This window comes from Erinaceus europaeus, chromosome 3 (assembly GCF_950295315.1).
Source record: "Erinaceus europaeus chromosome 3, mEriEur2.1, whole genome shotgun sequence".
Lineage (NCBI taxonomy): Eukaryota > Metazoa > Chordata > Mammalia > Eulipotyphla > Erinaceidae > Erinaceus > Erinaceus europaeus.
The window spans coordinates 148,601,756-148,745,934 of record NC_080164.1 but is presented as its reverse complement, the minus strand read 5'-3'; the positions used below and the strand labels follow the sequence as shown (position 1 = coordinate 148,745,934).

At 37.5% G+C, this 144,179-nt stretch overlaps 1 protein-coding gene across 2 annotated transcripts; it reads right to left on the bottom strand.

The window, feature by feature from the left end:
• Positions 1-36,557: 36,557 nt before the first annotated feature.
• Positions 36,558-139,327, bottom strand: LOC103128769 (cytochrome c oxidase subunit 7B2, mitochondrial). 2 transcript variants are annotated; one of them, XM_060188629.1, is made up of 4 exons: positions 139,226-139,327; positions 93,938-93,993; positions 57,901-57,977; positions 36,558-36,970 (listed from the first exon to the last, which is right to left on the bottom strand). In XM_060188629.1, exon 4 carries the CDS (start codon positions 36,910-36,912, stop codon positions 36,664-36,666), a length of 249 nt encoding a protein of 82 aa, XP_060044612.1. In that variant the 5' UTR covers positions 36,913-36,970; positions 57,901-57,977; positions 93,938-93,993; positions 139,226-139,327; the 3' UTR covers positions 36,558-36,663. The 2 variants fall into 2 exon arrangements, with proteins under 2 accessions (XP_060044612.1, XP_007539739.1); XM_007539677.2 differs by lacking the exon at positions 57,901-57,977.
• Between the last annotated feature and the right edge of the window lie 4,852 nt (positions 139,328-144,179).

The window sequence follows — 144,179 nt, the reverse complement described above, 5'->3', positions numbered from 1 at the left end:
TTTTTTTTAGTATAACTACTAAAACTACATGTATAGTGCACAGGACATTCTACTGGACAGTACTGCTGTAGAAAATTTTCAGCTAAATAAATAAAACTGTATTTTGAATAATGCCCTAGATTGTTATAAATGTTATTGCTTCCAGCCCACCCCCCTGTCACCCCCCCAACCCCCCCCACCCCCCGCACACACACACACACACAAGTGAATCAACTCTCACCCATTTTCCTACTCAGAGCAAGGCAAGATTTGGTCTTAAAAGGGGATAGGAAAAGTGAAGGGGATCAGGCAGTAACACAGTGGGTTAAGGGCACATAGCACAAAGCGCAAGGACCAGCATTAGGAACCCAGTTCGAGCCCCTGGCTTCCCACCTGCAGGAGAGGGCTGCTTTACAACAGGTCTGCAGCTGTCTATCTTTCTCCTTCTCTGTCTCCGCCTCTTCTCTACATTTATCTCTGTCCTATCCAACAACAATGACAATAATAATAATGACAAAAATGATAAAACACCCAGAGCAATAAAAAGCAAAAAAAAATTAGTCTCCAGGAGCAATGAATTCGTGGTGCAGGCACCGAGCCCCAAACAATAGCTCTGGAGGCAGAAAAAAAAAAAAGGAAAGGAAAACAAAGTGTGTGTGTGTGTGTGTGTGTGTGTGTGTGTGTGTGTGTAGTTTTAGGAACATTTAGTGAAATATTTCAGAAGTTTCTCAGAACTATCAGCACCACTGTGAGATTACACAGGAATCCAAGGTAAGAAAAAATCATTTTTCCCTGTGTTGCAATGAGTTATGTGGCACGGTGGTTCTATTCTGAGTTACTCTGGGTTTCAATTTTCATAATTCATACATAAAGCAGGTGATTTAGCTTCTTCCCTTCTATGCTCCCTATACTCTGTGGAAATAATGGCTTTTTTTCTGTATCTGCAGACAGTTAAATAATTAGGATGTGACAGGGACATGTGGGTTCCATAAAAATATGTCTTATTTATTTATTTACTTACTTACTTGCTTACTTATAAAAAGGAAACACTGACAAAACCATAGGGTAAGAGGGGTACAACTCCACACAATTCCCACCACCAGAAATCCATAGCCTATCCCCTCCTTTGATAGCTTTCCTACTCTTTAACCCTCTGGGAATATGGACCTAAGGTCATTGTGGGATGCAGAAGGTGGAAGGTCTGGCTTCTGTAATTGCCTGGGTTGAGGGTGAGGGTGAATGTTCAGCTTTATGGGGGGAGGGGGACAGGGGTAATGAGACACAGTCTTTTGGTGGTGGGAATGGTGTTTATATATACTCCTATTAATCCGTACTCATATAAATCAATATTACCAAATAATGTGATTATAGCAATAACTATCTATTGTCGTCTTAAACCCTAAAAGAGCAGGAACCTCCTCTTTCCTCTATAGAGCTTATATTTCCCACAGTCCTGGAACCTCTAGGGTGGGGCTCACTTTCCTGCATGCTTCTCTCAATTCATACCAAATGATATTGCATCCACGGATCCTAACCTAATCAGTGCAACAAGTACCGCTTCAGCATGCTTCACTTCAGACTGTGTCCAGAGACGTCAGGCGTGAAATGTCAACCCCTCACCCTCATTACTCAGGTGAGACCTTTCCTTTCTTAGTATTCTCTAATTCCATTCCAGGTGGTTCACCTCCTAACAAAGTCCCCAAAATATGTCTTACATCTTCATAGGAAGCTTAACTTTCTACCACAACTACTGGTCATGAACACCAACATATTTCAAGTAGGCAGCTGACAGCCTGGCTAAATCATCAAACCACTGACTATGATCTGATTATTTTCATTTTAAAATATATATATATATTTCAGTTTCATCTGAATTTCATTCTCTGCATAGAGCACATCTTTGTCCTACCCCTGACCCTCTTGGTATCATTACAATCAAGTGATTTTCACACCTCTGATTCTACCTGTGGGTTTTTGTACCCTCTTGGGTCTCATAAAGCAGCTGGATCTTAGTGAGTTTGGATGATAAGAAACACAATGTTCTGGTGCACTACCCAGTTTATTGAAAATAACTTTTTCCTGAAGGTGGATATTTTTCTTCACAACAAAATCTGATGATGATTTTAAGTAAAAAGCCAGTACTCACTTTAGAAAAGCCAATTGAATTGGTTTCTATTGAAATTAAGAATACCTGGAAATATGTTATTAATTGATGAGTCTTCTGACACTAGGAAAAAATGCTATAATTTAGTATTTTGTGTGTAATTCATAAGCTCTGAGTAAAGGTATTTTCATCTTAACTTACTTTTGGTGCTTCCTTTTCCAGGATATATTACATTTGTAAACTGATATCTCATACTGAAAACTGCACCAAAATCAACATGACTCCGCTTCAGTTCAACAAGATGCTATCCTAAAACTTGCTTCTCAGGAACATTTCAAGAGATATTTGATTCTCCATTAAACTAAACCTTTTTTTCCTGGCAAGCATTGTTACTGAATAGTTACATTAGCTTACTTACTTATGCTTTATTTATCAGCTCTAATGTAGGTAGTACTCTGATGTTTGATTTTTAGATATTGACATACTTCCATTAAAATATAGAAATAGTTGGTTATTAATATTTATAGGAGGGATGCTGCAGAAATAATCTTTATTCTAGGGGAGAATAATAGAATTTTGGAAACCACTTTCTTAGGATGTACATTAGAAAATTTTAGTGATTATACAAAATTGTTCTCTAGATATATATATATATATATATATATGAGTCAGATTGATGACAGGGAAGATGAAGAATAACCTTGAAACAAGTTTTCTAAATCTGTCTTTTTTTTTTGTCATCACAACCCACAGTTGTATTTTTAATTTGAAAAAGTTGAGAATATACTCTTTTCTTTGTTTAAACAAAAAACAAATAGCTAGTAGCAGTTATTAGTACTAAATTTTCTAGAAAAAGTATAATCAAGGTTTCATGATCAAAACTTATAAGACAGTAATCTACACTATTTTTACTCTATTGCTTGATTGCTTGCAAATATATTTTTTCTGTCTCTAATCTTCTGCTGAAATTATCTGCAATGAGATCACCAAGTCACCAAAACTTCCTAGCATTTAATGCTAGTCAGAGGGTTTACATTTCGTGCTATTTCGGTATGACTGTTCAATGTTTACTATTTACAGTTTTTCCTGTGTGTAAAATACGTTTTTCCTACTTTTGTTAGTATTTCATATATCTTCCTTTGCAGATTTGTTTATGTGCTTCCTGTCTTTGTGCTTTCAAAAAAGAGACTATATTGAGTTGGGGAGATATCATAATGGTTATGGAAAATGCCTTTCATGCCTGAGGCACAGGTCATCCCAGGTTCAATCCTCAGCAGCACCCTAAACCAGAGCTGAGCAGTTTTCTAGTTAAAAATAAGCAAACAAGAAACTGTATTGAATGTATTATTTGCAAGAGTCTTTTTTAATATAAAATATTTTATCTATTAATGAGAAAAGAGGAGAGAGAGAAAGAACCAGACATCACTCTGGTACATGTGCTGCCGGGAATTGAACTCAGGACCTCATGCTTGTGAGTCCGGTACTTTATCCACTGTGACACCTCCCAGACCACTATATGCAATAGTCTTTTTTAAATTTCTTTATTGGTTAATTAATGTTTTACATTCAACAGTAAATACAATAGTTTGTACATGCATAAAATTTCTCAGTTTTCCATATAACAATACAACCCCCACTAGGTCTTCTGTCATCGTTTTTGGACCTGTATTCTCCCCCACAAGCACCCCAGTCTTTTACTTTGATGTAACATGCCAAATCCAATTAAGGTTCTCCTTGTATTTTCTCTTCTGATCTTGTTTATCAACTTCTGCCTGAGAGTGAGATCATCCCATATTCATCCTTCTGTTCCTGACTTATTTCACTTAACATGAGTTTTTCAAGGTCCATCCAAGATCTGCTGAAAAGAGTAAAGTCACCATTTTTTATAACTGAGTAGTATTTCATTGTGTATATATACCACAACTTGCTCAGCCACTCATCTGTTGTTGGACGCCTGGGTTGCTTCCAGGTTTTGGCCATTACAAATTGTGCTGCAAAGAACATATGTGTAGACAGATCTTTTGGGATGGGTGTGTTGGGTTACTTAGGATATATCCCCCAGGAGAGGAATTGCAAGATCATAAGGTAGGTCCATTTCTAGACTTCTGAGAGTTCCCCAGACTGCTCTCCACAGAGGTGGACCAATAGACACTCCCACCAGCAGTGCAGGATGTATGACATTCTCAAAGGAGTGAAGTAGTATCTCATGGTTATCTTTATTTGCATTTCTCTGACAATCAGAGACTTGGAGCATTTTTTCATGTGTTTCTTGAACTTTTGGATCTCTTCTGTGGTGAAATTCTGTCCATGTCCTCTCCACATTTTTGGATGGTGTTATTTGTTTTCTTGTTGTTGAGTTTGGAAAGCTCTTTATATATTTTGGTTATTAGCCTCTTGTCTGATGCAAAGACATGTAAAGATCTTCTCCCATTCTGTGAGAGTCTCTTGGATTGGGTTGTGGTTTCTCTTGCTATGCAGAAGCTTTGTAATTTGATGTAGTACCAGAGGTTTGTGCTTGCCTTAGTCTTCTTTATAATTGGATTCATTTTATTGAAGATGTCTTTAAAATTTATACGGAAAAGAGTTCTGCCAATATTTACCTCTAAGTATCTAATAATTTCTGGTCTAACATCCAAGTCCTTGCTCCACCTGGAATTTACTTTTGTATTTGGTGAAATATAGTGGTTCATTTTCATTCTTCTGCATGTTTCAACCCATTTGTTCCAACACCATTTGTTGAAGAGACTCTGCTTTCCCCATTTAATAGTCTGGGCACCTTTGATTAGATGTCCATAGGCTTGGGGGCTTATTCTGGGCTCTCAAACTCTATTCCATTGGTCAGTGTGTCTATTCGTGTTCCAGTACCAAGGAGTTTTAATGACAGTGGCTCTATAATACAATTTGAGATCTGGGAGTGTGATGCCTCCAGTTCTGTTCTTTCTTCTCAACATTGTTTTGGCAATTCTAGTGATTATCTGGTTCCAGATAAACATTTGCCGCATTTGTTCTATTCTCCTAAAAATGTGGTTGAAATATTGATGGGGATAGCATTATATTTATATATAGCTCTGAGTAGTATATTCATTTTGATCATGTTAATTCTTCCAGCCCATGAACATGGAATTTCTTTCCACTTCTGTGTCTTTTTCAATTTCCTTGAGTAGCGACATAATTTTTAGTATACAAGTCTTTCACTTCTTTGGTTAGGTTTACTCCTAGATATTTTATTGTTTTTGTTGCTATAGTAAAAGTAATTGCTTTCTGGATTTCAACTTCTTATAACTTATTGTTTGCACAGAGGAATGCTACTGACTTTTGAATTCTAATTGTGTAGCCTGACACCTTAGTGTATTTCCTGATGAGTTCCAGAAGCTTCTTACTGGATTCCTTATGTTTTTTCTATGTATACTGTCATGTCATCTGCAACTAGGGAGAGTTTGACTTATTCTCTTCTAATCTGTATCCCTTTAATCCTTGCTCCTGTCTGATTGCTATGGCAATAACTTGCAACATTATGTTGAATAGTAATGCTGGCAAACCTTATCTGAGGGGAAATGCTTCCAGTTTTTCACCATTGAGTATGATGTTGGCTGTACGTTTGCTATATACAGACTCCACTATATTCAGGAATTTTCCATCTATTCCCATTTTTGTAGTGTTTTGATCATAAATGGATGTTGTTTTTTGTCAAAGGCTTTCTCTGCATCTATTGATATGGCCATGTGGGATTTGGTCTTGCTTTTATTGATATGGTGGATCACTTTGTTGATTTATGTATATTAAACCAAAATTGCATCCATGGCATAAACCCCACTTGGTCATGAGGAACAATCTTTTGAATATACTGCTGTATCTGGTTGGCTAGAATTTTGTTCAACATTTTAGCATCTATGTTCATCAGAAATATTGGCCTGTAGTTTTCTTTTTTTGGTTTTGTCCCTGTCTGCTTTTCATATCAGAGTGAGGTTGGCTTCATAGAAGCTGAATGGGAGTATTCTGGTGTGTTGAATCTCCTGGAAGACTTTTAAAAGTAGAGGTACTAGTTCCTCTTTGAAGGTTTTGTAGAATTCATTTTCAAAACCATCTGGTCCAGGACGTTTATTCTTGGGAAGGTTTTTGATAACTGTTTCAATTTCATTAGCTGTGATGGGCCTGTTCATGGTATCTAGTTCCGCTTTACTTAATTTTGGAAGTTTGTAGGTATCTAGAAAATCACCCATTTCATCCAGGTTTTCTAGCTTGTTGGCATATTGTTGTTCATAGAAGTATCGCATGTTATGCAGAATTTCTGTGGTGTCTGTTGTGATATCTCCTCTTTCATTTATAATCCGATTTATTTGCATCTTCTCCATTTTTTGTTTTGTGAGTCTGACTAAAGGTTTGTCGATTTTGCTCACTCTTTCGAAGAACCAACATTTACCTTCATTGATCTTTTGTATGGTTTTCTTATTTTCAATGTTACTGATTTCTGCCCTAACTTTGGTGATTTCTTCCCTAACTTTAGTGGTTTCTGTTCTTCTGGTTGCTTTAGGGCTCCTTTGTTCTTCTCTTAGGTCTTTAAGGTGTGCAATCAGGCTGTTTATTTGTTCTTTTTCTTATTTCCTAATGTGTGCTTGTATGGCTAAGAACTTCCCTCTCAGTACTGCCTAAGCTGTGTCCCAAATATTTTGATAGCTTGTGTCTTCATTTTCATTGAACTCTCGAAAAATTTTGATTTCTTCCTTTATTTCCTGTTTAACCCAGTAGTTGTTAAGTATTGTACTGCTTAGTATCCACATTTGAGGACTCTTACTAATCTTTTATTGATTGTTAAGTGTTAGTTTACTTCCACTGCGGTCTGAGAAGATGCTTGGGATGATTTCAGTGCTCTTGAATGAGCTGATGCTGTCTTTGTGGCCAAACATATGGTCTAACCTTGAGAATGACCCATGTTGACTTGAGTAAAATGTGTATTCCAGTTTCTTGGGATGAATAACTTTGAAAATGTCCAATAGTTCTAGTTAATCTATCTCCTCATTTAGCTCCCTCATGTCTTCATTGATTTTCTGCCTGGATGATCTGTCAAGTTGAGAGAGTGGGGTGTTGAAGTCACCTATTCTGACTGTATTGCTGTTAATATATTGCTGTAGCTCTTTCAGTAGATGTTTGATGTATTTAGATGGCTTCTTCTTGGGTGCATAGATGTTAATAATTGTTGTCATCTTGACTTTGGTGCAGTGATGATGCCTCTCCCTCTGGCATTAACTCAAATGAATTGAAAATCTGTGTCCACAGAAATCATTTATTTAACACTAGTATGCAACATAAGATTTTAAGAATACTGTATAATTTCGCATATGCACTCACAGACACACACACATATACACATACATGCATACGTACAAATTGCTGCATCCATCACCAAAGTTTTGCCTTGAGTATTTAAATTAGCTTGACCATAACGGCAATAGTTGGAGAGCAAGAAAAAAACATCTTTCAATACATAAATATAGAAACAGACTGTAGTTACATTATTTTTGCACAAGTTAGTCCCAAGATTGAGGGGAACATATGAAAGCAATGGAAGTAGTACCCAGTTGATGTAAATTTCACCTAATATGCCATGGCTTATCACAAGAAGCAAATGGTGTATAGTTAACATCACCCAAACTGTATATATGACAACCTGTGACAGTTGCTATCAATAAGGAGAAGAGAGGAGCTAGAGCAATGAAACCCATAAAAATGGAGTTTCTATAGCTCCAGGCAGGGTCTTTCTCTCAGGTTTGTCTCTCTCTGGCTCTCTCGGAGGTGTGCTTCTCCTTGTTTTGCCTCCTAACTCCCTCATTTCTCTCCTTCATCTACCTATAAACTGCTTTAAAAGAGCCAATGGGGTTTGTACTTCGAGGTGGTTTACAGTTAATAGTATTTATATACTTTTCCCAGGATTGGGAGCTACTCTCTTCCCTGATCCAGCTTTCTAGTTCTATTTCTAACCCTGACATCATCTCCCCAGATAATACCTTTGGCCCACCTGCATGTGAACTGTCAGGCTCAGGCAAAAATTAGTAAAGTCATGAACCCCTTAGACTATACTTAAAATAGACCTACTAACTTTTTACAAAATGGAAACTCCAAATCTCATAAATATCCTTGCTGTTAGGTTCCAGATTATTAAACAATTTGTTCTTTATATCTTAATGCTTTTTCAGACACCAAATTGCAAATGCTACTCTGATGCCAGCTTGACTTCCCAGAGCAGACAACCCCACCAATGTACCCTGGAGCCCCATCTCTCTGGAGCCCACTAGGAAAAGATAGAAATAGGTTGGGAGTATGGATTGACCTGCCAACGCCTATGTTCAGTGAGGAAGGAATTACAGAAGCCAGACATGCCACTTTCTGCACCCCATGATGATCCTGGGCCTATACTTCCAGAGAGATAAAGAACAGGAAAGCTTCCAGTGGAGGGGATGGAATATGGAACTCTGGTGGTGGGCAATGTGTAGAATGTTACCCTCCCCCTTATCCTGTTTTGTTGATATTTTCTACTTTTTTACTTTATAAATAAATTAAATTAAAAAATCATTTTTTATGTCAATAAGAATTCTAGTTCCCTTACCACCACCACCTGTCTCAGGAGAGGCTGCTCTACAGTGGATTAGCTGCACTGAATGCTTGAGGTTCTGGACTCTATTCTGGTTCCACATGATGGTAGCAAAAAAGAATTTCATGGCTGGTGAAGGAATACTACGCTCATTTACTTGCTCTTTCAGCAGACTTTGTAATAAAAAGTATATATGTAAGGCTCTGAGTTTCATATCAAAAAGTTCATAAGAAATAAGTGAGTGGACTACTTAAAAATATTATCAATTAGTAAATGTATTCCATAATTTATAAAATCCCATTTAAAACAAAAATTTGGTATTTTCATTATCTTCCAAATTTATGAAAGTGAAAATATAAATTAATCAAATACATGTGTACATATATAACTTATAATGTAATATATATCAATAATATTTCAGTAACAAAAAGTTTTAAATATATTTTTTATTTATAAAATAGAAATATCGACAAGATCATAGGATAAGAAGGGTACAATTCCACACAATTCCCACCACCAGAATTCTGTATCCCATCCCCTCCCTTGAAAGCTTAGCTATTCTTTATCCCTCTGGAATTATGAACCCTGGATAATTATGGGGTGCAGAATGTGGAAGGACTGGAGTCTGTAATTGCTTCTCCACTGAACATGGGTGTTGGCAGGTCAATCCATACTCCCAGCCTGTCTCTTCTTTCCCTATTGGGACAGAATATTTTTTTAAACATTTCTAAAAAGAATACTATGATTTCTAGCAATCAGCATGAACAGATGTGTAAAAAACATGTGAAACTATGCCAGTCACCACTGTACTAGTTGGTGGTAGAGGCTCAAGAAATAATAGTTTGGAAGAGTCTCAACTACTTTATGTATTTCTCTCAACAATGGTTTGTGTTTGTTTGTTTTAATTTTTAATTTTTACTTATTTATTGTATAGATACAGCCAGAAATTGAGAGGGAAGGGGGTGGTAGGGAGGGAAAGAGACAGAAAGACACCTGCAGCCCTGCTTCACCACTCACAAAGCTTTCACCTTGCAGGTGGGGACCAGAGGCTTGAAACCGGGTCCTTGTGCACTGTAACATGATTGCTCAACCAGGTGTGCCATGACCTGGCCCCTCAGTGATGTTTTTAATAGTCATAGGACCTCAAAAATGGGAAAAACTTAATACACACATGATTATAATCCCTTTTCTGTAAACATGCATGTGACCAGGATTCAAACTCAATCCCCATCAGAATTAGGGAAATTTCCATGCTGTAATGCCTTTCCCTCTCTTCGTCTGTCTCTAGTTTTCTCTATCAAAAAGTCTGTCAGGAACAGTGAAACCCTAGTGAACACACACACACAGACTCGTCTGTCTCTAGTTTTCTCTATCAAAAAGTCTGTCAGGAACAGTGAAACCCTAGTGAACACACACACACAGACACACACACACACACCTCCCTTGAAAAGTTCTGGGGTTACTGGTTCTAATAATAAGGACTATTTTTCTGTATCACTTTATTGGTGAGTTAATGGTTTATAGAGCAGTCGCTGACACACAGGTACAATTCCTTATCATTAAGGATTATTCTTACAAGGCTGCCTAGATTATGGTCTCACTCCTGAATACCGTAATATCACATAGAGAAGGGCACTCACCCAAAGGAAGGAAAATAGAGAAGATATAAAGTTCACAGACAAACACTGTAGTTTATAACCTATCCCTCAAAAATGTTCACATAATAAAACTGCTAATTTGACTAGACCATTGGAATTATCCCAAAACATATTATACACTTGTAGCTGTATTTTAAACAGATAAAGTAACTAAAAATATTAATTCATGTGCCTAGTTTGAGCTGCGCACAGTAGTTCCCAGGTAACATATATCCACTAATAATGAAGTAAATGTTATGTGGGAGAAGGGAAGAAGGTACTTAGTAGTTGTGTGTACATGTGAGTGAGGCCTTATGCAAATGAGCCCCCAGGTTCAATCTATACAACATAAAGCTATAGTGTGGTATTCTGGTCTCTGCCCATTAAAAGAGAGAGAGAGAGAAAAGAAACAATGAAATTTAATTTCATGACAGTTATACCTTGAAATAATTTTGGTTTTAATTTAAAGTTAATTTAATGCAATGTTGTGATACTGTTATGTTATAGATATAAGAATAAAAGTGTTTTTTTTAAGAATTAAATACTTTTGAGAAGAAAAAATATTCTTTCATTCTGAAAAGAGAATAACTAAAAAATTTTGAAGTTTGTTTCTATTGCTATAGAAACATCCATGGTACTTATTTAGGGAAACACTAGCTTTTATGATTATATCTGCCTTGAATGTGAATTCACAGCCTTTCCATTATGTTTTCCGTTATGATTGATAGCCTGATAAGAAGTGCTGGTATTTGTCCAACTTCATTTTGAAGAGTTTAGACCAATTTTGACAGTACTGGGTAATAACTACAAGCATCACCTAGAACAGTTGTGGTAGCTGTAATTTTTTTTTTTTTCAGCAACACAGAAAACTGAAAGAAAAAAAAAAGGTCTGTCTATTTACTTATCAAATCTCACACACCAGAAACAAAACAAAACAAAAAGGGGGTGGCAAAAAGAAGAAAGAAAAGGATACCAAAAGGAGCAGATTTCACCACCAGCTGTGTCGCCAGTGCTCTGTTTGCTCATAATTCCCTGACTCCTTCATTCACCAAATATTTCTAGTGACAGCTTCTCAGTAAACACTGCTAATACTGAACCTCTTCGCGTTCTTTGAGATTATTATCCAGTTATTTCCCCAGTGTTAAGACTATAACTCCTGTAAGTCTTGCTACATGTTAGTTTTCTTTTTTGTTGACCTTGGTTTTTTAAATTTTTTATTTTCCCTTTTATTGCCCTTGTTTTTTCATTGTAGCTATTGTTGTTGTTATTGATGTTATTGATAGGACAGAGAGAAATGGAGAGAGGAGGGGGAGACAAAGAGGTGGAGAGAAAGATAGACACCTGAAGACCTGCTTCGTTGCCTGTGAAACATCTCCTCTGCAGGTGAGGAGCCGGGGGCTTGAATCGGGATCCTTATGCCGGTTCTTGCGCTTTGCGCCACCTGAGCTTTAACCGCTGCACTACCGCCCGACTCCCGTTATCTTTCCTTTTTAATGTTTATGTTATTTATTCTTAATACAGACAGAAAAAACCTGGGGGGTGGAGATGAAGAGGAGGAAAGAGCCACCTGCAGCAATGTTTCACCATTCATAAAGCTTTTCTGTCCAGCCTCCTACCACCTGGAGATGGGGACCAGGAAATTGAACTGGAATCCTTGCATATGTTAACATGTGAGCACTACTAAGTGTGTTACTGCCTGACCCACATGTTTCTTTTCTTTATTGTATTTGATTTTTTAAAATTTTATAACATGTTTAACAGTATGTAGGTGAAGACAATACCACTGAAAATTGAAAATTTGACTGGAAATTTCTGAGATTGTTTACTAGTTTCCTAAAAAAATTAGTGGTGTATATATAAGCATCAAAGATTGAGAAAACTTTTTGATTTGTAACAAAATTATGAAATGAAAATATTATATATCATAATTGAAAATCAGCAAAGAACAGAAGCAGAAAAATCATGAAATAATAGGTAAATACATCCTAACAGGGCATACAACTTGTTAATCATTAAAGAAAAGCTAAAACAAGATGCAATTTTTATCTATAATATTGGTGTGAAATGGTAATCCGGTTGATATATTAAGTAGAGTCAATGGTGAGAAAGGTGCCTTGCACAGATATTCTGTTACTGTTGAGTAATTTGTCATAAACTTAAGATACGAGTTTGGGAAACAAAAATAATATTTTTACAGCCTTTGCTTCAGAATATTAGCTATTGGGCAGGGGTAGATAGCATAATGGTTATGCAAAGAGACTCTCATGCCTAAGGCTCCAAAGTTCCAGGTTCTATCCCCTCCACCCCCATAAGCCAGAGCTGAACAGTGCTCTGGTAAAAAAAAAAAAAAGTGAATTAATAATATTAGCTATTATGATATCAAGGAAAAACTAAAGATTTACATCAAGGATTCTCAATGAAGCACTATTTCTAATTATTAATAATTGTCAATGATGGTCACACTTTTTTTTTTTTAGACAGACAACAGAGATGGAAGAAAGGCATAGAGGGAGTGAGGGAGATTGAGAGGAGGAGAGAGGGAGAGAAAGAGAGAGACTATAACACCTAAGCATCCTTTAGTGGTGCTAGCTTGGACCCGGGTCACTAACAGGTGCAATACCCAGGTGAGCTAATCAGGCATACTAAAATTAATTACTTTTTCATTCATTCTTCCTTTTTTTTTTTTTGTTTAATTTCCACCAGGGTTATCACTGGGACTCCATGCCAGCGCTATGAATCCGACAATGCTGGTTGCAATTTTCTTTCAGTATGCTTGTTTGTTTCTTTCTTTCTTATTTCACAGAAATTGAGAGGGGAGTTGAGATAGAGAAGAAGAACAACTGACACCTGCAGACCTGCTTCACTGCTCATGAAGCATCCCCCCACAGGTGGGGAGTGGGGGCCTGAACTCAAGTCTTTGTGCATGGTAGCATGTGTGTTTAACCAGGTGGGCCACCACCCAGCCCCCTAAAATTAATTTGTAAAGGTACATTGATCTTCTGGTTCAGGGTCAGTAGAAAAATACAGTTTGTTTCTCTTACCTTGAGATTCTTACAAAATAATGTTAATAACAAAAGCAAATGTATGATAAATAAAGTGGACTTTATAAAAAGGATTTTAGCAGAATTAAGACTCGCTGATGTGAAGAAGCAGAGAATGATACCCATCCCTGAATTTAATCAGAAGAAGGGTTATACACGTGGTAAAAACTGACCTTCTAGGTATAACTCCTCTATATTAATTCTGAAAAGGGGTCTAATAGTTCCATATGCAACTATGCCTATGCAGTACAAACTTGCAATAACAGTTGTGGACGCAGGAGGATTACTATCTCATGACACCGGCGGGTTATTTCTGGACAAACTGGTATTTGCTTCAAAAGGAAGAATTTGAAAATTCTTCCCTTTAGGAAAATTGTAGTTATCTTTAAATCCCTGCCTAAATATTCTGAAGTGAAGCTTGTTGGTTATAAGCCCAAGCTACTCCATTTTGTCAGTGATTCTCAGTAAGAAAGTATAATCAAGAATTGCTATGAATTGAAGAAAAACCTGTTTCAAGAGAAAAAACAACATAATAATAATGAAAGCAAAAGAATGCCACAGGGGAAGTCACTACAATTGGAGGATTTAAAAAAAAAAATTAATAAAAATAATTTAAGGGGGTTTCCGAAAGATGGCGGACTGAGAAGCTGCTAGTGGCTTGAGCTCTGATCACCTCTTCTGGAAACGGTAGGATTTTCTGCCTTTAGTAGGCCAGTCAATAAGGGGTCCTAACGGTGACACCAAGGAAGTGACTATAACTTAATTTGGGTTAAGAATTAGAGTAGAGGTGGCGCGGACTAGCGGGCGGGCTGCTCCAGACTTCACAGGCTGCGGCAGGCAAGGCGGATGCGCCGGGCACTGTCCTCGGCCTGGGAAGGCGGCTCATCGGCCGGTTGCAGAGCGCTGCTGGGCGGCCGGCAGAGGACCAGGAGGGAGCACTGTAGCTCGGGGGTTTTCTCTTGGGAGGCTCCAGGGACCACCGCGACCCTGAGGGCGGATCTGAGGACATCCTTGAGTACAGCTCTCCTTGGATCAAAAGGACTTGGAGCTAGTTTTCATCTTTGAGAAATCCTTTAAAAAAGCTTCAGAGGGGGGGTTTCCCGGAAGATGGCGGACTGAGAAGCTGCTAGTGGCTGAGCTCTGACCACATCTCCTGGAAACGGTAGGATTTTCTGCCTTTAGCAGGCCAGCCAATAAGGGGTCCTTGTGGTGACACCAAGGAGGTGACTATAACTTAATTTGGGTTAAGAATTAGAGTAGGGAAAAAAGGGAGAAAAAAAATTTTTTTTCTTCCTTTTAATTTTCAAGCATAACTCCTTCCCGCCCCCCCCACAACGAGTCCCTGGGGACCAGCTCATAGGAGGATCCCCTCCTAGGAGCTCCATTTCTTTACAAAATTCCTGTCCGACCAGGGAGTATCATTAATTCTAAGTCTATACATTTCTGAAACCTCTGGCCTTCTGTATTTCTAAGTAGCGAATCCACTCCCCACCTCACCCCGCATAGCTAATTAATTAAAAATAAATACATTAAAAAAAAAAACCCTTTCCTTTCACTGCCCTTTTATGACTGTTCTTTTTCTTATCTTTTTCTTTTTTCTCTCTCTTTTTTTTCTTTTTCTCATTATTGTCATCCCTTTTTCCTTAATCGTACAGCTACCAAAGTCACAGCCCCCAGCCCCCACACCAGCAAACAGTGTCCTTTTTTGAATTCACTGATACACATTTGGGAATTTCCTTTCACTGCTCTTTAATTACAGCTCTTTTTCTTATCTTTTCCCTTTTCTCTCTCTTGTCTCTCTCTCTCTATTTTTTTTTTTAAACTTGTCATACACTTCTTCCTTCTTTGCCTGTCTGAATTTGTGAATTATTTTGGGGAAGAAATCTGACTCAGAGTAGACTCTCTATGTGTGTATCTCTGCTCTAGTTCCCTTTCCCCTCTTGTTACCCCTAGAATATACAGTGGATAGTAGATTTGCATAACTGTCTATTCTTGCTATCCTTTCTTTCTTTTCTCTTTCTTCACTGGGATTTGGTTACTATTTTTTCACGGACTGGAGAAATTGTTTGGCTCACTGGTAACGATTAAACTACTTCAATACTTGCCTCAGTTGCTACTGTAATTCCTGAGGTTGGTGAGTGCACTTGTCATAAAGGTATTTAGTACAGTGTTACTTGTACTCAAGACACAACTGAGGAACAACAGAACATAAAAAAAGAGACACATAAATCATAAAAATGGGTAGATTAAAAACAAATAAAACTGCTACTCCAATGAATGAAGACAAGAGCCCAGAAGAAACTACAAATCAGCCAGAAGTAACCATAGATAAGAAAAGTATGCAAGCAATAATAAACTTATAAATCACAGAAATGAAAACAACATTAGAGGAAAGGAATGGCAGTATTAGGGAAACAACAGTTGAGACCCCCAAGGAAAATACTGATTATCTTGAGGCAATTAGAGAACTGAAAGCTGAAATAGCTGTAATGAAGAAAGAAGCTGAGGCAAGGGAAAGCAGACTAACAGAAGCAGAAAACAGAATTAGTCAGACAAAGGATGAGCTAGAGAAAACAAAGAAAGAGATAATAGAGCTTAAAAAGAGATTGAGAGACACTGAAAACAACAGCAGAGACATATGGGATGATCTCAAAAGAAGTAACATTCGTATAATTGGCCTGCCAGAGGAAGAAAGAGAGGAAGGGGAAGCAAACATTCTAGAGGAAATAATAGACGGACCTGAATAACAGAAAGGACATCAAGATTCAAGAGGCCCAGAGAGTACCAAACAGAATCAACCCAGACCAGAAGACACCAAGACACATCATAGTCACAATGAGAAGAAGTAAGGATAAAGAAAGGATCCTAAAGGCTGCAAGAGAGAAACAAAACGTCACATACAAGGGAAAACCCATAAGATTATCTGCAGACTTCTGCACTCAAACTCTAAAAGCCAGAAGAGAATGGCAAGATATCTATCAAGCATTGAATGAAAAAGGGTTTTAACCAAGGATAATATATCCTGCTAGACTTTCATTCAAGCTAGATGGAGGGATTAAAATCTTCTTAGATAAACAACAGTTAAAGGAGGCAACCATCACCAAGCCGGCCCTGAAAGAGGTTCTAAAAGTCCTCTTATAAACAAGAACATCACTATAATACTGGCAATATATCAGAGCAAACAAAATTTTATTTTTGAACAATGGCACTACAATACATTAAATCCATAATATCAATAAATGTTAATGGCTTAAACTCACCCATCAAAAGGCACAGGGTGGGGGGATGGATCAGAAAACATAACCCAACCATATGCTGCTTGCAAGAATCCCATCTGTCACAACAAGATAAACACAGACTTAAAGTGAAAGGATGGAAAACTATCATACAGGCTAATGGTCCACAAAAAAGGGCAGGAACAGCCATTCTCATCTCAGACACGATAGATTTTAAATTAAATAAAGTAATAAAAGATAGGCAAGGATATTACATAATGATTAGAGGATCAATCAGCCAAGAAGATTTAACAATAATTAACATCTATGCACCCAATGAGGGACCATCTAAATACATCAAGCACCTACTGAAAGAATTTCAAAAATACATCAATAGTAATACAATAATAGTGGGAGACTTCAATACCCACTCTCACACTTAGACAGATCAACAAAGCAGAGAACCAATAAAGATACAAGAGAATTGAATGAAGAGATCGACACACTAGACCTCTTGGACATTTTCAGACTCCTCCACCCCAAAAAACTGGATTACACCTTCTTTTCAACTCCATATAACACATACTCAATTATAGACCACATGTTGGGCCACAAAGACAGCATCAATAAATTCAAGAGCATTGAAATCATCCCAAGTATCTTCTCAGACCACAGTGGAGTAAAACTAACATTTAACAACAAGCAGAAAATTATTAAAAGTCACAGAATTTGGAAACTAAACAACATGCTCCTTAAGAACCACTGGGTCAGAGACTCACTCAAACAGGAAATTCAAATGTTCCTGGAAACTAATGAAAATGAAGACACAACCTATCAAAATATTTGGGACACAGCTAAGGCAGAACTGAGAGGGAAACTTATAGCCATACAATCACATATTAAACACCAAGAAGAAGCTCAAATGAATGACCTTACTACACACCTCAAAGACTTAGTGGAAGAGGAACAAAGGAACCCTAAAGCAACCAGAAGGACAGAAATTACTAAAGTTTGAGCAGAAATAAACAACATCGAAAATAAAAGAACCATACAAAATATCAATGAAGCCAAATGTTGGTTCTTTGAAAGATTAAACAAAGTTGACAAACCCCTAGCCAGACTCACCAAACAAAAAAGAGAGAAGACTCAAATTAATAGAATTGTAAACGATGCAGGAGATATCACAACTGACACCACAGAAATCCAGAGAATCCTGCGAAACTTCTATAAAGAACTAAAGTTAGAGAATCTGGAAGAAATGGAACAATTCCTAGAAGCATATGCAAAACTGAACCAAGAAGAACTACAAAATCTAAATGCACCAATCACAGACAAAGAAATTGAAACCGTTATTAAGAACCTCCCCAACAACAAAAGTTCTGGACCAGATGGCTTCACAAACGAATTCTACAAAACTTTCAGGAAACAGTTAATACCCATACTTGTTAAGCTATTCCATAAGATTGAAGAAACAGGAATACTCCCTTCCACCTTTTATGAAGCCAACATCACCCTGATACCAAAAGCTGATAGGGACAGAACAAAAAAGGAAAACTACAGACCAATATCTCTGATGAACATAGATGCCAAAATATTAAACGAGATCTTGGCCAACCGGATACAGCAACATATCAAAAAGATTGTTCATCACGACCAAGTGGGATTCATCCCAGGAATGCAAGGCTGGTTCAACATCCGTAAGTGAATCAATGTCATTCACCACATCAATAAAAGCAAAGCCAAAAACCACATGATTATCTCAATAGATGCAGAGAAAGCCTTTCATGCTCAAAACTCTACAAAAAATGGGAATAGATGGGAAATTCCTCAAGATAGTGGAGTCTACATATAGCAAACCTACAGCCAACATCATACTCAATGGACAGAAGCTGAAAGCATTCCCCCTCAGATCGGGGACTAGACAGGGCTGTCCACTGTCGCCATTACTCTTCAAAATAGTATTGTAAGTTCTTGCCATAGCAATCAGGCAAGAGAAAGAAATAAAAGTAATACAGATTGGAAGGGAAGAAGTCAAGCTCTCACTATTTGCAGATGATATGATAGTATACATATGAAAACCTAAAGAATCCAGCAGAACACTACTGGAAGTTATTAGGCAATATAGCAAGGTATCAGGCTACAAAATCAATGTACAGAAATCAGTGGCATTTCTTTATGCAAACACTAAATCTGAAGAAGAAGACATCCAGAAATCACTCCCATTTACTGTTTCAGCAAAATCAATCAAATACCTAGGAATATTTGTGAAAGAAGTGAAAGACTTAGATGCTGAAAACTATGAGTCGCTACTCAAGGAAATAGAAACTGATACCAAGAAATGGAAAGATATCCCATGCTCATGGATTGGAAGAATAAATATCATCAAAATGAATATTCTCCCCAGAGCCATATACAAATTTAATGCAATTCCCATCAATGTTCCACCAAGCTTCTTTAAGAGAATAGAACAAACACTGCAATCATTTATCTGGAACCTGAAAACACCTAGAATTGCCAAAACCATCTTGAGGAAAAAAAACAGAAATGGAGGCATCACACTCCCAGACCTTAAACTATATTATAAAGCCATCATCATCAAAACAGCATGGTACTGGAACAAAAATAGGCACACAGACCAGTGGAACAGAATTGAAAGCCCAGAAATAAATCCCCACACTTATGGTCATCTAATCTTTGATAAGGGGGCCCAAAGGATTAAATGGAAAAAGTAGGCTCTCTTTAATAAATGGTGCTGGGAAAACTGGGTTGTAACATGCAGAAGAATGAAATTGAACCACTTTATCTCACCAGAAACAAAAATCAACTCCAAATGGATCAAAGACCTAGATGTCAGACCAGAAACAATCAAATACTTAGAGGAAAACATTGGTAAAACACTTTCCCACCTACACCTCAAGGACATCTTTGATGAATCAAACCCAATTGGAAGGAAGACTAAAGCAGAAACAAAACAATGGGACTACATCAAATTGAAAAGCTTCTGCACATCCAAAGAAACTATTAAACAAACAGAGAGACCCCTCACAGAATGGGAGATCTTCACATGCCAGACATCAGACAAGAAACTTATCACCAAAATATATAAAGAGCTCAGCAAACTTAGCACCAAAAAAGCAAATGACCCCATCCAAAAATGGGCAGAGGATATGAACATAACATTCACTACATAGGAGATCCAAAAGGCTAACAAATATATGAAAAACTGCTCTAGGTCACTGATTGTCAGAGAAATGCAAATTAAGACAACACTAAGATACCACCTCACTCCTGTAAGAATGGCATACATCAAAAAGGACAGCAGCAACAAATGCTGGAGAGGATGTGGGGACAGAGGAACCCTTTTACATTGTTGGTGGGAATGTAAATTGGTACAGCCTCTGTGGAGAGCAGTCTGGAAAACTCTCACAAGGCTAGACATGGACCTTCCATATGATCTAGTAATTCCTCTCCTGTGGATATACCCCAAGAACTCCATAACACCCAACCAAAAAGATGTGTGTACTCCTAGTTCATAGAAGCACAATTCATAATAGCTAAAACCTGGAAGCAACCCAGGTACCCAACACCAGATGAGTGGCTGAGAAAGCTGTGGTATATATACACAATGGAATACTATGCAGCTATCAAGAACAATGAACCCACCTTCTCTGACCCATCTTGGACAGAGCTAGAAGGAATTTTGTTAAGTGAACTAAGTCAGAAAGATAAAGATGAGTATGAGATGATCCCACTCATCAACAGAAGTTGAGTAAGAAGATCTGAAAGGGAAACTAAAAGCAGGACCTGATCATATTGTAAGTAGGGCACCAAAGTAAAAACTCTGTGGTGAGAGGTAGACATGCAGCTTCCTGGGCCAGTGTGGGGTGGGAGTGGGTGGGAGGGATGGGTCACAGTCTTTTGGTGGTGGGAATGTTGTTTATGTACACTCCTAGCAAAATGTAGACATATAAATCAGTAGTTAATTAATATGAGAGGGGGAAAATCAATTGTATGTCCCAAAGTTTTTCAAAACCCAAACTGAATCTTTTTAATAGATAGGCTGTGTATTTGATATACGGACTCTCTCAAAAGCCTAGACCAAGTAGATTAGAAGCATCCAATAGCACAGCTATATACAAGATACTGGATACTGTACAGCAAACCATAACAAAAGGACTTTTCAAAGTTAACCCAATTAACAAATAATGTGATGATAACATTAACTATCCATTGTCTTTTTGAACCCTAAGACAGCAGGAACCTCACATCTTCACTATAGAGCCCCTACTTCCCCCAGTCCTGGAACCCTTGGATAGGGCCCACTTTCCCATATGCCTCTCCCAATCCATACCAAATAATATTGCATCCACCAATCACAACCTAACCAACGCAACGACTGCCACCTCAACATGCTTCACCTCAGACTTGTGTCCAGAGACTTCACGTGTGGAATGACAATCCTTCAGCTTCATTAATCGGGCAAGACCTTTCCTTTTATAGTACACTCTAATTTCATCTCAGGTGGTTCACTTTCTAACAAAGTCCCATAACCTAGATATACACCAAGTTTTTGTGAGAGAGAGCTTATGGTCACATGTATCCATAAACTACTGCAAAATATATACCTGAAAGCAGAAGTACACTAGAGTTTGCAGTGAGTACCTCCCTAACACTTCCTCTCCACTATTCCAAGCTTTGCGTCCATGATTGCTCAACAATTTGTTTGGCTTCGTATGTTAACACTCTTTTCAATCACCAGGTTCCAGATGCCACCAGGATGCTGGCCAGGCTTCCCTGGATTGAAGACCCCACCAATGTGTCCTAGAGCTCAGCTTCCCCAGAGACACACCCTACTAGGGAAAGAGAGAGGCAGACTGGGAGTATGGACCGACCAGTCAATGCCCATGTTCAGCGGGGAAGCAATTACAGAAGCCAGACCTTCTACCTTCTGTAACCCTCAATGACCCAGGGTCCATGCTCCCAGGGGGATAGAGAATGGGAAAGCTATCATGGGAGGGGGTGGGTTATGGAGATTGGGTGGTGGGAATTGTGTGGAGTTGTACCCCTCCTACCCTATGGTTTTGTTAATTAATCCTTTCTTAAATAAAAAAAAAATTTAAAAAAAGAAATGTTGATAACAATAAAAAAATAAAAAATAAAAAATAAATAATTTAACCAGAAATCATAGAGAATTTGAAGGTTTGGCAATCCACTAGGTGAGAACAGAGTGGTATAAGAAAGGAATCAATTGCTACAGGAATTGCTGAATACATCCATAGTCTATGGAAGAAATGGATTAGTTGAGAAATATCAATATAAGTTCATGATGCAGAGATAAAAAAAGTAAAAACGGAAAAACAGTAAGGAAACTAAAATGTAGAGAGAGACTTAAAAGAAGAATTTGGGATGGGAGACTTGTTTTTATTTCAAGTCTTTTCACACTGTGTGAGTCTTTTAAACCATGTACTTACATTACTTTGTTAGAAATAAAAATTGTGTTAAAAAAACAGAAAATGTTTCAAAATGTTCCTTCTCAAAATAACAAGATTTCTAAACAAAAGTTACGTGTCTAAATTCACACTTGTTTTTAATTCTTACTCTAATTCTGAGTTCTGAAAAGTGGAAAATCATCTCTGATGAACTAATATGAATGATTTATTTTGTGTTGTTACTGAAATTGTGTATCATATATGTATTCGATGTCAATAAGATTGTGGGGAAGCTGAGGCCCTAATCAGGTACTCCTTGGATTCCCACACAGACATGATGGGCCTAGACCTCTAACAGATCCCTCTCTACTGTCACTGATCATCTCCATCAGGAACCAAGTACTGTTTCCCTAGATGGGCCCCTTTAGGACCTTGCCCTCAATGTGGATCAAAAGTGGTGGTGACTGCCCCATTCTCGGAAGGGAGGCTTAAAACAAAACCCTCTACCACTCGACGAAGATGGGTCTGGCAATGGGTGCAGCGTAGAATGTTCCTAGCTATGACCACAGAATGAGAGTTCAGACCTACAGAGATGCAGAGGTTACACAGGCTTCTGCACTGAATATGGGCTCTAGATCAAATCAATGGGGTTTACAGTTGATGGTATTTATATACTTTTCCCAGGTTTTGGAGCTATTCTCTTCCCTGATCCAGCTTTCTAGTTCTTTTTCCAAACCTGACATCATCTCCCCAGGTAATACCTGCATGTGAGCTGTCAGGCTCAGGCAAAAATTAGTAAAATCATGGACCCCTTAGAATATACCTAAAATAGACCTACTAACTTTTTACAAAATGGAAACCCCAAATCTCATCTTCAATATTCTAGCCTTTAGGTTCCAGATTATTAAGCAATTTGTTCTTCTTTATATCTTAATGTTTTTTCAGGCACCAAGTTGCAGATACTACCATGATGTCAACCTGCCTCCCCCAGGAAGATGACCTCACCAGTGTACCCTGGTGCTGGGCTAGCGTCACCAGAGAGGAAGAGACCAGGAACTCGAGGCAGAGCACGAATGCAATGCAGTGCCTTTATTGATCAGAGACAACACCTTTGTATCTTTTGAAACAGAAGTAGGGAGTCGGGCTGTAGCGCAGCGGGTTAAGCGCAGGTGGCGCAAAGCACAAGGACCGACATAAGGATCCCGGTTCGAACCTCGGCTCCCCACCTGCAGGGTGGTGAAGCAGGTCTGCAGGTGTCTATCTTTCTCTCCTCCTCTCTGTCTTCCCCTCCCTCTCTCCATTTCTCTCTGTTCTATCCAACAACGACAACAACAATAAAACAATAAGGGCAACAAAAGGGAATAAATAAAAAAAAATTAAATTAAAAAAAAATTAAATTAAAAAAAAAAAGAAACAGAAGTAGCAGGTCGGAAAAGGAAATGTCTAGGAGAGGGGATGGAGAAAAGAAAAGAGCTCGAAGGTAGAAAGCTTCCATATCAGCTGTTGTGAAGGTTCTAACCAATGGGATAAACCAATACCCTGCAGGGAGGGCAGGTCTCAGGCAAAACAATGCTTATGTAAATAGACCACAGCATCAAGCAATGCAGGGGACCTGGCATAATGACCAACACCCTGGAGCCCCATCTCTCCAGAGCCCTGCCCCAATAGGGAAAGATAGAAATAGGTTGGGAGTATGGATCAATCTGCCAATGCCCATGATCAGTGGGCAAGCAATTACAGAAGTCAGACCTCCCACTTTCTGCACCCCATGATGATCCTGGGTCCATACTCCCAGAAAGATAAATAGGAAAGCTTCCAGTGGAGGGTATGGGATATGGAACTCTGGTGATGGGAAATGTGTGGAACTTAATCTCTTTAATCCTATGGTTTTATCCATATATTCTATTTTTATTTTAATAAAAAATAAAAATTATTATATGGGAGCTTTAGTATTTCTGCAGTTTATGTAAATTATATATGTAAATATACATCTAGCATTTTGATAACCATCTATATCATTGTCAAAATATTAGTGACAATAAAAGCAAAATTTTAATTTATAGAGGGCTAGGCAGTGGTGCACCTAGTTAACTGCTCATATTATACTGCATAAAGACCCAGGTTCAAGCCCCTGGTTCCCACCTGCAGGTGAGTGGTAGGGCAGGGCTGCAGGTGTCTATCTTCTTCTGTATGTCCCCTCCCCTCTCAGTTTCTCTCTGTCTCTATCCAATAATAAATAAATTTAAAAATGTTTTCAATTTAAAAATGTTGACAACTTTCATTTGACTCTCTTCTGTCTTTTCTAACCATGACCTGTTTACATCACACCCATATGTTCACATGGGAAGACACTGGTAATTCCCTGTCATAAGCTGGCTTCCTCAGCCTTTAGACTAAAAATGCTTTCAGATCAATGCCAGGAATTCCCTGCTGAGCTCCAGTTCTTTGAGAGCCAGGATTTTTCAACCCATTCAGACTACAAAACAGCTTTGGACAAGCTGTTCCAGCTTTGAACTGCCTAGAGAGCAGGCACTACAACATGCATTCCCTATCTCAAGTTGGTAAAGAGCTTTTGTAAATTCAAGGGTATGAAAAGAAATCAGCTGACAAAAACATTTTAGACAAAAACAGAGCATAGTGTCTTAAGACAAATAAACTAAGTCTAATTTACAAGTCTGTGAATGCTCCTCTGATGTGAATTCCTCCTCTCTCTCTCTGGAAAGTTATTGGTGAAGTGGCCTATCCTATCCTCTCTCTCTGTTTCTCTGTCTCTGTCTTCTATTTCTATATTAAAAACAAACAAACAAAAAAGTCAGACTGGAGCAGTAAAGCCCCTGAGATGAAAAAATACAATATATACTATATATATATATCGTATACAGATTTAAAAGACAACAAACAATAAAGAATGTGACTAAATAACTGTTACTTTGTCATGTAAAAAAAAATTCTTAGAATTTCATGAGAATCCAAAAATGAACCAAGAAGAACTACAAAATCTAAATGCACCAATCACAGACAAAGAAATTGAAACCGTTATTAAGAATCTCCCCAACAACAAAAGTCCTGGACCAGATGGCTTCACAAACGAATTCTACAAAACTGTCAGGAAATAGTTAATACCCAACTTCTTAAGCTAGTCCATAAGATTGAAGAAACAGGAATACTCCCTTCCACCTTCTATGAAGCCAACATCACCCTGATACCAAAAGCTGATAGGGACAGAACAAAAAAGGAAACAAAAAAGACAGAACAAAAAAGGAAAACTACAGACCAATATCTCTGATGAACATAGATGCCAAAATCAACCAAACATAGATATCATAGATGCCAAAATCACCAGTCAACGCCCATGTTCAGCGGGGAAGCAATTACAGAAGCCAGACCTACCTTCTGCAAACCACAATGACCCTGGGTCCATGCTCCCAGAGGGATAGAGAATGGGAAAGCTATCAGGGGAGGGGGTGGGTTATGGAGATTGGGTGGTGGGAATTGTGTGGAGTTGTACCCCTCCTACCCTATGGTTTTGTTAATTAATCCTTTCTTAAAAAAAAAAAGAATTTCATGAGACAAAAAGGTCAGTCAAAAGAAAAGATGAAGACAAATAATGGACAAAATAGCACATATACATATTCATATGGCAAGTGATCATATTTTAAAATGTCTGATACTATCATTGATCAAAGAAATGAAAATTAACAAATGAAGACAAATAATGGACAAAATAGCACATATACATATTCATATGTGAAGTGATCATATTTTATAATGTCGAATACTATCATTGATCAAAGAAATGAAAATTAACAAATGATAAGGGGTTTTCACCTTTATGTTTTTTCATTTTAAAATGACATTACAAACTAGAACTAAAGGACATTGAATTTCATATAATACTGAAATTGCTTTGTACAATGGGCAGTAGTAGGCAATATTTTCCTGAGAAAGCCTTTTTGGTCATACCTATGAGTTTTAATATGGCTATACATAGTAATTTGAAGTACTCTACTTAAAAGCAAAGCTTTAATGCTATTTAAAACAGTAATCAGTAGTAACTAAGGAATTTATATTACAGAAAGAAATTGCTGATATAGATTGTGTATATGTGCTCTTAAATCATGCAAGTCTTTCAACATGATAAAATGCATTTATATAATAAAAGTTATTTTTGATAGGGTAGTGAAGGGTGTTAAATAAATACATAAAATTCCTTGGGAATATTCTTAAGAATAAGTTAATTGTTACTATTTAATAAGCATTCATATTAATACTAAAATTTCATATTCACTGATGAACTGCTAATAAGATTGTTATCATCTTCCACTACTAATTAGATAGAATGGAAGAGATGAAGATAAAAGGAAAAAATGGGGGGCCGGGCAGTAGTGCAGTGGGTTAAGCACACATGGTGCAAAGTGCAAGGGCCACACAAGGATCCTAGTTTGAGCTCCTGGATCCCCACTTGCAGGGAGGGGGGTCACCTCACAAGCAGTGAAGCAGGTCTGCAGGTGTCTATCTTTCTCTCCCCCTCTCTGTCTTCCACTCCTCTCTCAATTTCTCTCTGTCCTATCCAACAACGACAGGAATAACAACAACAACAGTCAACAACAAGGGCAACAAAAGGGAAAACATAGCCTCCCAGAGCAGTGGATTTGTATTGCAGGCACCGAGCCTCAGCAATAACCCTGGAGGAAAATAAAAGGGGGGGGCACCCCGTAAAAACAAAAAAGAAATAGTCACATACTGACTACATATTTGTTAGACAGATACACAGTAATAATGCATTTTAAATGTTTTAAATGCATTATTTAATTTAGAATAATCATAGCAGTCAAATGAATCACACATATCACCATTATTCTGATTATCAACAAAACAGACTAAGACAATTGTACTACATTAATGCAGATTTTTTAAATAATGTATAAATACATAATACAAAGTAACAAGAAAATGAATTCTCCTGAACAATTTGAAGTTTTAATGGTTTTTCAACTCATGATCTTTCCTGTTTTATGTCCACCCCAATGAGCACACTGAGTCATTTCAAAGCGAACTATAGTGTTTTGTGATAAATATCTTAAGATTTGTCTCTAAAAGGTGAGAATTCATTTATTTTTTTATATTTATTTTATTTATTCCCTTTTTGTTGACCTTGTTGCTTTATTGTTGTAGTTATTATTATTGTTGTCGTTGTTGGATAGGACAGAGAGAAATGGAGAGAGGAGGGGAAGACAGAGAGGAGGAGAGAAAGATAGACACCTGCAGACCTGCTTCACCACCTGTGAAGCAACTCCCCTGCAGGTGGGGAGCCGGGGTTCGAACCGGGATCCTTATGTCGGTCCTTGTGCTTTGCGCCACCTGCGCTTGACCCGCTGCGCTACAGCCCGACTCCCTCATTTATTCTTAATACAAACAGTATATTGTAATCATATCTACACATTTACTTTAAATAAATACGGGTTTATTGTTCAAATTCCTCATACTCATTCTCTTATATTTTTGTTTATTTTTCAGTCAGAATCTTAGGATGGTCTATAGACTGAAATTTTTGCCTCTGAAATTTTGCTTTACGTCTTTCCAGTGCTTCTTCTTTTCCTTTGTTATTTACATGGAAAACTAAATGTTTATAAAAAATTTCCAAGTCTTGGTTGTACCTACCCCCATATTGTTTGTTGTCCAAAATATCCCCCTCCCTCTTTATTCCCTGTAACTTGATAATTAGATTTATATTCAGATTTTGTGTGACTGGCAGTAGTTATAGATAGCATTTATTCTGGTGTATGATGATGGAAAAGGATCTAAACTGAAGGTAAGAGTGCTCTGCAGACACCTGTTACAGGAAGATAAACTGCACCCATGTGTCAACAACTATACTATAAAGCTCCCCCCATAAAGTGATAAAATAAAATGAATATTCAAATCACATGGACTCAATCCTGTGAACAGGGTCAGAAATAGAATTAGTTTTACCCCTTTTTCATATCATTAACCAATTAGCTCAACAGTACTTATTTAAAAACTCAGGTTTTCCTGAATTTTATGTGTTCTTTCAGATGAATTGTATAATCAGTACATCAAGTCCTATACAAAAGTATTTAATGCATTTAGTACAATAAAAACGGTATTTAAATCAGTGGGAGACAAATTCTTGCTGGAGTGAAGAAGTGTTACTGTTGTGACATTCAAAGGGTCTGGAGACAAAACAGAAAGACTAACTGCCTTTATTCCCCATTCCTGGCTCTAGTCTTGTTTATAGTGCCTTATATAGCAGATTCACAGAAGCCAGAGGCAAACAGATATGGTTTGAAGGGGCCCAGACTAGCAATCTAGTCAATTGTACACAGGAGGGTTTTTGAGGAGGAGACAAGAGTTAAATAATTGGTGATTTACAGACTTTTGCTATTACAGAAGTGTTGCCATGAATAACATTTCTGAACACACCTTTCTTTCCAAATTTTTGCTAGTGTATTTTGAAGCAGAAATTAGATTGATGGGTCAAAGGATAAATGCAAAATGAGTGTCACTTATTCCTCTGGAGTTTTTAGCAGTGTCTGCTTTCTTTCATCATTTCCAATTTGGAGATTTTAACCAAATGATTGATGGGGACCAATATCTAGGTTTAGTATTAATTTGTACATTTCTCATTATTAGATAGTTGTGAATCTTTTCAATAGCAAGAGGTACTTGTGGGTCAGCAAACAATATAGTTCATGTGGGAGGGTCCCTGTTCTGTCATGAACTAGACTTAAGTTCAAATTCCCAACCCACTGGGAGAAGCATTCATACTGTGGTATCCTACTCACCTTCTTTCTTCGTATGTCTGTCTTTTTCTATTCTGAAAAGTTGGCCTGGAGCAGTGAAGCCCCCCTCCCCAAAAAAAGTTATTTGTGGGCAGTTATTTGTGCTTCACTGCTTGTGACTCCCCTGCAGGTGGGGAGCCAGGCCTCGAACCAGGCTCCTTGCATAGGTCCTTGCATTTCACACTGTTTGCACTTAAACCTCTGTGCTACTGCCTGGGCCCCTGAGAATTTTTATAACGAATTAATTTAGTATGCTTAAGATACTTTCATAAAGACCTATAGCTTCTTCTTTAAAATAATACCCAACATGTCATTTTTTTTTGACTCGTGAGAGAAAGAGAGCCAGAATATCACACTGGCATGTGTGATACCAGGAATTACCCCCAGAACTTCCAAGTTTTGCCCTCTGCCACTGGGCACCTTCCTGATTTTACTATTTTTTTTTAACTAACAAAACATACATGTTCCTGTTGTCTTATTTCCTTACTAAAAATATTTTTTATGATCTCCTTAGATGTTTGTGTTAAGCAGAAACAGTTTAAAAACTTTTGACTATTGTTTCCCTGGTAATAGAGACAATCATCTCATATTTTTTTAGTCAGAGTCTATATAGGCTTGGATATTGAAACTGGAATAGAGGAAAGCAAACAGAAAGAGGAATGTGGAGAAGTCAAGAGATTAGTACATAGATGCATGACAGAGGCAATAAAGCATATAGGATCAAACATTCCAACTACTGTTATGTTCAGTAAATTGGTATGCTTTCACTCTTCCCATAAGTGCGTGTTCTTTTTAAAATATTTTATTTGTTTACTCATTTATTGGATAGAGACAGAGAGCAATTGAGAGGCAGGGGAGAGAGAAAAAGAGACACCTGCAAGACTGCTTCACCACTCATGAAGCTTTCCCCCTGCAGGTGGAGGTTAAATGTTTCATCTAAAACAGGAACAAATAACTTTCTACAAAACGGAGACACCCCTCCCCCCAACTCTTCATCTGAACTATTCCAGCCTTTAGGTTCATGATTAGTCAACAATTTTGGGGGCTCTGTATGTTCACTCTTTTTCCAGCCACCAGGTTCCAGATTCAAACATAATGCCAACTGGACTTCCCTGGGCAGACGACCCCACCAATGTGTCCTGGAGCCCCACTTCCCCAGAACCCAACCCACTAGAGAAAGAGACAGGCTGGATCGACTTGTCAACACCCATGTTCAGTGGGGAAGTCATTATAGAAGCCAGACCTTCCACCTTCTGCACCCCCGTAATACCCCTGGGTCCATACTCCCAGAGAGATAAAGAATAGGAAAGCTAAAGGAGTTGGGCGGTAGCGCAGCAGATTAAGCGCACTTGGCACAAAGCGCAAGGACAAGCATAAGGATCCCGGTTCCAGCCCCAGGCTCCCCACCTGCAGGGGAGTCACTTCACAGGTGGTGAAGCAGGTCTGCAGCTGTCTGTCTTTCTCTCCTCATTTTCCCCTCCTCTCTCCATTTCTCTCTGTCCTATCTAACGACGACGACATCAATAACAACAACAATAATAACTACCCCTCCTACCTTATGTTTTTGTTCATTAATCCTTTCTTAAATAAAAAATTTAAATAAAAAAAAAGTTTGGTTCAGGTCCTTACTCATTATAACATGTGTGTGCTCCCAATTGTACCACCACTTGGCCCCAAATATGCATGTTATAATAAAAGGAAGTCGACATGGCCACACAGCCTGTGCCACTCTATTGTACAGCTGTACGTCTCATGCATAAATCTGTTACTACCTGCACACACATATCAATATATAACAGAACACTGCACTCAGTGAGTGATGGATCCTATATATAACTGAATTAATTTTGAAAATGTGGATTTTTGGGAGTGCCAGTGGTGATTGAGCGCTTACATTATGGTGTGCAAGGTGTTCAAGCCCCTGGTCCCCACCTGCAGGGGGAAAGCTTCATATGTGATTCAAATTTCAAGCAATCCTAAAAATAACTTTAAGAGATTATCTGACCATCTAGAATTTTTATCATGAAAGTACAATTCTAAGACTCCTTGATATTAAAGAATGTGGCATTTCTATTTAGATCTTATACCTCAGAAAAGTATTATTCTTACTCATTTAATAAAGGTCTGGAGACATTTTTTCTTCTCCACCTCATCATCATCAATGCTTCCATCACTCATTTTGCAGATAAAAATGTATAATTTCTTTTTAAAAAATATTTTATTTCTTTAGCAGAGTGAAATTTAGAGGGGAAGGGAAGATAGAGATGGAAAGAGACAAGAGACTCCTGCATCCCTGATTCACAGCTCATAAAGCTTTCTCCCTCCAGGTAGGGGTCAGAGGATTGAACCTGGGTCTTTGCACACTGCAATGTGTGTACTTAACCAGGTGCACTACCGCCTGGCCCCCAAAATGTATAAATTCTTAATGAGGATTTAACTTCAATTAACCTACAAATAAATTCCGTAAGCCAGGTATTATTATTCCCTCAACTTTATAATGAGAAACTGAGAGAGATGAATTAGATAGCTGGGGTGGGGGGCAGAACTAGGCTTTGAATACAGATTTTTCTGAATTCAGAGTCTAAACTATTTTAGGAGTTGCCTTTCCTGCAGAAATATAGATAGAACAGTATTTTTAAAAGTGTCACAGAACACTGTTTTCAAACTGTAGTTGGCATCATACTTTTCATTTAAATGTTCTCATTTATGAAGCAGTTACAAACCTCTCTCATATGTACTAACAAAATATCCATATGTTTCTTTGTTGTTGTATTTGTCTGACACTCGTCACTTATGGCTGTATTTCTGATTGGAAGATGTTTCATTTCTAGAAAATGTGAAAGGTTTCCATGGAGATCAGCTTGAGATAGCCCAGTGACGAACTTCTTAGCTATAATTTCACATTGGTTTCTATGGTTTCCAGATAGGGAAAGAAAATGAAGCTGCAGCTTTTTGTTTTTTGGGTTTTTTTTTTTTTGTAATTTAAAAGGTTATTGAAAAATAGGAAGTACAACTCAAATTAATGTCGCACACCACCACCCAACATCCCCTACCCACACCCCAGAAAGTAATGCCTGTTACTGCAAAACATGATATATTTGATGATGAATGTCATACATTCATCCATATTCTATTCTGTGACAAAGGAAAAACCATTATGACACTTCATTAATTTCAAAAATTACAAAAATTAGAAGGGGTCTATTGTTGAAATCTGTTTTAATTATGGCTACTAATAAATGACTTGCAATGTCCACTTTGTTTCTTATGTCAAGTTTTTTTTTAATTTTTATTTAAGAAAGGATTAATGAACAAAAACATAAGGTAGGAGGGGTACAACTCCACACAATTCCCACCACCCAATCTCCATAGCCCACCCCCTCCCATGATAGCTTTCCCATTCTCTAGCCCTCTGGGAGCATGGACCCAGGGTCATTGAGGGTTGCAGAAGGTAGAAGGTCTGGCTTCTGTAATTGCTTCCACACTGAACATGGGCGTTGACTGGTCGGTCCATACTCCCAGTCTGTCTCTCTCTTTCCCTAGTAAGGTGTGTCTCTGGGGAAGCTGAGCTCTAGGACACATTGGTGGGGTCTTCAATCCAGGGAAGCCTGGCCAGCATCCTGGTGGCATCTGGAACCTGGTGATTGAAAAGAGAGTTAACATACAAAGCCAAACAATTTGTTGAGCAATCATGGATCCCAAGCTTGGAATAGTGGAGAGGAAGTGTTAGGGAGGTACTCACTGCAAACTCTAGTGTACTACTGCTTTCAGGTATATATTTTGCAGTAGTTTATGGATACGTGTGCACATAAGCTCTCTCTCACAGAAACTGGTGTATATCTAGGTTATGGGACTTTGTTAGAAAGTGAACTACCTGAGATGAAATTAGAGTGTACTATAAAAGGAAAGGTCTCATCCGAGTAATGAAGCTGAAGGGTTGTAATTCCACACGTGAAGTCTCTGGATACAGTCTGAGGTGAAGCATGTTGAGGTGGCAATCGTTGCGTTGGTTAGGTTGTGGTCGGCGGATGCAATATTATTTGGTTTGGATTGGGAGAGGCATACGGGAAAGTGGGCCCTATCCTAGGGTTCCAGGACTGGGGGAAGTAGGGGCTCTATAGTGGAGATGTGAGGTTCCTGCTGTCTTAGGGTTCAAAAAGACAATGGATAGTTAATGTTATCATCACATTATTTGTTAATTGGGTTAACTTTGAAAAGTCCTTTTGTTATGGTTTGCTGTACAGTATCCAGTATCTTGTATATAGCTGTGCTATTGGATGCTTCTAATCTACTTGGTCTAGGCTTTTGAGAGAGTCCGTATATCAAATACACAGCCTATATATTAAAAGGATTCAGTTTGTGTTTTGAGAAACTTTGAGACATACAATTGATTTTCCTCCCTCTCATATTAATTAACTAGTGATTTATATGTCTACGGATGCCCCACATTACATCCGTTAAGTCAGTTAAGTATAAGTGTGAAAATGTAACAAAGAGCTATCACTTTATTCATCGTTTTTGTCTGAGGTAAGACTTTAAATAAAGTGTTTGGCTAAATGTGATTCATAAAACAAAAACTAGTATATATCAGGCCTTGGTTTCAAATCTGGCGGATATAAATAAATTAGACAGATACAACACAAATGATTCTTGTGATTTTTGTTTTCGGCCCAAACTCTTCTACTTTCCAATTCTCCCTAATAGTCATGACTGTAGTTACAACATTTATCTACCAACTTCCCATCACTCTTGGAATAAACTCAGGATTATATTTTCTTAGAAAGCATTGAAGTCCTTTTTGGCAGTAGACAAGAGTCAAAAAGATGAGGGTTTTATTTTTCTACCTTCATATTTATGTAACTTCCATGTCATCAAATCAACCCAGGACTACCTGATAGGATGCATGATCAGTTTACAGATTTTCCAGGATTATTGCTAATTTCAAATATGAAACATTATGCATTTAACAACTACAACACCACATACATATAGAAAATTTATTTATCCTTCCATCACTTATTACTCACATGTACAGTCTAATAGTAACATATAGCTCCAATAGCTCAGCCTATGCAGTGATGATCTCTTCTACTGCATACAGAAAAGAAATACATTCCATAACTGCCAAGGAATGTTTACCTGACAATAATATACAGAATACAGTTTTTCAGGAAGACTTCTATTATGATTGGCTATCTGAGAAATTGATTCAAATCATTTGTAAGACACAGAAAAAGCCACAAAGTGTCTTTTTAAAAAATATTTTATTTATAGGGGAGTTGGGTGTATCACAGTGGGTTAAATGCAGGTGACACAAAGCACAAGGACCAGCATAAGGGTCCGGTTTGAGCCCCTGGCTCCCCACCTGCAGGGGAGTCGCTTCACAGGTGGTGAAGCAGGTCTGCAGCTGTCTGTCTTTCTGTCCTCATTTTCCCCTCCTTTCTCCATTTCTCTCTGTCCTATCTAACAACGACGACATCAATAACAACAACAATAATAACTACAACAATAAAAGAAGGGCAACAAAAGGCAATAAGTAAATATTTTTTAATTTAATATTTTATTTATTTATTTTCCTTTTTGTTATCCTCATTGTTTTTACTGTTGTTGTGGTTACTTATGTTGTTGTTGCTGGAGAGGACAGAGAAATGGAGAAAGGAAGGGAAAACAGAGAGGGGGAGAGAAAGACAGACACCTAAAGACCTGCTTCACTGCTTGTGATGTGACCCCCCTGCAGGTGAGGAGCCAGGTGCTTGAACTAGGAGCCCTGCACTTTGCACCATGTGCACTTACCCAACTGAGCTACCGCCCGACCCCACACAAAATGTTTTTCATCCAAATTTTACATATGATCAGATTACCATTACCAAGGTGGCTATAAATATCAATATAATACTGTAAAGTATATGCACTCATTAAAATAATTATGCCCTTAAATGTTTATCTATATTCATATATATATTTGTATAGTTGTTTGCTTATAGATTATACATATGCACAGTCCCTCCCTACTACACATGCACACTGGACTAAAAAGTAGGATTTAATCTACATTTTTTGCTATTTTTTTATTTATGGCTAATAATGGGTTACCAGACTGTAAGATTACAGGATATAGTTCACACCCTGCACCCACCACCAAAGTTGTGTCCCCACCTGCCCAACAATAACCACCATAGTTCTCATAGAGTCCGTTTGCTTCTGTATTCTTCTGTTTCTGCTTTTGTTTTGTGCAAGGTCATGTGTTTTAAATTTATTTTGCTAAGTACAATCACACTAGTTTCATCCATATATCCATTTTTTCCCAAAGGACTTAATTCTTACATTAGAGATTCTCCTGGCTAGAGTGGTGGTATTGTCACATGCAATAACCCATAACTCCAATGTTGGGCTGCTGTCCTGAGGGTCTGGAGTTTGTGCATGGGATAACTGGAATATATTCAATATCTTATGGCATCAGAAGAATGTACCCGATATAATGATGTTTGGTAGTCAGTTTTAAGCCCCTTAGAAATGTATTCTGATCTTAACCTATGTGATATATAACCACCTGATATTTGTGCCTTGATATTTTACTCCTTATGTGTTTCACTTAAAAAATATTTAATCCTCCTCATTCTTTTGATGTAATGCATAGTTTTATGAATACTCAGAGGAAGATCAAGATAGCATCAGACACTAGACACTATACAAGCTCATAAGGCCCCTTGTGTCCCTCCATACTTCTTCAGAAAATTGCATTTTTTCTCAACCCTGAAGCACGTCTGTTTTCAGGGTTCTGGTAACTAGCTAAGGTTCTCTGCCTGAGTATCAGCCACAGGGGAGTATGATACCTCCATTATTTTTTTTCCATTTTCCACAGAAGTGATTTTGTTTATTTATGTTTTATTCTTGTATCTATGTGGTGTGTGTGTGTGTGTGTGTGTGTGTGTGTGTGTGTGTTTTCACACGAATTTTTGAACAAGTTGTTTAATTTCCTTGAAAAACATCATTAGAATCTTGATAGAGATTGGCTTGAAACTAGATTGTTGGAATAACGTTGGGGGTATCACACTTTTCCATTTGTTTATAATTCTCTATTTCTTTTAACAATATTCTCTATTTCTTTTCTTTATTTTTTAATTTTCCCTTTTTTGTTGCCTTTAATAATTAGTGTGTTGCTGTCAGCATCTGAACAATAGTAAAAAAAAAAATGTATAAAGTGAGTCCCACAGGACCTGGAGAGAGTACATTCTGAGTGGAGCAAGAATACAAGTCTCCATGTGGGAGTGAAAAAAATGTGGCATGGGGGGGGGTTTCATAAAAACACTAGTTTTAAATCCAGAAGGAAGCAAGAACTCACTATCACCAGAAAAATGTATTCAAATACTTACTTGGGCTGCCATGTTTAAGAAAGGGCGTATGTGGTAGAGTGTGTAGCAGGCATGGGGAAGACATTAAGTGTAAAAGTAAGAAAAACAGAGCATCTTGATAATTCCAATGAGAGTAATGTAGTTCCAATGAAAGAAAAAAGATAAAGGACATGAAAAAAATGTTCAGATTGTACATACGTTATATGGGGAGATTCAACAGGACTTGGCGACAAGTTCATTTGTAAGTTATATATGTGCAATGCCTCTGATGAATACTGAGAGGAAATCATTAAGACAGAATACTCTATTAGTTTTTTTTCAAATGTGTATTATTCATAATCCCCTGTAATCAGTACACACTGCTACAATCTTACTTCAAGGCACTAAACAACCATTTTCAATGACAACTCAAAGGTTTCAACTAGATTTTATTTCTTCAAATGTGCTGTCGTTTCAATAAAATCAGACGGCTTAAAATTGGTTTTGATATAAACTTGTTTCATAACAACTACAATGGCTACTCCTCATTCCACTCTCGTGGGGTAACTCTGCCAACAGGGGAGAGGTTCCACTGTACTCCAATCTGTGTGATGGTATAAAACCATGTAGCCACACAAAAAGTGGTTCCACTGAGTAGTATAATGTTACCATATTTGTCATGAAAATCTGGTGCATATTTTCCTTGAATATCCCTTGCCTTCATTTGCTGCATGCTTCTAATCTGAGTCTTGAGGCTACTGAGTACAATTCTGGCCAAGGGGTACATCCTGTAGGTGGCAGGTGTGCTACTGATCACAGCTGTTGATCAAATTCCTTTCAGAGACCTGAAACAAACAAACACAAATAGAGCAATGGCATACTACCTGCATTCAGCCCCTCCTTTTGCCTACACCTCCCTTTGCACGTGGCTAGGCATGTGAATTGATATTATGAAGTCTGTACAGCCAACTGTCACTAATTAACTGCATGAACTTGGGCAGACAGTTGCCTCTATTTACCTTAGTTTTCTCTAAAACAAATAACAATGCCCAGCTAGAAGAAGTTGTTATGAGTGTTAATGTGATAATCTGTAACAATAAATAATACAAGCATATAATAATTGTTAACTTTTATCTTTTGCAATTATTATAAATCAGTTCACTGACTTAATTTTTCTCTGCAGAAAGTCAAACCCAAGGTGAAGTATTCAACTCAACATATTTTCTCTCATATGAAAAAAAGATAATTGTCATTAAGATCAAACTGAGTGCTGGAAGGAAAATAATTAAATTTTCTACTTTGTTCACAGTCAATGATATGTTTCCAGATATGAGGCAAATGGAAGTTGTACAGATGGAGAATAACAGGATATAATGACATTGTTGTTAAGAATATAAGAAATTGAAAGTTGTGCAGTAGCGCAGTGGGCTAAGTGCACGTGGCTCAAACTGCAAGGACCGGAGTAAGAATCCTGGTTTAAGCCCTCAGCTCCTCACCTGTCTCTTCACAGGCAGTGAAGCAGGTCTGCAGGTGTCTATCTTTCTCTCCCCCTCTCTGTCTTCCCCTCCTCTCTCCTTTTCTCTCTGTCCTATCCAACAACAACATCAACTACAACAATGATAACTACAATAAAACAACAAGAGGGAATAAATATATATTTTTAAAAGATAGTTGTCAGGAGCAGTGGAGTCATAGTGCAGTCATAGTGCAGGCACTGAGCCCCAGCAATAACCCTGGAGGCAAAAAACAAAACAAAAAAAAGGATACAAGAAATTTCAGGAAAAAGCCTTTGATAAAACCCAACATCCCTTGATGATCCAAACACTATAAAGAATGGGAGTAGATGGAAAATTCCTTAACCTAGTGGAATCCATATACAGCAAGCTACAGCTAGCATCTTACTCAATGGTAAGAAATGAAAGCATTCCCACTTAGATCAGGCACTAGACAGGGCCACCCACTATCACTATAATTTAACATACTATCGGGAGTTCTTGCCATAGCAATCAGACAAGAAAAAAGAAATGAAGGACTACAAATTGAAAGAGAAGAAGTCAGACTGTCACTATTTGCTATTTATATGATATATACATAGAATATGACAGTATACATAGAAAAACCTAAAGAAGGGGATCAGGTGGTGGCCCACCTCATTAAGTGTGCACAATACAGTGCACAAGGCCACAGGTTCAAGCCCCTGGTCCCCACCTGCAGGAGGAAAGCTTCACAAGTGGTGAAGCAAAGCTTCAGGTGTCTCTCTGACTCTCTCCCTCTCTATCTCCCCCTTTCTCTCGGTGTCTCTCTGCCTCTATCCAATAATAAATAAATAAAGTTAAAAAAGAAGAAAAAAAAACTTTAACAAAAAGGAAAAACCTAAAAAACCCAGCAGAATGCTCCTAGTAATCATCAAGCAATATATTGTAAGGTTTCAGGCAACAAAACTAACATACAAAAGTCTGTGGCATTCCTTTATGCAAACACTAAGTCAGAAGAAGAAATACAGAAATCAGTCACATTCACTATTGCAGCAAAAACAATAAAATATCTAGGAATAAGTTAAAAAAAAAGACGTGAAAGACTTGCATGCTCAAAACTATGAGTCACTATTAAAGGAAATAGGAAAAGATACAAAAAATAGAAAGATATTTCATATAAGTGGTTTAGAAGAATTAACACCATAAAAATGAATATTCTCTACCCAGAGCCATATCCAAATATAATGCATATCTGATCAAGTTCCCACCAATTTTTTTATGATTTTCTAAAAAATGTTTTATATTTATTTATTTCCTTTTGTTGCCCTTATAATTTTATTGTTGTAGTCGTGGTTGTATAGGACAGAGAGAAATGGAGAGAAGAGGGGAAGGCAGAGAGGGAGAGAAAGATAGACACTTGCAGATCTGCTTCACCGCCTGTGAAGTGACTACCCTGCAAGTGGGGAGCCGGGGGCTCCAACCAGGATTCTTACTCTGGTCCTTGTGCTTAGCGCCACGTGGGCTACCGCCTGACTCCCTATTTTTTTTTTTTTAATGAATAAAACAAAGCAACAAATATTTATCTGGTATTGTCTTTATTCAGCTTTTGCAGTCCTTGCTTTGATAAGGTTAGCTTTGGAGTGAGTGAGAGAACTATAATAGGAAGTAGGTGAGGAGGGTATCTAAGTCTAAGTAGACAAAGACACTATTTCATTATGAACTTGATACTGACTCACTACAGACCATTGTGTAGTTTTGCTTTCAGGTTTATATTTTGCCCTAATTTATGGATACATGTGAACATATGCTCTATCTTACGGGACCTGGTCTATATGTAGGTTTTGGGACTTTGTTAGGAAGTGAATCTCCTTGAATGGAATTAGGGAATACCATGAAAGGAAAGGTCTCACCCGAGTAATGAAGCTGAAGGGTTGGCCACAGTCTGAAGTGAAGCATGATGAGGTGGTACTTGTTGCATTGATTAGGATGGTTTCGGTGTATGCAATATAATTTGGTATGAATTGAGAGAAACATGTGGGAAAGTGAGCCCCACCCCAGAGGTTCCAGGACTGGGGCAAATATAGGCTCTATAGTGGAAGCTGGAGGTTCCTACTGTCTTAGGGTTTAAGAAGACAATAGCTAGTTATTGCTATAATCACACTGTTTGGCAACTGGTTTAACTTTGAAAAATCACTTTGTTAAGATTTGCTGTATCATACACAACATCACCATATTTTAGGTCCTTTGACATTATTTGCATATAGCTATACCACAGGTTGCTTCTATTCTCCCTGGACTAAGTTTTTAAGAGAGTCAACATATCAGAGACTCAGCCTATGTATTATAAGGCTCAGTCTGTGCTTTTAAAATTTTTATGACATTCAATCAGTTTTTCCCCTCTCATATTACTTAGTGATTTATATGACTACAAATTAATAGGAGTGTACATAAACAGTATTCCCATCACCAAAAGACTGTGTCCTATCCATGCCCCCTCCCCTCCCACACCCAACCCCATCCCATCAAGCTGAACATCCACCCTCACCCTCAACCCAGGGTTTTTACTTTAGTGCCCTACTAATGATTTTTTATTTCTTAAAAAAAATATTACTTTAAAGCAGTTTTACGTTTTCAGCAAAACTGTATGAAAAGAAAAGTGTCCCCTTATATACCCTGGTTCCACACATGCAAAGTGTCTCCCTTATCTACCAGAGTAATAAATTTGTTACAGTCAACTCCAAGTAATAGTCTTCTCTCCAACTATGGTTTTCCCTGTCATTTTCTAAGGAACTATGTTTACATTCACCTCTGATACATTTCAAAATTAGGCAAACAACTTTATATGCATAACTGTTGATACAAAATCACAGAAAGAAATTATCTGAATAAAGTTAAAATGTTACAATAAACTCAAAGAACAAACAATGTGAAATTCAGATTAAAATAATCAGCTGGGGGAAAAAACCCCAGTAAATTGGATGTACACATCAAACTAGCACAGTAATTTTATTATTTAAAAAGGTAACTGAACTGGAAAGGAGATAAGGGGGAAAAACATGGAGAAATCCTTTCAATTTCTCTTCTTTCTGAAAGCTGTCACAGTGCTCTCATTTCCTATGACACTTATTAACTGTGGTTCAAATACTGCCAACATGGGTACATAAAGAGCTGAGATGAGTACTTGTAAGTTTATAGCCATTCACTAAGAATCTACAATTAAAAGTGCTTCGTTTCTGGCTTTGATAACAAAACCATAAAGCTCATTTTTCATTTCCTACCATGTTACTCTTTATAATTATGACAAACGGACAAAACAAGACCAAATGCCTTTCCTCTGAGAGTGAGAATATTTAGAAGTCCCCCAACCTGCCAAAAATGAAGTTTTCCACCACAAAGAAACAACTTTTTCATTTGAATTGAATTCTTTTTTTTTTTTTTTTCCCCAGTGAACCACCAGCTTCTGGGAAGGACAGGTTTTGAACCTGAAAGCTCTGTCTGTCTGTCTCAGAGTCCACAGACAGAGTTGAATTGAATTCTGAGGTGATTGAAGGTAAAAAGGTTTCAGGTGTGACAGATATGGCCTTAATCCAACACAAAAACACTTGTTCACATATTGCTTTCAGCCTTTGTGAAGGCACATAAGCAAGGAATAAAATTTGATAGTAAGAATCTCTTGTGGATCATCTACTCATGCTGGTTGCTTTATAACAACTTAATTTCATTATTCCTATCTCTATGTTGAGTTGAAAACTCAGATACTTTTATTTCTAGTGACTGTAATTGGATCTCTTTGTAATTTTAGTTCATCCTTCGATTATCCTCGTATCTGAGAGTTTCTTTTTCATCTAGCTTATTATTTAAATTCAATGTATACATAAGAATAAGTGACAGGAAAAGAGTGACCCCAAGTCTGATACTAAAAGCAGTGAAATTATCAATTACACAATGTTTTCCTGAAGTATATTCCATTTTGAATAGTGGAAACAAATGCCTGATATGATTACCAGAGATGGATCTTGAACTGAAAACTGTTCACTACAATTGAAACATAGATTTACTGAATAACAACAACAAAAAAAGATTAGACAAATTGAGCTATGTACAGCTCATTAGATAACACAGACACTTAACAACTTATGATCACTTTAATGCTACAGTTTCAGATTACTATTAATGTCATATTGACTTACTATTGCAAATTCAAATTTTCTGTTGTAGTTTGTTTTAAATTTTGAAAATTTGTTCTAATTTCATATTTGTATTTTTAGTGTCATCATCATCATCATTACCAAATCACTGCTTAGCTATGGTTTATGGTAGTGACAGGATTAGACTGGAACTTCAGAGACTCAGTCATGCAAGTCTTTTGCATAACCACTACACTATCTTCCTAGCCTACACACATAAAATTTCATTTTATAGTTTTTATTAAAAACATTTTTAAATATTATACTTATATATTTTGGACAGAGATAGAAATTGAAAGGTATGAAGGAGACAGAGATGGGCAGAGAGAGAAAGGGCTTTAGCAGTCTTTCACCACTTGGGAAACTTCCCCCCTACAGTGGGTACCATTGTTTGAACTGGATCCTTTCCCACTATAATGCTTATGCTCTACCAGATGCACCACCACCTGGCCTAGACCCCCCCACACCCCCTATTGGTTTTAATGGAAGTATCACTGGCTTATGTGTCTTTTCTTGTTTCAAGGGTACAACTTCTCCTCTCTTCAAATTATGTGTTATCAACACCACACAGACCATGAAGGTACCTGTTTGCTTTCTCCACAGCCTCTGCACACCCTCCACCCACTCATCCTTTGCTTTGAACAAAGAGGATGCATTTAATTACATTTGTATACATGCAAGTGGTTTTATAATAAAATAGTTGTATAGAGCATACAAACTAACCCGCTTTCTCTTTAGAAGTGTCTTAGATATAATCCAATTTAAGACACATTGCTTTAGAAGAGGGGAAACTCATTTGTTTAATCAGGGAAAGACTGGATGGGGAAACACATCTTGCAAAGATAAAAGTTTTAGGTGGAGAATGGGTTGGGAGATGGAAAAAGCAGAAAACTACAACTCGTGAAAAATCTGATGAAGAACTAACTTAAGTATACTGATAGCAGAGATAGAAAGGAGATAAATTGAGAAATATTAGGAAAATCAAATCAGTAATTCATAAAACAGGTTATTCTTAGAAAATCCCATATCCTATCCCATTAGCCTCTGGGTTAAGATTCTTGCCAAAAACCAGAAATCCACTGACATAAACACCATAATTTACAACTAACACCAGGGACCTAAGAATGGGTGATCACGGGAGTCAGACAGTAGCGTAGCAGGTTAAACGCAAGTGGCACAAAGTGCAAGGACCGGCGTAAGTCGAGACCCTGGCTCCCCACCTGTAAGGTAGTCCCTTCATATGCAGTGAAGAAGGTCTGCAGGTATCTGTCTTTCCCTCCCCCTCTCTGTCTTCCCCTCCTCTCTACATTTCTCTCTGTCCTGTACAATAACAACAATAAAAGTAACTGTCACAACAATGAAAAACTAGAGCAACAAAAGGGAAAATAAATAAATATTAAAGAATTTTTTTTAAAAAGAAGGGGTGATTGGAAAATATAATGCATCAAGGTCAAGGCAAACAGAACTGAAGTGCTCTAGGGACAGGTACAGGAAGGTCTAGATACATGTACAGACAGTGGTAGGGTGACTAACAAAAGATTTGCTCTATGGCCCTTGGGGGGGAGATCAACTTTGTACATACTAAATATATTCTGGTATAGAACAATAAATCATATATATATATATTTGCTTCCAGGGTTACTGCTGGGACTGGGTGCCTGCACTACAAATCCACTGCTCCTGGAGGCTATTTTTTCCCTTTTGTTGTCCTTGTTGTTTATCATTGTTGCTGCTGTCATTACTGTTGGATAAGACAAGAGAGAAATCAAGAGAGGAGGGGAAGACCTGCTTCACCACCTGTGAAGTGACCTCCCCCAGTAGATGGAGAGCCAGGGACTCGAACTGGGATTTTACTCCATGTGGACTCATCCACTGCGCCACCACCCAGCCTCCAAGTATTTCTATATAATACTGGGAAGAAAATGAGAAAATGTCTTACTTTTTAAAAAAAAAATTATTTATAAAATGAAAATATTGACAGGACCATAGGATAAGAGGATTGCAATTCCACACAGTTCCCACCAACAGAACATCCTGTCTTACTTTATTTCTTTTATTTATTTATTTTTTATTTAAGAAAGGATAAATTAACAAAACCATAGGATAGGAGGGGTACAACTCCACACAATTCCCACCACCCAATCTCCATATCCCATCCCCTCCCGATAGCTTTCCCATTCTCTAGGGTCTTTGTGGAAGGTGGAAGGTCTGGCTTCTCTAATTACTTCCACGCTGAACATGGACGTTGACTGGTCGGTCCATACTCCCAGTCTGCCTCTCTCTTTCCCTTGTAGGGTGGGTCTCTGGGGAAGTGGAGCTCCAGGACACATTGGTGGGGTCTTCAGTCCAGGGAAGCCTGGCCAGCATCCTGATGGCATCTGGAACCTGGTGGCTGAAAGGAGAGTTAACATACAAAGCCAAACAAATTGTTGAGCAATCATGGACCCAAAGGTTGGAATAGTAGAGGGGAAGTGTTGGGGGGTATTCACTTTTAAAACATGTATTCAAAGGGAGATGATGCTCCAGAAAGAATTAAGCAAAAACCAAGGCTTCCTTGCCCAGATAACATTGACATTTGGGGTCCAGATAGGTCCGTTTTGACAGATGTGCTATGCATTGAAGTGTGCTTCACAGCATCCTTTCCTCTACATAATGTGTACCAGTTATACCATACCCTTCTCAATTGCCTTATCTAAAAGATGCTTCCAGTTACTGCTACAACTACCTGAGGACCTCTGTTGTACACTAATGTGATTCATTTCTCTCACAGTTTTCTCTGTAACATGGTCATATTCAATAAAGAAGATTTAAATTCTAAGAAACCACAGTTTCATTTTGTACCTTGGTATGTAGAAAGCTTGCCCATAGCAATTTTTCCTGAACTAGTGTCAATTTTTAAGATGATGTGCAGCGCAATTTATACTAACCTCTGCATTTAATTCCTCAACCACAAAACAAAAAGGGTCAAACTAATTTAGTTGCTCCCAAAACTGAAAGATGTTGAAAATCACCTAAAATATTCATTACAAAGTGTAGATTCCTGGGTCCCATATCAAATACTGTAACATAATTCAGGGAGTGACTTGAAAAATCTTTGTTTTCTAAACAAGTTCTCAGTAGAGTTTTATCATCAGACAAGTTTATGGAACACTGAATCAGGTAATCTCTGAGGTCATATCCAGCATGAACACTCTAGGCTTTCTCTAACAGAAAAGAAGAAGAAAAAAAAAAACATTTTAGGAAGACCATTTATCCTTTCAGGCCACTGAAAGAGTACAGCAGTAATTGAATTCACTGTGGTGGTAATTTAGAAAGCAGTACCTGAGTGACCTGAAAAGAGTTATATGGACCCCCTGGGAATAAGCTAGTCAATGGAAACATTTTGGCAACATTTAAAAGCTTTTAAAGCACCAGTAATACTGTCTTTTCCATATAATGAATGATACTCTTTCAAAGCCCAAGGTTCTCTAGACTACATAGCCCAATTATAACACCTCCTTTTCCACCTGTTTTATTTCTGTTCTTTTTACAGATTTCAAAATATGAACACAAAAAACAATTAAAAGGCAACCTTCCAGAAATGAAAATATATATAACCTGACATGTTTTTACTTCATTTATGTATTTCTCAGAAATGATGCTGTTCAAAGAGGTATTAAGTGCGCACAGTACAAAGTGTCTCCCATAATCACTCCTAAACTCTTCAGCCTTTACATGATAGGAAAAAATAGGGGCCCTGCAAGTAGCAATGCTGCAGGTGGGCATGCTGAACTATGGTTCTATTTCACAGGTAATAGCATCATCTCCTAGCCAGTGAACTGATGGATGGAACAGTCATTTGCCTAGGGCTGTGTATTATGGCACTTTATTAAGCTAAAAAAAAGTTACATGAATGGATACTATCTGAACAAATAAAAAAACAGATTACAGAAATGAATTGCTATGCCAGAGGGAGAAAAGAGTGAGCAAAGAATTTGAGTCGATGTCCTCAAAAAAGTAAACCTTGCTTTAAGAGTGGAATTATATGAAGTCTCTCTCTCTCTCTGCTCTCATTCTGTTGTTCTGTCTATCCACAAAGTCAAAATGAGCAGATTATCCCATACAGAATGCTGAAAGTATTCAATAATACCCCATCATGGAAATAACTGATGCTTGTTCAGAAATTTCTTTTCAAGGAGTTGATCACATTAATGCAGTTTATTCATTAAGTAACCACTGTATTTATTTAGCCCCAATGTGCTTTCAACTATGTGCTGTTGTCCTTCCTAACAGTAAGTGTAAGAGAACATAACAACAACAGGTCTATGATTGAGGACTTTTCTCTGTATTACACTACAAGTCAGAAGCATCACTGTGCAATCATTCTTATTTTGCTTTCTAGGACTGTGGGCTAAACAGCCAAATGCAGGCTGGTCAGCACTCTGTTATAAATCCCAGATAATAGCCTTGGCTTCTGGATGTAGCCTTGGCTCAAGACCTGTGTTTTGCTGACTCAAAGCCCATGTTGCACTCAGTACTTCCAGCACCAGATACCTTTTGTGTCTAGCATTAATGTATGATATAATGTGGACACTGCACTTCTCATGTAACCACTCGACTAACTGCATATGTCTAAGGTGAGTGTATCAGCCTATATAATAAAAGGCTCTGCTGAAAACAGTAAATGGGACACTTGCACTTGTTTACTCCACCAATGTAGGTTCTGCATGCTTTATTTCTGGCTAGAGGTCTCATCTCACTGAACAGTCCCTTCAACAAGCAAATGCTAACACTTGACAAGTATATTTTAATAGATTAGGAAAATTTATTCCAAGTGGTTGTCCATATTATTTTCACACTATAGTCAACTTAAATAATTGGAAGTAGGTTACACTGTTATTTAAATCAAGGTATTAAGTGTCAGAAAAAGGACTCCTGTTATGTTAAACAATGTTTCCTCCCACCACCCAGAGCATATCTTCATATCAGTACTTTCCAGAGCATACTTTGGGGAATACCAAAGGTTGCCTCTGCATTCTCAATGCTGCTGTATCATTGTACTCATTGCCAATATTTTAATAGTTCCAGGAAGCATTACACAAACTACATCATTTCCATCTGGGGACTTTTAATATATGACTCAAGGAGTATGGGATGTTTAAGTCTAGGACATCTTAATAATACTCGCAGAAGCAATTAACTCTAGTCTTCATTATGTGATTCTAATTTCTATAATTTTAATATTTGTATAGATGTTTCTCTCCTCTCTACATCTACCTTTATTCATTAAATGATCTATGAATAGAACTATTGCATGATTCTACAGTGGCCACCAGTGTTCCATCAATGACTCCTCACTGCCTAATTTGAAGCATTCATTTAAATATAGAAATGAAAATATATAATCCATTCCTGCTTTTAACTATACCACTTTTTTTGTAATTTTATTTTATTTATTTATTCTCTTTTATAGCCCTTGTTTTATTGTTGTAGTTGATGTTTTTCTTGTTGTATAGGACAGAGAGAAATAGAGAGAGGAGGGGAAGACAGGGGGGAGAGAAAGATAGACACCTGCAGACCTGCTTCACTGCCTGTGAAGTGACTCCCCTGCAGGTGGGGAGCTGGGGGCTCGAACCGGGATATTTACGCCCATCCTTGCTGCTTTGCACCGCCTGCGCTTAACCCACTGCGCTACCGCCCGACTCCCCAACTATACCACTTTTAAGTTTATGTAAAAGTAAAGGAAACATTAAAATATTTAAAGTTTACATACCAAAAACATTTTAATTTTGGAAAATATATTTACCATGTTTCCATTTTTTATGAGAATTATTTTCAGTTGCTAACCAGGCTAGTAAGGATCTATTTCAGATGTGAATTTTCATCAATTTCCAAATCCAAGCCGGAATACTTAACACTATACAAATTCTTTTTTCCGTATCCCTGAAACCTCCATTTTTAAATTTTCAACTTGGATTATGTCTACCCTCCTAAACTGTGCTCAAAACATACCTGTAAATAAAACCTTTTTCAGTGAGGCTCCTGTTATTTCCATCACCTGGACAACTTATGGAGCATCTGCAGAGAAATCCCATTTGATCAGAAGAGCACTTCCCAGATCTGAAGTAGTAACTGTGATCACTTTGCAAGTTGTTTCACCACACTAGGTCTGTCTTCCAGTAGATAAATACTTTTACTTTTCACTTTCACAAAATCTTAAGAGACTCTAAAAACTTTTAATAAGATTTTGTCTTTTTACCTTTTTCCATCTTTTCATTTAGAATGCATTATATGAAACAGAGAAAGACTGGCCAGAGGGGATATGACTTTGGTGAACTGATTTTTTTTTTTTCTCTTGTAGATGACTCCAAAGAAACAGTGAGACAGGATGTACTTTGTTAAACCTTGGGGCAGGGTTTACTGCCTTACTGATATTTCAATTTACTTTTTTTTGTTTGTTTGTTTATGATCCTCAGGGAAAGATGCCAGGAGAAAGCAAGTCTGAAAGAGGTCACCTGTCTAAACACATGCAACAGAAACTTAAAGTATCTGGAAATACTAATATTTCCATTTAGAATTCATTTTGAAGATGTTATCTTCAGTTTCTTTTAAGATTCTAATAAAGTCTAAATGTTCACAAACTAAGAAAACATTTTTAACTAAATTAGTGAAATTTATCCATTTGAATATTTAATTAAAATTTTTTCTATGCCATAAGCCACTTCTGCTTATTCATAATTTTACAGATTAGAACCACTGCTGATAACAGAGCTTATTGGGTCCGGGTACACATGATACATGTAATTACATTCACTACATCCAAATGGTCAGAAGTGAAAAACACAGAAACCACTTTAAATAGTCTTTTAGTGGTCTTTGGTTATTTACGTTTTAATGATACAAACATGTTGAGGAAGAATGTGAATAGAAAGAGCAGCATGAGTGTGGCAGGGTGGGGTGGTGACACCCAGCACATATAAACAGGCACTAACACCTGCAGGGGAACAATTCATGAGCAGTGAAGCAGCTATGCAGGTGTCTATCATTCTCTTTCCCTCACTATCTCTCCTACCCTCTCAATTCCTCTCTGTCCTATCAAGAAAAATAGAAAGGAAAAAAGGAGGAGGGGTATGGCCACTGGGAGCAGTGGATTCATAGTACAGGAACCAAGACCAGAGATAACCCTGGTGGCAAAAAAGAAAAAAAAAGAAAAAGAAAAAAGAAAAATACCATGAGTGGTGACAGTAAATACATTATTTTGTAAATATAAAAAGGAAACTCTTTTCTTGGATTCACATTCTAATGGAAGAAGTAGAGAAGAATCATGCTCATACATGTATTTGTCTATTGCAAGCTATTTGTAAAAGAAGAAACAACTACAGAAACAACTGACGAATCTGTATTCTTTGCCTTCCTCTAGAATCAGGATAGTGACCAAGAATAGAAGATAGATAGCTTCCTAAAAGGAAGAGCATTCTACATTACAAGAAGAAAGCAAAATGGATGCTAAAAGATGGAGGTGGTGATGAAGATATACACAGTAGTGGAAGAAAAATGTGAACCAATTATAACGACTTTAAGAGTGATGCCAACATAGAGATACTTAATGTTGAGTGCTGCCTTCAGTTGTCTTAACAGGGCCAAAAAAAAGGATTTCAATGGCCATGTACAAATGGATATTCCCCTTCCCTGATTTATACTTAGAGTCAGCACAGATAATAAAATCTTGGGATTAATACTAGGAAAATAAATAGTCATGCTCAGTAATCAGAGTGAAACTAAATTATTACAGAAATATCATAAATATATCTTAGAACTACTGTCATATATTATATAAGAGCCAACAATTAGTAATGACCAAAACAATGGGAAGGTCCAAAAATATTGCTGCAGCATGAACCCAGGAATTAGATAATGCTGGAATTACCTTTGCAAAACATTAAGTCATTTGACTGTAAACTTAATCCCAGAATGAAAAATAGTATTTTAAACAAAAACATCAATTTTCTCTATAGAAACTCTTATGCATTATGAGAATAACTGGACCACCACCACTGAGAAAAAAGACTCAATTTATGACAACTACTGAGTAAATCTTGGCCACTTACTTAGCTTCCACTACATTCACTCCATCCAACATCTTTCTACAGTAGTAGTAGTAGTACAAGTCCTGTCACTAAAATGGATTAAATTACTTCTTTTGACTTTTCAGTCACAATAGCATTGACATGTCCCTCTTAACGGGAGCTTCTTTTCCATTATCTACAATAATATCCCCTTGATTTTCTTCTCATCTTTATGGTTTTTTTTTTTCTTTGTAAATTCATCTTCTAACAAGTCCTTAATGTAAGACTTAGCATTAAATTTTTCATGGTTCAGGACAGGTACCTTTCTATTTTCACCTTATATTCTCTCTCTCTCCCTCTCTCTCTCTCTCTCTCTTTCTCAATATCATGCTATAGACATTATTCAATCAGATGATACAGAAGACAGATAGTATTTATTCAATCATATTCAGTGTGTATTTACCTTAGCAATGAAGAGATTTTTTAGATATCCTACATGCTGAAGTTCTGAGTGGCATGAGAAATTTTAGAAAATCTAGAAATGTGGGTAGTTGGCATGGCTGGTGGGAAAATTTACTCTATCTCTCTCAATCAGAATTATGTTGGTCATATATAGTGGGTAAAAGTTCAATGAGACTTAATTCATCATTCTGTATAGAGGCAATTATCTAAACCTAAAGCTGTGTGTGTGTGAACTTCCATCTTCAGAAGTTCAGATAACAACATGCATATTACATAAAGAATAAAGGTGCATCCCTTCATTAAAAAATCAGAGTGCACTAGTTAATCTCTCTTTTCCATAGTATTTTTTATTTAAAATTCTGTATGTAGGACTGAAGAAATAAATCACCAAGTAGAGTATGCCTTGCCATGCTTCTAGACTAGATCTGATCTATGAGTGTCATAGCAGAACTAAAGGGAGTTCCAGTGCGGCGATGTCCTCCTCTTTCCCTCTGTCTCTCCAACTCAGTGGAAAAGTTGACCCTAAGATCAAGCCTGAGCCTCTGGACACACACACACACACACACACACACACACACACACACACATACACACACACATACACCTTTTCTTTTTTTAAAACATGTTATTTCATTTATTATTTATCTGATAGAGATAGAGAAATTGAGAGAGAAGGGAAGACAGAGAGGGTTAGAAGAGAGACACCTGCATCACTGCTTCACCGCTACAAAGCTTTCTCCCCTACAGGTATAGACTGGGGACTTGACTCCAGGTGCTTGTTCATTGTAACATGTGCACTCATCCAGGTGCTCCACCATCCAGCCCCCACATATGATACGTCTCTATGTAACAGTGTGGGAGGATACATGAAATTACATAAACTCAAAGCAGTAATTTAGTGATGGAAGAACTCAGACAATGCATGAAGTTAGTCTGCATTTTTTTTCCAGAGTTCTTTTCCTCCAAGATGAAACTTGAACATTAGTTTTCACAGTTTACTGAGATGGAAACTTACTGCCAGCATCTAAGCCATGCGGTCAGATGTCTAAGACACAAAATCAATCTTCTTAAAACTATGATTTCAAAGGATTACATCTTCAGAGAGGGTAGTTCTCAAAAATAACCCATGCTGTTACAAAGAAAAATAAACTCTCTCAAACCCTGAAACTGTTCATAGGGCTTTCATTTAAAAAGGTGATTAAGATTTGGGAACCACAAGCCGGCCCTACTTCAGGTTTATAGTCTACACTTCCAAATGCCTTTGACAGTCTCACAGCCCTCAAAATGAAAATATAATTTAAAGATGCTAGATTTAAGTAAATGTTGAGTTTTCTATGAAAGAATTTACTTCTTCCAAGATCTCAAAATTTAAAATATCAAAGCACATTCCTTGCATGTGTGAGGTCTTGGATTAGATCCTTGCCACCACAAAAGTGTAACAAAGACAAAAATATATGGACTTCGTGGATGGGAAAGCAGTGCCTTTTGAGTTTTCCTCTCTATGTTACACTTTCAAAAAAAATTCTGAGAGAAATTAGTCACTCATAAATAATAAAAACACTCAAAAAAATTTAAACAAATCCCACCAAATAAAACCAGATGAAATACTAGAAAATATCATTCCACAAGTATTTCTTTTTTAAAAGTACTTGTATTTATTATTGGATAGAAACCATAAGAAATTGAGAAGAGGGAAAGAGAAAGGGAAAGAGACAGAGAGACTCCTGCAGCCCTGCTTCACCATTCATGAAGCTTTCCCCCTGCAGGTGGGGACCAGAGGCTTGAACCCGGATTCTTGTGCACTATAATGTGTATGCTTAACCAGGTGTGGCACTGCCTGCGCTCCCACCCCAGTATTTCTAGTAATGGAATTATCTGGTAGTACCCAGGATAAACATATCATGTTCAAATTCTTCTTTTTTTTTTTTAAGGACCTCAGTTGGGGGAGTGAATGTCTTGTAGACACCTATCATGAGATAAGAGATTGTGCCTATGTGTACAGCAGACACTGTACTGTTAATGGTTAGTAATCTCTGAATAACATAAAATATATTTACATATATTCTGTGAACAATTAACTACAAACTGGCTAGTGTTTAAAAGGAAAACACATATAATTTCTAACAATATAAATAACTAAAATTTTAATGATTGATTTATGACAGTTGAAGAGAGAAATAGTGAACAAGACAATAAATGAGAAAATTATTAAAATTTCAGCAGTCAAAAGCAACAACAAAAATAAATGATAAAAAGAATTTGATGTGTCTAGGTGCTTAGGAGAGAACTCAGAATCACAGTGGTTAGAGTGATACAGCAGAAAATTACGGTAGAATCTTCCATTTAACTGGACCTCTAGGACATTTTCAATCCAGCTCTCTGATTCAACTCTTAAAAAACAGGTGACCTTTAATTTATTAGTCACTTGAGCTGGTTGCAAATTTCAATATAAAAAAATGATTTTGAAGACAGGTGAGCTACTTATAGTCTCTGAGCAAGGTCTCAACTGCCTCAATTAGAATCATTTTATAAGAGTAGAAAAGAGAGAAAGAGAGAAAGAGAGAGAGAGAGATATCAGCAGAAACCAGTATCCTTGAAAAATAACCCTTGCACAACCTGCTTGTCAGCAGAACCCGTAGCAGGGGCCACCTAAATGGTAGCATCATGAGTGCAATATAGTTTCCTGCTGTTTTCATGTGACCAAGGTATCCATTAAATAGCTGGCACAGCTGCCAGAGGCACATTAGAAGCGGCCTTTACTAAACACACATTCTCCTCTTCTGTCCACATACAGATTATATTGCTTTAATTGGCAAATTGTTCATACTGTGCTCTCCTGGTCCCAGGACAGGGAGAAAGGTGAACTGTTACTGTAGGTGTTATGATACCACTATTTCTTGCTGAAGAAGTATGAATAGAATTAACAGTGGAAGTGCATTTTCTAAAACCTATTAGTTCCTTTTAGTTCTGCCTAATATCTGAATGTTTGGGCTCAATATTCAAAGCTGCTGGAACTCAAAGGTTCATTGCTTTGCCCCAGGGAAATATGGATCTCTGCTCACCAACATGATGAATTACTTTTTGTTATGCCCTTCTTAGACCTTTCAAAGTATTAGGGTTTAAAAATCAAGAGAGCCCAAGAGAAATCAGGAATTATAACTATAGGTCAAGAAGCTGTTGAGAAGAGTGAATTATAAGAGGCCTAAAAATTCCATCATCCATTAAGGTACTGATCCCTTTAATCATGACTGTCACCTATTCACCTATTGTCCATATTTTCAAACTATGTTGATGAAACTGCAAATAACCAAATGAACAGTTTGAATAGGGGCACAGAATACAGAAAATTCTGCTCTCATTTTTGCAACTTGATTAACTATATGACCTTAGGCAAGTTGCAGATTTTCCTTACTCCTCACATGTAAATAAGGATAATAATAACTATTGTAGTCTAAGGAGCAAAGGGCTTTTTAAGCAGCTTAATGAGAGTAGAAATTGCTGACAGTGGAATACAGAGTCCAGCAGAGGAGAACAAGAGGGCTCCTAGTTCGACAATTGCACATATCAAACTTTATTAACAATGATTACCTTCTGATATTTTTTCATACATATTTAAATTCCAACAACCTACAGAGTGTCCTGCATATAGAAGTTCTCAAAAAATGCTTGTTGAGTAGATGAATTCTGATAAAGTTAAGTCAAGACAAGTGTCCAAGTATATGATTATGTGGATAAAATAAGGTAATGGAAGAGTATGAGAATGCTACATTCCAGTTTTCATGTGTGGTATCAGTTAAATGGGCATATATACATATGCACATATGTTTATGTGTACACATGCATACTACATACAATTCATTGTTTCAGTTTCTTCCCATGAAACTTAATAACTTCATGAACTTGGAAAGATAGCCCCAGGGCCAGGCAGTGGCACATCTGGTTAACTGCACACAATACAGTGTGCAAGGACCCAGGTTCAAGCCCCTGGTCCCCACCTGCAAGAGGAAATCTTCACAAGTATTGAAGCAGGTCAGCAAGTGTCTCTCTGTTTCTTTCCCTCTCTATCTTTCTCTCCCCTCTCAATTTCTCTTCTTCTTCTTCTAGCGTTTGCCCTTCTTCCGTAGCCAGTCAACAGCGTCTGCTTGTTGATGGCTTTGAAAGTGACTGGGATCCATGTGGATTCAGTCGGCTAGGAAGGATCATCAGTTTCCCCAGTGAATGGGTACTCATGGGATGCACCACAGGAAGGTCGATCCAATGCATCCCTCAATTTCTCTGTTTCTATATAATAATTAATTAATTATTAAAAAAGAAACACATCACCCATTTCACCATGGGCACTCTTCTTTTAAATATTATATGTGAACAAAAATACAGAAAGAGAGGGAGAGAGTGTCTGAGTAAGGGAGAGAGACCAGACCACTACTCAGCTTTGCTTTATGGTGTTGCTGGGGATTGTACCTGGGACCTAGAGACTCAGGCATGAGAGTCTTTTGTATGATCACTGTACTGCCTCCCAGTCCTCCCATGGCTTATGTTAGATGGCCTTAGGGCAGACTCAAGGATAAAATCATATTCCTATCAACAATGATTTAGGGAAACTGGTTGGTCTTACTTTTTTCTTTTACATATTTTATAGAGGATTATAATATGCACAAAATTAATTCTCATCTTACATCTTACAAATTTTATCAATCTGTGAAAATGATTTTAAGTCGGATGCATTTGGCCTTTATCTAACCAGATTTTGTGTAATTCAATAATTATCTCTCCACCCATGCTAAATCATAACTAAAGAATTTAAGAGGCAAGAGGTCCAACACAAGCCAAATTTGGTTAAATTGTGAAGGTATATAAGAGGCTTCATGGAGACCCATAATCTCTTCATGTAAGGGCATAGAAAGATGATGCCAACCTGCAACTGAGAAGTCCTGGTCACTTGATTATTCTAGCACCTTTGAGACTTCAGAACTTTAGCTAATGAACTACTCAGCATGTGGTAGTTTGTATTGCAGCTCAAGTAAACTGAGATAGATATTTCAGCCTAAAAAGGATCCAGAAAAGAGTTATGTCCAGAAAAGAAAAGTCGCTGTCCCATTCTTAATTCCCTGCCCTATTATTATTTTTAGGTCTACTAAAATATTTGCTCCCAGACATTATTTTTTAACGTTTTCATGATTTTATTGGGATAGGGGGCTAATGGATTACTGTACAGTTGTTGATGCATGGATTGCATCTCTTATGCCTCAATGATAGGTGTCTGCAAAATATTCTCAACTCCAATTTAGGTCTTGTCCCACCATTATGTAACAGAACTGCCACATCTTTAAAAGTTCTCCAGGCCCTCCTTACCTTGAGTCCTTTGTTTTGGCGCAATACATCAAACCCAGTCCCACTTTTACTTTATGTTTTCCCTTTCTGCCCTTGTTTCTCAAGTTCTGTATATGAGTGAGGTCATCCTGTATTCATCCTTCTATTTGGGGGCTTATTTCACTTAACATGATTCCTTTACGCTCCATCCAAAGGAAAAGAACAGGGAGGAAAAACAAAAAAAGAATGTCGGGAGTTTGGCAGTAGCGCAGTGGGTTAAGCCCACATAGCGCGAAACACAAGGACAGGCATAAGGATCCCAGTTCGAACCCCCGGCTCACCACCTGCCCGGGAATCGCTTCACAAGCGTTGAAGCAGGTCTGTAGGTGTCTATCTTTCTCTCCCCGTCTTCCCCTCCTCTCTCAATTTCTCTCTGTCCTTTCTAACAACGATGACATCAGTAACAACAGTAACTACAACAACAATAAAAAAACAAAGGCAACAACAACAACAACAAAAAGAATGTCAAACTATATTACAAGGCAATTTCAATCAAATATGCTTGGTAATATAACAAAAACCAGCAAACTCATCAATGGAATAAACTGAGAGCCCAGAAATTGGTCCCCATACCTATAGACATCTAAGTTTTTACAAAAGGTTCCAAAACACTAATTGGAGAAAAGAGTTTCTTCAATAAATGGTGTTGGGGAGATAAACACAGAATGAAATTGAATCACTACATTTTACCATGCACAAAACTAAACTCCAAATGGATAAAAAAACCTGAATGTTAGACCAGAAACCATCAAATATTTAGAGGAAAATATTGACAGTACTCTTTTTGGACTATTTTAAAAGAATTTTTTATGACTCAAGTCCAGTTTCAAGCAAAAGTAAGTAAATAAACCAATAGGATTACATCAGACTGAAAAGCTTCTGCATGACAAAACAAACAGCATAGCAGACTCCTTACAGAGAGGAACTTTTTTTTTTTTAAGTTTTTTTAATCTTTATTTATTGGATAGAGACAGACAGAAATCAAGAGGGAAGGGGGTGATAGAGAAGAAAAAAGACAGAGAGACACCTGCAGCACTGTTTCACTACTTGCAAAGCTTTCCCCTGCAAGTGGGGGCCAAGGGTTTGAACCCAGGTCCTTGCACATATTTAATATGTGCGCTCAACCAGGTGCACCACCACCTGGCCGCAAAAGAGAGGATCTTTATATGCCATACAACAGACTTTGGGTTTACCAGATTTCAAGGAAAGCCAATTAACAGTTTCTTTCTAGAAATTCAGATACAAAATCACTTAGTCTATGTTTTCTATGGTTACATTTTTAGCCAAGGACTTTGAATTTTTTAATGTTTTCTCTAATAGTTCAAACAGCTACTTTTCCTGGTAGGCTCTTCTAATTTTGACAATATATTCTTTTTTAATAAATGTATCTTTGAAAATACCTTAATCTACCAACACACTTACAATCCATTATCTTATAGAATGATTTTTTCTATTAGTGTCAACTTTTAATGATTTTCAGGTTGGGTTTAAATTCACTTGACCTGGGCCTCAGTACTGTTCCAGCTTTGTTAATTACCCATGCATATCATCAACTTTACACTCTAAATCTTATGAGGATATCTTTATTCTGTTTTCATCAAAGTGAGCACTGGATTTTATTTTCTGAAATAAAAAATAATTTTAAAATACTTTCATATTTATAGAAAAGTTGCAAGGATAGTACATAGAGTTCTGTACACCTTTCACTCACTTTCCCTTGATGTTACCATCTTACACTACTGTACAGAGTACTTGACTTCAAAAGGAAGATAATATTGGTGGGCTTGTCTATTCCCCCTTCTTCTTCTAGCGTTTGCCCTTCTTCCGTAGCCAGTCAACAGCATCAGGTTGAGCCTGATGTAAAGTTTCGAGACCTCCTTTGAATCTGGAGAGGTGGCAGTCGTTGACTATGTGGGTCATAGTCTGTCTGTAGCCGCAGGGGCAGTTCGGGTCGTCTCTGGCTCCCCAGTGATGGAACATAGCGGCGCACCGGCCATGGCCTGTTCGATAGCGATTGAGGAGGGCCCGATCATAACATGCTAGGTCAAAGCCAGGTTGACGCTTGCAGGGGTCTGTGATGAGGTGTCTATTCCCCCTAATTCCCTGTATCAAGTGTCATTTTTTGGAATTTTCTGTTACTTCTCTTTTCATCTTCTATTTATACCTTATTCCTTTCTCATATCTTCATTTTGAAATCTCAAACTTTACCTGAGTCTTTTCTCTCTTCAAAACTTACATTGGTGAGTGGAAACAGTAGTTGCTAAGTCAGGTTTCTTGGTAGTGGTCAACTGACAATTTTTCCATTGAATGATTCTTAGGCCAAAAGAAAAGTAATTTGCATACTCCAAAGATTTGACTAACCGGTAAAATCTACTAACTCGTTCAATAAGTAATTCATTTAGAAACATAAGGTGACCCCCTGGAGGGGAGATTTTGGGGACAGGCAGTGGCGAGCCTAGTTAAGCACACACATTACAGTGTGTAAGGACTGGAGCTCAAGCCCCTGGTCCGCACTTGCAGGGGGAAAGTTTCACAAGTGGTAAAGTGGGGCTGCAGGTGTCTCTCTGTCTCTTTCTCTCTCTATCTCCCCCTCCCTTCTCAATTTCCCTCTGTCTCTAATAATAAAAAATATTTTTTTAAAAAAAGAAACATAAGGTGGTCCGGGAGGTGGCACAGTGGATAAGGCTTTGGACTCTCAAGCATGAGATCCCAAGTTCAATCCCCGGCAGCACATGTACCAGAGTGAAGTCTGGTTCTTTCTCTCTCCTATCACTTCTCATGAATAAATAAATAAAATTAAAAAAAAAACATAAGGTGGCAAATATGAAGACAGCTTATGTTTAATCTGAAATATAGAGATGTGCCATTTACTTTCCAAACAGATAAAGCAGATGTCATATCTTTGTAATAAAAAATAGGTTTCTGTAAATTATAATATCCTGATACGACTCCAACTACACAATTATTTTAGTTCTAGATATTATATGTAATACTGCTTGACATTTAAAATTAAATATAAACATGCTTAAGGTGCTAGCTTGATAGTATAATATTACTTAAGAAAATTACTAAAAAAAGGCAAGTTACATTTTTCATAGAAAAGAAAAAATGTAATTTCCAGTATGTCATGAAAAGCTTATCTTATGAAAGTGTATTTTGCAAAGAAGAGTATTAAGCTTACAGAAGCCAATTTTTAGTGTGATAGGCACGTACTGTAAAAAGAATCATCTCTATTCAGTTTGGTGTTACAATGCAATTGTAAAAAAATCACTGTACTTTAGCATGACTTTAAATCTTTCATCATGAAAAACATAATGCCTGGTTTTTAGAATTTTACATATCCCTGAAGTCAACTGCACATTACTGTGCATTCGTTTTATTAGCATAGTCTTTTACTGTTCAGAAACATATATATATATACATATATAAACACACACACATATATATATTATATATATTATTTGAATGCTTTTTGTCTAATTAGATCACATTGCAATGAATGTTCCTTGCATTATACATGGCTGTATAACAGAGAGCTCCTGAATAATGTCTTTTCTATATATATACAAAGCAGAATCTGGCTCAGGGGCCAGATGTTGATGCATATGGTTGAAAGCACATGTTACAATGCACAAGGGCCAGGTTCAAGCCCCTGGTCCCCACCTGCAGGGGAAAAGCTTTATAAGTAGTGAAGCAATTCTGTATCTCTCTCTCTCTCTCTCTTCCTTTCTCTCTCTTTTTCATTCCCTATCTCCCTTCTCCCTCTAAATTTGTTTTATCCAAAGTAATTAATTAAATAAAACAAACCAGAATCTGATACAACAGCAACATACATAAAGACAAAAAATATTCCATTATCTATGATGCATACAAGGGTAGGGAGACAAAGTCATACAAATTAGAATACAACTTTATAGAGGTTCTTCTCAATATGAAAAAGAAAGTTTTAAATATTAAAGCTGTTTTGTGAGGTAACAGAACCCTTTAAGACAGCTACATTATCTATGGTATTCAAAGAGAAATGCTGGGCAGCAGAATGTCTAGTAGTATTTCCTATCACAATGTAAGATGCAAGGGGGAGAGGGGCAGACAAGTGGCTCATCTAGTTAGAGTGCACACATTACCCTGCGTGAGGACCTATATTCAAGCCAAAGGTTCCCACCTGCAAAAGGAAAGTAGCACCACAAGTGTCTCTCCTCTCTGTTTCTCTCCCCCTCATCTATGTCTCACTCTCTATCCAAAGGAAAAAACAGACACCAAGTTTCAGTGATAAACCCTGCTACCAATCAATCAGATAAATGAGTTTTAAAATGATGCTAACTGCCGGCATTTTTTATTAAGGCAGACTATTCATTCCCCCCGTTTTAACATTATGTTCCTATCCTTAGACTTAATAGAATCACACAATTAAAATAGAATAAATATTACCAGAAATATACTTACATGAAATCAGGCATATACATAGTAAGTGTTCAATAAATGTGACTATTATTTTTTTTATTTTTTAATATGTATTTATTTTCCCTTTTGTTGCCTTTGTTATCACTGTTGTTGTTATTGCTGTCGTCGTCGTCGTTGGATAGGACAGAGAGAAATAGAGAGAGAAAGGGAGGACAGAGAGGGGGAGAGAAAGAATAGACACCTGCCAACCTGCTTAATCACCTGTGAAGCGACTCCCCTGCAGGTGGGGAGCCAGGGGCTCAAACCGGGATCCTTATGCCAGCCCTTGCGCTTTGCACAATGTGCGTGCGCTTAACCCGTTGCACTACCGCCCGACTCCCAAATGTGACTGTTACTGAAGCCACAAGTTACTAACTTTAAGACCACCTTCATTGACTCAAGAGTGAAATGATGCCTTACTCAGCGAATGTAATGAGTATTTCCCTGTAGTTGAAATTGGTGCAATATAGTGCAAGTGTGCTAAAGAAATATGATTTTCAAATAGATTTATGGCTGAGTTTGGGAAAATAGGCAGTAGGTAGAGTTGGACTTATATGTCAGAGACTCCACGTTAGGTTTCTTCTTTTTTTTTCCTTCTCTTTTTATCTTTATTTATTTATTGGATAGAGTCAGCTAAAAATCTAGAGGGAAAGGAGAGATCAGAGAGACACCTGCAGCAATGTTTCACCACTCGCAAAGGATTCCCCCTGCAGCTGAGGACTGGGGGCTTGAAGCTGGGTCCTTGTGCGTTGTAACATGTGAGCTCAGCCCATGCAACAACATTATTAACAGCTATTATGTCCCGAAGAGTGCTTTCTTCCCCTCCCTCTCTTTTTTCCTCTGGTAAGCCAATAATGTGTATACTATTTTGAAGTCATCCCATAGGTCTCTGTTGTTGTTTTGAGAATCTCTTAATCTCTTTTTGAGATCTCTTACTTCTTTTTCTATTGTCTCTAATTCATCCGCGATCTTGCTAATTCTGTCTTCAGCCTCATTGATTCTATTCTCTCTCCCCTCTACTGTTTTCTGGAGTTCATCTATTTTGTTACCTTGTTCTGATACTGTTTTAGCTTGTTCAGCTAGTTGTGTTCTTAGCTCAGCTATTTCAGCTTTCAGCTCTCTAATAACTTTGAGATAATTAGTATTTTCTTCCAGAGTCTCATTTGTTGTTTCTGCATTTCTGATGACAATTCTTTCAAACTTTTTACTCACTCCTGTGACTATTTCCTTAACTAGTGTTTGAATGTTGACCTCATTATTTTGTGCTTCAACCTTTGGAGGGCTTTTAGCTGGTCTCTTGTCCTGGTTCATTTCTCCAATATTTCTTCTTGTTGGTTTAACCATTTTACATAGTACATTATGAGGTATCTCTCTCAGTACTTTTCAAATTACTGATCATTCTTGCCTGGATTGACTTGTGTTTAAGTAAGGTAATTAAAGACTTCACAGTTGTGGAAACTGACAACTGTTTCAATATTATTTTAATTACTGAGTTGGAACTCAGTGCCTTAGAACCCTCTTTTGCTGTTTTTCTTCCCTGTAGGCATGGGAGCCTGAGGGCTTTTAAACTATAAGAAGGCTTCTTAGCTTAAGCACTGACTCCTGACCAAGAGATAAAGCAGGGTGTGGCAGAGATAATCCAGTGGTTATGCAAAGAGACTTTCACAGCCCCACTGCTAGGCCACTGAGGTATAGATCTTCTCTTGAGTTTCCTGGTTAGTTCTCTGTTGCCTGATGTCAGCACAGGGCCTCCTCCCGCTGCTCCAGATTCCAAGGGCAGTAGCAATGGGAACTCACAGTTGCATTTAGTGAGTCTCAGGCGAGTCCTCTCCTCCTTTCAGTCTTTTTGTTGGTGAAACAGACTGGAGGTGGTGTCCCAACTGGTAAACTGCCAGACTGTTATCAGCCACTTAATCTCTCCTTAGGCTCCTCTCTGTCCACGAGCCACAGGTATTTGCATTCACTAGTGATTTAGTGGGTTCCTGAAGTTGTTCTAGTTCTGTCTTGTTGTGGTCCCAGGTGGTCTCCTTTGGTATTCCTAGTTGACACAGGAGAGGAGAGGAGAGAAACACAGCTGCTGCTGCTCAGTAGCCCCGCCTCCAAAAACCCCATGTTACTTTTTTAATATCTAGGGTTCATTTCTCAGTTTAAAATCTGTATTAGCAGGTAAAGAAGTAGTTTAGCAGATAGAGAGCATACTTTGCAAACCCGAGACTCTGAGCTTGATCCCCATAACTGCATAAAAACAGATAGGTTTCTATCTGTCTTCTCTCTTTGAATGTCTTCTAAAAATCTGTATCAAATGAAATAAACTGTTTTTTTTTTTGCTTCCAGGGTTATTACTGGGGTTCAGTGCTTGCACTACAAATCCACTGCTCCTGGAAGCCATTTTTCCTATTTTGTCACCCTTGTTACCCTTGTTTTCTTTATTATTATCGTTGTCATTGCTGTTGTTGTTGGATAGGACAGAGAGAAATCCAGAGAAGAGGGGAGACAGAGAGAGGAAGAGAAAGATAGACATCTGCAGACCTGTTTCACTGCTTGTGAAACGACCCCTCCTGCTGGGAGTTCGAACCCAGTTCTTAATGCTGGTACTTGGCCTTTGTGCCATGTGCGCTTAACCTGCTGTGCTACTGCCAGACTCCCGAAATAAACATTTTAAAATAGTAAAAGTCTAAATTAATTTGGAAACTTAAAATTCATTTCTACCAAGCATACTTTGGCCTATATGATATTCTTTAGAATCCTTAGGGTGACAAGAATTACTTAAAAAGCTGATTCTAGTAACATAATAAATAATGCTTACTTTTTAAAGTGAAATATTATTAAGGCAAAACTAATGGCAAATTTATCATTCAAAATGGTTAATGAAAAGTTATGAAGAAAAATAAGAGAAATTCTAGGAATACGATTATTTTAGTACAAATCAGAAGAGTGTTGACCGGAGTATCAGTCCCCAAATGATCCATGCAATGAAATTATTTATGCTCTAGATTGCATAAGGACATAGCTGTAGAGGCTACTATTTCCCATGAGCACCATGCTGACTCAGCTAGGTTCTCAAAATAACCACTTGTTCTATTTTCTGCTTAGGATCCAAAGTCATTCCTGGTATGTTATAATTCAGTATTTGGCTTTCAAACTTCATAAAGTGTTTTTTTAATATTTATTTATTTATTCCCTTTTTGTTGCCCTTGTTGTTTCATTATTGTAGTTATTATTGTTGTCTGTCTGCGTTGTTGGATAGAACAGAGAAGAGAGGAAGACAGAGAGGGGGAGAGAAAGACAAAAGACACCTGCAGACCTGCTTCACCGCCTGTGAAGGGACGGCCCTGCAGGTAGGGAGACGAGGGCTTGAACTGGGATCCTTACAACGGTCCTTGTGCTTTGCGCCACGTGCGCTTAACCTATGCACTACAGCCCGACTCCCCCTTCACAAATTTTTTTGTTCTTTCTCTCTTCCTTCCTTTTTCTTCCTTTCTTTTTATTCTGTCTTCCTTTCTTTTCTTTTTTTTTTTTTTTTTTTTTTTAGCTAAGAAGGAAAATTAAGTTGAGGTTTAGTTAGAAAAACTTTACAGGACTCCATTTCACGGCCTGTGCATCTAATCAGTGCTCAAAAATTAGGAGGTTGATTGTATGGATTACAATCAACCTCCTAATGTATGGATTATCGAAGCTATTTACTTCTCTTCCTGTGGTTGCAGCTACCTTGACTATTCAATTATCTACCAACATTTCTAGCAGATAACATCCAAGTATAGAAAAGTTCAAAGTAAAAGAGCAAAGGTTATTGACTCACAGAATACAATAGATACCATTAATCAACATAGTGTCTCTTCAATTTACGTCAGTGTTTTGAAAAAAAAAAAAATCCCCCAAAATAGAAAAATTTAAATCCAAAACTTAAAATCTTAGTGAAATGCTTAAAATTGTTTATTGAATGAGAAGCGAGTCATATGTCAATTACAGTAATCTATCATCATTCTCCATTACTATGAAAATCCTACAATGAGCTTTTTCAGGTGGATATATTCATATATTCATGATATTAATAATGTCATGATCTTGAAACACTGGGGAAGAAGCACATAACATGGAACACAATTTAAGTTTCACTTATTCCAAGAGATATAATATAAATTATCATCCAAATGAACCACAACGGCATCATCCCCCTGTCTGTCCTCCACACGTAAAGTTGAACAAGGAAATAGTGCACTTTTTCTGCACTGTCCACTTCTCCCTCTGTAAGTCCTGAATTGGTTTCTGGAGACTGGGAAGAGGTACATTATTTGAGGAATTACTTTTATAGATCCAATTAAAGTGTATCCTACTGAAATTTCAGATTTAACAAATGTTTCATTTGAGTATGAGTATTGATACTCAATATTTTAAAACAACATGAAAGTGATACCCTCTCTGGAATGACACTTAGCAGCTAGAGGAAATTAAAGTTACTGTATGTTTTTCATCAAAAACTATTTTGTAGTTTTAATTTTAAAAAGCATTAACAAATATAATGGTTTAGACAATGACACATCTTAAAATCAAGAATACTGTACACAGAAAGGCATAATGTCCTTAAGTTTTATGTCTGCCATATAAGCATATTTTGTGTGTGTGATCAATAGTGGGTTATAAGATTACAGGGTATATAGTTCCAAATTGCAACCACCACGAAAATTCTGTTTTCCCAACCTCCCAACTCCCAAAGACAACCACCAGTTTGACTGTTTTTATCAGATCACTGCTCAGCTCTGGCTTATGGTGGTGCAGGGGACTAAACCTGGGACTTTGGAGCCACAGGCATGACAGCCTCTTCACATAACCATTATTCTATCTCCCCCTGCCCAAAAACCACCATAGTTTTCACAAAATCATAGAAATTTGTCTGTCTGCTTATTTTCTCTTCTTTCTTTCTTGATCACATTCCCTCTTCCCTCCCTCCTTCTTTTCTCACAACAATCTTTAGATTCCATATGTGAGTGAAAACTATTTGGTAGTTGTGATTCATCTCTTTAATTTTTTCACTGAGCATAATCTTCTCCAGTCCCATCCACTTAGTCCCATGGGCATAATATCATTATTTTGATTGCAGGGTATATCTCATAAATTCTTTAGTTAGTCATCTGTCAATAGGCATTTAGGCTGCTTCAACTCTGGCTATTGTGAATAATGCAGTTCTAGCCTAAAAAACTTGGATATTATTTTATTTGAAGGAGGTAGCCTCTGAAAAGCTAATATCTATATTCTATGACACACATACATAATATTTGCATTGTTTTGAATTATTTTTTATCAACAGGTTTGATAACTTAATTTTTTTAAGACTCAAAATGTATGTACATGTATTTTACTGTTGTTATTTTTTCATTTCTTTTTATCACTAGTTATCCTAGTTCAAGTATATTCATAGTCAGACAAAGATAAACTACTCTAAATGATATTCAGTCTTTGGCATCTCACTGCATAGAACACATTATAAATATGTGCAGCCCATATCTGTTATCATTGACTATATTTTCCTGGCACTTGCCATCTCAGCACCTTACTATGCCTGACATAAATATATCCAAAAAAGTGATTTGTTAACAGTTTCAAGATAAATACTGCTGAGTGAGCTCTGGGTACATCTGACCATCATTTTGGAATAATTCATTAACCCCTTATAGTTAATAAAATAGCTAATTTATGTTAATTTCAAATAAAACTGTAACCTATACTCCGATTCCTGATTTTTCTCCAAAACCTCAATGACACAGGGAACTTCAGTTCATTTCATTAATGTGCTCCATTGCAGTCAGTAAATAGCTGAAGTCCTACTATATCATTTGCAGATGGTTTTAAGTAGATTTGTAAGTGAATCTCAATCTTAAGATTTCTATTAGCTACTTTTACTTGAATGGGACTGGACTGCCTAATCAATGACCTTGGGAACCCCCTCTGGATGGATCTGTAGCTATTTAGCCTGAACCAACTGCTTTCTTCCTTTCAAAATTAAACCCCAAAGAGACTGTGAGCCTCAAAGAGCTCAAAATGCTGAGCAGTTGACTTTCTAACACTCAAGCCAAACTGTCCATTTCATCCCACACACAAAAAAAAAGTGTTGGAATCCCTCTCTGGGAATTCAATCTCATGAAATATACAGCTGCAGTCTCCTCCAAGCATTCCTCTTCACAGAAAACTGAAAGAAAGGGGGACCTTAGTATTTACTGACCCTCTTGTCTGAGTTCCAGTTTGAACCTAATGACACATACTGACATGCACCTAAGTTTCAACTTCACATTACAAGATGAAGCTACAATTAATATATGTTTTTAATTCTGCCTCTATCATATATTTATGAAATAAGATAACATGGTCTGTTCTTAATATGAGACTTGCCAGAGCCCAGGAACAATGGGGAAGCCTTGGCCACTTGGGTGTGATTAGCAGGCATCATTAGCATATGACATAACAATGCAGGAACCATAGTCTCCAGAGAATTGAAGGGGAATGAAAGATGATTTAAGCAGACTTTGACTGAAACAACTCTCTTGTCTCTTGGTCTCCTGTCTCACCATTCTGCCCCTTCTCCTGAGATCTGCACATCATTGGAAGCTGATGGATGGAGAATGGACTGATGGCAGGAAGTAGCTCATGGTGTGTGTCAATTGCATAGGATCATTTTATCCTTTAATTTTTTTTCTATTGGAAGGATTAATGGTTTACAGTAAACAATAAATACAGTTTTTGGTACATGTGTAAAATTTCCCAAGTTTTCTGCAAAACACTCTGTCTAGGTCCTCCTTCACCATCATGCATCAGAAACTGAAGCCTTCCTCCCATCTATCCACCCCAGAGTCCTTTACTTTAGTAAAAGACTAAATATACTAAATACACTGCAATACACTAAATCCAGTCCAAACTCTGCTTCATGTTTCCCTTCTGTTCTTAGTTCTCAACTTCTGTCTATGAAAAAGATCATCAGAGAGTCAGGTGGTAGCACAGTGGGTTAAGCGCACGTGGCACAAAGCACAAGGACTGCCATAAGGATCCTGGTTTGAGCCCCCCCACTTCCTACTTGCAGGGGAATCACTTCACAAGCGGTGAAGCAGGTCTGTAGGTGTCTGTATTTCTCTCTCCCTCTGTCTTCCCCTCCTTTCTCCATTTCTCTCTGTCCTATCTAACAATGACAACATCAATAACAACAACAATAACTACAACAATGAAACAACAAGGATAACAAAAGGGAATAAATATTTTTAAAAAAAGAAAAAAGAAAAAGTTCATCACATATTCATCCTTCTTTTTCTGGCTTATCTCACTTAACATGGTTCCTTCAAGCTCCATCCAAGATGAAGAAAATTAATTCATAATTTTAATAGCTGAGCTTATATATATATTTTTTTTTTCCACAACGTTTTCAGTCACAACTTTTTTTGACACCTGGGCTGCTTCCAGATCTCGGATATTACAAATTGTGCTCCTATGAACATAGGTATATGCAAGTATATACATGTCTTTTTAAATGGGTGTGTTTGATTCCTTAGGGTATATCCCTGGGAGAGGAATTGCAGGATCATAAGGTAAGTTAATTTCTAGCCTTCTGAGAGTTCTCCAGACTGCTCTCCACAGGGGTTGGACCAATTTACATTCCCACTAGCAGTGCAAGAGAGTTTCTTTGTCCCACAACTTCTCCAGCATTTGTTGTTGCTATCCTTTCTGATGTATAACATTACCATAGGGGTAAAGTATCTCATTGTTGTCTTTATTTGCATTCTCTGACAATCAATAACTTTGAGCATTTTTTCCTATATCTGTTGGCCTTTTGGATCTCTTTGATGAATATTCTGTTCATATATCTCTCCATTTTTTTTTTGGTTGGGTCATTTGTTTTTTTGATGCTGAGTTTGGTGAGCATAATGTATCAATATTAAGGGATGGAGCCCATGTTGACCCAGATGATATATCATTAAAATTATTTTTATATTATCTGAAAGAGGTATTAAATTTCAAAGATCAATTATTGGAATAGCATTCTAGATCTCAGGAAACTAAGAAAAACCTGATTCATTATTAGGCACTGTAATCTCCACTAGTAACATGCAACCCAAATTAAGTATTTGGCATGGAGGCTACCCAATTCAGATCTTAAATGCTTTCTCTAATATCAATTGCTCTCCACAGGACAATGAGTTAGTTACCCTGTGAATATAAATTAGTAAGACTCCCAACCTTTACTACCTCATCTGATAAAAACAGCTTGAAAATGAGAAAGTATAAGAAGGTTGAGAGTCCACCCAGACTCAAAATTAAGAATTTGCTGCTTTCAGTGCCTCTGAGTGAGCAATTTGACCTCAGAACATGTTAAGTTTTGGAGCCTTTGCCAGGAATATCAAAGAACTCACAGAAAAGATACCTCAAGAAGCTCTGAATGCATGCTGTATAGGTTTAAGTCATGGGACAGAAATATTTACTCTTAGGAAAGTAGCTCCAAAATGAATAGCAATAGAATAGAGACAGCTCCCTCTAGGAATTTTTTTTTTTCTTTTAGAAGACCTTTTAGTTACTGTTCATGTGACTAGAACAAGTCAGGTAAACTTTCAATATAAAGGGTCAGTGTTTAGGAGAGAAGCAGAATCTCCTAAGTCTAGAGCAGTGTGGCTACATCATGTTATTTTTGACTACAGCTATATGAGCACACTTATAGGTTTAAAGGAGATATGAAGTACCTGACTGGGGAATTGAGTTTAATATATTTGAAACATCTTGAAAGGTCTTCTTCCACATCCCAAGAACATGCTTAATGTCAAAGGTGTCTTTCTTTTGTGGATTATCCAATTAACATTTGTAGAAATTTATAACATTTAATAGAAATGCTGGTGTTGGGAAAAGCATGTATAACAAAGATTTTCAATTTTTAGTGCCTCTTTAGAGACATAACTCTAATTATAAGTCAGTTAATCAGGTTCTGGCAACATCACAGTCATTTCATGTTGTTAAAATTTCGGAAGGCTCTTGCTGGGCGGGTTGGCTTCACGGGCGGGTAACAGAGACGCAAAGACAACGGCTGGGCAGGGCAGCTGTATTTCTTTATTCAGGAACAACGATTCATAAACTAAGACAAACTAATCACCAAACAGAACTCTGCTGTCTCTTTGCAGCGGCACAAGCACTCTCTCTTACTCTCGAACTCAGGAACTCTGAAACTCTTCAACTGTGGAACTCTCGCTTACTCTGTAACTCTCGAACTCAGAACTCAGGAACTCTCGTACTCTGTCACTCTGCAACTCTGGCAGGTTCCTAGGGGCGGGGCCAAGCGGGCCCGCGAAATTAACTGGACTGATGCAATTCTCTTGGCAGGGGAGAACTACCCAATGTAAAGCATACAACACATGTTATTCAAACAACAAAGAACAAATAACCAAACTGCAATTTACTTGATGAGAGTGTGAACTGCCATGTTCAATTAGTTCTCCAAAGGTTAGCCATAAGAACATCTAACCACAGGTGGAGTCTGGAAACCAGACTGTTACACCTGCAAAGACTGGGCTATTTTGAGAGAAGATGTATAGAAAGGAAAATAGAGGGATAAGGGAACTACTTAAATATCCCCACAACTTTCAGTTGTAAAGTTATTGGGACTTCAAGTACTGATGAACTGGGGGAATATATATATATATATATATATATATATATATATATATATATATATATATATATATAACAGCTGTGAAATGACTTTACCTGAGAATTCTAGAAAGGCTTAAAAACAGACTTCCTGAGCTAAATACATTATATGTATGTATGTGTATGTATATATAATATATTATATATATTTTATTCATCCAAATGCAAAAGTAATCTTAAATGATTGTCAATGAATAATGTAACCTTTAAAATAAAACCAAAAGTAGACCAAAATAAAAAGAGAATTAGAAAAATTATAGGAGGGTATTTTAATATACTTCTATGTAGTATTCAAAGCAAAGGAACAAAAAATTAATACTCATCAAAATACTTGACCAGAGCAATTACCGGGTGGTCCCAAAAATAAAACGATTACCTCACATTGATAAAAGACACTCTTTTCAAGCTCTCCTAGACACTTGTAAAAACTAAATGCATACAGACCTAGAAAACAGCATCAAGTATATCTTTTTTTTTAATTTATTTTTTTATTTTGTAAAACATTAATCCCCCAATAAAGGGAAAATTTATGGAGCTAAAAATAGCATATTGCAACACTTGCGTTTAATCAGGTGTGCCATCACCAGACGCTTAAAAAAATAGGATATTTACAAAGGATTTTAAGTAATATAGTAAGGGCTCTGGGGCATGATTTAGTTGTATCTTTACTTTATGGCACCTTAATGTATGTTACTTTTTTTTTAAATTCTTTATTGAGGAATTAATGTTTTACATTCAACAGTCGATACAATAGTTTGTACATGCATAACATTCCCCAGTTTCCCATTTAACAATACAACCCCCACTATGTCATTTATCATCCTTCATGGATCTGTATTCTCCCCACCCACCCACCCCAGTGTTTTACTTTGGTGCAATACGCCAATTCCATTTCAGGTTCTACTTGTGTTTTCTTTTCTGATCTTGTTTTTCAACTTCTGCCTGAGAGAGCATCAAGTATATCTAAAGATTAATATTATTCCAAGAGCAATGCATTTAATTTAGCAATCAATGACATAAACATAATAATGTGAAAATCAAATCACTGGTAGCCTGGAAATCCAGAATCAAAAGACCTCCCTGAGGCCAAGAAAAACAGTATAGTGGTTATGCAAATCACTTTCTTGCCTAAGGCTCTGAGGTCCTAGGTTCAATCTCAGGCACTACCATAAACCAGAAATGAAGAAATGAGTTGACCTCTGGTTATAAAACAAACAAAGGACTCCTTAGTGCTTAGTCAACCTTTCTTTTTTCCTTGCAGAGCATGAAGGATTTCATTGCTTCTGAGACAGCTTTCTTAATGTTTTTACTTAAAGTAAGAGGCAGAACGAGAGGGAGAGAGCAGAACACTGAAGCATCTCCTGTGCCATGACATCCCCATGTAGTGTCAGGATTTAAACCAAGATGTACACATAGCAAGATATGCACCCTATCAGATGAGCTATCTTGCAGCCCCTAAGTATATCATTTATTAAAATCCTGGCTTTTTTGAGTGCCATGGCTAAGAGAAATGTAAAGCACTTCCGTGGTGCCCCATCATATGAGAGTCAGCAGTGACATTCCTATAGCCCATGAGGTGTCACCATTACTTACTCAATTTCCCAGGTGGTCAGGGAATAGATTTATTTATTCACCGGTTGGTTATTTATTTATTTATCCATTTCTATTTGAAGAATAAGCAGTATGGTTTTATTTTCTGTTTCAACAAAACTTTATTTAAAAGATTTGCCTCCAGTGGGCCAACTAGTCCACTGCCTATTTATTACAAACAGACATGGGAATTATTGTCACTACTTTTTAAATTAAGGTCATGTTGTTTTATGGAACAGTTTATGTTGTAGGGAAACACTTCACTCTCTCAAATATGTGTTGTCACATCTCATCTATACCAAAGTGTCAAACTCCCTCCACCATAGAACTTTGGATGTTCTTCTCACCTAGATAACTGTAGAACTACAATCATGGGTTTATTTTTGTTTTATTTTATCAGTTCTTTTGCTCTATTTCTGTAGACTGCACATATACCAGAGATTACCATGTATGTCTTTCTCCTTTTGAACTGCCTCACTTAATATATTTTAGTACACCACTTTACTGAGGAAATGTTATTTTAAAAAGATGTACAATGCACATCTCCCTGTGATAGGTATCAGCACACCACACCTTCCACCAATTGGTCTTCCTCTACCTTAGACCACCACCAGACTTCTCCCACCTCCCTTCTTTAGCATCCTAGCATCTGCTGCAATTGATCATGTCTAATAAAGTTTTATTCTGTATTTCCCCTTTTAAGTAAGAATCAAGACTATGAGATACCACCTTATACCTATAAGAATTTCCATTATTCAAAAATGAAAGAAACACAAGTGCTGATGAGGGTGTAGTGAAAAAATGAAACCCTGTGAACAGTGTTGGTGGGAATGTAAATTGATTCAGTCCCTGTGGAAAAGTCTGACAGTTCCTCAGAAAACCAAATATGTACCTACTAATAAATCCTCAACAAGCTGTCTATCCACAAACACAAAGACACATATTAACTTACTGTTTTAGCTGTTATGGAATGTGTATGTGTTGACAAAGAATTAGATATATTTTATAATTGCTTCATTTCATTGGTATATCTCAGAAACTAGATAGAGTTGGGTTAAAATATTACTTGTAGTTATAAATTAAGTATTCAGATAATAAATATAAATTATGTCCAGTCAGGGCTGAAGTTAGAATCAGACATGAGAATCTCTTTGCATAACCATTATGCTATCTCCCCTACCCTGTTTTGGTTTTATTTAGTTAAAACTTATAATATAGTCATATATTAATAACTCAATAATTACATAATGCAATAATTACATGTCCTACAATGTAATAATTAACAATCCTAATTTTCAATCATCTTTTTCAGTTTTTCCTTTCCTATATTGTATGTCATACATTTTGTGCATCTTGGATATTCGAACCAAGTTCCAGAGCATAACCTTGGAAATCAAAACCTGCTAGTAAGATAAATTCCAGAAAACTAATAAAGAGAATATCTTATGCTTCAACATGAAGATATGTGGATTCAAGGTGGGCTGATTGGTAGCACATGGATGGGATTAAGCACACATAGTACAAAGATCCGGTTAAGGTCCCCTTCTCCCCCATCTGTAGGGGGTCGCTTCACAAGAGGTGAAGCAGGACTGCAGGTGTCTGTCTCTCTCCCTCTCTATCTCCCTCCCCTCTCAATTTCTCTCTGTCCTATGCAATAAAATGAGAAATGGCCACCAGGAGCAGTGGATTCATGGTGCACTGAGTCTCCATAACCTTAGAAGAAAGGAAAAAGAAAAACGAAAGGAAGAAAGGAAGGAAAGAAGGAAGGAATCTAAAGAAAGGCTGATTTAAATCTGCTTAAGCAGTGAACTGAAGATTTTGGGGTTTTATATGTTTTGTTTGTTTTTTTTTTAATATTTTATTTTACTTATTTAGGATAGAGACAGAGCTAAATTGAGAGGGAGGGAGAAAGAGAAACACCCTCACCACTGCTTTGTCTCTCATGAAACTTTCTCCTTTGTACTCGGGTTCTTGTGCGTGGTAGTAAATAAGCTCTGGCAGGTGAACCACTATGCATTCCTGAAACATCTAATAGATTTTGTTCAAGTTGGGGAAATATTTATTTTATTTTTCTATTATTAAAACATATTTCATAGCTGTTATTTTTAAAGTGGTTTCTATGACTAATAGGAGTGTACATAAACACCATTCCCACCACCAAAATACTGTGTCCCATCCCACCCATCCACCCCCGCCCCCACCCCACCCCCCACCGCCCCGGGAAGCCTAATGTCTACCCTCCCCCTCACCACAGGATTTTTACTTTGGTGCCCTACTCTTGATTTAATTAGATCCTGCTTTTAGTTTCCCTTTCTGTTCTTCTTTCTCAACTTCTGTTTATGAGTGGGATCATCCCATACTCATCTTTATCTTTCTGACTTAGCTCCCTTAACATAATTCCTTCTAGCTCCATCCAAGATGGGTCAGATAAGGTGGGTTCCAATGACCCTGGGTCCATGCTCCCAGAGGGATAGAGAATGGGAAAGCTCTCAGGAGAGGGGGTGGGAAATGGAGATTGGGTGGTGGGAATTGTATGGAATTGTACCCCTCCTACCCTATGGTTTTGTTAATTAATCCTTTCTTAAATAAAAAATAAAATAAAAAGATAAGGTGGGTTCATTGTTCTTAATAGCTGCATAGTATTCCATTGTGCATATGTACCACAGTTTTCTCAGCCAGTCATCTACTGTTGGGCACCTGGATTCCTTCTAGGTTTTAGCTATTATGAATTGTGTTGCTATGAACATATGAACTTTTTGATTGGGCATTATGGAATCCTTGGGGTATATCCCCAGGAGAGGAATTACTGGGTCATACGGAAGGTCTATGTCTAGCCTTGTGAGAGTTCTCCAGACTGCTGTCCACAGAGGCTGGAACCAATTTACATTCCACCAGCAGTGCAGAAGGGTTCCTCTGTCCCCACAGCCTCTCCAACATTTGTTGCTGCTGTCTTTTTTGATGTATGTCATTCTCACAGGAGTGAGGTGGTATCTCAGTGTTGTCTTTATTTGCATTTCTCTGACAATCAGTGACCTGGAGCAGTTTTTCATATGTTTGTTAGCCTTTTGGATCTCCTCTGAAGTGAATCTCTTGTTCATATCCTCTGCCCATTTTTGGATGGGGTCATTTGCTTTTTTGGTGCTAAGTTTACTGAGCTCTTTGTATATTTTGGTGATTAGTCTCTTGTCTGATGTATGGCTTGTGAAAATCTTCTCCCATTCTGTGAGGGGTCTCTTTGTTTGTGTGATAGTTTCTTTGGCTGTGCAGAAGCTTTTCAATTTGATGTAGTCCCATTGGTTTCTGCTTTAGTCTTCCTTGCAATTGGGTTTGTTTCAAAGATGCCCTTGAGGTTTAGGTGGGAAAGTGTTCCACCAATGTTTTCCACTAGGTATTTGATAGTTTCTGGTCTAACATTCAGGTCCTGGATCCATCTGGAGTTGATTTTTGTTTCTGGTGAGATAAGGTGGTTCAATTTTATTCTTCTGCATGTTTCAACCCAGTTTTCCCAGCACCATTTATTGAAGAGAAACTCCTTCTTGCATTTAATACTTGGGCCCCCTTATCAAAGATTAGATGTCCATTAGGTGTAGGAGTTTAGATCTGGGCTTTAAATTCTGTTCCACTGGTCTGTGTGCCTATTTTTGTTCCAGTACCAGGCTGTTTTGATGATGATGGCCTTATAATATAGTTTGAGATCTTGGAGTGTGATGCCTCCATTTCTGTTTCTTTACCTCAAGATTGTTTTGGCAATTCTAGGTGTTTTCTGGTTCCAGATAAATGATTGTAGTTTTTGTTCTATTCTCTTAAAGAAGCTTGGTGGAACTTTGATGGGTATCACATTAAATCTGTGTATGGCTCTGGGGAGAATATTCATTTTGATGATATTTATTCTTCCAATCCATGAGCATGGGATATCTTTCCACTTCTTGGTATCAGTTTCTATTTCCTTGAAGAGTGACTCAGTTTTCAGTATACAAGTCTTTCACTCCTTTGGTAAGCTTTACTCCAAGGTATTTTATTGATTTTGCTGCAACAGTAAATGGGAGTGATTTCTGATGTCTTCTTCTTCAGTTTTAGTGTTTGCATAGAGAAATGCCATTTATTTTTGCACACTGATTTTGTAGCCTGACATATTGCCTAATAACTTCCAGTAATTTTCTGCTGGATTCTTTAGGTTTTTCTATGTATACTATCATCTGCAGATAGTGAGAGCTTGACTTCTTCCCTTCCAATCTGTATTCCTTTGATTTCTTTTTCTTGCCTGATTGCTAGGGCAAGAACTTCCAATACTATGTTGAAGAGTAATGGTGATAGTGGACAACCCTGTTTAGTCCCCGATATGAGGGGGTGTTGTTTTCGACGGGTTAGGTTGTTTTCGCCGGGCTGGCTTCACGGGCGGGTAACAGATGACCAGGGACTCATGTCTGGGTTGTACGCAGTATCTCTTTATTCATGCAGGACGCAGCACAATCTAAGATGAGCTAAGCTAAATTCAAGGTACAATACTCTAAAACTCACAATGCTGTCTTTATATATACTTGCCAAGTAGGGTGGAAACAGGGTGTGACATAGAGAGGGTGGAGAGAAAAGTGACTGGTGACAATCAGAGTGTGACAAGGAGAGGATCAGGGTGTGACAAGGAGGTGGGGTGGAGCAAAAACATATCATGAAACAGTGGGGATTGAACCAATGCCCTGGAGGGAGGTGCTTGTTAACAGCGGTTATATAAATAGAATGAAGTGGTTATGTAAATAGAATAGTGTTAAGCAGGGGGGATTTAAACCAAATGAAACAGAAGGGGTCTCATGCATACCAACAAGGGGGAATATGCTTTCAGCTTCTGTCCATTGAGAATGATGCTGGCTGTAGGTTTGCTATATATGGATTCCACTATCTTGAGGAATTTTCCATCTATTCCCATTTTTTATCATAGCTATTATTTAAAAAAAGCAATTTTATAATATCAAGCCTTTTGAGAATGTTGTAATACACTATCAAAGTAGTTTTTAGTACTTAAATGTTTATAATATTGATTTGTTGCCTTAGTTTATCAGCTATAATATTTAGGTTTATGTTGTCTAGGAAAGAAGCCAAATAAATTAAGATTTGTCAAAACACAAGACATTCAGTGACTCTTTTCTTTCTCATGCATGGTATAAAAATAAGACTCATGACTACTTGATTTTTGACATCAGTAAAATGTTTGAGAGGTTACATATGCATAAAAAATGAAGACTTAGTGACACCAAGATAAATGCATATATAGGCTCTTCTTATATTTTACACTAATATCACCAATGGACAGGCATACAGACACAGACACATACATATTGTGACACATACACATTCATGACTCATGCAGTTGCAACAGCATTTAAAAGTATTATATTCATGAGTACGTGTGAAAGAAACAAACTGTACTTTGGTGCTCTACGCTTTCAGTATATTCAATTCCTAAGTTTTAGTTTTCCTTTAAACTTAGTGTATACTGGATTATTTTGCCATTGTCCCTACAAACTTCATCTTTTGTCTTCAACTATTTGCTTAGTCTGTTTCCTTGCCTAGAATGCCTTCTCTTCTCTATTCTATAACAGCTATACCTTAACATATAGCTAAAATACCACCACTTAATTCCATGTTTCCTTGAGCCTTAAGTGAAATAATCATGTTGTTTTTTGATTTGTCACAGTGCATTATTAGATACCCTTAAGTGATCTACTCTGGTGTTTTAGTTCTGTTATCACATCTCTTACTGCATTATAACCACCTTGAAGCCATAACTGGTGTCTGGACCTTATTTTTAATCCTCTCAGTGTCAAGAAAAACATTTTATACATATTAGTAACCCAATAAAATATGGGAAATACTATATTCCATTTCAAAATAATATCTTTCCATTATTAGTCTTTATCCACAAGTAATCTTTGAATCCACAAGGAATCTGTTGAAGAATTACAAAGACACTAAGGTTTCACAATGTTCACTTGAAGTGGAATATTATATATCTGACTTTTTATTTTTGCTTTCCCTGTAACCTTGGCTGTGTGTGGAATGGACCAGGCATACATAAGGTACATCCAGGAAACTGATAGTTGCAGTGCTGTCAACAAGTTATTGATTGGAACCTTGCTTTCATGCTCAGCGGCTTGTTGTGAGGCTGCAAGACTACAAGAATTTTCCAGCTTTGTGTGTGGGGTCAGTCTCCCAAGTCTGTCTATAACTTCACCTCTGTAACATGCTGGAAAATTCAAATATGATATGAATATTGGCATTTCACCATACAGTATATTTTTATTTCTCTCTGATGTTCCTTAATTGGGCAATTTAAATTTTCTATCAGACTGCATACTCCAAACATCCTGAATAATTACATAATCAAGGCATAATCTTAGGTCACAAAGTGAATGGCACTTTCTCAAATACTTCCCCCTCTTAAGGAAACATGGTAAAATTAAAGCAAAAAGTAGCATGAAGAGGCTTAGACTGCTTGCAGAGCAGAGCTCAATAAAATTTGAAGAAAACTCAAAGATAAAGAAAAAGCCTCAAACTAGGGCAACAGAAAGAAGGCAGATTCTCTAATCAGCTCAGTTGATTAGTATTTAGCTACTGAGAAGAATTGGAGGGTGAACCTATTGAAGGCCTCTTCAAATACAATCCCTCCACCTCCATCCCCTAGCTTCAGTACTTGCTTTGTATATAAGATGTCTGAATAACTCTTTGAACCTACACATTGCTCAGAAGAACACAGAAAAAGAACTGATTAGAAATTTAAATTTCAGAAGCACTCAAAACTGCAAGAGATTTCTTCCCAAAATATTGTTCTGTGGCTTCCTGTTAGTCTTATTCTGCCTGTTACAAAAGGTAACTGCACTGACTTCCAAGATAGAGTGAACTGTGTGCAAACATTCATAATTCTTAGACAAGTGAGAATGAATAAAGAGGATATGAGTACATATGGTGAGTTACACTGAGTCAAGCTTGGTGTCTGCATGACACTAGAGGCCATTTTATTAACTGATGATTGATTAATTGGTTGACTGACAGATGGTGAAAAAGAGAGAGGGAGAGATAATCTGGAGCAGTGCTACACCCTGCAGATGAGGATTCAGAGTCTGAATCCAGTACTCATGCACGGTAATGTGTGTAGCCAACCTGGTGCACCAACACCACCCCAACAATTTTTATTGGAGATTCAGAGCATTCCAGTTAATTTTATAAGGAAGACACACTGCAACAACACTTTGAGTATCTTTTGGTGTAATGGAAAAACAAGTACAAAGAAGTATATTCATGAGGGCCAGATGGTAGAGCAGCAGGTTAAGCGCACATGGCATGAAGCCCAAGGACCAGCATAAGATTCCTGTTCAAGGCCGCAGGTCCCACCAGCGGGGAGGGGGTCACTTCACAAGTAGTGCAGCAGGTCTGCAGATGTCTTATCTTTCTCTCCCCCTCTCTGTATTCACTTCCTCTCTTAATTTCTCTCTGTCCTATCCAACAACAACAACAAAAGGGCAACAAAGTGGGAAAAATGGCCTCCAGGAAGAGTGAATTCATGGTGCAGGCACCAATCCCCAGTGATAACCCTGGAGGCATATAACAATAACAATAACAATAATAATAATATATTCATTACTACAGAAACATATGAGTATTCTTATCTATATGAAATGTACTGCAAAAGGGCAGCAGTTGTTATCTGTTTCACAAAGACAGAGCCTCAGATCTTCATTAATAACCTGAGACCAGCCAGCATTGCAGAGAGCACTCCATTTTTAAAAAATATTTATTTATTCCCTTTTGTTGCCCTTGTTGTTTCATTGTTGTAGTTAATATTGTTATTGATGATGTTGTTGTTGAATAGGACAGAGAGAAATGGAGAGAAGAGGAGAAGACAGAGAAGGGGAGAGAAAGATAGACACCTGCAGACCTGCTTCACCACTTGTGAAGTGACTCCCCTGCAGGTGGGGGAGCCGGGGATTCAAACTGGGATCCTTACGCCAGTCCTAGCTTTGTGCCACCATCAGCTAATCTGCTGCACTACCATCCAACTCCAGCACTCAGTTTTAATTACTCATTAGGCTGCCATTTCCCTTCCAAATAAGCCAAGATTCAAGAATGAGGGTGGTGATACTATTATTATTATTATCATCATCATTATTATTTTTATTGCCACCATGTCTTGGAGCCCTGCCTCCTCAGATCCCTGCCCCACTAGGGAAAGAGAGAGAGGCTGGGAGTGTTAATCAACCTGTCAATGCCCATGTTCAGGAGGGAAGCAATTACAGAAGCCAGACCTTCCACTTTCTGCAGCCCATAATGTCCCTTGGTCCATATTCCTAAAGGGTTATTAAAGAACAGGAAAACTATCAGGGGAGGAGATGGGATACGGAGTTCTGGTGGTGGGAATTGTGCGGAATTGTACCCCTCCTATCCTATGGTCTTGTCAGTGTTTCCACTTTATAAATAAAAAGGAAAAAAAAAAGGATAGGGAAGCTATCAAGGGAGGAGATTGGACATGGAGCTCTGAGGGTGGGCATTGTGTGGCAATGTACCCCTCTTATCCTGTAGTCTTGTCAATATTTCCATTTTATAAATAAATAAATTCTTTTTTAAAAAATGATGATTTTAAAACAGCAATGACTCCTAGACCCCATATAGTTCGTGACCCAATAATCACAGAAAGGAGTGTTAGACAATAGGTGTTCCTAAACCCATGGTGAAAAGTTTCAAAAAAGAAGCAACAATAAGCCTTGTCAAATCTTGAAGAGTGAAGCAAAGAAGATGAACAGAGAAACAGTAACAAAAACATGACTATGAGACTATTATGTCACTTTATTATCATGTGAATTTGTCTTAGAGCAGAAGCCATAAAAAGGAATTATAAAGAACAAGTGAATTCTGACAAGCTCCAGCCCACATAGATATTAATCTTATTAACAATGGCAAGTTCAAAGAGTAGGCACTAGAGTGCTGGATGCTGCTGGAGAAAGCTCACACTCTCAGAAAGAGAACTTACACATCTGGGACCCTAAAGACCACCTTATGCCAGAGCTAACCAGTGCGGTAGTCCTGCTCTCTCCCTCCCCATTTCTCCATCTCTTGTCTCTCATTACTTCTCCTTTTCCTTCTTCTTTCTCTATTGCCTCCTCCCAATTTCATTCTTGTAATTTCTTAAGCATGTTAGCATTAAACAGAAAGTTTAGCTCAGCTGGCAAACTGGAATATCAAGAAAGTATTTTAAGCTTAAGATATAATTTAAAAAATTGTATACAGATGTTGCTTTTGCCACTGGGGAAATTACTTCAGTGAGGAGAACTCAGGGTGCGCATGGCTAAATCTCCAGGTTTGATCCTGTGTCACACATATCAGAGTGATGGTCTGGTTCCTCTCAATCTCTCTCTCCAATAAAATAAATAAGACTTTTAAAATTTAAGATGTATAAACTATAGTACTTTATAAAGTAAACTATAGTACTTTATAAACTTTAGTTCTTTATAAACTTTTAGTTCTTTATAAACTACAGTTCTTTATAAACTATGGTACTGACAGGTAAAGTGGCAAAGAAGATGAAGGAAGAAAGAGCTGAAAAGTAGAGTAAAATGCTTACAAAACCCAGAAAATACAATAAAAGGGACATAAAGATCTTCACAAAATATATAAGTTACTTTAAAAAATGCATTAAAATTTCTGAAATATGAAAAATAAAATGAAAATGTAAAACCATATAGTTTTATAGAAGTATTTAACATCATAAAGGTAATCACTCCTGTATCAACAATAACTTATTTAACTCATATTTTAATGCCATTACCTTTTGTGATTCTAGAGTGTAGACAGTGAAAAAATAAACTCAAAAATCTTGTAATCCTTCTAAGAATTGAGAAGAGAAATGTGGAACTAATATATCTCTCAAATGTTAAAATATTTTCAGATACAATACCAAAATCAATATGCTTCTAAACATGAACATTTAATGTCAAAAGTATTTTTTAAAAACTCTAAAAATAACACAATTGGAAATTATATAAATGATAAAAGTTACATTGTGAATTCATGTAAAAATACGTGTTTTTCAAAATAAGATGTTAGAAAAACTAGGCTTCCAATTTTAAACCTTTGATCCATAATTTTCTTTCAAAAATATTTTATTCAAATTATTCTCTCAACATTTAATCTTATTTTAAAATTAACTATATACTTCTTAGATTAACTCTTTTATATTGAACTAAGTCTCAATTTAGATTTATTTTTAAAAAATCTTTAAATCCAGGTTCAAGCCCCTGGTCTTCACCCACCTCGGGGAAGCTTCCAGAGCAGTGGAGCAGATGTCTCTTTTTCTCTATCTCCCCCTTCTTTCAATTCCTCTGTCATATCAATTTAAAAGAAAGGGAAGATGGGGTGATAGTCGTACACCAGGTTAAACATAAGTTCCCAGGACAAAGGACACAGATTCAAGCCCCTGAACCCCACCTGTACGGGGGATGCTTCATGAGCAGAGGGGATGCTTCATGCTTGGTGAAGTAGCTCTGCAGGTATCTCTCTTTCTCCCTCTCTAATCCCCCTCCCCTCTCAATTTCTCTCTGCCATATCCTATTAAAAACAGAACAAAAGAAAAAAAGGAAGAAAGAAATGAAGAAGGAAGGAAGGAAGGCAAGAAAGAAAGAGAGGAAGAAAGAGAGAGAGAGAGAGAAGAGGAGGATGGAAAGGAAAAAAATGGGTGCCAGGAGCAGTGGATTCATACTGCAGGCACTGAACCCAAGTGACATCCCTGGTATCCTGGTGGCAATTTAAAAAATCACATTTAAATCACAATTTAAAAAATGAAAGTTAACCCAATTACCAAATAATGTGATGATAACAATAACTATCCATTGTCTTTTTGAACCCTAAGACAGCAGGAACTTCACATCTCCACTATAGAGCCCCTACTTCCCCCAGTCCTGGAACCCTTGGATAGGGCCCACTTTCCCGTATGTATGCCTCTCCCAATCCATACCAAATAATGTTGTATCTGCCGATTGCAACCTAATCAACGCAACAGCTGCCACCTCAACATGCTTCACCTCAGACTATGTCCAGAGACTTCAGGTGTGGAACGACAACCCTTCGGCTTCATTACTCGGGTGAGACCTTTCCTTTCATAGTATTCTCTAATTCCATCCCAGGTGGTTCACTTCCTAACAAAGTCCCAAAACCTAGATATAGACCAGGTTCTGTGAGAGAGAGCGTATGTTCACACGTATCCATAAACTACTGCAAAATATATACCTGAAAGCAGAAGTACACTAGAGTTTGCAGTGAGTACCCCCCAACACTTCCTCTCCACTATTCCAAGCTTTGGGTCCATGATTGCTCAACAATTTGTTTGGCTTTGTATGTTAACTCTCTTTTCAGCCACCAGGTTCCAGATGCCATCAGGATGCCGGCCAGGCTTCCCTGGACTGAAGACCCCACCAATATGTCCTGGAGCTCTGCTTCCCCAGAGACCCACCCTACTAGGGAAAGAGAGAGGCAGACTAGGAGTATGGACCGATCAGTCAACGTCCATATTCAGTGGGGAAGCAATTACAGAAGCCAGACCTTCCACCTTCTGCAACCCACAATGACCCTGGGTCCATGCTCCCAGAGGAATAGAGAGCGGGAAAGCTATCAGGGGAGGGGATGGGATATGGAGATTGGGTGGTGGGAATTGTGTGGAGTTGTACCCCTCCTATCCTATGGTTTTGTTAATTTATCCTTTCTTAAATAAAAAATAAATTAAAAAATCACATATAAATTATTTCATTTGGAAATCTAGACCTGTTGTGGTGCAAATATTTTTAAAAACTACTTTTCTGTTGCTAGAGCACATCTCACCTTTTATATTCTGCTAGTGCTGGAGACTTGAACCTAGAGTCTTAGAATGTCAGGCATGAAAATCTTTTGCACATCTATTGTACTATTTCCCTGAGACATTCCAACATTCTGTGAACCTATATCCCAATTACATGCAGTTGACGGAGGTCTAGCGGAAGTGCACTGGGTTAAGCGCACATGGCGCCAAGCACAATGACCAGCTTAAGTAACCAGGTTAGAGCCCCCAGCTCCCCACCTGCAGGCGGGGTCGCTTCACAAGTGGTGAAGCAGGTCAGCAGGTGTCTTTCTCTCCCCCTCTCTGTCTCCCCTCCTCTCTCAATTTCCCTCCAACCTATCCAACAACAACAACAATGACAACAACAAGGGCAATAAAAAGGGAAAAAATGATAAAAAACTTTTATCAAAGGCTTTGGAAGTATACATATCACCTATGATATTAGTTGCAATCATGTTTCTAAATTTGCTTTTCTTTGTTATTATTCCTACAGGATTTTGCCATTCAATACATTTGAAATAAATAAGTAGGAGAGTTGTCACCTTTGCTAATCAGAGTGCCTTCGAGATCACACTGTTTTTAAGACATTGCCATAGCTACTTCTAAAAATTGGGGCAGGGGTAGATAGCATAAAGGTTATGCAAAGGTACTCTCATGCCTGAGGCTCCAAAGGCCCAGGCTTAATCTCCTGAATAAAAACTGTATGCACACGTATTCAATATGTTTATTTAGAATGCTATTCTCAGTGCATTCTGTTTAGACAAGTTTTTCTATATTGCAATTTAATTACAGAAAATATCTGCAATGTGTTTTCCCAAGACTTTGTTTCCTAGCATACATTTTAGTAATTTCCACTATTGGTCATTTAGTTATACTTCTTTATTGACATCTGAGGCAACTGTGAGTTTAGTCATCAACTATATTTAATTCATAAAATAATCTTTAATTTTTTCCTATATATTGTATTAGTTGTCTTAAATCACTATAACAAAATACTATAGACAAGTGCCTTAAATAGCACATTTAAGGTTTCAACATATGAATTGGGAGAAGTCCAAACACTGAGCTCATAACACTTATTTTAGAATTATACTTAAATTGAAACCAACACAGAACCTTAAAACACCCTAAGTATCATTTCATTATAACAACTGTCTTTCTGCATGGTTTTACTGAATACTCTCTGAACTTCTACTAGACAAGTGTGAAAAACAAGATTAGAAAAGAAAACACAATTAGAACCTGAACTGGAGTTGGCGTATTGCACCAAAGTAAAAGACTCTGGGGTGGGTGGCTGGGTGGGGAGAATACAGGTCCATGAAAGATGATGAATGACATAGTGGGGGTTGTATTGTTAAATGGGAATCTGGGGAATGTTATGCATGTACAAACTATTGTATTTACTGTTGAATGTAAAGCATTAATTCCCCAATAAAGAAATAAATTACTTAAGAAAAAAAAAAAGACAAGTGTGGACCAGGATCACCTAAGGAAGTCTTTGAAACACAAAAATAAAAACCAAAGTACAAGTGTAAATACATATAAATAAAGCAAGAAAATCTAGTTTTTCTATAGAACAAAACTTGTGGTAAAGCAAAATATTTTCATATGTAAATAGTCTAGTGATAATACTGGAAAATAAAAGTGAAAAACCCTGTTAAGTCAAGACCCTGTGCAAATTCATAACTAACACTTGATTATTATAAGCCTCCAATCTCTTTTGGTAATCTAATGCAATCTTCAAGTAATATTCATCAAATATTAATGATTCACTATTATCATACATTTGTTTATAAAAATCAAGGATACATTATTTTCTGAGTAGGATTCCTCATCAGAATGAGGATGATACTCTTATAAAAGTTATGATAATTAAATATCTATGAAAGGCTTTTCTAGCATCCTAAATTATGAATTCCTACATTGTTTCCTCTCTCGTGACGTTTGTTGCCATGTTTTAGAAATAGCAAAGAGAAAGGTGAAGGACTTAGGAATGAATAAGAAAAATTATAAATTACAATTAAGTCTTATATGTGAAAATATGAAAAAAAAAAAAAACAGGACTCTTAAATGTGAAAGACTGAGGTGAAGTAACTGAAATCATTGTAAACAAAGACATGGATATGATAAATATGAAGCCTAGGTGCCAAGAACATAAATCCAGTTACCAGTATACTCACTGAAAGCACATTGCTAGGTTTCATACTGAGGCAAGGTAATCTGTCTTCAACAAGCAAAATTTAAGAGAGACATAGGTGAATTTACTCAAACTAAATCAGTATTAAATTTTGAAGGAACATTAAAGGCCATTTAGGTCAAAGTCTCATACTTACCAACATATAAAATAATTATGCTTAAGATCAAATAAAACAATTAACTTTTCACAGTTAAAATTGTCTTACATTGGAAATAAATTAGATAGCTTGTAGTATGATAAATGATCTGACATATCACAAATGTGGAAATATGTAAGATGCACAAAAATAAAAAATCTAGATCTACAGATAGCTAGATCAGAAAATTATTCTTGGTCAAATTTCATTAGATGAGGTAGTTAGTATTCTTTTAAAGATGAAGAATGCAAAATGCAAATGTGATAGCCGTTGTCTTTTTTTTTTCTTTCTTTTTTCCAGTAAGATTGTCTTTGTGACATAGAAGAGTATTTATAATTCTTTATCAGACCCTGGTGGCCAGGCATGAAAGCATAACTTGGTCCATTAATCCTGGGTCGAGAACAAACATGGAGTATTCTGGGATTGCACAAACATGTCCCCATGGCTTATTGGTATTCATAGCTTTTCTCAAGTGTGTGGTAGCCAGAAGATGGTCAGTTCTTATTATTCAAACCTGGATCACTGGCAACATTCATCACCATGTGTCACAGCTTAGAATAAATAGTAATGTGCTCAAATTTTCTTTTGTAGCTTCTCCCATAACCTAGGAATTATGAATGACATTTGGCCCAACTTCAGAAATTTTATTTACATCGATTTTGCTTTTACTGGGTCTTTTTTTTTTTCCCATTTCAAAATATGCATTAAGAAAGCACATCAAGCTATCAAGCTCTGAAATCAATGTGATGTGCCTGAAAGCATTCTGAGTCAGGTTCTTTAGTGCCTTTTCAAAACACTGAGTATAATTTTTATATTTTATTTCAAGTCAATTTTAACTCCTTTGAATCTTTGTAATTTTATAAATAGTGCCCTTATTATGGCCAGCTATTGGCTTTCCTCACTGATTTTCCTGTGAGTCCTGGAGTAGAGCAGCCTATTTTTGTGTTCTCTTGTGGAGGCTTGTTCTCTAGCCCTCCCTCATTCTGAGTTGTTTCAAGCTGTCAACTGCCTGATGTTTGGATGTCTCGTTCCATTAACTAACTCTTGCCTTTCATCCACTGAGCTTCAGTTTCTTGTTTACTGCCTTCCCTGTTCTATTGCTAGATTTCCAGTGTCAATACAATGCTTGACAACTTCTATGCAATTTCTTGTCCCTTCTTTACAGATTACTTTGCACCAATTTAACTTTCCAAAGATAGCCTGTCAGCAATTCACAGAGTAGATTTTATGTCTGAGCTACTAGACAGTGCTCATTTCAATTATTAGTAAAAGGTAGGAAGACTGACACCTGAACGTATATGGTGGGGGCCAGGCTGTGATACATCTGGTTGAGTGCACATTACGTAGCACATGGACCCACATTCAAGCCCCCAGTCTCCACCTGCAAGGGAGGTTTCACAAGCAGTAAAACAGTGCTGCCGGACTGCCTATCTCTCTCTCTCTCCCCTTCCCCATCTTACCGCTCCCATTTCTCTCTGTATATCCAATAAGTAAATACATGAATAAAATTAAAATGCTTAATAAATAAATAAAAAGAAAACATGTTTCATCTATATTTTCCCATTGAGCAGATACAGGGAGAAGTCTTTGAGCCTAAAGTCCCAGCCAGATGAGAGATTCACTTCTCTTAAGTTCAGAATGATTAAGATACTAATCAAATAACAAAAATTTTCCATTTACCCTTAGGTTTTGGTACATACATTTAATGTGGGGCTCATCAAACTGTATGTTCTAATTTATAGTGAGTTGTATCTATTAATCAATCTTATGTTTTTGTGCCTATGAAGCTTTAAGCCATTTTTACAGAAATGGTGTTCCAGCCCTTGTATCTTTGTGTTTGGGTTTGTAAAAGGTGATAGTAGACCACACTGCTGTTCCATTATATTTTTAAAAAGTGGATGTTTAAGAAACGTACATTATAAATGGATGCATTCATTTTAGCTATTATACAAAATACCAGTTAGGGGACTGAGCTAGTTGATGTAATGAAAAAATAATAAGGGCTTCAACTCCATATGGTGAATTTTCTGTATGTAATGATGAGTCAATGAGAAGGAAATTACTATAACAATCTGGAAGTTCAAGGATGTGATGCCTAAATATCTTAGTAATATCCATAGCCTTTCAAGGTTGAAAGGTGGCTTCTGTCCCAGTAATTATGTGTAGCTTCTAGGAATTTGGAAGGGTGAATGTGACTGAAGAATAGGCAACATTTATATATATTACATTCTCAGAAAGTCCATCAGAAACTTGTTTATATTTCACTGAACCAAATTCTAACAGATTATCTCCTATAGCAAAAAGGAACTGAGAAAATGGAAGAGCAGTCTTGTGCAATTTGGACTGTTGTTTTGTCTTACTTTTGTTTGCCTACAATAATACTAGCATGGCACAAGTGAGGAGAGAAGAATGGATATTGAGTGAGCCACAAGAAATCTCTGTCACAGAAGGGTCATCTGGTGCACTGAGGATCAGTAACTCCTGAGAAAGAATCAACACAAATATAAGTAAGAACATGTGAAGTCAACCAAAGGTTGCTTCACCAGTCTGGGGAGGCATTGTGGTCTATCATTTTTAAAGTATGCCATAGGCATGAAATTCACATCTTTCATTTAGTCTCTGCATGAACTTCAGATATAAGGCTCTCGTAGGCAATTTCCAAATATCTGGCTTTGTGATACATTGAGTAGCATAATATAATACCTGACTTCAAGCTACTAACTTCAAGCTGAACTTTGCAACACTGGCAAGCAGACAAGGTCTGCTGAAGAAACATTTAACTCAGTCTTTGTCTGTACTAGCCAGAGCAGTTTATTCTGGGGAGAATCATCACTGAAGGAGATAGTAGAACTCACCAAATGAGCCTAAAAGGTCTTACTGGCATAAAGGGTTTGCGCATAATGATACAAGGCAAAGAAGGGAAGAGCATTCTGGCACATGAATATTTTTTTAAATATATAAATTCCAGGACTCAAAAGGTGAGGCTATGTATGATAAAACAAATTAGAAGAGCAGAAAATAAGCATTAAAGAGCCTTTCTGGGGGGTCAAGTGGTAGTGCAGTGGATTAAGTGCACATAACCCTAAGCACAAGGACCAGCATAAGGATCCTGGTTCCAGCCCGGGCTCCGACCTGCAGGGGATCATTTCACAAAACAGGTCTGCAGGAGTCTGTCTTTCTCCCCATCAACCCCCACCTCTCATCTTGCCCTCCTCTCTCATTTTCTCTCTGTACTATCCAACAACAACAGCAATGACAGCAAAACAACAAGGCAACAAAAATGGGGGGGAAATGGCCCTCTGGAGCAGTGGGTGGTGCAGGTACTGAGCCCTAACGAACTTAAGCTGATACTCATTCCATACTTGAATCACCCCAGTTTGTTAAAGACATATAATTCAGTTAAAGTAGTATATAATTGTTACAGTGAAAAATATGAAGATCTATTAAAAAAACAGTATCAAAAGTTTTGGGAAGACAAGTAGTACTGACTGGACAACATTAAATTAGTTAAAGTTTAAGGACAAAACAAATGCTGTGTGTGTGCATGTATAAGTGGGCCTGGTGGTGGGCAGGCAAGGAAGGGGAGCAAATGAAGAGGTAGAGCAGAAATAGGGTAGATAACTAAGACAACCCCAATTTCATCATTAAGTCAAGAATTTAAGAGAGTGGTTTCCTAAACTGTAGTGGTATCGTGGATACTGTAGTAACTTGGTAACACATAAAAACATGCAAACCTATCATATTAATGTCAGACATGTAACCCAACAACAACGTGAATTAACCTCAATAAGAAAACACTCTGAAATGAAGGAGTCTAATGATGCGTTTGTGAAACATGGTTGAACTCCCTACATCAAATCTCAAGGAACAAGAGTATGATATGCAATACCAGGTTTTTTGTTTACACTTAGGAAGTTGAGATGACTTAGTGACCTTCTAAACTAGTTACTAGTAAGGTGAAAAACTTAATACATTGATAACTGTATCAATTAAAGAATAAAGCCTGGTATCTAGAATATTAGGAATAAGAAAAAAATTACAAGTTTTACAAAGTAACTCCAAGTAATTACAAACATAAAAAGAAGAGCAAGGAATATAGGAATACATTAAGTCCAGAGAAAACAGAAAAGATGAATTTGAAGAATGCATATGATTACAAGATATTATTTAATTTTCTTCTTTTTAGATCATACACAAAGGTGCCTTAAAGTTCATTTAGCCCAAGTGACTTTCTCATTGTTGTCAATTCAATCCTGCTATACAACAAGAAGAATATGAATGTCCCACCCAGTTTGAAATAAATTATATAGAGAAAAATATCCCCCAAATAATTCTGGTTTCCAGACCAGACATCCATCATACTAAAAGATCCTCCTTAGGCTAGGGAACGTCCATAAAAGTTATGCAAAAGACTTTCATGCTTGAGGCTCTGAGGTTTCAGGTTCAATCTCCACCACCACAAGCCAGAGCTGCGCTGTGCTCTAGTCTTCTGTGTCTATCTCATTAAAATAAAAAAATAAAATAAAAACTTTAAAATAAAATTAAAAGAAATGATCCATCTCTTCTAACAAAACAATGGTTCCTTTTTTAAAAAATGTATTTATTAATGAGAAAGGAGGTGAGAGAGAAAGAACCAGACATCACTCTGGTACATGTGCTGCCAGGGACTGAACTCAGGACATCATGCTTGAGAGTCCAATGCTTTATCCACTGCACCACCTCCTGGACCACATTATTTTTATGCATTGGAACATTATCTGATCTAAAGAGCACTGGGTTTGGTGTATTGCACCAAAGTAAAAGACTTAGTGGTGGAAAGCACTCTCAGTTCCTGGTGCATGGTGGGGGAGGACCTAGGCTGGGAATGGGAATGTTTTTGGAAAACTGAGAAATTTTATAAATATACCAACAACTGTACTTACTGTAAATTGCTAATCCCTCCAATCAAAAAATAGCAAAATTAACAGCATGACTTAATCAAATGAATACTCTCATGGTTGTTAGTTAGTTTTACATATGGCTGATTAGAATGTTGACTTTTTCAATTGCAATTTTCCTTACCCTTCCTAGATTTCAACAATAATATAGAAATATGGCACATAGTTCATAGAATTTTGCAAAAAAAAAAAATGCTCATAAAGCACTCTGACCAAAGTTTTGCATTTAGTAAGTACCTAAGAATGTATAAACAGCATCCCATAATGTAGTTGTTTCTCCCTTTTTAAGGGTGAGGAGACAGAAAGTCTTAAGGGATTAGTAACTTTGTCACAGTCACAATGCTAGTTAACATGAAAGTCAAGATTTTCAAATACAGATATATAATACAGGTTCATTTTGTGGTTTAAGGTCTACATTTTTTTTCCTCCAGAGTTATAGATGGGGTTCAGTGCCAACACACCAAATCCACTGCTCCTGAGAGCCATCTTTTTTCCATTGTTGTTGCAATTGTTGCTGCTGATGTTGGATAGGACAGAGAGAAATTGAGAAAGATAAAGAAAAATAGACACCTGCAGACCTGTTTCACCATTTGCAAAGCTACTCCCTACAGGTGGGGAGCCAGAGGCTCCAACAGGGATCCTTGCAGAGGTCTTTGGGCTTCACCCTATGTGCATTTACCCTAGTGCTCTAATGCCTGGCCCCCTAAGTTCTGCATTTTAAAGAGTTCCTTTCATAAGCCAGGACTTAATGTAAATATAGTGCTCAGCTTGTGGGTTCAAAACTAAATGAGAGGAATTATACAGAAGAATGAAAGCAAAAACTGTTCACTGCAAACAGCTCAGTATAAAAACTCTACAAGTTAACATACAAAGAGAGTTAATTCTTTGTTAACTCTTGTATGTTAATTCTCTTTTCAGCCACCAGGGGTCCCAGATGCTAGCATGATGCCAACTGGACTTCCCTGGACAGACAACCCCACCAATGTGTCCTGGAGCTCCGCTTCCCCAGAGCCCCACCCTACGAGGGAAAGAGAGAGGCAGGCTGGGAGTATGGATCGACCTGTCAACGTCCATGTTCAGCGAGGAAGCAATTACAGAAGCCAGACCTTCAACCTTCTGCATCCCACAATGACCTTGGGTCCATACTCCCAGAAGGATAAAGAATAGGAAAGCTATCAGGGGAGAGGATGGGATACAGAGATCTGGTGGTGGGAATTGTGTGGAGTTGTACCCCTCTTATCCTATGGTTTTGTCAATGTTTACTTTTTATAAATAAAAAAAAAATTTAAATTTAAAAAAACTCTACAAGTGTTCAAAGAACCTATCAGAAATGCTTAATATAATATAAAGAATTTAGTCTAGAAAAGAGACAGCAGGGAAACATAACTGCGATTATAGAATTTATAGAAATGTAATTTAGAATTTTATGTCTACTTTCACTTTTTGTGGGTGGTTTAATTATTCCCAAAAGGATGAAAATTAAAAGCAAGGAAAAATGACAATTATGAAATATTCTGTTGTGAATTTAAAATAAGAATTTATGGAAGTGGGGTGAGGATGAGAACTGGATCCTTATTAGTAGATGAATTAGAATGTCTATTTACAAGTACTATAGCAATAGGGGAATGCATAATTGTAAGAACACTTGATATTTTTTCACATAATAGGTAATCTTTTAAGTTATTATTTTTGTATTAGTGATTTAATATTGACTTACAAAATTATGAGATAACAGGGGTATAATTCCACACTTTTCCCACCACCAGAGTTCTGTGTCCCCATTCTCTCCATTAGAAACTGCATTAGTTACCCCATGATCACAGATAAAGGTTGACTATTATTTCTCTGTGTGTATATATGTGTGTGTGTGTGTGTGTGTGTGTATTCTATGATCCTGCCTTCTCTTTCTTTTTTTATAAGAATTTTTTTATATATAATTTTGTTTATTTATTTATTTTCCCTTTTGTTGCCCTTGTTGTTTTTTAGTGTTGTGGCAGTTATTATTTATATCGTCATTGTTGGACAGGACAGAGAGAAATGGAGAGAGGATGGGAGACAGAAAGGGAGAGAGAAAGACAGACACTTCATCACTTGTGAAGCAACCCTCCTGCAGGTGGGGAGCTGGGGGCTCGAACCAGGGTCTTTATGCCAGTTCTTGTGCGATGCACCACCTGCACTAACACACTGCACTACCACCGGACTCCCCTTTTCTTCCTTTCAAAATCACAGCTGAATAGTCTTGATGACTACTCTCTGGGTCTTAATGGAATAAGAGTTCTGAGCACTCTGGTCATCTTCTAACACTTACCCCCTGGGAGTATTGAGCAAAATTCTTTATGGGGTGCAGAAGGCAGAAGGTCTGGCTTCTATTACTGCTTCTCTGCTAAACATGAGCGTTGGCAGGATGATCCATACTCCCAGCCTCAGCAGATACATCTGAAACCTACTGTTTAATTTTTAAACTATGCAAGAACTTATTAAGAAGGCACTGATCATAATAATTTTCTAGCTAAAATTATAATAACTAAAGAATCTGACTGCCCTGTAAAAATTTCTCTTCATAAATTTCACACTTACTAAATGATGTTATATTGGTAATTAGATTTAATTGAAGAAGTTTAGGTATTATTACTACTACTATTCTCAGACTGACAACTGACTCTCTAATCACGGATAAGGGCATGGAAATGCTAAGTGCATAGTTCTTAATGGTTAAACACTACGATGACCAGCTCAACCCAACAATGAATGCCTCATTGTCATTAATAGCCAAGACTTGAAAAAGAAATCTCTAATATTTTCAACAAATGATTATATATTCACACCAGGGGGCGCTCTTAGCACTAAAATGATGGATGACAGATTTTAAAACATATGGTGGTCTCAACTGGCCCAAATTAAAGCTCTTTAGCCTTTAAATAATTAAAGATCTACTAAGCATATAGTACCTTGAAATAAGTGCTTAACTCATGAACTATTTGCTGACAGATCATACATTTTCTTCTGCATCCAACTCCTTGCTTTATTATCAAGCTATTCTCCAGTAAAACACTTTCTGCTGACAGAAAATCCTATTTTGGAAGCACCTGTCTATTTGGACTGTCACGTGTCTTCTTTCATTAGTTAGTCTGATTCACAGTAATAAACAGAATACTTGAAAGTACACAGAACTCTAATTTTTTTTCATTATCTATTCTCTTATTTTACAAAATGTTCTACCAAAACTGTAACTTCTCTCATTAGAAAATGGAAAGTTCTCCTGGCAAGAAAGGTGGTTTACTAAGTAGAACACATCAATTGCACGTGTGAAGCTCTAAGTTATATCCCCAACAGCACATATGATGAGTGATGCTATTCTCTCTCACTCATAAAATTCTGAATTATCTAAAACTGACATTCACAATGAAAGTAATATATGCAATGTGGTCATTTTTTAAATATTATTATTACCTGGCAGGATCTTTCAATTACAGATGCTTTTCTCAGAAAGTTCAAGATTCAGATTCCTAAAAAATATAATTGGGAAAATAGTGTGAGGCTTCACAGTAATAAACTTGGAGAAAGGTGTTACTCTATGATATCACATGATGCTTCATCCAAATTAACTTTTATACAAATGAACAATTAAATAAATTTTAAGGAACCACTTAAAAGAACCACAATAGCTATGAGTACATATCTTGCTTTGATTAATTTTTAAATTTATTTTAAGAAGATATATAGAGAAAAAAGACGCACAGAAAGAGAGAAATTGGGGTTGAGTGGTAGTGCAGCTAAGGGCACATGGCGCAAAATGCAAGGACCAGCTTAAGGATCCTGGTTGGAGCCCCCAGCTCCCCACCTGCAGGGGGGTTGCTTCACAGGTGGTGAAGCAGGTCTGTAGGTGTCTTTCTCTCCCCATCTCTGTCTTCCCCTCCTTTCTTGATTTCTCTCTGTCCTATCCAACAACAACAGCTATAACAACAACAAGGGCAACAAAATGGGGAAAATGGGCTCCAGGAGCAGAGGATTCATAATGCAGGCACTGAGCCCAGCAATAACCCTGGAGGCAGAGAGAGAGAGAGAGAGAGAGAAACAGACTCCAGAGCACTGTTCAACTCTGGCTTATGGTGGTGCTGGCAATTGAATCTGGGACTTCAGAGTGTCAGCCATAAAAGTCTTTGTACATATATCCATTATGCTGTCTCCCAGCCTAACTTACCTCCTTATTATCTGATAGGACTGAGAGAAACTGAGAATGAGAAATAGGGAGGGAGAGAGAAACAGAATTTCTGCAGTTGACTTTCGTTGCTTCTGAAGTTTCCCCATGTGCAAGTGAGTACTAGGGGCTTGAACCCAGGTCCCTGTGCACAGTAAAATGTACACTCAAGGGGGTCGGGTGGTGGCGTAGTGGGTTAAGCGCATGTGGCGCAAAATGCAAGGACTGGCGTAAGGATCCTGGTTCGAGCCCCGGGCTCCCCACCTGCAGGGGCGTCGCTTCACAGGCGGTGAAGCAGGTCTGCAGGTGTCTGTCTTTCTCTCCCCCTCTCTGTCTTCCCCTCCTCTCTCCATTTCTCTCTGTGCTATGCAACAACAAACGACATCAACAATGGCAATGATAGTAACCACAACGAGGCTACAACAACAAGGGCAACAAAAGGGGGAAAAATGGCCTCCAGGAGCGGTGGATTCGTGGTGCAGGCACCGAGTCCAGCAATAACCCTGGAGGCAAAAAAAAAAAATGTACACTCAACCAAATGCACCACTACCCAGCCCAGCTACAGTGGTAGAAGAGTTTGTAACATCTTCTCAATGTATATATTGAAATCACTCCTTTTTTTTCTCTTCTTTTATATTCTTTTCTTCTCTTTCTTCTTTTATATGATAGGACAGAGAGGAACTGAAAGGAGGGAAGATAAAAAGCAGCAGAGAGGGACACCTGAAGCACGGCTTCACTGCTCCTCAAGCTCCTCTGCCCCACAGGTGGGCCAAGGACTTGAACCCAGGTCCTTGCACATGCTAATGTGGGGCTCAAGCAGCTGTGCCAGAGTCTAGCCCTCATTGCCCCTTTTTTTTTTACCACTTGTGTGCAACCGTCTTCCTATACTCAAGCTCGAAAGGGAGTTCTGGCCAAGGCTTGCCAATGTACAGACCTTAGGCACTCAGTTCTCTGATGTAAGTTCAGAAAATCAGGAATGGATCTTTCTACCATATGTCCCTACATCAAGTTTCCCCACATGCTAATGCCTCAAATAACATTGATAGGAATACCTTTTTCATTCTATGAATATAACAAGATGAAAGGTTTAGAATGAAAAACACCTACATAAATGCATGTATTTACTTACTGTATTAGACCACGTGTACCAATATGAGTTTTTATGAATGTCTGAAAGTTCTACCTACCCAGTAGGTTTTAACAGTTTCCAAAGAACCTTGAAGGGTAGGAATTTTAAAAGTACACAGAGGTTAAAGAAGGAAATTTGGACGCTATGTTGGGAATGAAGGCAGGTGATTACTGATACCGACTTTAGGCCTCCTAATGTTTGAAGTGAAACAAGTATTTAAAGATCATCAAAAGGGCCAGACGATGATGCGTTTGGTTGAGTGCACATGTTACTATGCACATGGACTGGCACTCAAATCCTGGGTCCCGACCTGTAGGGGGGAAGCTTCTTGAGCAGTAAAGCACGTTAGGTCTGCAGGTATCATTCTTTCTCCACATCTCCACCATCCCTCTCAACATCCCTCTCAATTTCTCTCTGTCCTAGCAGATTAAAAATAATAAATAGAAAGAAAAAATTGTCACTGGGAGCAAGTGGATTCACTGTCCAGGAACCAAGTCCCAGCGATAAGCCTGATGGCAATAATTTTTTAATTGGTTAATTAATAAAAGCTGTCAACTCTTCTTTGGAAAAAGCTGACATCTAATGTAAACCAGTATGACATATATGATAAAGCTCCTAAGTTTCTACCAACAGCAAAACTAATGAATTAATGGTGGTGCTGAGTTCTCTGTGGTTCATCCTGATAGAATTATGCCCTAAGTCAGGTACTAACACACAGAGATAACTGACTCCCCACTAGGATTTAAATGTTTGCCAGAAGGCCACCAATATTATAGATCAAGAATTAAAAATGAATAAATAAATAAATAAATGAGGAAGTTAAATCTGCTAATCTGCTAGACTTGTGAATAATCACACTGAAAGAGACATGAAGATTCTGTGAAACTTTATAGTGGCTATGCAAAAGACTTCCTTTCATGCCAGAGATTGAGAGGTCCCAGGTTCAATTTCTGGCATTTTCATAGGCCAGAGTTGAGCAGTGTGTTAGTTAGGAAAAAAAAAAAAAAGGAATTCATCTCCTTTGCTTCATCTTGAATGGAACCTGAAGGCATTATATTAAGTGAGATAATTCAAAAGAGAAGGAATACCAGATTACCTCACTTATAAGTAGGACTTAGAAAACAAACCAGAAAAAAAAAAAAACACAAAATGAACAGAGTGTAATACATCAAAGCAAAAGACTCTAAGGAAAGAGGAATTGGGAGGGGGTGAAAAAAGTTATGGGGTTGGAGACCAGGCAGTACAGTGCAGCGGGTTAAGCACATATGGAGCAAAGCTCAAGGACCAGAGTAAGGATCCCGGTTCAAGCCCCCAGCTCTCCACCTGTAGGGGGGGGTCCTTCACAAGTGGTGAAGCAGGTCTGCAGGTATCTGTCCTTCTTTCCCCCTTTCTGCCTTCCCCTCCTCTCTCGATTACTCTCTGTCCTATCCAACAACAATGACATCAATAACAATAATAACCACAACAAGGTTAAAACAACAAAGGCAACAAAAAAATGGAAAAAAAAAAAAAAAAAAAAAAAAAGACCTCCAGGAGCAGTGAGTGGACTCATGGTGCAGGCACCGAGCCCCAGCAATAACTCTGGAGGCAAAAAAAAAAAAAAAAAGAGTTATGGGGTACTGATATGCCCGTGTGTCAACAATACTGTAAACCACTAACACCACACCCCCCAAAAAAGGGGGCACAAGAAGTCAGCTAGAGTCATCTCTTTTCTAGTCTTTACATTATACATGATTACATGATTAATTAGGTATAACTGGACAAAAGAGGCTTGAGGCCCTGATGTTATTTTTATGTATCTGTAATCCTATGCAGACTTGTACCATATATAAAAGACTGTCACATAATAAAAGAATGTTATCTCCTGATGTGATTAGTATTCAAATGTTGTCTCACATACAGTGAGCATGTCATTTTCCTACAATACTTTCAAAACTATTTCCTCTCTATTCGTTCATGCAATGAAAACAAGTTAAGATGTACTATATTAGTTAGTTACCTAGAAAGACAACCAAATAGAAAAGACAAGTATCCAAAGTCCCAGTTTATAAGAATAATACTATGCAAAGTGTGTCCCTTTTTATATTCTCAATAAACATTCTCTATATGTGTATATAAACATATTATATAAATATAAATAAAACATACAGGTTTATACTTATCTTCACTTAATATATTTCTAATTATAGTGCATTTATTATTTATATGGACTCCCTAACTTAGCAGTTCAACTCTGTCTCTTACATCATAAGTATTTCTCCTGGCTCTGATACATCATCAAGGCTAAACAACTAAATCAAGTATTCCTGTGTTTCATTTGGCCCATGTCAGAAGTCTTCACTATTCTTAGCAATGTCCTTCACATTGTGAGGCAAAAGGAAGTATGGCTTAAGGGTGGTATATGCTGGAGTTTCAACTTATTTTGTCATCTCCAATTCTCACTTGAACATAAATTCATCTGTTGCAATAATGCTTATTAATTTTCACTGATGTATGTGATATAACTGACTAATTAGCTACTTTCTAAAATGAAACAGCTTGCTGAAAACAAAAGCACAAAGAGAAGCAAGTAAAAATATACTATTAGATAACCCTATGTAAAGTACAGTCTAGGGGGCCAGATGGTGGTGCGACTAGCTGAGGGTAAATGTAAAAATGTACAAGGACTGGAGTTCAGGTCCCTAGTGCCCCACCTTCAGGAGGGAAGGTTCACAAGCAGTGAGGCTGTGCTGCAAGTGTCTCTGTATCTACCTTCCTCTTCCTTCTCAAGTTCTCTCTTTCTCTATGCAATAAATAAAGCATTTACTAATAAATACAGTCTATATATATAAGTATATATATAGTCTGTATAAATAATATCTACACAATCTACGTCAAAGTTTTCATTCAACAATATTTTTAAATGGAGACAATAACAATTTATTAAACAGATCCATATAATCATGTGAAAATTTCATTTAGCCCTATCTATGCTTTCTCAGTCATTAGAAACACTGATTATGTAAACTTATTTCCAACTAAAAAAGTATTTCTTTTTATTAAATGAAAACATTTTTACTGATGATAAATTTTAAGAGAAATTTATTACAAAGATCTTTAGATTAAAGCAGAAATCAGAGTATGTATCTCCTTAGTTATTTTTAGATAGGCAAAAAGAAATTTCTAAATCTATGGTACTAAAATGAATAACATCTAAGGCTCCTTCAAGGATTTTCAATGTGATTCTATTAACTGCCACTAGGTTGTTGATGTACTGGATTGTCGGAAAAGTCATGACACATTTCTGCATAGGAAAAATACGTCATGGTGGTCTGGGAGGTGGTACAATGGATAAAGCACTGGACTCTCAAGCATGAGGTCCTGAGTTTGATCCCCGGCTGCACATATACCAGACTGATGTCTGGTTCTTTCTCTCTCTCCTCCTATCTTTCTCATGAATAAAGAAAATTAAAAAAAAAAAAGAAGAAAGAAAGAAAGAAAGAAAAAAATACATCATGACTTTTCAGAAAGCCCAATATAGTACCACTGAGGAAATCTACAGCTACATATGGAACAATTTCTTTGGAGGGAAGGACCTAAAATGTAGAGGAGTAACCCCTGCATTGTCAAGCAATCTAAGAAGAAAAAACCTCTGAAGCAGGCCAGCAGGGCTAAGACAAAAATCTTGGTACAAATGTCCACCACCCCTGCCCGACAAAATAAGCTCACCAGGCATGAGAACCATGAATGGATTTGAGCCCCAGGTACCATACTAAAGTACAAGTACGGGGGTAGCGGAATGCAAGTTTCATAAATGATAGGGAGCTTTCTATTATGTCTCTCCTTCTTGATATCTCTCTCCCTGCCCTTCCCTCCCCTTTTCCCTCTCCCTGTATTTCACTCAAATATATGTTAATAATCACTGAAAGAAACAGTGCAAAAGTGCTAAAACATACCTTCGAATAGTAGTCGTGTATACTATGCTAATCTCATTTATGGCTTAAGTGGACAGAATAAGCCAAATTTTACATAGACATGATACCAAATTTCCCTAACTTATACAATGTAGAAGGAACACATAGGATTTCAGTCAACTAACTGGACAGAAATGGAAAAAATAATAAACTGCACACTGAATTTTTTCTGAGTATTTAATTGAAAATCTTTTTTCATGTCATGCTTTAAAAATAATCATTTAAGTGGTTTAGTTTAAGATTAAAACAAATAAGCTGTTACATCAAAAACAAGCCCCCTTATCTGAATTACCTATTTCCTACAAATTAGTAAGAAATGACAGTCTGCAGAAGGGGTGTGCAAGAACCAGGATCAAACAAATTTCCTTCCAAAATCTTCAACTAATATTACCTGAATTAATCATGGCTCACTCTATCTCCTTATCTCAGTACAGCAGGTCTGGAACAGAACTTTTCATTGCTCAGGTTTATTTTCTCATGGACTTCAATATTTAACATGTTGCCATATTTTCTTTTTTAAGTATTGCTTATTTTGAACAGAGACAGAAGTTGAGAGGGGAAGAGGAGATAGAGAGGGAAAAGAGAGACACCTGTGGCACTGTTTGACCACCTGTTAAACTTCCTGCTTGCAGGTGGGGACTGGGTGCTTGAACCTGGGTTCTTGTACACCGTAATGGGTGTGCTTAACCAAGTGTGCCACCCCCACACCCCCATATTTTCAGTATCTCAACTGTGAAGACTAATTTCCATTCTTTCAGTCTCCTCCCACCACCAGCACTTCATTCAGCTTTTGATTTAGAAGTTGACCAGGAAGTTCTTCCTTGAATATAAAGTGCAATTATCCATCCCAGAGACATTCCTTTCACAGAAAATTGTTGAAGATAAGAGTTAATCCTGGGGAGGGGCAGTCTTTTGAATAACTGAGAAAAGTCTTGAGGTTACACTACTAAGGAAAATAGTGTCCTAACTTACATGGCTGACTTTTTTTGTTGGAAAACCTGAGTAAGGTATATTGCGATGGAAGAAAGTCAATATTGTTATTTTGTTGTTAATTTTGTTAATTTCAGAATCTCACAGGAAAGTAACAGGTGCAGAAATAGGAATACTGCTTGAAAACACTACTGAATGAAGACAGAAACTTGGGGGACTATCAGATAGCTCACTTGGGACAATGTCTGCTTTATGATGCCTGTGACCCGGCATAGAACTAGCCGCCACAATACTGGGGGAAACTTCAGTGCTGTCATATCTTTCCCTCTCAACCTCTGTCTCCTTGTCTCTGTTTCTCTCATTCTGAAAAAGAGTGCTGAAGCTTCAGTGGTGAAAAAAGAAAACTTTAACTTTAAGCAACAAGTAGAAAGGCTGGAAATGATGTGAACATTATTGCACACAGGAATGGTCAATGGAGTACCCAATAGAGAAAATAAGTACATAATGACAAGATAGGAAGGCTACTAGTTAAGGGTACAGACGCTAAATCCAAAAAGTAAAACTCAAAAACCTCACTTCCATACTGTCTAATTCTCAAAAAATTACTTAACCTTTCTAAGAATTGTACTTCTATATAGTAAAACACTTGCTTCCATTTTGTAAAGTACATACATATTATAAAATACTTAACCCAGATAGTTCTTATAAGAACCATTATAAGTAACTATAGTAAGTTATAACAGTACTAGTTGATTTGCGTTGTGAGATGAAAAACATAGCTTCAGTGGAACCCATTTGGTTTCAAACATATAGAAAAGTCTGAATTTCAAGTTAGAATCAAGTAAACATCAAACTGAATTGACATCATGAATGTTGGCACTTAATTTAGTTGTTCTGTCTCGAGGTAAATTCTGGGCACACCATTTTCTTTACTACAACCCAGTGGTATCATGAAGAGGTATACTGGAAGAGCTTTATATTCTATTGCTGCTTTCAAATCCCTGAGATCTATACCGCTGGGGGGGGGTGTATTTTAATACTGCTGCTTACAGTATTTATTAAATATTTTCACAGTAGGAACTGAAATAATGAAGCATTTCAACATATTTATGTAACAGCTAAATTAAACAAAGAGTGTGTACAAGTTCCCAGTGGGAGAGCTACAGAAGTAAGAACTGATCAAAACAAAAAATTTCTGAACATATGTATACAAAAGTTTCAGTGAAGAGCAAAAAAGTCCTGAAAAGACTATTTTGGTGTTGCAATAAGAAAGAATAGAGGAAGTTTCCTTTCTTTTTCTTTTCTTTTTTTCTGTATCCACCCTCATTAAAGGTCTTGTGGTGAGATAGAAGGGATACTATTAACAGATAATATGGATTCCACAACAAATTACATCTTTTCACCCCAAAAAACAAATTTAGTTAGATCTTCTATTTTTCTGCGTAGAGTAAAAAATCAGGATGTTTACGTGTAATATCTATTTTTTAATATTTAAAGAGATTTGTGAGACTGTATGTTAATAGGTATGTATATTAATACCGTTCCCACCACCAAAGGTCTGTGTCCCATAGAGATCATTAAAAATAATCTCTATTTTTTAAGACTAAAAACTAATTTAAACATTTTAAAAGCATGTTATAAATCAAGTAGTCACATCTCTGGGGTTTATGCATCTTATAAACTGTTGGTTTACAATTTTTGGTTTATTAAGCTCTGTAAAGAAATATTTGGGGGTATTGGGTGGTAGCACAGCAGATTAAGCGCATGTGGCGCGAAGGGCAAAGACTGGCATAAGGATCCTGGTTGGAACCCCCGTCTCCCTACCTGCAGGGGAGTCACCTCACAAGCGGTGAAGCAGGTCTGCAGGAGACCATCTTTCTCTCCCCCTCTCTGTCTTCCTTCCTCTCTCCATTTCTCTCTGTCCTATCCAACAACGATATCAATAACAACAACAATAAAAAACAAGAGCAACAAAAGGGAAAATAAATAAATGTATAAAAATATTTTTTAAAAAGAAATATTTGGTGACACTTTATGATACTTCAGATGTCTACAATCCTATAATATCTTTTCTCATGATAACTTGAGCTAACCACTATATAATTTTTACAGTTTTGATTATGGGAAAAGTAAGAGTTGGAGAATCTACTAATACCTACATGGTCAATGTAGCCAGGAGGGAAATTTTCCCTTTCAAAACTAGGTTGTTACAACTGCAGTGTCTGTATTTTTCTAATACACAACATGTTTTTAAATCCAAAAATGAAGGAGGAAAAGGAGAGCTTTGTGTTACACTAGTAGGAAATATTTAGGCAACAAAGGAGGCAATACAAAATGATTTTAATAAGAGACAACCTGTGAAGCCTGGAAGTAATGAGAAAAGTATTTTTAGAGAATGGCTGTAGCTGAGAAACTGTTCTAATGATCGTAAAACTTTTATAATTGGGAAACTGAGGAAAAGTTAATTATTTATAGTGAGTTAGTAATATTCAACATTTAATACAGAAACACTAAAAACTAATCAATTTAAAAAAATCATTGTTCCTATTCATGTTAGTCACTAGTACCAGCCAAAGAAAGATCAACCATACCCCTTCCCTTATTCTCTTTACTATTTTCCTATAAGAAAAGGATATTTTGTGACAAGCAATAGATGAAAATCCATAGGAGGGAGGTTGGGTAGTGGCACAGCTGGTTAAACACATCACCATGCGCAAAACCCAAGTTCAAATCCTTTGCAGGTGAGAGGCTTCATAAGAAGTGAAGCAGAGTTTCAGATATATCTTTCTCTATCCTCCTCCCCTCTAATTTCTCTGTCTTACCAAACACAAATAAACTTTAAAAGATGAAAATCCTCTTGACCTCTCCCCAAAAAACTTATCTAATACATTATTTTCCTAATCCAGATATCTAAAAGCAACCACAAAACACAGTTCATCCCATTTTCAGGTGGGGGTAGATAGCATAATGGTTATATTAAGAGACTCTCATGCCTAAGGCTCCATAAAGTCCCAGGTTCAATCCCCTGTACCACCATAAATCAGATCTCTGGTAAAAAAAAAAAAAAAAAAAAAGAGAGAGAGAGAGAGAGAAAGAAAAGAAAAAGAGAGAAAGAAAAATCCAGTTCATCACATTTTCAAATAAAAATTAGAGTCTTTCTAGATGAATTACCCAGAGAAGCGCATTAATTCGTGTTACTTGAAATTTCTCTACAGCATAACTTACTCAAAAATATTTTGTTCTCGAATTTAAAAACTACCTTGAATAGTTTACAAAATAGCTTGTGTACCTTCTTAAACTAATTTATTTGGTTCATACTCACAAAAATAAGACTCCGGGTTGCTTTTAAAATCTAATTCATACTATCCTCTTATTTAAATAACTTACTTCATGGGAAGTTTGAAAAATTGGAAATGATAAATAGTAGGTTATTTATCCTAGAATTATCCTGGGAAAGATGACCCCTCCAGTCTCTTAGTCTGAAATCATCTTTTATATTTCAATATTAAATATTTCTTAGCAACGAGAGGAGAGGATATTTAAGTATCACATTATGTTTTGAGACATTTTAACATACGAAAGCAATCAGCATGACAGCTTCAGGACATTTTTCATTCATGAAAAGACTAGATTTTTATTAAGCACATTTTTAATACTGGAGAATAAGAGGAAAAGTATAGAATTATTCTAGAAATGTAAAATGCTGAATCTCAAAGTTAAAGTAGACCTAACTGCCAGATTTGATATAGACCAGCACATCACAAACTAACATTTAAGATTGCCCTAGGGACTGAAATACTTTCAAAGAAAGGTTCTGTTTATCCCAATTTCCAAAGCTTCTGATGGGGGTGTGTGTGTGTGTGTGTGTGTGTGTGTGTGTGTGTGTGTGTGTGTGTGTGTGTGTGTGTGTGTGTGTGTGTGTGTGTTATGTACATCTGCCTATGTAAAAGATTGGCAATCACAACCCTAGCCTTCAGCAACTGATAAGGAAGTGCACCATTCTTCAGAAATAAGCAGAGTCTGGAAATCAAGACCATAAGTCATAATAGTAACTAGCACGTAGCACAGGCTGAGCATGTTCACAAGCATCATGAATTTTCCTTTACCAAAGCTTTAAGAGATTAATCCTGTTTACTACTCAAAAAGAGTATTTTTTTTCTTGGTCATTCATCTAATATTTGTCAGAGCCTGAACTTCAAATTTAGATCTATTGACCTGGGGTGAAAAAATGCTTTTTGGGAACAATTTTTTAAATTTATTTTTTACTTAAGAAAGGATAAATTAACCAAACCGTAGTATAGGAGGGGTACAATTCCACACAATTCCCACCACCCAATCTCCATATCCCATCCCCTCCCCTGATAGCTTTCCCATTCTCTATCCCTCTGGGAGCATGGACCCAGGGTCATTGTGGGTTGCAGAAGATGGAAGGTCTGGCTTCTGTAATTGCTTCCCCGCTGAACATGGACGTTGACTGGTCGGTCCATACTCCCAGTCTGCCTCTCTCTTTCCCTAGTAATATTTTGTTTTTAACATATGAGAATGAATGTGATAAGGAACCACAGTGACATGAATTAAGTTTTCACACCTGGCCATCATAAAATGGTCATCATATTCTATGAATAACTATATGCCACCAAGCTAGAGAACCTGGAAGAAATGAACAAGTTCCTAGATATCTACAAACTTCCAAAATTAAACAAAGAGGAATAAGAAAATATTCATTCATTCAGCCAAATAAATTGCAACAGTTATCAAAAACCTTCCCAACAAGAAGTATCCTAGACCAGATGGTTTTAGAAATGAATTCTACAAAGCCTTCAGAGGAGGAGTTAATACCTCTACTTTGAAAACTCTTCCAAAAGACTGAAGACACAGGAATATTCCCTTCTACCTTCTATGAAGCCAACATCACTTTGATACCAAAAGCAGACAGGGATACAACAAAAAAAGAAAACTACAGACTGATATCTCTGATGAACATTGATGCCAAAATGTTGAACAAAATTCTAGCCAATCGGATACATCAGTATATTAAAAAGATTGTTCATCATGACCAAGTGGGGTTTACCCCAGGGATGCAAGGTTGGTTTAATATACGTTAAGTCAATCAACGTGATCTACCACATCAATAAAAGCAAGACCAAAAACCACAGGATTATATCCATAGCTGCAGAGAAAGCCTTTGACAAAAATCCAAGATTCCTTTATGATCAAAACACTACAAAAAATGGGAACAGACAGAAAATTATTCCAGATAGTGGATTCCATATATAGCAAACCTACAGCCAACATCATACTTGATGGTGAACAACTAGAAGCATTAGATGAGGTACTAGACAAGGCTGCCCACTATCACCAGAAGGAAGCTCCTGATAATTATCAAGCAATATATTAAGGTGTCTGGCTATAAAATTAGATACAAAAGTCTGTGGCACTCCTTTATGCAAACACTAAGAAGAAATAAGTCCCATTCACTATAGCAACACAAACGATAAGATATCTAAGAATAAACCTAATAAAAGTGAACAATTTGTATACTAAAAATTGAGTCATTATTCAGTGAAACAGAAACAGATACAAAGAAGTGAAAAATATATACCATGTCTATGGACTGGAAAAATAAAAATGCTTATTTTATCCAGAATGATATACAAATTTAATGCAATCCCCATCAAAGTCCCACCAAAATTTTAAGTGGAAAAAAAAGCTATGGAAGCTTATCTCGAATAAGAAAATGCCCAAAGAATACTACTGGAGGCATTACATGCCCAGATCTCAAACTACATTATAGGGTCTGGTATTGGAACAAAAATAGACACACCGACCAGTGAAATAGATTTGAGAGCCCAAAATAAGCCCCCACACCTATGGACATCTAAATTTTGACAAAGGGGGCAATGTATTAAATGGAAAAGTCTCTTCAACGTTGAAATGTACAGAAGAATTAAAGTGAACCACTATAGTTCACCACACATAAAAGTAAAATCCAAATAGATGAAAGACTTGAATATCAGACCAGAAACTATCAAATACCTAGAGGAAAATATTGGCAGAATTCTTTTCCACGTGACAGAATTCCAGTTGCAAGGAAGACAAAAATAAAATAAACCAATAGGACTACATAAAATTAAAAAGTTTCTGTAATATGTGTTAGAATATTTTTTTTAAATGTTCTGTTTTACCATTGCCCTCTCGTGATATACTTATGGTTACCAACTGATCTCCTTAGTGTTGTCAGAAAATTACAGGTTTGTTCCTGTCTCTTAATACTGCTTATTAAATAATATTTCAACCTTTCTCTAGTAGCTAGAAGATACAAAGACTACTTGTCTATGGTAACAAATACAACTGCACAATCTCTAAGCATTCATGACTAATTTTTCTTTTTTTTATAGATATTGTGCGGAATTCAATGGCAAGTAAAAAAGACTGCATTTAGGGGCCAGCAAAATATTCTCACTTACATAATATGTTGCTTTGCCATAAGCATGACCTATGTTTGAGCCTGGATCCCACTATATTGAAGCTTTGGTTCTGTGGTTTCTCTCTTCTCTTTTCTTTTCTCTCTCTCTCTCTCTCTCTCTCTCTCTCTCTCACACACACACACACACACCCTCCCTCTCTGGCTTTATCTAAAATCAATATTTAAAATAAACCATTTCATTTTCAGGAGTCACTTTCAATCTTTAACTTCATGAAATCATTTTCAAAGATTTATTTATTTATTTATTTTTGAGAGAGAGAACAGAATGCTCTGGCATATGTGGTTCTGGCGACTAAACTGGCTTTACTCAAGCAACCCTTGCACTTTAAGTGCTGAGTCATCTCCCCAGCTGCACACTTTCCCTTGTCTCAGTGGGTTCTTAGTTATCCTTGGAAGAAGTTCAAAGTTGTTCTAGTAGTGCAATCCTCACCACTACAGTTTAAGTCTAGACTTTGGATGCCTTTATCTTATTTTAACTGCTTAAGTGAGTTTTTGTTTATTTGTTTTACCCACTCTAAAACACACTGTAAGTATTCTCAGAATTAAATCCCCCAAAGTACCACTCTCATCCTATCACAGTGTTACTCAAAAATTGCACTGTGATCTAGTGAGTAGAGGGGAAGTCCACACTTGTTATGTTGATAGGTTCTGAGGCCTCAGAAGTGGTATTTCATTTTAATTATCAATCTAATCCTCTGACTTCCCAACTTACTATAACTTCCAATAGAACAAATTTCTTTTCACCTTACATATTCTGCCTCAGTGACTTTTTAATCTTCAATTTTTATTTCCCCACCCACCCACATAGAAAATTCCCCCCACCCACCCACATAGAAAATTAAAAATTCAGTCAAGGTGGTGGATTAGTGGCATTGTGAATGCTCATGGCTCTGAGTTCATTCATGAAAACTACCTTAAAAACATTGTCCATCACTAGGACACATCTCTTAGCAAAGTTTGAAAACTTATGTGTAAGAGGTACTAGATTCAATCTCCAATAGCATCATATGACAGAGTAGAGCAGTGTTTTGGCCTAGTCCTCTTTCATGAAAATAAAAACAAATAAATCTTTTTCAAGAAGAGAAAAAAAAATGGCAATGAAAGTTCTAGAATTGTATATGCACATATCCCAATACAGAAAAACTACTTCTTTGATCACTAAAACTCACCTTTCAAAACTAATAAATATCACAGATATGAGAGCTGTAAATTTAACCCAAATTTCTCTAAAATAATGTTTAGTTTTTATTCAATGCTACTTCTGCCACAGCTCAAAGAAAAAAACACATTAAAACACTGCAAAGATGGATTTCTTTCCCCAAATTTACCTGTATGTGGTCTACACAACACTATAAACTATGCCAATATATAATATATATCTGATAAATTACCCTGAACCTTGAAACAGTTTCATGGATCCAACTAAATCAGGGCTATGATTCAAGTTTGAATTTGGTAAACTTTTACATTAATATCTCAAGAGAGTACTGACAAAGATGGAGAGCCTGACACTGCTACTTCCTCTGTATTCAAGGCATAACTTGAACTGTACAGCTTTTAAGCTAAGGTTTTTCTAGGGAATCTTGCAGATGTAGAAAGGCTGAAAGAATATTAGGTAAAGCCTAAAAGGAAGCAATCATTTGAATGTCATTTGATATAGTGGTCTGCAAAGTAAGCAAAGAATCAAATAACAGACTCTTTGTTTTCTTGAATAATGTTAGTTATGATTCTTAAATATTTTTATGTCTGCAGCCATCACTATTGTATAACTGTATTAGAACTCATTATGAGTGATAAATTTTGCAATGGGAACAATAATTTAATAAATGTCTTTCAATTCTGTTCCAGGTTAATATTATTTGAAAGTTCTGCTTTTAATAATCATTGGTCCTCTTTACTGACTGATCCTCTCAGCATTAAGTAATATTCATCTCTATCTTTTTTATTTATTTAAGGTCTATAGTGTCAGATATGAACATGGTGGCAGAGGAGGACCTAGTGGGGACTAAACTGTTATGTGGAAAACTGGGATAAGTTATGCATGTACAGACTATTGTAATTTACTGCTGACTATAAACCATTAACCCCCCATAAAGAAATTTAATAAAAAAGTTATGATTTTTATATAAAATGAGGTCAAGTTCCTCATATTTACATAGGGGGTAGAATAAATAATATCAATTTTATTTTTCCATTAAAAAGCAAGGTGAGGGAAAAGGTGGTGGCACACAGACTCTACCTACAGGGGAAACTTTCACAAACCATGAAACAGTGCTGTAGGTGTTTCTCTCTTTTGCCCTATCATCCACCTCCCTGTCAATTAATCTTTGCCTATATCTTTCTTTTGAATTTTTTATTATCTCTATTTTATTAATTGGATAGAGACAGGAAAAAATCTAGAGGGGAGGGTGTGATAGAGAAGAAGAGACAGAAAGATACCTGCAACACTGCTTCACCACTCACAAAGCTTTCCCCCTGCAGGTGGGGACTGAGGGCTCGAACCCAGGTCCTTGTGCATTGTAACATGTGCACTCAACCAAGTACACCACCATCTGGCCCCATCTTTGTCTATCTCTAAATAAATAAAGTTCTGTTTATTTTCAAAATAATATTGAAATAAATAACAAGGTGGATTATACTTTTATACTAAATATTGAATCCCAGTTAAGACTAATACCAGTCCTGTATTTTTCTATATCACATCTGTTTTATATTATTTTTTCATTCTAGAAAGACCATGTGATTGGCAATAATAAACTGCTTTCAAATACTTTAAAAAGTTCAACTCTATTTCCCTCTTGCTTTTTCAAAAGTGCTCCTTAGATTTCATAGTTTGGTGTATATCATGCTTATTTGACTTAATTTGTGCAATAATTTCTGGAATCCATTTTCATCCATAGGTAGTAAATTAGTGAAAATAAAATGGCAGTATGAGGAAATTCCTTTCCACAGAATTAAGAAACAGTTGAGTATACTTTAAAAAAAATATGGGAGCCAGGCACTGGCGCACCGGATTAAGTGCACAAGCACAAGGATACTGGTTAGAGGCCCAGCTCCCCACTTGGAGATGGAGTCGCTTCACAAGCAGTGAAACAGGTACTCAGGTGTATATCTTTTCTCTCCCTTTCTATCTCCCCTTCCCTTCTCAATTTTTCTCTGCCCTATCGAAAAAAATTTTTTTTAAACTTTTGTCTATATGAATGTGTCTGCCTACTGGGCAAAACTGCTAATTGATGTGGGAAAATATTGCAAACAAGTATTTTATAGACTAGGCATAGACACAAAGATACTCTATTCCTATATGAGAAATATGATTTTATTTTTATTTCATTTTTGTTTTAGTTTACATCTTGAAACAATTTATAAACCAGGACACTTTAGCAGTAACTAATTTTAACTCTCATTAATTCATTTAAGATAAACAGAATTTCTGATATACAAACACATGCTCAATTATATTTTTATCAATTATATTTACTACACTTATATATAGATACTAAAGACAAGTAATTATATGTCATTACAACTTCTTAGCAACATGAAGATTTAACTGATATTTTTTAATACTTGACTTAGAATGATGATACTAACTAGAGGCAGAAACCAGAAACTATCAAGGTCAGGTCACCTCACACAATGGTGTGCTTAATTCATATCACTCTGGAAACAAAGAAGGAAGGAGGAAGAAGGAAAGGAAGGAGAGTGAGTAGAATGGTTCTGAAAAAGAAAAAGGAGGAACAGGAAGATGGAAGAATTACCATCTTTCCTCCCCAAAATTCCTTTTTTTTTTTTTCCCTGAGAAGCATTTCTGTTCATGTGAACATAAAGGCTAATAATGGCAGGGGGGTGGGGTGGGGTTGAGGTGCAGAAGGCAGGAAGGGCTTCACTAAAGAATTAAAAGTTCATTCTAGTCCTAGTCAGTTTAACAACTATAAGGGAACAGAAATATTTTCTATTCTTCATCATTAAATTGGTTACTATCCAAGACATACAATTTTACCTAAGTGAATTTGTATACAGCTACTTTATAAATTATCCTATGATATAATTGAGCCCACTCGCTATTCATACTAGCCAGGAGAGCAGTTTTATACTTAACTCATCCCAGTTCCTTCAATGCCAGCCAAGCTAGTCTCTGAACCCTGTAGGTAGTTTAGAAAATGAAAACAAAGAGGTAGGACCTGGCCCAGTCTAGGGACTCTGTTGCCACCTGGATATGTTTCCTCACATTTGGAGTTCTTAATCAGGTCAGAACCAGTAGGCTGTCAACCTCTGTTAAAGGCATCAATGCCCAAGATGGAAGATCTGCGTGCTGTGCTAACACCACTGATAATGACTCAAACATATGGGAAACAGCATTACACAGTGACAATTAGAACTTCCCTGATAAGTAATAACTCACATGCTGTGTATTATGCATTAGGAGCACAAAAGGAGTGGCAAAGTGGTGTGTTTCAAGAATTTGGGGCTTTCCTTTGAGGCAAAGGCTTTGGTTAGAGGGGGACTTCAGGTAAAAGATACTGTATTCCACTAAGATTCCAACAATTTTTAAAGGATATAGGAAATAAGCCGCATTTAAAACCTGGCCTCTGAAATTTTCTATTTCCAGCTTGCAACTACCAATTTAAGAATCTATGTATGTTTTTTTAATATTAATTTATGTATTCCCTTTTGTTGCCCTTGTTGTTTTATTGTCGTAGTTATTGTCATCGTCATTGGATAGGACAGAAAGAAATGGAGAGAAGAGGGGAAGACAGAAAAGGGAAGAGAAAGATACCTGCAGACCTGCTTCACCGCTTGTGAAGCGACTCCCCTGAAGGACGGGAGCCGAGGCTCGAACCTGGATCCTTACTCCGGTCTTTGCACTTTGTGCCACCTGCACTTAACCCGCTGCGCTACCCCTAAGTATGTTTTTAAAGAATAAGTTGTCTTCATATCATAAAAGTAATATATAGTATGTCTGTTGAGCAGCAATGATGGACACATTACTATATTTTTAATGATGATAAAGTGATCTATTTCTTCAGATTTTATTTCTTCTTGAATGGTTAATGTTGCAATATGCTGATTTAAGTTGTATCTTTCTACTTATCTGCTACTTATACTTCCTCCAATTTCCAATTCCCTCTCTTTTCCTAGTCCCCCATATTATAAACCACCAATGTCACAAGCAAGCACATACTTCCAGAGGGATAAAGAATAGGAAAGCTATCGGGGGAGGAGATGGAATACAGAGTTCTGGTGGTGGGAAATGTGTGGAGTTGTACCCCTCTTATCCTATGGTTTTTGTCAGTGTTTTTTATAAATAAAAATTAATAAAAAAAAAGAAACTTTAAAAAAAGATACCTTAAGGAAAGCAGACAACTACTTATGTATACTTTCTAGGGTTTCTACTTTAGGAATCCTAGATCATGTATTAATTAATAAACCCAGGTGCACATATCCATTTGGAAGAGCCAGTTAAAACCAGTCTTTTAAAATGCTGAGTTATCTGAAAAGTCATGACATTTTTCTGTTTTTCTATGCAAAAATGCATCATGACTTTTCTGACTACTCAAGAGCTGCCACATTTCCATTGCTCACTGTACTTATTATGTGCTTTATCTCTGACTAGAACTTCCACATGTTCTGTTAAATCTGCCCTTGCATCTACAACTGTAGTCCTACCCACCACTTGGTGTCTGTACTGAGTTCCAGTCACAGGCAGTCTTCTCTACATGCCTTCTCTACAACTCTTTATTACATGCTCCTAGGAGTGACCATAGTAGCAATCCATTCCTCTTCAAGTCAGGAGTACTCAAGCCTATTTTAAAGTTCTTGTTTTCCGATGTTTGTATAGTGTGTCTGGGAAGGCTATCATAGACATCACTTCTCAGTGAGTACCAGAAGAAATTGGATAGGAAAGAAAGAGAGAAAGAAAGAAAGAAAGGAAGAAAGGAAGGAACATTCAAGCACAAGGTCCTAATAACATGGGAAGAGTGAGGTCTAATTTCATGTACAGTATCTAATTTCATAATGAGTATCTCACTACTGATAACAGGAACTCAGTTCCCTCCCCCTTTTATTAAGACTGCTTAGGGACACCAAGTTGCAGATGCTACCATGACAGCAACTGACTGTCCCCAGTGTAAACAATTTCACCAATGTACCCTGAACCCCGTCTCTCAGGAGCCCTGTCCGACTAGGGAAAGAGAGAGACTGGTGGGAGTATGGATCGACCTGCCAACACCCATGTTCAGCAGAGAAATAAATAAGAATAAATACCAGCAATATATATGTACATTTATATAAATATATGTGTGTGTATATATATTTATATATAACATTATATACATGCTAGGAAATTCACTTAAGTATTAACACACATCTAACCTGCACTATTAGCTGAAACCAGCTCTGAAATAATGATCTGGCTGAAGGCAATAAGCCAGCAGACTTAAGCCCCCACTTAGTAGAATATGGAGCACTGAAGCTTTATGTTATTCCCTCGTACCTGATTAGAAAAGTAGCCTAAGGGGGCTGGGCGGTAGTGCAGTGGGTTAAGCACACGTGGCACAAAGCACAAGGACAGAAGTAACGATCCCAGTTCGAGCCCCTAGCTCCCTACCTTCAGGGGAGTCACTTCACAGGCTGTGAAGCAGGTCTGTAGGTGTCTATCTTTCTCTCCCCCTCTCTGACTTCCCCTCCTCTCTCAATTTCTCTCTGTCCTATCCAACAACGACAACAATAATATTAACAACAACAAGGATAAACAACAAGGGCAACAAAAGGGAAAAAATGGCCTCCAGGAGCAGTGGATTCGTAGTGTAGGCACTGAGCCCCAGGTAGAACCCCGGAGGCAAAAAAAACAGTAATAATAAAATAAAATAAAATGAAAAGAAAAGAAACCTAAGTCTAGGCCTTCCTTAGTATAAACCATGTTTTCATAATCACGTGTATTAGGCTTCTGTTCTAGTACAGATCAGCTACTAAAAGCTGTATGTGGCAAATGACTGAAAACAATAACAAACCTGACTATGACAATAGCCCCCTTACGTATCCCAACAGCAAAGATGCTAGTCTGAACCTGAGTCTCCAGAGTATTAAGGAAGGTTTGTTTATTCATTTCCTAAATATTCACTCAATGCTTACTTCAGGATAGGATATTTTAGGTTATAGGTATTAGAAAGAGAATAAATCAGACCCTGTGTCTCTTCTTGCAAAAATCTTATATGCAACTAGGCAATTTACACAATAAATATATAAAGAAACACAAAGTTGGGGAAAGGTATTCCTGTGAGCAGGAATATTAAGTTGTTTTATTTTTTTTAATATGCTTATATTAAACAGAGACTGGTAGAAGTGAAAGAGCATTCCATGTGGAACTTGGGATGAAGAGTATTCTGGACAGAGAGAACAGCGAGTGCAAATACCCTGAGATCTTGTTTTTTCATCACTAGTAGCAGAACAGCTAGACACCAGTAAGGACAGAAACAGGTCAGTCTGGATTCAAATAATTTAAGGCACTGGCACAAAGTAAGGATGTTATTCTTGATTAAATGTGATAGGAATTCACGGGATAGTTTTAGTCAGAAGGTAAAGGCTGCTGGATGATATAATCGCCTATAAGTAGTTATAGGTGGAACTTAAGAAACAAGGAAAGAAGAAGTCAGGCGGTAGCACAGTGGGTTAAGTGCATGTGGCGCGAAGCGCAAGGACCGTACTAAGGATCCCGGTTCCTGGGCTCCCCATCTGCTAGGGCTTCACTTCATACGCAGTGAAGCAGGTCTGCAGGTGTCTATCTTTCTCTCCCCCCACCAAGTCTTTCCCTCCTCTATTTCTTTCTGTCCTATCCAACAACAAAGACAGCAATAACAACCATGATAATAACAAGAGCAACAAAAAGGAAAAAATAGCCTCCAAGAGCAGTGGATTCATAGTGCAGGCACTGAGCCCCAGCAATAACTCTGGAGGCAAAAACCAAAAAAAAACAGTGAATGATGCAGCAGGTTACCCAAACGTTTTTGCCTGAGTGCCTAAATGTTATCATTTACTTGACCAGGAATGCTATGGGAGAAAGAGATTTGGGAGAAAAAGAAAACCAATAATTCAAGTTTGAATAGGTTAGGCTTGAGTATGCAACTGGATATGATTCTGAAATTCAAGAGAAGGTTTCAGGCAGGAGATAGAACCTGAGGAGCACTCAGTGTAAAGATGGTAATTAAAAGACTGCATAGCAGGACAAAGAGTTGACTGTGCTGCGTATGCCATAGGTCTCTTTCACATAAAACATTTAAAAAAGTAAAAAGAGAGTTCACCTATGAAGTAAATTTAAAGAAAGAGGACAGAGGCAGAGTCTGCAACAATTCTGCACTAGGGCTAGAACAAGGAAAATCACCTAGGGAAGAAAATTGAAAAGGATGACCCGGGCAGTAGCGCAGCAGGTTAAGCACATATGGCCAAAGCACAAGGACCAACATAAGGATCCCGGGTAGAGGCCCGGTTCCCCACCTGCAGGGTGGTCACCTCACTAGTGGTGAGGCAGGTCTGCAGGTGTCTTTCTCTCCCCCTCTCTGTGTTCCCCCCATCTCGATTTCTCTCTGTCCTATCCAACGACAGCAATAGCAACAATAATAATAATGACAACAATGATAAAGAACAAGGGCGACAAAAGGGAAAAAAATAGCCTCCAGGAGCAGTGGATTCATAGTGCAGGCACCAAGCCACAATGACAATCCCGGAGACAAAATAAATAAATAAATATTTAAAAAGAAAATTAAAAAGGACTGGGAGTGGTTATGCAAAAAGATTTTCATGCTTGAGCTTCTTAAATCCCAGATTCAATCCCTAACACCACCACAAATCAGAGCAGAGCAGTGCTCTGGGACACACAACACACACACATACACACACACACACACACACACACACACGCATGAGTAGCAATCACAAGGAAAAAAATCGAAAAAAATATATATACCCAAAGTCAACTGAACAATGTATAAGAGAATGCACCTTCAGTAACACAAATATGTAAAACTGCCTTGCCTCTGATCTCATTCATAGAAAAGACATTAGTTTTTTTTTTAATCAAATTTAAGATTTTCTCATCGCTTTGAAATGTATGTCACAGTCTACTGTGCCACCCCCATCATAGGTTTATCTCCAAGCCCACTCTTGCTTCTTCCCTTACTCCTCCAGACTCGCCTGTGTCACTAGGGAATGACACTGGAGGCAGTGCAAAATGCAGAGACCAGAGAGTACTCAAGGTAATACATTCTGAAAGCCGAGTTTGATTGTGAGCATTGTAAAACTAAATTAAATTGCAGACATGTTATTCTGATTCAATGAAGAGAAAAGGAGTCTCAGATGTAAATAGGTTTCTTTTGTTCCTGCTTCTCTGCAAAGGACATTTTATGTATCCATTTATTTCCTTACTCTTTCACCCTATTCTGTAAAATTTATTTTTAGCTATTTTTATACATCATTTAAGAGAGGCAAATACTAAGGATTATAGGAGAGTGCAATCCAAAGTTTCTAAAGAACAGTCTACTTAATGCATTAATGTCAAAACAAAAGATAACTTTTTCTTCCGAGAAAGTCAAGGATTCCCTCTGGTTAACTCCAATAGCCCATGAATCTTCCTAACTTTGATATTCACTGTAGGTACAATTAGTAATACTGTTATAGATTACAATATAAACTAAAAAGAAAAGCAGTGTCCTCTGGTTTATCAGACTTTACTGAGTGCATCAATAATGTTGGTGAGACAAGTACATTGGGGGTGTTGGGTGGTAGCACAGTGGGTTAAGAGCACGTGGTATGAAGCACAAGGACAGGTGTAAGGATCCCTGGCTCCCCACCTGCAGGGAAGTGACTTCACAGGTAGTGAAGCAGGTCTGCAGGTGTCTATCTTTCTCTTCCCCTCCTCTCTCCATTTCTCTCTGTCCTATAAAAAAAATTTTAAAAGACAAGTACATTAGTAATACCACATGAGTTAATACAGGTAGGATATTGGTCATCTTTTAACTTACTATCATGTGTCCTTATTTCTGTTATCTGTAATGAAGTTTATAATACATCTTACAAGGATTGGTTATAGTACTGGTATGACACAGGAACTGAAACACACAAGGTCATGCATTACTTGTGTCTCTGAATTATTCTGGGCGACTACTATTAGATATATGGAAGACAGACCTAAGTGTACTATACTTGATGTGATTTACTCAATGGTGTTTGACTCTTGACTCTTTCACACCAAACCTGGAACTTCTAGCCCATATTAATTTCTACTAACAGAAAAGTAACTAGGAATGAAAGAAACTCAGAAGTATCTCCTATGTCTTCAAAAAATAAGGAAGAGACTAGCTCATTACATTCTCAAACCACTAATAACAGTGTGTGTGTGTGTGTGTGTGTGTGTGTGTTGGTATATGTATATGTTTGAGTGCATGAGCAAACAATTGCAGGAATAGTTTGTTCATGAGAAAATAATGTTGTGAATGCATAATTAAATCACCTCCTTGGTGCCTTGCTGGGCTAGCGTGGGGGTGCCTCTTCCCAGGTGCATACTCTCTGGGTTGGAGAGAACTCAACCGGAGCTGCTACTCACTCAGCGACACGGGAGATAGATGACTCAGGAACCAAGCTCGTGGCGGGATAAGCAATGCAATGTCTCTATTAATCAGAGAGACAACACTTTTATAGTATAGAACCAGAAGTGGCAAGTTGGAAACAGGAATGGCTAGGAAAGGGAGTGGAGAAAGGCAAAAGCAGACTGGGAAGGTAGAAACTTCCTTAGCAACTGTTGTGAGGGTTTTAACTGGTAAGGTTAATATTACCTTGCAGGCAGGGAGGGTCTTAAAGATAGATCAAAGGAATGGAATGGGTAGGGATCTTTCAGGCAAAACAATGATTATGTAGATAGGCCATATATCAGGAATGCAGGATGCTTTGTGAGCCTTCACTATTACCCAACAGTGCCTCAATACATCAATAGTACATTATGAACCTCTGAGAATAGCACATAGTATATCTTCATCAGACTTACTTAATTACAAATATCCTCTTCATTAAGAGCATACTATAGGATTACTAAACACTGGAACATTTTGAAAAAATGAGAACACAAGTAATTTCTATTATAGCAGCCAGTTGAAATTCTTTCTACTGATAAAGGAAACATAGCTAGTCATTCATATTTCATTGCTGAAATGACTTTATTATGTTGTAAAATATCCAAGTATAAAGTCTGTGAACTATACGAAAACTTCCTTCTCTTCATTTATTTTATTCTCAAGATCCTGCATCAAGACCAAGAAAACACCAAACAAACTCTAAATAAATACATCTAGTTTCTGAATAAATTAAGGATCAAATGACTGAATAAATAAGTTTTATCATAACTGATGAGTGGCTATAATATATATACACAATGGGATAATATTCTGCTATCAAAAATTATGAATTCATTTTCTTTACCTCCTCTTGAATGGAGCTTGAAGGGAGAATGTAAAGTGAAATAAGCCAGAAAGAGAAGGGTGAATATACGATGACCTCATTTATATAAAGAAGTTGAAGATAAGGACAGAAGAGAAAACACAAAGCAGAACTTGGGCTGGATTTAGTGTCTTGTACCAAAGAAAAGAACTATGGTGTTGGGTGCAGTGTTCATGTCTTGGAACATGGTGGCCTAGAAGGACCTAGTAAGGGTTACAGTGTTATGTGGAAAGCTTAGAAATGTTATACATGAACAAACTATTGTATCTTATTGTCCAACATAAATCATTAATCCCCCCAAAAGGAAAAGAAAGATAGTTCCCCTTAAAAAATAAAAATAAATAAGTTTTATCAGTACAACTCATCCATTTCTTTTTTCAAATATAACACAGGAAGGTCAACTGCTGTGACAGCTATAGTTAAAGGTTAAAGGATATAAGTGAATTCTAAAGTTCTAAAGTTTTACAGAACTTATTCCTGGACAAAAAAATACTCTGAGCAAAACTGTGTGCCCAAAGTCAAATATATGACAGTACCAAAAATAAGTGAAGTAGAAGAAAGCCTTTTCCAAACAAAAAATGTCATCCTAGCAAAAAGTTAAAATCATCTTCCTCTTCTTTCTACTAAAAAAATGATAAAATTGGACTTTTGGGAGGCGTGGGCATGGAATAACAGGGATCAAGTTGTCTCTCCTCCCAAAACATCAAATAAACAGAACAAGAGATCTAAGTGAAGTCATAATCTATAGCTGAAACTTCTGCAGCCTTAGGTGGGTGCTCACTCGCGTGCAGGTAGGACAAAAAGGGGTGTGTGGGTTGAAGAACTACAAAGTCAAATCAGAGCTCCTGGTGGCATGACCCTGAGCTGCACCACCTTTTATCTCACTTTAAGCAAAGCAAGCAATGAAGGTTGTTTCAAGTGCCAGAAGATAAGAGAAAAGGACTTAAAATCTCTCACTTTTTTACTTGACTCGGGGGGTATTTAGCCTTCTTAATTTACTGCAAGGACACAACAGAAAACAGCATCTGTGACCACAAGACAGCCCAAAGCAACCACCCCCCCCCAACCCCACGTGACCTGCAGCAGATCATACAAACAAGAGAAACCTCAAGTTCACAATAGCACCACCTGCTGGCCATCAATAACCAGCACAGAATAACAGCAGCTGTGTCTCTCTATTCTCCTCAGTCAACACAAGTCAATCCAAGCAAGTGTGTTTAGTGGACTGAATGAACAAACACCTCATCACAGACCCCTGCAAGTGTCAACCCGGCTTTGACCTAGCACGTTATGATTGGGCCCTCCTCAATCGCTATCAAACAGGCCATGGCCAGTGCGCCGCTATGTTCCATCGCTGGGGAGCCAGAGACGACCCGAACTGCCCCTGCGGCTACAGACAGACTATGACCCACATAGTCAACGACTGCCACCTCTCCAGATTCAAAGGAGGTCTCAAAACTTTACATCAGGCTCAACCTGACGCTGTTAACTGGCTACGGAAGAAGGGCAAACGCTAGAAGAAAAAGTGGACTGAATGGTTTTGAGAGAGGAACCACATAACACACATTATACAATGGTTAAACCAAGAAAAGCCCAGGTAACCACCCCCCACCCAAAAAGGGTTTTGAGGACAAGATCCAAACCCTAATTGAACTATTAGTCACAGGAGTGAGGAAAAAGTTTGAAAATAATATCATCAGAAATGGGGAAATAGCAAATAAACTCTGAAAGAAAACACTAATATGTGGAGGTAATTAGAGGGCTGGAAGCTGAAATAGCTGAGCTAAGAGCACAACTAGCTGAGCTACAGAAAACAACAGAAAGGAGAGAGAATAGAATAAATAAGACATAAAAACAGAACTCACCATATTGAGGATGAATAGAGAAAACTAAGTAAGAGATCTCAAAAAAGATTAAGAGAAACTGAAAATAACAACAGACATATGGGATGACTTCAAAAGAAGTAATATACGCATTATCGGTAGCCAGAAGAAGAAAGGGAGGGGAAGAAAGCATTCTACAGCACATAATAGCTGAGAACTTCCCTACTCTAGACAACATAAAAGACAAGGTTCAAGAAGCTTAGAGGGTCCCAAACAGAATTAACACAAACTTAAAGATTCCAACACACATCATATTTAGAATGAAAAGGAATAAGAATAAAGAATCTTGAATGCTGCAAGAGAAAAGAATCAAGGTCACCTACCTACAAAGGAAACCCATAAGATTACCAGCATATTTCTCCACACAAACACTAAAGGCCAGAAGAGAATTGCAAGATATATATGGAGCACTCAATGAGAAAGGCTTTCAACCAAGACTCTTGTATCCTGCTACACTGTCATTCAAACTAGATGGAGGCATAAAAAAAACTCAGACAAGCAACTATTGAACACAACAAGAGATCGATTGGACACATAATATACAGCTGAAAAAAATACAAACTCAGGTGGGTGCCTGCACATGGCTGGGAAAAACAGGGGAGTTAGTTGGAAGACAGTCAAATCCAGAGTTCTGGGCAGGCAGCCTCTTGGACAGTAGTGCAGTTATCAGACCCACCAGAAAGTAAAAACACTTAAGACTTCAAATTGATAATCAGATTTAATTTTAACATCAGGCTCAAATTGTTAATACATGTCTAATAATGACTTGTTTTTTTAATATTAAATCATCTATAATCTTAGACCAGAGAGAACAGAAGTAACTGGTGGTGTCACTTTTTAAGATACAGCTATAAGTAAATAATATTAAAGGACATAAATTATATAACAAATTATATAACTCATACCAATTGATACTGCATCTGCTGATCCCAACCTATTCAATTCAATCAGTACCACCTCAACATGTTTTACTTTGGACTGTGTCCAGAGACATAAGGCATGGAATGTCAACCCTCCAGCTTCATTACTCTGCCACCAGGTTCCAGATGCTACCATGATGTCAACTGGACTTCACTGGGCAAACAACCCCACCAATGTGTCCTGGAGCCCACTTCCCCACAGCTCTGTCCCACTAGGGAAAGAGAAAGACAGGCTGGTGTGTTGGGAAATTGTGCAGATGTGGGTAAAGAAGCTGTCAATTTATTAGAAGGAAAATGATTATCTAATTGTCCTGTAAAACCCATTAAACTTATGGCAAAACGAGAATGGTGGCATATGAGCCACTCTGTATCTGTGAGAGAAAACAAAGAATAATTGAATCCGGTTCCCTTCCTAAGACCTGAATTGATCTGTATGGATTGACCTGTCAACGCTCATGTTCAGCAGAGAAGCAATTACAGAAGCCAGACCTTCCACCTTCTGCATGCCATAAAGATCCAGGGTCCATACGCCCAGAGGGATAAAGAACAGGAAAGCTAACAGGGGAGGGGATGGGATACGGAGTTCTGGTGGTGGGAACTGTGTGGAATTGTACCCCTCTTATCCTATGGTTTTGTTAATATTTCCACTTTATAAATATTTTTTTTAAAAAATCATAAAACCGGGAGTCAGGTGCTGGCGCAGCGCATTAAGCGAGACCCCTCACAGAGAGACCCCTCACAGAATGGGAGAAGATCTTCACATGCCAGACATCAGACAAGAAACTAATCACCAAAATATATAAAGAGCTCAGCAAACTTAGCCGCAAAAAAGCAAATAACCACATCCAAAAATGGGCAGAGGAAATGAACAAAACATTCACCACAGAGGAGATCCAAAAGGCTAACAAACATATGAAAAACTGCTCTAGGTCACTGATTATCAGAGAAATGCAAATCAAGACAACACTAAGATACCACCTCACTCCTGTAAGAATGGCATACATCAAAAAGGACAGCAGCAACAAATGCTGGAGAGGATGTGGGGACAGAGGAACCCTTTTACATTGCTGGTGGGAATGTAAATTGGTACAGCCTCTGTGGAGAGCAGTCTGGAAAACTCTCACAAGGCTAGACATGGACCTTCCATATGACCCAATAATTCCTCTCCTGGGGTTATACCCCAAGGACTCCATAACACCCAACCAAAAAGAGGTGTGTACTCCTATGTTCATAGCAGCACAATTCATAATAGCTAAAACCTGGAAGCAACCCAGGTGCCCAACAACAGATGAGTGGCTGAGAAAGCTGTGGTATATATACACAATGGAATACTATGCAGCTATCAAGAACAATGAACCCACCTTCTCTGACCCATCTTGGACAGAGCTAGAAGGAATTATGTTAAGTGAATTAAGTCAGAAAGATAAAGATGAGTATGGGATGATCCCACTCATCAACAGAAGCTGACTAAGAAGATCTGAAAGGGAAACTAAAAGCAGGACCTGATCAAATTGTAAGTAGGGCACCAAAGTAAAAACCCAGTGGTGAGGGGTAGGCATGTAGCTTCCTGGGCCAGTGGTGGGTGGAAGTGGGCGGGAGGGATGGGTCACAGTCCTTTGGTGGTGGGAATGGTGTTTATGTACACTCCTAGCAAAATGTAGACATATAAATCAGTAGTTAATTAATATGAGAGGGGGAAATCAATTGTATGTCTCAAAGTTTCTCAAAAGACAAACTGAATCTTTTTAATATATAGGCTATGTATTTGATATGCGGACTCTCTCAAAAGCCTAGACCAAGTAGATTAGAAGCTTCCAATAGCACAGCTATATACAAGATACTGGGTACTGTCCAGGAAACCATAACAAAGGGACTTTTCAAAGTTAACCCAATTAACAAATAATGTGATGATAATATTAACTATCGATTGTCTTTTTGAACCCTAAGACAGCAGGAACCTCACATCTTCACTATAGAGCCCCTACTTCCCCCAGTCCTGGAACCCTTGGATAGGGCCCACTTTCCCGTATGCATCTCCCAATCCAAACCAAATAACATTGCATCTGCCGATCACAAACTAACCAAAGCAACGATTGCTACCTCAACATGCTTCACCCCAGAATGTATCCAGAGACTTCACGTGTGGAATGACAACCCTTCAGCTTCATTACTCGGGTGAGACCTTTCCTTTAATAGTACACTCTAATTTCATCTCAGGTAGTTCACTTTCCAACAAAGTCCCATAACCTAGATATACACCAGTTTCTGTGAGAGAGAGCTTATGTGCACACGTATCCATAAACTACTGCAAAATATATACCTGAAAGCAGGACTACACTAGAGTTTGCAGTGAGTACCTCCCTAACACTTCCTCTCCACTATTCCAAGCTTGGGATCCATGATTGCTCAACAAATTGTTTGGCTTCATATGTTAACTCTCTTTTCAATCACCAGGTTCCAGATGCCACCAGGATGCTGGCTAGGCTTCCCTGGATTGAAGACCCCACCAATGTGTCCTGGAGCTCAGCTTCCCCAGAGTCACACCCTACTAGGGAAAGAGAGAGGCAGACTGGGGGTATGGACCGACCAGTCAACGCCCATGTTCAGCGGGGAAGCAATTACAGAAGCCAGACCTTCTACCTTCTGCATCCCTCAACGACCCTGAGTCCATGCTCCCAGAGGGATAGAAAATGGGAAAGCTATCAGGGGAGGGGGTGGGTTATGGGGATTGGGTGTTGGGAATTGTGTGGAGTTGTACCCCTCCTACCTTATGCTTTTGTTCACTAATCCTTTCTTAAATAAAAAATTTAAAAAAAAAAAAAAAAATCATAAAACCGGGAGTCAGGTGCTGGCGCAGCGCATTAAGCGCAGGTGGTGCAAAGCGCAAAGATCGGCACAAGGATCCCGGTTCGAGCCCCCAGCTCTCCACCTGCAGGGGAGTCGCTTCACAGGTGGTGAAGCAGGTCTGCAGGTGTCTCTCTTTCTTTCCCCCTCTCTGTCTTCCCCTCCTCTCTTCACTTCTCTGTCCTATCCAACAATGATGACATCAATAATAATAACTACAACAATAAAACAAGGGCACCAAAAGGGAATAAATTTTTAAAAAATCATAAAACTGTTGTCATATGAAGAAAACTAATAGTATATTCTTCAAAATGTAGGAATAAAAAGGGGGCATGAGAGAATTTATTAAAAATTAATAAATTTTTATAAATATGAACTGTAATTATTATTAATATATAACTATAAACATTCACATCTTAATCCAAATTTGTGTACCTACTTTTTCCTTGTATAAAGGCTCCGCAATTTTACACTCTCTAGTCTGCATCTAATTCTCACTCTCCTGATGTAAAACTGTCAAAATTTATTAAAATCAAAGATTTGGACAGTTATTAAAAGTAGACTTGAAAGTAGAGCTCTTTTGTCTCAGAGCTTTTCTTCTATTTCACCTTTACTAGCTTCATCATTTAACTCTCAGTATGAATGAATCTCATCTCCTCTTGAGAATAAATAAATTTGAAGGTAAGAGAAAAATTAATGAGACTTCTAGAGAAGGGGAGAAGGTTATATTACTAAGTTCACAATGAGAAGAGTTACTTAAAGATAAAATATTCCTACATCACAATTTTGCATAATCTACCAGCAAAAAGTCTATTAAAGGGCCAACTAAAATATCAATTGAAAGTTCGTGAACAGGGAGCCGGGCAGTGGCACAGTAGGTTAAGCACACATAGTATGAAGTGCAAGGACCCATGCAAGGATCCCAGTTCCAGCATCACCCCACAGCACTCACATTCCCATACCCCACTCCCCACCTGTAGGGAGGATCACTTCTCAAGTGGTAAAGCAGGTCTGTCTTCCCCTTCCCTCTCAATTTCTTTCTATCCTATTAAAAAAAAAAAAAAGGAAGGAAGGAAGAAAGGAAGGGGGAAGAAAGGAAGGAAGGAAGGAAGGAAGGAAGGAAGGAAGGAAGGAAGGAAGGAAGGGGGAAAGAAGAAAGGAAGGAAGGAAGGAAGGGAGGAAGGGAGGAAGGGAGGAAGGGAAGGAGGGAGGAATGAAGGGGAAAAAAAATGAAGACAAGAGCAATGGATTCATAGTGCAGGCACCAAGCACCAGCAATCACCCTGGACGCAAAAAAAAAAAAAAAAGAAAGAAAGAAAGTACATGAACTTTTATAATTTCCTTATCTTTGTATTTTTATAAATTTTACTATGATTTCACCATCAAATGCCCGTGAAATCTTCTGCTCAGGAACAAGAACAATATGTGATGCATAAATCCTTTGTTTGTGGAGATCTTTATCTCAGAGCTATCAATCTACTTTATTTCTGGATAGCTATTGCTATGGTGGTGTTTGTGCTGCTGGCAAATATACCCACTGGCAGTTTCATCACTTTCATACTCAGTAAATGCAACAAATAATTAAAGCTAGCATTAATATGTTTATATGTCTACTGGATTGTTTCCTAAAACATTTACAGTAATGATATAAATTGATCATAACAGAAAGATAGGCATGTCAATCATACTTGATATTTGATAATTTTTCTGGAAAAATCACAATTGCTCTCCCACTAATGCCAGTGGGAAAGCTCTCCTCCAAGAGCTATTTTCTTGGTTCATTTTGTGCTGTGCTAGCTCGGACAAAAATAAAGCAGAATAATAGCACAAGGTTCTATAATAGGAGTGAACCTGAACATGCCTAATACACAGTTTTTGGCAATTGAATATTGCATTTTTTGCCAAGAGCAAGCAACAGGCACCTTTTATTTTTATTAATGCAGTTCAGCTGATATGAGCAGACAAAACTGAAAGAGAAGGAGAATGTGCTTTATCATCTGTAGCCGAATTTCAATTTTCTCTTTCAAGTACAGTTGAATGCATTTTCTCTGCTACCCAAAGACAGAAGATCTTGATTACTGTTGCAAGAATAATCTCGGTCTTTGTGTGAAGAAGATAGAGAAAATAAATAGTCTCTCTGGATGATGTGTCAGCTTGTAAACTTACAAAACAAGATATATTCTTGGAGGTAGGGAAATTAAATTAAGGTGAATGGTAGACCCATTAAAATGACAATTGAAGGCTTATTTTGTTGGCCAAGGCTAGCTTACCAATTGTCCTTTGTCCTTAGCCTCACCCCTAAGGTACAAACAACAGAACTAGAAACAAACAGGGTCAATACAGGGGCAACTGCCTGGAAATACAGGTCACTTGGCTGTGGGCCCTTTTGTGAACTGCTAGCTCTTTTATAAATTAAGATTCAAAAACCTTTCTCTCATGAGTTTCCCTACCACTACTCTTGTTTCAGGTCTTTAGCCAGAAAAGGAGTTTACTTACTTTTAATTTTCTTAGTTTTTAATCCTTTAATATAAGATCAATATCAGTTTAATTGGATTCTTTCTTCCTAAACATGAGAATACCATGTTCCCATTGGATACTAGAAAATGATGTATTTCTCTGTCACCTTTTTAAAAATATTTATTTATTATTTGATTAGCAGAGAGAAATTGAGAGGGATGGGGGAGACAGAGAGAGAGAAACAGACAGAGACACCTACAGCTTTGCTTCGCTACTCGTGAAGCTTTCCCCCTGCAGGTGGGGACCAGGGACTTGAACCCCGGGTTCTTGTACACTGTAATGTGTGCACATAACCATGTCTGCCACCACCTGACCTCTTTTATATCTTTATCCTCAGACAACAGACAACACTTGGACTTTTGCTAAGAAACAGTAGTAGTTTGCCCCTAATAGTAGCAGAATACACTAATTTAGAAACTAGACCATTACTGTTCCTTCTCAAGTATTCTGTATTTGCAAACGTGCCTCAGGATAACCCATCCACCAATTCACCACTGCTCTCCCAATACCTTCCCACACATGCCAACCCCTGCTACATTTTAACTCTTCAAGTTAAATTAATTCATTCAAAATTTACCTGCCAAAATCATTTTGCTAATGTCATTTTAAATTCAGGTTTAAAATGTGAATTTACATAGGTAATCAGATTCAGATCAAGTCTCTGGTCCCCACTTGCAGTGGGAAAGCTTTGTAGTGTTGAAGCAGTGCTGCAGGTGTCTCTCCTCCTTCCCTGTCTCTCCCTTCCCTCCTGATTTCTGTCTATCTCTATCCAAAGTAAAAAATAATTTTTTGCTGTTTTACTTTATTTATTTTAGACAGTTTTCTAAAGAAGAGATACTAAGGGCCCACAGACATGTAAAGAAAAGCTCCATATATATATATATATATCTTTTTTTCTTTGAGAGAGAGAGAACCAAAGCACCACTCTGACCTATCAGTACCAAGGATAGAACCTGAGGCTTCACATATGTAAGGCCCTACTCTACTGCTGAGGTACTTCCCAGATCACATAAAATCCATTTCATAAAATTATAGAGATAAGGAGGCTGGATGGTGGTGTACCAGGTTAAGTGCACATAGTGTGAGGAGCAAGGACAAGCGCAAGGACTGTGGTTTGAGACCCCCCCCCCCATATACAACTCACTCGCAGGTGTCTTATCTTACACTTCCCCTGTCTTTCCCTCCTCTCTCAATTTATCTCTGTTCTGTACAACAACAGCAGCACAAAAACAATAACAGCAGCAACAACCACAATGGAAAAAAATCGCAGGGGCTGGGTGGTGGCTCACCTTGTTGAGCTCACACCTGGTAATAATGCACAAGGACCCAGGTTGGAGTCCCTGCTCCCCAACCTGCAGGGGGAAAGCTTTTCAAGTGGTGAAGTGGTGTTGTTGGTGTCTCTCTCTCTATCACTCCCTCCTTTTCAATTTCTGGCTGTTTCTATCCAATACATATAATTTTTTTAAAAAATTAAAAGAGAAAAGATGGCTACCAGGCTACCAGGAGGAGTGGATTTGTAGTGCAGGCACAGAACCCTAGTGATAACACTGTAGGAAAGAAAAATAGAGAGAGATAATGGAAAACTAAATGCACTTAAAGGGGCCCAGATCAAGAGTGAAGCAGACAGAGAGGTGGGGGGTGGAACAGAAGCATGCACATGCAAGCATTCTGTATACATGGTGGTACTTGGTCAATAGAGGGAGAGCATGTCATAAGCTACATATTAGCCTTGTATGAGGAAATTATATGTTCCTCTCCATGAATTTTTAAGGCTCCTATCAAACCCTTAACCCAAATTTCAGCCACTTTTTTTTTTTGGTCTCCAGGGTTATCACTGGGGCTCTGTGCCTGTACCACGAATGCACTGCTCCTGGAGGCCATTTTTCCCATTTTGTTGCCCTTATTGTTGTTATTATTGTCATTGCTGTTGTTGTTGGATAGGACAGAGAAAATGAGAGAGGAGGGAAGACAGACATGGGGAGAGAAAGATAGACACCTGCAGAATTGCTTCAGCGATTGTGAAGCAACGCCCCTGCGGGTGAGGGGCCTGGCCTCCACCCGAAATCCTTATCAGGTCCTTGTGCACCTAACCCACTGCGCTATACTGCCCAGCCCCCACAAATTATTTTCATACATAAATGAATTTACAAGTAATTTTCATCATAATTATTTGTGCAACATGGATATAGGATACTTTCAAACTTAAAACAAATATAAAAATTATTACAATAGCTATCATCTGTGGAGCATATGTTAGGCCCAGGGATTAAATACAATAATGCCGGGGGTCTAGCCAAAGTTGCACAAAGTGCAAGAACCGGCGTAAGGATCTCCATTCCAGACCCTGGCTCCCCACCTGCAGGGGGGATCGCATCACAAGTGTGAAGCCGGTCTTCAGGTGTCTATCTTTCTCTACCCCCTGTCTTCCCCTCCTCTCTCGATTTCTCTCTGTCCTATCCAGCAACAATGACAGCAATAACAACAACAATAATAATAACAACAACAAGAAACGGCAAGGGCAACAAAAGGGGAAAAATTGACTCCAGAAGCAGTGGATTCAGAGTACAGGCACCAAGCCCCAGCAATAACACTGGAGGCAATAAATAAATAAATAAATAAATACAATAATATTTAACAACTACAATAATAAATAACAATAATAATAACTGATTAAAATAATGAAACTTATGTCCAGACATCAGAAAGATAGTTCACCAGGTAGGGCAAGCCAAATGGATGCAGCCCAAGTCTATGCTCAGGACAAAGAATTACCATGACACCAGGGTAAGAGAGGAAAATAGTCCCCAGGTAGTTAAAAGGAAGAAGCAGTCTGGGGAGATAGCATAAAGCTGATGCAAAAGGATTTCAGCCAGAGGCTCTGTAATCATAGATTCAATCCCTAGTAGCACCATAAATGAGAAATGAGCAGCACTCTGGTCTCTCACTTTCTCTGTGTGTCTCCATCACTAAAATTAATATTTTTCTTAAAAAAAAAGAGGGAACTAGTTCTTGAATGCTTCCCTACCTCTGATACAAAGATACCTATTTTCTGAAAAGACCAGGTTTACATATCACAGTGTTATGTGAATCAGGTCTATCATGCTTCCAAGAAGTCTTAGACCAAAATAAAGCAGATAAAAAGTTTTTGCCCACAGTCTTCAAATATTCACCATTCAGCTACTTGGGTAGGACAAATGACTTGGCTCTCACTATGCCACAATATTTTATGTAGAAGTAGCAGCTCATGTTCAGGATAGAATTAATAAAGACGAATATTATAAGCCCCAAACACAACACAATATCAACTTTTTAATCTCAGCAGTTCTTAAAATTCAGAAGTACAGCATATATATAACTTACTTTATTTCTACATTTCATTATAAGTTCTGCCTCTGATCACCTAAACTAATATGAAACTTCAATCTTGGTTTTTAATTTTTCCTTTCCTAGAGCTTCTCAATTTGACTTCATTAAAATGTATCATTGACAATCAAGAATATATACATACATATATATATATATATATATATATATATATATATATATATATATAAATGGTATTCTGCTCATTTTTCTAGAGATGTCTTCTGGTCATGTTACTTGTCATATATTCTTTCCACATACTTATTAAACCCAGATTACTAGTGGAACAAGTGCTAGAAATGGTGATGCCCTTACTGATTTGCTTCCCACTTAGTTATGAGGCATAATGAGGCATTTCACATGTCAGGCGAATCATCTTATCATCTTTATCACAGGCAAAGCCCATCTTGTTGCTGCTGGAGATGGAAGGTCAATAATTGACAATCCTACTCAAGATCTGAATAATTAAGATACACAGGACTTGGCTTGAGAGACCTATATATTCCCTCTTCTAATTAAAGCAGATAGTAGAGGCCAAAGAGAGAGTTCACCAGGGAGGGCATGTGCCTCCCCATATACATGGCCCAAGTTCAAGCCCTGACAGCACATGGGAGGGGCTATGGAACAGGAAAAAGTTTCTAAACTGTGGTGTCACTCTCTTCCCTTCCTCAATTTCTATCTCTCAACCTGAATGAAAAGGTAGCGCAGAGCACCAAAATTACGCATGTGACAGGCCCCAGTACTCAGGGTTTGGAAAAAATGGACAGATAGTGGAGTGGTATTTATCAAATTGTGCATTTTCAAGTATTAAATTCACAATAATTTTTTTCCATTCAGTCCAATCAAAAAAAGTATGGTGATAATGTTTTTCCTACTCACGTAAAACAGAATAAGGCAGTTTCCTGACAGCAGATAACACACCCCCAAGAACAAGGAGAGAAGATGCCTGAATCTTGCACAGAAAATAAATAAATAAATAAATAAATAAATAAAAAGAAACATCAGTGGAAAGGCCTTGCCATGGTGAATCTGGGTAAGCACATATATTACCAAGACAAGGACTCAGGTTTGTGAAGCTCCATCTGCTTCAAGAGAGTTTGTAAAGCAGGTCTGCAGGTGTCTTTCTCTCCCTCTCCTTTCTTTGTTTGTTTGTTTTGCTTCTAGGGTTCTCTCACTGGGGTTCAGTGCTAGTACAAGGAAATCACCACTCCTAGAGGCCATTTCTTCCATTTTATTGGATAGGGCAGAGAAATTGAGAGGAGGGGAGAAAGAAAGAGAGGGGTAGAGAAAGACAATACACCTGCAGACTTGCTTCACAACTTATGAAGTGTTGTCTCTGCAGGTGGGGATGTTACTATGTGTGCTTATCCAGGTGCACCCTGCCCAGCTCCCTTCTCCCTATCTCCCAGTCCTCCCTCAATTTCTCTGTCCACTATATGAGGGAAGAGAAGGGGAGAAGAGGAGAGGGAAGAGGAGGACAGGGGAGGGGAAGAAAGTGTATAAGTACACTTTTGCCTCAATTTATTTGTCTCTACCCAAAAACAAACAGATGAATAAAGAAATAACTTAATAATAATAATTTATTTAAAAAGAAATATCAGATGCAGGCAAAATGCACTCAAAAATCTCTCACATACAATAATATTCTACACATTCTATTCTCCTAAACCACTGGGTTTAAATATTAAGTTCCTGCTCAGTCAAGGAAGTGCCATCTCTAGAGAAATTAAGACATCTTATACATATCTCTCCTCCCAATTTTATAAGTCTCCCCACCCCACCTGTAATTTCAGGTACTCTTGTGGGACCACTGTCGTTACTTTAGATTTTATAGCTCAGAATTAATTTTAAAATGTCAAAAACTACATTAATGACATTAAATATGTAGAATTTCTTTATCTAAGACTGAAGTTTGCTTTCAGTTGCACTTTAGTATCCCAAATTACAATAAGTATAATAACCAGTATTCTTTCATTTTTTTATTTTATTTATAAAACGGAGACATTAACAAAACCATAGCATAAGAGGGGTACAACTCCACACAGTTCCCACCACCAGCTCTCCGTATCGCATCCCCTCCCAATAGCTTTCCTATTCTTTATCCCTCTGGGAGTGTAGACCCAAGGTCACTGTGGGATACAGAAGGTGGAAGGTCTGGCTTCTGTAATTGCTTCCCCGCTGAACATGGGCATTACACGATGGAATACTATGCAGCTATTAAGAACAATGAACCCACATTCTCTGACCCATCATGGATGGAGCTAGAAGGAATTATGTTAAGTGAGCTAAGTTAGAAAGATAAAGATGAGCATGGAATGATTCCCACTCATCAACAGAAGTTGAGAAAGAAGATCTGAAAGGGAAACTAAAAGCAGGAATGGACTAAATCTAGAGTAGGGCACCAAAGTAAAAAAAAAAAAAAAAAAATCCTGGGGTGAGGGTGGATATTGAGCTTTGGGGGGGGGGGATGGGACACAGTCTTTTGGTGGTAGGAATGGTGTTTATGTATACTCCTATAAATCACTAATTACTATGAGAGGAGAAAAATTGATGGTGTGTCTCAAACTTTTTAAAGCACAGACAGTCTTTTTAATACATAATCTGAGTCTTTGATATGTCGACTCTCTCCAAAGCCTATACCAGGGAGAACAGAAGCAACTGGTAGCATAGCTATATACAAATAGTGTCAAAGGACATAAATTATGGTGATGTTGGGTATGATACAACCGGTAGTTTTTTATCAGAGTATCTATAATTATATGAAATGACTTAAATTCCCCCCTAAGTAAAATTCTAACATTACAGAAATATTCCAAATATGAAAATAACCTGCCTACAAATTAAATTCCCTAGGTATTTTTAAATTCAAATATTAAGTTACCCTGAAAGCTCAACTATTAAAAATTTAAGGTTCAAAGAAATGTTAAGTCATACTCAAATGGTGTGCCCTTATGGGCTACAGTTGAGAGACATTAAAATCTGACTTTCGGTGAAATTTTCAAAACTCATCTTGATGAATTTCTCCTGCTTCCTCTTTTAAATATATAAAGAAAAATAACCTAGAAAAAATTAAAGTTGAATCTATATCTTTTTCCATGGCCACAGATAAATAAAAAAAGAATCAAAGATTTAAATATTGAAAAAAAATTAAGGGATGGATGGTGGTGCACTTGATTAAGTTCCCATATCACCATGCATGGGGATTCGGGGCAGAAAGATTGCTTCAGGAGCAGTGAGGCAGGTCTGCAGATGTCTATCTTTCTTTCTCCCTCTCTATCTTCCTTACTTCTCAATTTCTCTCCGTCTTGTTAAATAAAAAAATAATAATAATAAAATAGAAAGAAAATATGGCCACAAGGAGCCATGGATTCATAGTGACAGCACCGAATCCCAGCAATAATCCTCGTGGCAAATTACAATAATAATAATAATAGTTATTATTAATTTAAAAGTGAGTGTATTATGAAAAGAAATTCCAGCATCCCTTATCAGAAATATAGGGAGCAGAATTACAGCTTATTATTCAATAATAAATACAAATTAAAATAATACGGATAGAAAATTTTCACCTGGGGGAGGGAAGGCAGTAGCCCAGTGGGTTAAGCACACATGATATGAAGCACAAGGACCTGCATAAAGATCCTGGTTCAAGCTCCAGGCTCCCCATCTGCAGTGGGGGTCGCTTTACAAGTGGTGAAGCAGGTCTACAGGTGTCTATCTTTCTCTCCTCTTTGTCTTCCCCTCCTCTCTTGGTTTCTCTCTGTCCAACAACAACAACAGCTATGATAATAACAATAACAACAACAACAAAGGCAACAAAAATGGGAAACTTGGCTTCTAGAAGCAGTGGATTCATAGTGCAGGCACGGAGGCCCAGCAATAATCTTGGAGGCAAAAATAAGAAATTCATCTATCAGATGAGAAGTGTTAAATTATAAATTTCACAGTACAATCAATGTATGGAAACATAACTTGGCAATACAGAGATAATACTACATGTGCATTTATCTTCTGATCAGCAATTCAACATCTAAAAGTGTATACTGCAGATGTACCTGCCCAAATGGCAAGCAATGAAGTCTATTACCACACTATTTGTAACTGTAGTAGAACAGAAATCACTCAACCCTCCAGCAACAGGGGGGGCTGTTTATATAAGCTATGATACATTCACGTAACAAAACATTAACCCTACACAAGTGTAACAAAACATTAACCCTACACAAGTGTAAATAGTAAGTCCTTTACATACACATGCAAATACTTTCAGAATATGCAGTTAAGAGGTAAACAATGTGGTATAGAGTTGTGTATAAAGGGCGGTAATGCAGCAGGTTAAGCGCACATGACGCAAAGTGCAAGGACCAGCATAAGAATCCCAGTTCGAGGCTCCCGCCACCTGCAAAGGAGTCCCTTCACAGGCAGTGAAGCAGGTCTGCAGGTGTCTCTCTTTCTCTCCCCCTCTCTGTCTTACCCTCCTCTCTCCATTTCTCTCTGTCTTTTACAATAACAACAACAATGAAAAACAAAGGCAACAAAAGGGAAAATAAATATAAAAAATTTAAAAAGGTTTCTTCCTTTTGTATATAGAAGGAAATATTAAAGTATGTTCATAATTACAGGTATTTGCATTTATAAATAAGACTTGCATAATATAACAGACTTACTAAACAGTTTGTATTCCTAGCCTGACTCTTAGACTGCCAGGACTTGTTTCTGTCCCTTACGAAGTATTAACCTATTTGAGCATATCTGTAAAATAGGAAATGCATAAATTAATACCTCACATGATTCATATGAGAACATAAGAGTACAACAGCAAGTACATAGGACAGGACTGGACATTTAATACTTCAGTATTATTTCTAATACTTCAGTAAAATCTGCTGGAGATAGAAGATGCATATATTTTTACTACTCTAACTTTTAATATTATGTTTTGGATGTATGGTTTAAAAGCAAATAATAAAATTGTATTTTTTTAAAAAAAAAATACATTGTTTTACTTTATTTTTAGTCAGAAAAAAGGTACAGAGTTAGCTCAGCTCTTTTTTTTTTTTTTTTTTTTTACCAGCACACTGTTCAGTTCTGGCTTACAGTGGTAAGACTTTGGAGCCTCACGTATGAGAGTCTTTTTGCATAACTTTTATGCTATCTACCCTCCGCCCAAAATAATATTTTCAAGCCTATACCACCAATACCACCAAAGCTCTTTCCAACACCTCTCATTGTTAAACTGCAGAAATCTGCTACTTAGGTTAGGGTTTCTCTTTAAACCCATTTCCTTAAAATGAAAAACCAGTCTTTTATCACTCCTGAAGTTGCAGTTGATACTTTTAAGACCTGAGCCTTTAGTAAACTCAATGAGAAGGATTAAGTGTTATATACTCCTGCCTTTCAACAGCAAAATGTGCAGATCTTGATTAGCATTTTTCCTGTTTTTTTTTCTTCCTGCACTTAACTTAATTTTATCAGTGTCAGGCTCTCCACGCTATCTCAGATAGAGATGGGCAAAGAAAGGGGAAAACTTCATAGCACCCAAACTTACTCCAATGCAGTGGAGACCACGCTTATATCCATCCACCTTTTTGTTCTCTCCTATTCTCCTTCTACACTTCACAGATTTTTTTTTAACTTATTTTGTTTTGCCTCCAGGGTTATTGCTGGGACTCAGTGTCTGCACTATGAATCAACTGCTCCTGGAGGTCATTTTTCCCTTTTTTTTTTTTGCCCTTGTTGTTATTTTTATTGTTGCCCTTGTTGTTGTTGCTGGATAAGAGAGAGAGAAATCAAGGTTGGGGGGGAGACAGAGAGGGAGAAAGAAAGACACCTGCAGACCTGCTTCAACGCTTGTGAAGCAACCCCCCTGCAGGTGGGGAGCTAGAACCAGGATCCTTACACTGGTCCTTGCCTTTTGTGCCATGTGTGTTTAACTGGCTGAGCTACTGCCCGGACCTAGATTATTTTGTTAATACATTTTAAGTACTTAATCTGCTAGATAAGTTTCAATTACTTAAATTTATTACTGATTTGGTCTCTTCAAAATATAAAGAAATATTACTTACTGGAAATGAATATTGCTCTTCAGTCCTTTCTGGAGTGAAGTCTTTTGTTTTTATTTAACTTTTTTTGCTAGAATATCCCTCTATTTCCTAAATTCCAAGTACCTCTCTAATAACAATATCACTAAACTCTGCATTTACTATAAGTATATGCTACTGTCTAAACAAATCCTTTATGTCCACGTGCTTGGGATAGATAACTTTTTGTTCTATCACACTAACATCAAACTCATCTAAACTGGGCCTTAACTCCTCTTACCTGTCATGCTCTGTCATACAAGTAGGTTCCTCTAAGTCTCTGTTTCTCTCTTAAACATATATTGGACTTCAAACTGTTATCTTTCTAAATCACATTTGTTAAATTCTGTCCCCTGAATTCTTAAATTTTCTCCTTAAAAAGTCTTATTTTCCAACTCATCCTTTTCTTTCTTTCTTTCCATTTCCCATTACTCTGTACTAACCCTAGGAACAATTTTATTTTTCCTCCAGGTTTATCGCTGGGGCTTGCTGCCTGCACTAGGAATCCACTGCTCCTGGCTACCATTTGTTACTACCTCCCCTCCTCTCCCTCCCCTTTTTTTAATATTTGATCGAACAGAGAGAAACTGAGAGGGACATGGGGAGACAGAGAGGGAAGAGAGGGGGTCAGGTTGTAGCGCACTGGGATAAACTCAGGACCTGGGTTCGAGCCCGCTTCTCACCTGCAGCTGGATGTTTCATGAGCTGTGAAGCAGGTCTCCAGGTGTTGGTCTTTCTCTCCCTCTATGTCCCCTTCCTCTCTCAATTTCTCTCTGTATTATAGAGGGAAAAAAAGGCCCAGAGCAGTGGATTCATAGTGCCAACATGGAGCCCCAGTGACTGGAGGCATGGGGGTGGGGGGAAGATACACGCAGCTCATGAGGCATTTCTCCTGCAAATGGGGAGTGAGGGCTGAAACCCGGGTCTTTTGAGCATGGTGATATATGTGCCACCACCCAGAAGACCCCCAGGCACATTTTTAAAAATTACTATAAACCTTAAATACCTAAAGAAGTATTGATTTTTAGAACTCAAGCATTCCAACCCCAAGCTTTCTTTCTTAGCCTCTGTTTTTGCAAGAATTTTATGAAGTTATTTTCATTCTTAATTAAAAAAGGCACAATGTCCTTATAGTAAAAGACCTCATCCGTCTTGAAGATAAGTCAACCTTCTGAGAGAAGTGACAGTTTGGGAAACCAAGAGTCAGAACATGTAAATGTTTCTGATTCAGAGCCAGCTTGTGATCAAAAGCTAATGAACTAGTCACAGGATTCCAAGAGTTTTCCCTTTAATATTTTCTCCCTGACTCTGACAGGATATGGAAATAATGTAAAGGAAGATCCAAATTTGAGTAGACTTTTTATGACCTAATCTTAGGCCTCCTGCTAAATATTTCTTGCAGCTATTGCTGCAGGGTATCTAGAAACATTTTAAGACCCCTCAAAAATTGGTATAAGAAAGACTTTATAACCAAACTCTTGTCGTAGACAAGGCTAATTAGAGTGAAATCCTTTCTGCAGTCTAAGGTCAAACAGAAGTACCCCAATTCCTCATTTGCACTATTCCTGCCTTTAGGTTCATGATTAGTCTATTGTAATAGTTTTATACTTAACTCTTTTTTTCAGCCACCAGGTTCCAGATACTACCATGACGCCAAATGGACTTCCCTGGGCAGACGACCCCACCAATATGTCCTGGAGCTGATTCCCCAGAGCCCTGCCCCACTAGGGAAAGAGAGAGACAGGCTAGGAGTATGGATCGACCTGTCAACACCCATGTTCAGCGGGGAAGCAATGACAGAAGCCAGACCTTCCACCTTCTGCAACTCACAATGACCTTGGGTCCATGCTCCCAGAGGGATAAAGAATAGGAAAGCTATCAGGAGAGGGGACGGGATATGCAGTTCTGGTGGTGGGAATTGTGTGGAGTTGTACCTCTCTTATCCCGTGGTTTTGTCAGTGTTTCCTTTTTATAAATAAAAATAAATAATATAAAATTTATATAGAAAACGAAAATAAAATGATAATTAAAACAGAAAAAAAAACCAGAAGTAACTATTGGGCGAGGATGCATTTATGAAGTCTATCACCCGCACTCCTGCTTGGATTTTGTTTGCTGGTCCCCTCAATAATGCCTCCCTTGGACCAGCTCACAGTGTGGTGCTCTGCTCCGCCACACAAGAAGCAGGTCCATGCCTGCTCCCCGACGCACTGAAGGAACCTTCTGTGCTGTGGTCTCTTTCACTTTCTCCTTCTGCCTCTATGTCTCTAACAAAAAAAGCAAAACAAAACAAACAAAAATCCCGCTGGCCTCTGCTTGTACCCCAAAGCATACAAACCTAACCTCTAAAAAAGGATGTTTAATCATATAAAGACAAGCCCTCCCCTGTAGCAAATACGATTATGTGCCCACGGCTTAGCCCATGACTGGCAAAGATTAGCATCTCCACTTTAACCATGCCAGAAGAGCAGCATAAGATTTACTCTGCTAAAAAAAAAAAAAAAAAATGGGAGTCAGGCAGTAACGCAGTGGGTTAAGAACACGTGGCGCAAGGCACAGGGACCAGCATAAGGATCCCGGTTCCAGCCCCCGGCTCCCCACCTGCAGGGACGTCGCTTCACAGGCGGTGAAAGCAGGTCTGCAGGTGTCTATCTTTCCCTCCCCCTCTGTCTTCCCTCCTCGACGACAACATCAGTAACAACAATTAACTACAACAATAAAACAAGGGCAACAAAAGGGAATAAATAAACTTTACAACACAGAATTTTTCTCATTTTCAAAGGCCAATGTAAGAGTTCAGTAAATAACATTATCTCCTCCCCTCCCCCAGTAATTTTTTTTAAAGAATTAAAGCAGCAAGAAAAACAGAATATTTCCTTTTAACTGCTAAGGAAGATCTTTAATGATTACTACAGGTTTATGGATAATAAACCCTCAAATTAGATAAATTTACCAGCGACGTCACCGATGGCACCAAAGGGAAGATGGCGGGCGCAAGCAGGTCTCCTCTCTTGAAAGCCGGAAACCACTTCCTCGCAACACCTCCTCCCTAATGCTCCAAGCTGGAAAAAAAAAAAAAAGTGGGGAGTGTCACATGCAAATTTTTGACCAATCACATAACTGGTGGTCACCTCCACAGGAAGTAGAGCCTGAGGCACATTAGGCACAATGTTCAAAGAAATAGCCCCTCCTAGTGAAGGAAACAATAGTGCAAGGGCTAAAGTGTTTCAGTTCCCAAGCTAGTCCCTGGTCTCATTTGTTGGCCTAGTGTTTATAGTGTTAGTAGGTAACAAAAGAACATTGTAACCATCAGTGAGTCAACTCGTTTCTTGCAGTCTATCTGACTTCTTTAAGAACGTCAGGATTTGACTACAGATAACAGTATAATACAGTATTCAGGCTACTAGGATCTTTGAAAGTGAAAATGGTACAAAATCAATTAAAATTATATTACTTTCAGAAATTTAGATTAAGAGATTTACAAAGAACATAATTCAAATTTTGTTTTGCAATATATGATTTAATATATGATTATTTCTAATAAAGTAAACTAACAGATATGTCTACATATGGACATTGAAATACGATAGTAATTCTTGGCATATGTTGATAGATTTTGATTAGTATTTCTGTTTTGATTTGTCAACAACATAAAATCATTACTATTTTTGTGACTAGTACATTTGAATATATCCTTGCCATTTTATTTTTGTAATTCTTTATTGTAGGTACTTTATGGTTAAATACAAAAAATTAACACTCTCAGTTTTGCTATCTAGATTCTATTTTAAATTACACAACATAATCTCAGAAAATTATACTAAATAAAATATTTCCACTCTAGTGAACTTTTGAATTCACCCCAAAGTTGAGTTTATGCTGAAATATGTAAACACTCAGCCCAAATATTTTCACAAGCATTCTTTTTGCCTCTATGCAGAGTACCAATCCTCAGCAAATAGTTTATGACAAAAATTTTAAAACACAAGTTTTCCATTATTAAGCGCTTGTCTGAAGATTTTGCAAACTTAGATGCTGCAAGTTGTAAGCCTGTTGAATTTCATTTTATTTCACTAAGAAGGTGAATTTATTCAGTTATTATAGGACTTCCTCCAAGAGATTCATCACTAAGGACAAGGCAGTGGTGCATCCAGGTAAGGATCCCAGTTCAAGTCTCCCCATCCCCCAACCCAGACTGCAGGAGAACACTTCACAAGCCTTGAAGAAAATCTACAGGTGTCTATCTTTCTCTCCCCCTCTCTGTCTTCTCCTCCTCTCTGTTTCTTTCTATCCTATCCAATAAAAACAAAGTTTGGTAAATAAATAAGAATAATAATCCAGAAAAAGTGGTCACTAGGAGCAGTATATTTGTAGTACTGGCACTGAATCCTAGCGACAACCCTGGAGGCAAAACAAAAATCATAATTTTGGTTAAAATATTACATGGTCAAGAGCTATCCCAGTGGTAGAGCTTATGACTTGGATACATGAGGTTCCATGTGCGATCCTTGGTGGAACTGAATTGTGCTCTAGGCTTTCTTACTATCTCACAAAATAGCACATGTACAATTTCTTGTGCATGTGTAACTTCACCAAACTGACTTTTTAATTATTTTTATTTCAGATAGAGACAGAGAGGGAGAGAAAAGTATGAAGGGAGTTGCTTCAGAAGTAGACTCACGGGAGTTGAGCGGTAGCACAGTGGGTTAAGTGCATGTGGCGCAAAGAGCAGGGACTGGCATAAGGATCCCAGTTCGAGCCCCTGGCTTCCCACCTGTAGAGGAGTCACTTCACAATTGGTGAAGCAGGTCTGCAGGTGTCTATCTTTCTCTCCCCCTGTCTTCCCCCCCCTCTCCATTTCTCTCTGTCCTATCCAACAACAATGACATCAATAATAACTACAACAATGAAAAACAACAAGGTCAACAAAAGAGAATAAATAAATATTAAAAAAAAAATTTTAAAGTAGACTCACTCAGGCAGAGGAAAGAACATCTAAACTAGAAGGTAAAATTAGCCCACTCTTAAAGTTTAAAGATGATGGAGAAGAAATGTTTAGAAAGAATGAAGCAACAATCAAATGTTGGTCATTACCCATGGCTGTGGTCTATTTACATAATAATTGTTTTGCCTGAGACCCACCCTGCCTGCAGGGCATTGGTTTAATCCCCACTGGTTAGATAGAAGCTTGCTACTTTCCTGCTCTTTTTTTCCTCTCCACCCCCTATCCTACCCATTTCCTTTTTCAGCCTGGCACTTCCACTCAGAAAGGTATAAAGGCAGTTCTTTTCTGATCAATAAAGGCAGCATTGCATTGCATTCCCGCTCAGCTATGAGAGTTCCTGGTTCCTCTCCCGTGTCACTGAGTAAGTAGCAGCCTCGGTTGGCTCCAGTAGAATTCTCTCCAACCCGGAGAGCACGTGCCTGAGAAGAAACACCATCAGGCTAGCCCAGCAATCAAAAGGTTGAAATAAGAGTGATAAGAGTTCCTGAAGAAGAGGAAAGACTGAAGAGAACAGATGCTATAATAAAGGAAATTACAGCTGAAATTTTTCCTCACCTAGGTAATCCTCAACATAAAATTTCTGGGAGCAAAGCATATACCAAAGTATCTAATGCATATAGACCAACACTAAGACATATCACTCATATGAAGAATGCAGAGAATTGAACATATGGATATGAAAAAACAACTCAACCTTTATCTAAGACTGTGGGAGAACTAAAGGGGTTATATATGGGGATGGGACAGAGATGAGAATGGGGGTGGGAGTGGGGACACAGACCTTTGGTGACAGGAGTGATGATAAACTAAAAAAGATTATACTGTAAACCATTAATCCCTAAAGATTATTTTTTCATACAAAACAACAAAATATTGTTTTTGTTTATGAAAAGTTCAATAAGTTTGTAAACTATTTAAATTTGCTTACTGAAAGCATCATTAAAGGATTAAATTTTATAAAATTCTATTTAGAAACAATAGAGAAAATAAACTGCTGTGTCTGACTCTTTTGTCAAAAAAAATGCAGTGTGATTCATCAAAATACATAACAACATACAACAATATTTGTGAATTTTGGCAACTACAACTTATGTGTAAAATCCATCTTGGACAGAGCTAGAAGGAATTATGTTAAGTCAGCTAAGTCAGAAAGATAAAGATGAGTATGGAATGTTCCCACTTATCAAAAGAAGTTCAAAAAGAAGAACAGAAAGGGAAACTAAAAGCGGGATCTGATTAAATCAAGAGCAGGGCACCAATGTAAAAACCCTGTGGTGAAGGGGAGGGTGGCCATTGGGCTTCCCAGCATGGCAGGGAGTGGTGGGGTGGTGGGGATGGGACACAGTCTTTTGGTGGTGGGAGTGGTGTTTATGTACAATCCTATTAAAGTGTAAACATATAAACCACTATTTAATTAATATGAGAAGCAAAAATTGATCATATGTCTAGAACTTCTTAAAACACAAACTGTAAAAAAATTTTTTTAAATTTTAAAAATCCAGTTTGGATACATTTGTGAATTATCTGCACGCCAGAATTAATTGTAGAGATACAGTTATTCCATCAATTTTTTGACTTAACGAGAAGTTTTAGCTTCTACTATAGCTTTATTATCTGACTAGTTTAAATTTATATTCTATGAATAATTTTAAAATAATTAGCTTACCTTGAATATAACACAACATTCACTGCACAGAAAACATATGTTCATTTCTTAAACACATTTTCAGAAGTTTTAATTTTATTGTATAAATTAAATTTTAAAAACATTGATATTCTATTTAAAATCTTAATAAGACTGATATGAAACTGACCTGTTCCAACAGCCAATGTGTCTCAACATACATGTTCTAGAAAACTTGATATTATTAATTTTTTTTTAAAAATTCATATTAATAGCCATTTAATCTAAAGAAAATCTTTTCTTCACAGTGTTTTATGTGTATTTGCCTTCTGTGTTTACTTCTAATCTTCCAACACAGTCTTTTAAAATAACTACTAAACTTTAAAGTAAATGCTGATGATTCTTCTGCAGATTTACATCTCTGATTTTCATAGTGATAGTACTGATATTCTCCTGGTGGTTGATAACTAGGTACATATTTTGTGCACTCTATATATTGTCAACTTTCATGAAAAAAGACACAGTATACAAAACATCTTTAAACAAGCGCTTTTTAATTTACTTAAGCTACTGTTCCTAAAATGTTTATTACAAAAAATAAGGGTATTTTACTAAATAATTAAATAATTACATATATATAATCTACACTAAATGAAAGTGTGGTGAAAATTCAAACTACTGCATATGAACTCTAGAATAGCATCAATTAGCATCAATTGCTGTAAAGATTTTGTGTGTCTGTGACTACAGTGTCCCACTGGCCCCCAATTTTGATATCTGTTTTTCAAGATTACCTATATTTTATAAGCCCACAATAGAAGGAAAGTACCCAAACTGAACAATAAAAGGAGCAGCATCAGATTCTTCACCTACTGTTACCTAAGACTAGAAGGAATTAATTTTTCCACCTGTCCTATAAACTTATTGTCCCAGAACATTTTGCTTCATCAGTGAGTATCTTTCATAATGTTATTAATAGGAAAATTGATTTGTGCTGCATCTGAAAATTTCAGGAAACCAGAGATAAGCTAATGTATTTTAAGTCTGACCATTGTTAACATCAGAATTTCTATGACAATACATATTTCATCTTTTGTTGTTTTGTTATTTATTGTCTTTCATGCATTAATAAACTAAATGCTTCACACATATTTGACAGTGGGAAAACTACAGAGGAAAAGAATTCAGCAATTCACAGTATCACTGGTCAAATATTATTAAGAGAAAAGTCAAATTATTACAGAATAAGGGAGTTTAACTCAGATTTCTAGTTTAATA

Excerpts from the sequence above, each read along its gene's own strand:
- LOC103128769 (XM_060188629.1), bottom strand. The coding sequence starts at position 36,912 with ATGTACCCCTTGGCCAGAATTGTACTCAGTAGCCTCAAGACTCAGATT.